We start from the raw sequence: 144,179 nt of genomic DNA, 5'->3' as shown, positions 1-144,179 counted from the left end.
GCCAATGGGCAGAAGGTGAAGCTCTTCGGAGGACGTTGAACAGCTCTGTAGGGAGCTCTAATGAAGGAGAACACGGTCCGCGACTCTAGCGCAGCCTCCACTGTGAGGCAGAAGCAGGGCGCGAGTACGGACAAGGGGTGCTGTATTCACAGCGGGGAAAAGCAAAGGGCACTGCAGGAGGGCGACCAGATCCTAGCTAATCTACTCACCGGTCCCCGAAGCAAGCAGGCCCGAGCTTCTCCTCGATAGATGCAGCTTCTGGCAGGTTCTGAAGAGCAGGGAACGTCTCGTCGTCGTGCAGAGTAAAAAGACGTCCCGATCGAAGAAACAAGCACAGTTTTGTCGCCACAGCAGGGCAACGGAACGGCCGGGTGTATTCAAGCCAAACGAGCACCGCTCACCTCTAGCTTAGGACTGCTAAGCAAACGAAGCGTGTGAGCATGCCCCGGACTCAGAACACCACCCAACCTGTCAGCGATTACAGAGCAGGCCTCCTTAGTAAGCTGGTCAGTCAACTGGATGGCCCAGAGACACTTCCGAAGGCTTACAGCAGGAGTTGATGAAGGTGCTGGGAATAGCTGGTCCTGCTATTCCAATAGGTCGAAGCGCCAGTACAGGCCTTCTTGTTCGATCTTAGGTGGAAAGGGCTTCACCGGACGACAGCAATGAGGAGCAGAAGTTCTTCAGGGGGTCACCAGTGATTCCTCGGTCCAGCCTCGTGTTCGCAGGATACTTGGCTCCTGTATCCCTGGGTTCGTGAGAACTCAGGAGATCGACATGGTAGTGGTGTTTCCAGCTCCCTCTTATCCACGGTTCCCTTCGCGCCAAAACGGAGGGGAGCCAATGGGAGATCCGCTCATCAACACACATACCATACGTGGACCAATCACGGACCACAGTGGTCCCAGGCATTCACACCACCCTAGACTCTCTGGCACCCAGGATGTGTATTGGGACCAGACAGCCCAGCCCACATCCTGGGGGCACTCAAACGACATGTAGAAGCCCGCGAAAGCAACCGTGTTTCGCGGGAAACTACATGCCCAAATAAGGAAGGCCCCGGGTCGCCTGACCCGGGGGAAGGTAAAGGGAGCAAGACGGACAGTGGACGAGACAAAGGAGCCTCGTGGTCCGGCCATTTTGGGTAGCCGGGCCACCCTTTTGTGTTTGCGGCAAAAAGGTGCTCAGAACGGCAAAAGGAGCTCAAAATAAACCAAATGATCGCTGCCACCAGCCCAGTCCCTGAATGACTTGCACCGATCCAAAAACCATCCTACAAGAGTGTCTAGGGTCTGTAGAAGGCTAGAGACCCAAGAGAGCTGTAACTTAGCTTACAGTGCCCTCTTGTGTCGTGTTGCACTAAAATGGCGACACGATAAAAGAAACTACGGGAAACAGCGTTCCCCGGTACTGACTGTCTTAAGGGCATGTCAGTTTCCCCGTAAGAAAGGAGCGAAAGCCCAGAGGAGTACGGCAGAAGGCTGCACTTCTCTGGCAAAGTCAAGAAAACAGGTTGAAAACAATAGCAAAAAGTTTAGGGGTTGCCACATGGAAGGAAAGTTCCCTACAATAACGAAATCTTTCCTAACAGGGAGCCAATGGGAGATCCGCTCATCAACACACATACCATACGTGGACCAATCACGGACCACGGTGGTCCCAGGCATTCACACCACCCTAGACTCTCTGGCACCCAGGATGTGTATTGGGACCAGACATCCCAGCCCACACCCTGGAGGCACACAAACGACATGTAGAAGCCCGCGAAAGCATCTGCGTTTCGCGGGAAAGTACATGCCCAAATAAGGAAGGCCCCGGGTCGCTCGACCTGGGGAAGGTGAAGGGAGCAAGACGGTCAGTGGACAGGACAAAGGAGCCTCGTGGTCTGGCCATTTTGGGAGCCAGGCCACCATTTTGGGTTCAGTGTGAAAAACGTGCTCAGAACGCCAAAAGGAGCTCAAAATAAACAAAACGATCGCTGCCACCATTCCAGTCCCTGAATGACTTGCACCGATCAAATACCATCCTAAACGAGTATCTAGGGCCTGTAGAAGGCTAGAGACCCAAGAGAGCTGTAACTTAGCTTACAGTGCCCTCTTGTGTCATGTTGCACTAAAGCCGCAACATGATAAAAGAAACTACGGGAAACAGCGTTCCCCGGTACTGACTGTCTTAAGGGCATGTCAGTTTCCCCGTAAGAAAGGAGCGAAAGCCCAGAGAAGTGCGGCAGAAGGCTGTACTTCTCTGGCAAAGTCAAGAACAAGGTTAAAAACAATAGCAAAAAGTTTAGGGGTTGCCACATGGAAGGAAAATTCCCTACAATTACGAAATCTTTCCTAACAGGTATTAGAAGCATTGAGATATCACATCTCATGCTATCGGAAGGATCTCAGGTTTGGTATTAGAAGCATTGAGATATCACATCTCATGCTATCAGAAGGGTCTCAGGATTGGAATGGGAAGGAGTTGGATATCACTTCTCATGCTAAAGGGAGGGTCTCAGGTTTGGAAGGGGAAGGATTTGGATATCACATCTCATGTTATCGGAAGGATCTCAGGTTTGGTATTAGAAGTATTGAGATATCACATCTCATGCTATAGGAAGGGTCTCAGGATTGGAATGGGAAGGAGTTGGATATCACATCTCATGCTAAAGGAAGGGTCTCAGGTTTGGTAGAAGCATTGAGATATCACATCTCATGCTATAGGAAGGGTTTTAGGATTGGAATGGGAAGGACTTAGATATCACATATCATGCTATAGGGAGGGTTTCAGTTTTGATATTAGAAGCATTGAGATATCACATCTCATGCTATCGGAAGTGTCTCAGGATTGGAATGGGAAGGAGCTGGATATCACATCTCATGCTAAAGGAAGAGTCCCAGGTTTGGAACGGGAAGGAGTTGGATATCCGATCTCATGTTATAGGAAGGGTCTCAGGTTTGGTATAAGCATTGAGATATCACATCTCTGCTATCGGAAGTGTCTCAGGATTGGAATGGGAAGGAATTGGATATCCCATCTCATGTTATAGGACGGGTCTCAGGATTGTTATTAGAATCATTGAGATATCATATTGCATGCTGTAGGAAGGGTCTAAGGATTGGAATGGGAAGGACTTGGGTATCACATCTCATGCTATAGGAAGGGTCTCAGGTTTGGTATAAGCATTGAGATATCAAATCTCATGCTATAGGAAGGGTCTCAGGATTGGAATGGAAGGAGTTGGATATCACATCTCATGTTATAGGAAGGATCTCAGGTTTGGTATTAGAAGCATTGAGACATCACATCTCATGCTATAGGAAGTGTCTCAGGATTGGAATGGGAAGGACTTGGATATCACATCTCATGCTATAGGGAGGGTTTTAAGTTTGATATTAGAAGCATTGAGATATCACATCTCATGCTATAGGAAGGGTCTCAGGATTGGAATGGGAAGGAGTTGGATATCACATCTCATGCTATAGGAAGGGTCTCAGGTTTGGTATAAGCTTTGAGATATCACATCTCATGCTATAGGAAGGGTCTCAGGATTGGAATGGGAAGGAGTTGTATATGACATCTCATGCCGTAGGAAGGGTCTCAGGTTTGGTATAAGCATTGAGATATCACATCTCTGCTATCGGAAGGGTCTCAGGATTGGAATGGGAAGGAGTTGGATATCCCATCTCATGTTATAGGAAGAGTCTCAGGTTTGGTATTAGAAGCATTGAGATATCACATCTCATGCTATAGGAAGTGTCTCAGGATTGGAATGGGAAGGACTTGGATATCACATCTCATGCTATAGGGATGGTCTCAAGTTTGATATTAGAAGCATTGAGATATCACATCTCATGCTATAGGAAGGGTCTCAGGATTGGAATGGGAAGGAGTTGGATATCACATCTCATGCTATAGGAAGGGTCTCAGGTTTGGTATAAGCAGTGAGATATCACATCTCATGCTATAGGAAGTGTCTCAGTATTGGAATGGGAAGGAGTTGGATATCACATCTCATGTTATAGGAAGGATCTCAGGTTTGGTATAAGCATTGATATATCACATCTCTGCTATCGGAAGGGTCTCAGGATTGGAATGGTAAGGAGTTGGATATTCCCATCTCATGTTATAGGAAGGGTCTCAGGTTTGGTATTAGAAGCATTGAGATATCACATCTCATGCTATAGGAAGGGTCTCAGGATTGGAATGGGAAGGACTTGGATATCACATCTCATGCTATAGGGAGGGTCTCAAGTTTGATATTAGAAGCATTGAGATATCACATCTCATGATATCGGAAGGGTCTCAGGATTGGAATGGGAAGGAGTTGGATATCACATCTCATGATAAAGGAAGGGTCTAAGGTTTGGAAGGGGAAGGATTTGGATATCACATCTCATGTTATAGGACGGGTCTCAGGTTTATTATTGGAAGCATTGAGATATCAAGTCTCATGGTATAGGAAGGAGTTGGATATTACATCTCTTGTTATAGGGAGGGTCTCAGGATTTGAATGGCAAGGAGTTGGATATCACATCTCATGCCATAGGAAGGGTCTCAGGTTTGGTATTAGAAGCCTTGAGATATCACATCTCATGGTATAATAAGGGTCTCAGGATTGGAATGGGAAGGAGTTGGATATCACATCTCAAGCTATTTCAGGATTGGAATGGGAAGGAGTTTGATATCACATCTCAAGCTATAGGAAGGGTCTCAGGTTTGGGAAGGGAAGCATTGAGATATCACATCTCATGCTATCGGAAGGGTCTCGGGTTTGGAATGGGAAGGAGTTGGATATCACATCTCATGTTATAGGAAGCATCTCAGGTTTGGTATTAGAAGCATTGAGATATCACATCTCATGCTATAGGAAGGGTCTCAGGATTGGAATGTGAAGGATTTGGATATCAAATCTCATGCTAAAGGAAGGGTCTCAGGTTTGGTATAAGCATTGAGATATCACATCTCTGCTATCGGAAGGGTCTCAGGATTGGATTGGGAAGGAGTTGGACATCCCTTCTCATGCTTTAGGAAGGGTCTCATGTTGGAATGGGAAGGAGTTGGATATCATATCTCATGTTATAGGAAGGGTCTCAAGATTGAAATGGGAAGGATTTGGATATCACATCTCTTGCTATATGAAGGGTCTCAGGTTTTTTATTAGAAACATTGAGATATCACATCTCATGCTATCGGAAGGGTTTCAGGATTGGAAGGGGAAGGATTTGGAGATCACATCTCATGTTATAGGAAGGATCTCAGGTTTGGTATTAGAAGCATTGAGATATCACATCTCATGCTATCGGAAGGATCTCAGGTTTGGTATTAGAGGCATTGAGATATCACATCTCATGCTATCAGAAGGGTCTCAGGATTGGAATGGGAAGGAGTCGATATCACATCTCATGCTAAAGTGAGGGTCTCAGGTTTGGAAGTGGAAGGATTTGGATATCACATCTCATGTTATAGGAAGGATCTCAGGTTTGGTATTAGAAGCATTGAGATATCACATCTCATGCTATAGGAAAGGTCTCAGGATTGGAATGGGGAGGAGTTGGATATCACATCTCATCCAATAGGAAGGGTCTCAGGTTTGGAATGGGAAGGAATTGGATATCACATCTCATGTTATAGGAAGGATCTCAGGATTGGAATGGGAAGGAGTTGGATATCCCTTCTCATGCTATAGGAAGGGTCTCAGGTTGGAATGGGAAGGATTTGGATATCACATCTCTTGCTATAGGAAGGGTCTCAGGTTTATTATTAGAAACATTGAGATATCACATCTCATGCTATAGGAAGGGTTTAAGGATTGGAATGGGAAGGAGTTGGATATCCCTTCTCATGCTATAGGAAGGGTCTCAGGTTGGAATGGGAAGGATTTGGATATCACATCTCTTGCTATAGGAAGGGTCTCAGGTTTTTTATTAGAAACATTGAGATATCACATCTCATGCTATAGGAAGGGTTTAAGGATTGGAATGGGAAGGATTTGGATATCACATCTCATGCTAAAGGAAGGGTCTCAGGTTTGGAAGGGGAAGGATTTGGATATCACATCTCATGTTATTTGACCGGTCTCAGGTTTGGTATTAGAAGCATTGAGATATCAAGTCTCATGGTATAGGACGGGAGTTTGATATCACATCATGCCATGGTATGGGTCTCAGGTTTTGTAGAAGCATTGGGATATCACATCTCATGCTATCGGAAGGGTATCAGGATTGGATTTGGAAGGAGTTGTTGGATATCCCATCTCATGCTATAGGAAAGGTCTCAGGTTGGAATGGGAAAGAGTTGGATATCACATCTCATGTTATAGGAAGGGTCTCAAGATTGGAATGGGAAGGACTTGGATATCACATCTCATGCTGTAGGAAGGCTCTCAGGTTTGGAAAGGGAAGGAGTTGGATATCACATTTCATGTTAGAGGTAGGATCTCAGGTTTGGTATTAGAGGCATTGAGATATCACATCTCATGCTATCAGAAGGGTATCAGGATTGGAATGGGAAGGAGTTGGATATCACATCTCATGCTAAAGGGAGGGTCTCAGGTTTGGATGGGGAAGGATTTGGATATCACATCTCATGTTATAGGAAGGATCTCAGGTTTGGTATTAGAAGCATTGAGATATCACATCTCATGCTATCGGAAGGATCTCAGGTTTGGTATTAGAAGCATTGAGATATCACATCTCATGCTATAGGAAGGCTCTCAGGATTGGAATGGGAAGGACTTGGATATCACATCTCATGCTAAAGGAAGGGTCTCAGTTTTGGTAGAAGCATTGCGATATCACATCTCATGCTATAGGAAGGGTCTCAGGATTGGAATCGGAAGGAGTTGGATATCACATCTCATGCTATAGGAAGGGTCTCAGGTTTGGTATAAGCATTGAGATATCACATCTCTGCTATCGGAAGGGTCTCAGGATTGGATTGGGAAGGAGTTGGATATCACATCTCATTTTATAGGAAGGGTCTCCGGATTGGAATGTGAAGGATTTGGATATCACATCTCATGCTAAAGGAAGGGTCTCAGGTTTGGAATGGGAAGGAGTTGGATATGACATCTCTTGTTATAGGGAGGGTCTCAGGATTTGAATGGCAAGGTGTTGGATATCACATCTCATGCCATAGGAAGGGTCTCAGGTTTGGTATAAGCATTGAGATATCACATCTCTGCTATCGGAAGGGTCTCAGGTTTGGTATAAGCATTGAGATATCACATCTCTGCTATCGGAAGGGTCTCAGGATTGGATTGGGAAGGAGTTGGATATCACATCTCATGTTATAGGAAGGGTCTCCGGATTGGAATGTGAAGGATTTGGATATCACATCTCATGCTAAAGGAAGGGTCTCAGGTTTGGAATGGGAAGGAGTTGGATATGACATCTCTTGTTATAGGGAGGGTCTCAGGATTTGAATGGCAAGGTGTTGGATATCACATCTCATGCCATAGGAAGGGTCTCAGGTTTGGTGTAAGCATTGAGATATCACATCTCTGCTATCGGAAGGGTCTCAGGATTGGATTGGGAAGGAGTTGGACATCCCTTCTCATGCTTTAGGAAGGGTCTCATGTTGGAATGGGAAGGAGTTGGATATCATACCTCATGTTATAGGAAGGGTCTCAAGATTGAAATGGGAAGGATTTGGATATCACATCTCTTGCTATATGAAGGGTCTCAGGTTTTTTATTAGAAACATTGAGATATCACATCTCATGCTATCGGAAGGGTTTCAGGATTGGAAGGGGAAGGATTTGGAGATCACATCTCATGTTATAGGAAGGATCTCAGGTTTGGTATTAGAAGCATTGAGATATCACATCTCATGCTATCGGAAGGATCTCAGGTTTGGTATTAGAGGCATTGAGATATCACATCTCATGCTATCAGAAGGGTCTCAGGATTGGAATGGGAAGGAGTCGATATCACATCTCATGCTAAAGGGAGGGTCTCAGGTTTGGAAGTGGAAGGATTTGGATATCACATCTCATGTTATAGGAAGGATCTCAGGTTTGGTATTAGAAGCATTGAGATATCACATCTCATGCTATAGGAAAGGTCTCAGGATTGGAATGGGGAGGAGTTGGATATCACATCTCATCCAATAGGAAGGGTCTCAGGTTTGGAATGGGAAGGAATTGGATATCACATCTCATGTTATAGGAAGGATCTCAGGATTGGAATGGGAAGGAGTTGGATATCCCTTCTCATGCTATAGGAAGGGTCTCAGGTTGGAATGGGAAGGATTTTGATATCACATCTCTTGCTATAGGAAGGGTCTCAGGTTTATTATTAGAAACATTGAGATATCACATCTCATGCTATAGGAAGGGTTTAAGGATTGGAATGGGAAGGAGTTGGATATCCCTTCTCATGCTATAGGAAGGGTCTCAGGTTGGAATGGGAAGGATTTGGATATCACATCTCTTGCTATAGGAAGGGTCTCAGGTTTTTTATTAGAAACATTGAGATATCACATCTCATGCTATAGGAAGGGTTTAAGGATTGGAATGGGAAGGATTTGGATATCACATCTCATGCTAAAGGAAGGGTCTCAGGTTTGGAAGGGGAAGGATTTGGATATCACATCTCATGTTATTTGACCGGTCTCAGGTTTGGTATTAGAAGCATTGAGATATCAAGTCTCATGGTATAGGACGGGAGTTTGATATCACAACATGCCATGGTATGGGTCTCAGGTTTTGTAGAAGCATTGGGATATCACATCTCATGCTATCGGAAGGGTATCAGGATTGGATTTGGAAGGAGTTGTTGGATATCCCATCTCATGCTATAGGAAAGGTCTCAGGTTGGAATGGGAAAGAGTTGGATATCACATCTCATGTTATAGGAAGGGTCTCAAGATTGGAATGGGAAGGACTTGGATATCACATCTCATGCTGTAGGAAGGCTCTCAGGTTTGGAAAGGGAAGGAGTTGGATATCACATTTCATGTTAGAGGTAGGATCTCAGGTTTGGTATTAGAGGCAATGAGATATCACATCTCATGCTATCAGAAGGGTATCAGGATTGGAATGGGAAGGAGTTGGATATCCCATCTTATGTTATAGGAAGGGTCTCATGTTTGGTATTAGAAGCATTGAGATATCACATCTCATGCTATAGGAAGGGTCTCAGGATTGGAATGGGAAGGACTTGAATATCTCATCTCATGCTATATGGAGGCTCTCACGTTTGGAAAGGGAAGGAGTTGGATATCACATTTCATGTTAGAGGTAGGATCTCAGGTTTGGTATTAGAGGCATTGAAAATCACATCTCATGCTATCAGAAGGGTCTCAGGATTGGAATGGGAAGGAGTTGGATATCACATCTCATGCTAAAGGGAGGGTCTCAGGTTTGGAAGGGGAAGGATTTTGATATCACATCTCATGTTATAGGAAGGATCTCAGGTTTGGTATTAGAAGCATTGAGATATCACATCTCATGTTATCGGAAGGATCTCAGGTTTGGTATTAGAGGGATTGAGATATCACATCTCATGCTATCGGAAGGGTATCAGGATTGGACTTGGAAGTAGTTTGATATCCCATCTCTTGCTATAGGAAGGGTCTCAGGTTGGAATGGGAAGGAGTTGGATATCACATCTCATGGCCCTGCGAAGAGTGGAGCCTTGTGCTCAAAGTACCTGCACACGCTGGTGCCAACGGGCAAAAGGAGAAGCTCTTCGGAGGAAGTCAGGCAGTTCGGGTTAGTGCACAGCAGAAGAAGAACAGGTTCCGCAACTCAAGCGCAGCCTCCACAGCGGGCAGAAGCAGAGCGCGAGTACGGCAAAAGGGTGCTGTTTTTACACAGCAGGGAAAAGCAATGGGATACTGCAGGAGGGCGACCAGATCCTAGATATACTACTCACCGGTCCCCGAAGCAAGCAGACCCAGGCTTCTCCACGTTAGTTTCAGCAGCTGGCAGGTTCAGAAGAGCAGGGAACGCCTTGTAGTCGTGTAGAGCAAAAAGACGTCCCAATCGACGAAACTGGCACAGTTTGTTGCCGCAGCAGGACAACGGAGCGGCCGTGCGTACCTGAGTCAAAAGTACACTCCTCCCTTCAGACCTGGGAACGCCAAGTGCACGAAGCGTGGGAGAGTGACAAGGACTCGAGATACTGCACAACCTGGCGGCGGTTACAGAGCAAGACTCCCTTGTAAGCTGGTCAGTCAACTGGATGGCCCAGAGACGCTTCCGAAGGCTTACTTGGCAGGAGATGGTTGAAGATGCCGGGAATAGCTGTTCCTGCTATTCCAAAGGTCGAAGCACCAGTACAGGCCTTCTGGTTCGATCAAGGAGGAAAGGGTTTCACAGGACGACAGCAGTGCAAAGGAGGATTCCTTCAGCGGGTCACCAGCGATTCCTCGGTCCAGCCTCGTGGTTGCAGGATACTTGGCTCCTGTATTCCTTCGTTCGTGAGAACTCAGGAGATCGACATGGTAGTGGTGTTTCCAGCCCCCTCTTATCCACGGTTCCCTTCGCGCCAAAACGGAGGGGAGCCAATGGGAGATCCGCTCATCAACACACATACCATACGTGGACCAATCACGGACCACGGTGGTCCCAGGCATTCACACCACCCTAGACTCTCTGGCACCCAGGATGTGTATTGGGACCAGACATCCCAGCCCACACCCTGGAGGCACACAAACGACATGTAGAAGCCCGCGAAAGCATCTGCGTTTCGCGGGAAAGTACATGCCCAAATAAGGAAGGCCCCGGGTCGCTCGACCTGGGGAAGGTGAAGGGAGCAAGACGGTCAGTGGACAGGACAAAGGAGCCTCGTGGTCTGGCCATTTTGGGAGCCAGGCCACCATTTTGGGTTCAGTGTGAAAAACGTGCTCAGAACGCCAAAAGGAGCTCAAAATAAACAAAACGATCGCTGCCACCATTCCAGTCCCTGAATGACTTGCACCGATCAAATACCATCCTAAACGAGTATCTAGGGCCTGTAGAAGGCTAGAGACCCAAGAGAGCTGTAACTTAGCTTACAGTGCCCTCTTGTGTCATGTTGCACTAAAGCCGCAACATGATAAAAGAAACTACGGGAAACAGCGTTCCCCGGTACTGACTGTCTTAAGGGCATGTCAGTTTCCCCGTAAGAAAGGAGCGAAAGCCCAGAGAAGTGCGGCAGAAGGCTGTACTTCTCTGGCAAAGTCAAGAACAAGGTTAAAAACAATAGCAAAAAGTTTAGGGGTTGCCACATGGAAGGAAAATTCCCTACAATTACGAAATCTTTCCTAACAGGTATTAGAAGCATTGAGATATCACATCTCATGCTATCGGAAGGATCTCAGGTTTGGTATTAGAAGCATTGAGATATCACATCTCATGCTATCAGAAGGGTCTCAGGATTGGAATGGGAAGGAGTTGGATATCACTTCTCATGCTAAAGGGAGGGTCTCAGGTTTGGAAGGGGAAGGATTTGGATATCACATCTCATGTTATCGGAAGGATCTCAGGTTTGGTATTAGAAGTATTGAGATATCACATCTCATGCTATAGGAAGGGTCTCAGGATTGGAATGGGAAGGAGTTGGATATCACATCTCATGCTAAAGGAAGGGTCTCAGGTTTGGTAGAAGCATTGAGATATCACATCTCATGCTATAGGAAGGGTTTTAGGATTGGAATGGGAAGGACTTAGATATCACATATCATGCTATAGGGAGGGTTTCAGTTTTGATATTAGAAGCATTGAGATATCACATCTCATGCTATCGGAAGTGTCTCAGGATTGGAATGGGAAGGAGCTGGATATCACATCTCATGCTAAAGGAAGAGTCCCAGGTTTGGAACGGGAAGGAGTTGGATATCCGATCTCATGTTATAGGAAGGGTCTCAGGTTTGGTATAAGCATTGAGATATCACATCTCTGCTATCGGAAGTGTCTCAGGATTGGAATGGGAAGGAATTGGATATCCCATCTCATGTTATAGGACGGGTCTCAGGATTGTTATTAGAATCATTGAGATATCATATTGCATGCTGTAGGAAGGGTCTAAGGATTGGAATGGGAAGGACTTGGGTATCACATCTCATGCTATAGGAAGGGTCTCAGGTTTGGTATAAGCATTGAGATATCAAATCTCATGCTATAGGAAGGGTCTCAGGATTGGAATGGAAGGAGTTGGATATCACATCTCATGTTATAGGAAGGATCTCAGGTTTGGTATTAGAAGCATTGAGACATCACATCTCATGCTATAGGAAGTGTCTCAGGATTGGAATGGGAAGGACTTGGATATCACATCTCATGCTATAGGGAGGGTTTTAAGTTTGATATTAGAAGCATTGAGATATCACATCTCATGCTATAGGAAGGGTCTCAGGATTGGAATGGGAAGGAGTTGGATATCACATCTCATGCTATAGGAAGGGTCTCAGGTTTGGTATAAGCATTGAGATATCACATCTCATGCTATAGGAAGGGTCTCAGGATTGGAATGGGAAGGAGTTGTATATGACATCTCATGCCGTAGGAAGGGTCTCAGGTTTGGTATAAGCATTGAGATATCACATCTCTGCTATCGGAAGGGTCTCAGGATTGGAATGGGAAGGAGTTGGATATCCCATCTCATGTTATAGGAAGAGTCTCAGGTTTGGTATTAGAAGCATTGAGATATCACATCTCATGCTATAGGAAGTGTCTCAGGATTGGAATGGGAAGGACTTGGATATCACATCTCATGCTATAGGGATGGTCTCAAGTTTGATATTAGAAGCATTGAGATATCACATCTCATGCTATAGGAAGGGTCTCAGGATTGGAATGGGAAGGAGTTGGATATCACATCTCATGCTATAGGAAGGGTCTCAGGTTTGGTATAAGCAGTGAGATATCACATCTCATGCTATAGGAAGTGTCTCAGTATTGGAATGGGAAGGAGTTGGATATCACATCTCATGTTATAGGAAGGATCTCAGGTTTGGTATAAGCATTGATATATCACATCTCTGCTATCGGAAGGGTCTCAGGATTGGAATGGTAAGGAGTTGGATATTCCCATCTCATGTTATAGGAAGGGTCTCAGGTTTGGTATTAGAAGCATTGAGATATCACATCTCATGCTATAGGAAGGGTCTCAGGATTGGAATGGGAAGGACTTGGATATCACATCTCATGCTATAGGGAGGGTCTCAAGTTTGATATTAGAAGCATTGAGATATCACATCTCATGATATCGGAAGGGTCTCAGGATTGGAATGGGAAGGAGTTGGATATCACATCTCATGATAAAGGAAGGGTCTAAGGTTTGGAAGGGGAAGGATTTGGATATCACATCTCATGTTATAGGACGGGTCTCAGGTTTATTATTGGAAGCATTGAGATATCAAGTCTCATGGTATAGGAAGGAGTTGGATATTACATCTCTTGTTATAGGGAGGGTCTCAGGATTTGAATGGCAAGGAGTTGGATATCACATCTCATGCCATAGGAAGGGTCTCAGGTTTGGTATTAGAAGCCTTGAGATATCACATCTCATGGTATAATAAGGGTCTCAGGATTGGAATGGGAAGGAGTTGGATATCACATCTCAAGCTATTTCAGGATTGGAATGGGAAGGAGTTTGATATCACATCTCAAGCTATAGGAAGGGTCTCAGGTTTGGGAAGGGAAGGATTGGGATTTCACATCTCATGTTATAGGATGGTTCTCATGTTTGGTTTTAGAAGCATTGAGATATCACATCTCATGCTATCGGAAGGGTCTCGGGTTTGGAATGGGAAGGAGTTGGATATCACATCTCATGTTATAGGAAGCATCTCAGGTTTGGTATTAGAAGCATTGAGATATCACATCTCATGCTATAGGAAGGGTCTCAGGATTGGAATGTGAAGGATTTGGATATCAAATCTCATGCTAAAGGAAGGGTCTCAGGTTTGGTATAAGCATTGAGATATCACATCTCTGCTATCGGAAGGGTCTCAGGATTGGATTGGGAAGGAGTTGGACATCCCTTCTCATGCTTTAGGAAGGGTCTCATGTTGGAATGGGAAGGAGTTGGATATCATATCTCATGTTATAGGAAGGGTCTCAAGATTGAAATGGGAAGGATTTGGATATCACATCTCTTGCTATATGAAGGGTCTCAGGTTTTTTATTAGAAACATTGAGATATCACATCTCATGCTATCGGAAGGGTTTCAGGATTGGAAGGGGAAGGATTTGGAGATCACATCTCATGTTATAGGAAGGATCTCAGGTTTGGTATTAGAAGCATTGAGATATCACATCTCATGCTATCGGAAGGATCTCAGGTTTGGTATTAGAGGCATTGAGATATCACATCTCATGCTATCAGAAGGGTCTCAGGATTGGAATGGGAAGGAGTCGATATCACATCTCATGCTAAAGTGAGGGTCTCAGGTTTGGAAGTGGAAGGATTTGGATATCACATCTCATGTTATAGGAAGGATCTCAGGTTTGGTATTAGAAGCATTGAGATATCACATCTCATGCTATAGGAAAGGTCTCAGGATTGGAATGGGGAGGAGTTGGATATCACATCTCATCCAATAGGAAGGGTCTCAGGTTTGGAATGGGAAGGAATTGGATATCACATCTCATGTTATAGGAAGGATCTCAGGATTGGAATGGGAAGGAGTTGGATATCCCTTCTCATGCTATAGGAAGGGTCTCAGGTTGGAATGGGAAGGATTTGGATATCACATCTCTTGCTATAGGAAGGGTCTCAGGTTTATTATTAGAAACATTGAGATATCACATCTCATGCTATAGGAAGGGTTTAAGGATTGGAATGGGAAGGAGTTGGATATCCCTTCTCATGCTATAGGAAGGGTCTCAGGTTGGAATGGGAAGGATTTGGATATCACATCTCTTGCTATAGGAAGGGTCTCAGGTTTTTTATTAGAAACATTGAGATATCACATCTCATGCTATAGGAAGGGTTTAAGGATTGGAATGGGAAGGATTTGGATATCACATCTCATGCTAAAGGAAGGGTCTCAGGTTTGGAAGGGGAAGGATTTGGATATCACATCTCATGTTATTTGACCGGTCTCAGGTTTGGTATTAGAAGCATTGAGATATCAAGTCTCATGGTATAGGACGGGAGTTTGATATCACATCATGCCATGGTATGGGTCTCAGGTTTTGTAGAAGCATTGGGATATCACATCTCATGCTATCGGAAGGGTATCAGGATTGGATTTGGAAGGAGTTGTTGGATATCCCATCTCATGCTATAGGAAAGGTCTCAGGTTGGAATGGGAAAGAGTTGGATATCACATCTCATGTTATAGGAAGGGTCTCAAGATTGGAATGGGAAGGACTTGGATATCACATCTCATGCTGTAGGAAGGCTCTCAGGTTTGGAAAGGGAAGGAGTTGGATATCACATTTCATGTTAGAGGTAGGATCTCAGGTTTGGTATTAGAGGCATTGAGATATCACATCTCATGCTATCAGAAGGGTATCAGGATTGGAATGGGAAGGAGTTGGATATCACATCTCATGCTAAAGGGAGGGTCTCAGGTTTGGATGGGGAAGGATTTGGATATCACATCTCATGTTATAGGAAGGATCTCAGGTTTGGTATTAGAAGCATTGAGATATCACATCTCATGCTATCGGAAGGATCTCAGGTTTGGTATTAGAAGCATTGAGATATCACATCTCATGCTATAGGAAGGCTCTCAGGATTGGAATGGGAAGGACTTGGATATCACATCTCATGCTAAAGGAAGGGTCTCAGTTTTGGTAGAAGCATTGCGATATCACATCTCATGCTATAGGAAGGGTCTCAGGATTGGAATCGGAAGGAGTTGGATATCACATCTCATGCTATAGGAAGGGTCTCAGGTTTGGTATAAGCATTGAGATATCACATCTCTGCTATCGGAAGGGTCTCAGGATTGGATTGGGAAGGAGTTGGATATCGCATCTCATTTTATAGGAAGGGTCTCCGGATTGGAATGTGAAGGATTTGGATATCACATCTCATGCTAAAGGAAGGGTCTCAGGTTTGGAATGGGAAGGAGTTGGATATGACATCTCTTGTTATAGGGAGGGTCTCAGGATTTGAATGGCAAGGTGTTGGATATCACATCTCATGCCATAGGAAGGGTCTCAGGTTTTGTATAAGCATTGAGATATCACATCTCTGCTATCGGAAGGGTCTCAGGTTTGGTATAAGCATTGAGATATCACATCTCTGCTATCGGAAGGGTCTCAGGATTGGATTGGGAAGGAGTTGGATATCACATCTCATGTTATAGGAAGGGTCTCCGGATTGGAATGTGAAGGATTTGGATATCACATCTCATGCTAAAGGAAGGGTCTCAGGTTTGGAATGGGAAGGAGTTGGATATGACATCTCTTGTTATAGGGAGGGTCTCAGGATTTGAATGGCAAGGTGTTGGATATCACATCTCATGCCATAGGAAGGGTCTCAGGTTTGGTGTAAGCATTGAGATATCACATCTCTGCTATCGGAAGGGTCTCAGGATTGGATTGGGAAGGAGTTGGACATCCCTTCTCATGCTTTAGGAAGGGTCTCATGTTGGAATGGGAAGGAGTTGGATATCATACCTCATGTTATAGGAAGGGTCTCAAGATTGAAATGGGAAGGATTTGGATATCACATCTCTTGCTATATGAAGGGTCTCAGGTTTTTTATTAGAAACATTGAGATATCACATCTCATGCTATCGGAAGGGTTTCAGGATTGGAAGGGGAAGGATTTGGAGATCACATCTCATGTTATAGGAAGGATCTCAGGTTTGGTATTAGAAGCATTGAGATATCACATCTCATGCTATCGGAAGGATCTCAGGTTTGGTATTAGAGGCATTGAGATATCACATCTCATGCTATCAGAAGGGTCTCAGGATTGGAATGGGAAGGAGTCGATATCACATCTCATGCTAAAGGGAGGGTCTCAGGTTTGGAAGTGGAAGGATTTGGATATCACATCTCATGTTATAGGAAGGATCTCAGGTTTGGTATTAGAAGCATTGAGATATCACATCTCATGCTATAGGAAAGGTCTCAGGATTGGAATGGGGAGGAGTTGGATATCACATCTCATCCAATAGGAAGGGTCTCAGGTTTGGAATGGGAAGGAATTGGATATCACATCTCATGTTATAGGAAGGATCTCAGGATTGGAATGGGAAGGAGTTGGATATCCCTTCTCATGCTATAGGAAGGGTCTCAGGTTGGAATGGGAAGGATTTTGATATCACATCTCTTGCTATAGGAAGGGTCTCAGGTTTATTATTAGAAACATTGAGATATCACATCTCATGCTATAGGAAGGGTTTAAGGATTGGAATGGGAAGGAGTTGGATATCCCTTCTCATGCTATAGGAAGGGTCTCAGGTTGGAATGGGAAGGATTTGGATATCACATCTCTTGCTATAGGAAGGGTCTCAGGTTTTTTATTAGAAACATTGAGATATCACATCTCATGCTATAGGAAGGGTTTAAGGATTGGAATGGGAAGGATTTGGATATCACATCTCATGCTAAAGGAAGGGTCTCAGGTTTGGAAGGGGAAGGATTTGGATATCACATCTCATTTTATTTGACCGGTCTCAGGTTTGGTATTAGAAGCATTGAGATATCAAGTCTCATGGTATAGGACGGGAGTTTGATATCACAACATGCCATGGTATGGGTCTCAGGTTTTGTAGAAGCATTGGGATATCACATCTCATGCTATCGGAAGGGTATCAGGATTGGATTTGGAAGGAGTTGTTGGATATCCCATCTCATGCTATAGGAAAGGTCTCAGGTTGGAATGGGAAAGAGTTGGATATCACATCTCATGTTATAGGAAGGGTCTCAAGATTGGAATGGGAAGGACTTGGATATCACATCTCATGCTGTAGGAAGGCTCTCAGGTTTGGAAAGGGAAGGAGTTGGATATCACATTTCATGTTAGAGGTAGGATCTCAGGTTTGGTATTAGAGGCATTGAGATATCACATCTCATGCTATCAGAAGGGTATCAGGATTGGAATGGGAAGGAGTTGGATATCACATCTCATGCTAAAGGGAGGGTCTCAGGTTTGGATGGGGAAGGATTTGGATATCACATCTCATGTTATAGGAAGGATCTCAGGTTTGGTATTAGAAGCATTGAGATATCACATCTCATGCTATCGGAAGGATCTCAGGTTTGGTATTAGAAGCATTGAGATATCACATCTCATGCTATAGGAAGGCTCTCAGGATTGGAATGGGAAGGACTTGGATATCACATCTCATGCTAAAGGAAGGGTCTCAGTTTTGGTAGAAGCATTGCGATATCACATCTCATGCTATAGGAAGGGTCTCAGGATTGGAATCGGAAGGAGTTGGATATCACATCTCATGCTATAGGAAGGGTCTCAGGTTTGGTATAAGCATTGAGATATCACATCTCTGCTATCGGAAGGGTCTCAGGATTGGATTGGGAAGGAGTTGGATATCACATCTCATTTTATAGGAAGGGTCTCCGGATTGGAATGTGAAGGATTTGGATATCACATCTCATGCTAAAGGAAGGGTCTCAGGTTTGGAATGGGAAGGAGTTGGATATGACATCTCTTGTTATAGGGAGGGTCTCAGGATTTGAATGGCAAGATGTTGGATATCACATCTCATGCCATAGGAAGGGTCTCAGGTTTGGTATAAGCATTGAGATATCACATCTCTGCTATCGGAAGGGTCTCAGGTTTGGTATAAGCATTGAGATATCACATCTCTGCTATCGGAAGGGTCTCAGGATTGGATTGGGAAGGAGTTGGATATCACATCTCATGTTATAGGAAGGGTCTCCGGATTGGAATGTGAAGGATTTGGATATCACATCTCATGCTAAAGGAAGGGTCTCAGGTTTGGAATGGGAAGGAGTTGGATATGACATCTCTTGTTATAGGGAGGGTCTCAGGATTTGAATGGCAAGGTGTTGGATATCACATCTCATGCCATAGGAAGGGTCTCAGGTTTGGTGTAAGCATTGAGATATCACATCTCTGCTATCGGAAGGGTCTCAGGATTGGATTGGGAAGGAGTTGGATATCCCTTCTCATGCTATAGGAAGGGTCTCAGGTTGGAATGGGAAGGAGTTGGATATCACATCTCATGCTATAGGGAGGGTTTCAGTTTTGATATTAGAAGCATTGAGACATCACATCTCATGCTATCGGAAGTGTCTCAGGATTGGAATGGGAAGGAGCTGGATATTACATCTCATGCTAAAGGAAGGGTCTCAGGTTTCGAACGGGAAGGAGTTGGATATCCGATCTCATGTTATAGGAAGGGTCTCAGGTTTGGTATAAGCATTGAGATATCACATCTCTGCTATCGGAAGTGTCTCAGGATTGGAATGGGAAGGAGTTGGATATCCCATCTCATGTTATAGGACGGGTCTCAGGATTGTTATTGGAATCATTGAGATATCATATTGCATGCTGTAGGAAGGGTCTAAGGATTGGAATGGGAAAGACTTGGATATCACATCTCATGCTATAGGAAGGGTCTGAGGTTTGGTATAAGCATTGAGATATCAAATCTCATGCTATAGGAAGGGTCTCAGGATTGGAATGGAAGGAGTTGGATATCACATCTCATATTATAGAAAGGATCTCAGGTTTGGTATTAGAAGCATTGAGACATCACATCTCATGCTATAGGAAGGGTCTCAGGATTGGAATGGGAAGGAGTTGGATATCACATATCATGCTATAGGAAGGGTCTCAGGTTTGGTATAAGCATTGAGATATCACATCTCATGCTATAGGAAGGGTCTCAGGATTGGAATGGGAAGGAGTTGTATATGACATCTCATGCCGTAGGAAGGGTCTCAGGTTTGGTATAAGCATTGAGATATCACATCTCTACTATCAGAAGAGTCTCAGGATTGGAATGGGAAGGATTTGGATATCCCATCTCATGTTATAGGAAGAGTCTCAGGTTTGGTATTAGAAGCATTGAGATATCACATCTCATGCTATAGGAAGTGTCTCAGGATTGGAATGGGAAGGACTTGGATATCACATCTCATGCTATAGGGAGGGTCTCAAGTTTGATATTAGAAGCATTGAGATATCACATCTCATGCTATAGGAAGAGTCTCAGGTTTGGGAAGGGAAGGATTTGGATTTCACATCTCATGTTATAGGACGGTTCTCATGTTTGGTTTTTGAAGCATTGAGATATCACATCTCATGCTATCGGAAGGGTCTCAGGTTTGGTATTAGAAGCATTGAGATATCACATCTCATGCTATAGGATTGGTCTCTGGATTGGAATGTGAAGGATTTGGATATCACATCTCATGCTAAAGGAAGGGTCTCAGGTTTGGAATGGGAAGGAGTTGGATATGACATCTCTTGTTATAGGGAGGGTCTCAGGATTTGAATGGCAAGGAGTTGGATATCACATCTCATGCCATAGGAAGGGTCTCAGGTTTGGTATAAGCATTGAGATATCACATCTCTGCTATCGGAAGGGTCTCAGGATTGGATTGGGAAGGAGTTGGATATCACATCTCATGTTATAGGAAGGGTCTCCGGATTGGAATGTGAAGGATTTGGATATCACATCTCATGCTAAAGGAAGGGTCTCAGGTTTGGAATGGGAAGGAGTTGGATATGACATCTCTTGTTATAGGGAGGGTCTCAGGATTTGAATGGCAAGGAGTTGGATATCACATCTCATGCCATAGGAAGGGTCTCAGGTTTGGTATAAGCATTGAGATATCACATCTCTGCTATCGGAAGGGTCTCAGGATTGGATTGGGAAGGAGTTGTATATCCCTTCTCATGCTATAGGAAGGGTCTCAGGTTGGAATGGGAAGGAGTTGGATATCACATCTCATGCTAAAGGAAGGGTCTCAGGTTTGGTAGAAGCATTGAGATATCACATCTCATGCTATCGGAAGTGTCTCAGGATTGGAATGGGAAGGAGCTGGATATTACATCTCATGCTAAAGGAAGGGTCTCAGGTTTGGAACGGGAAGGAGTTGGATATCCGATCTCATGTTATAGGAAGGGTCTCAGGTTTGGTATAAGCATTGAGATATCACATCTCTGCTATCGGAAGTGTCTCAGGATTGGAATGGGAAGGAATTGGATATCCCATCTCATGTTATAGGACGGGTCTCAGGATTGTTATTAGAATCATTGAGATATCATATTGCATGCTGTATGAAGGGTCTAAGGATTGGAATGGGAAAGACTTGGATATCACATCTCATGCTATAGGAAGGGTCTCAGGTTTGGTATAAGCATTGAGATATCAAATCTCATGCTATAGGAAGGGTCTCAGGATTGGAATGGAAGGAGTTGGATATCACATCTCATGTTATAGGAAGGATCTCAGGTTTGGTATTAGAAGCATTGAGACATCACATCTCATGCTATAGGAAGGGTCTCAGGATTGGAATGGGAAGGAGTTGGATATCACATCTCATGCTATAGGAAGGGTCTCAGGTTTGGTATAAGCATTGAGATATCACATCTCATGCTTTAGGAAGGGTCTCAGGATTGGAATGGGAAGGAGTTGTATATGACATCTCATGCCGTAGGAAGGGTCTCAGGTTTGGTATAAGCATTGAGATATCACATCTCTGCTATCAGAAGAGTCTCAGGATTGGAATGGGAAGGAGTTGGATATCCCATCTCATGTTATAGGAAGAGTCTCAGGTTTGGTATTAGAAGCATTGAGATATCACATCTCATGCTATAGGAAGTGTCTCAGGATTGGAATGGGACGGACTTGGATATCACATCTCATGCTATAGGGAGGGTCTCAAGTTTGATATTAGAAGCATTGAGATATCACATCTCATGCTATAGGAAGAGTCTCAGGTTTGGGAAGGGAAGGATTTGGATTTCACATCTCATGTTATAGGATGGTTCTCATGTTTGGTTTTTGAAGCATTGAGATATCACATCTCATGCTATCGGAAGGGTCTCAGGTTTGGTATTAGAAGCATTGAGATATCACATCTCATGCTATAGGATTGGTCTACGGATTGGAATGTGAAGGATTTGGATATCACATCTCATGCTAAAGGAAGGGTCTCAGGTTTGGAATGGGAAGGAGTTGGATATGAGATCTCTTGTTATAGGGAGGGTCTCAGGATTTGAACGGCAAGGAGTTGGATATCACATCTCATGCCATAGGAAGGGTCTCAGGTTTGGTATAAGCATTGAGATATCACATCTCTGCTATCGGAAGGGTCTCAGGATTGGAATGGGAAGGACTTAGATATCACATCTCATGCTATAGGGAGGGTCTCAGTTTTGATATTAGAAGCATTCATGCTATCAGAAGGGTCTCAGGATTGGAATGGGAAGGAGTCGGATATCACATCTCATGCTAAAGGGAGGGTCTCAGGTTTGGAAGTGGAAGGATTTGGATATCACATCTCATGTTATAGGAAGGATCTCAGGTTTGGTATTAGAAGCATTGAGATATCACATCTCATGCTATAGGAAAGGTCTCAGGATTGGAATGGGAAGGAGTTGGATATCACATCTCAAGCTATAGGAAGGGTCTCAGGATTGGAATGGGAAGGAGTTGGATATCACATCTCAAGCTATAGGAAGGGTCTCAGGATTGGAATGGGAAGGAGTTGGATATCACATCTCATGCTATAGAAAGGGTCTCAGGTTTGGAATCGGAAGGAGTTGTATATGACATCTCATGCCATAGGAAGGGTCTCAGGTTTGGTATAAGCATTGAGATATCACATCTCTGCTATGGGAAGGGTCTCAGGATTGGAATGGGAAGGAGTTGGATATCCCATCTCGTTATAGGAAGGGTCTCAGGTTTGGTATTAGAAGCATTGAGATATCACATCTCATGGCATAGGACGGGTCTCAGAATTGGAATGGGAAGGAGTTGGATATCACATCTCAAGCTATAGGAAGGGTCTCGGGATTAGAATGGGAAGGACTTGGATATCACATCTCATGTTATAGGAAGGGACTCAGGTTTGGTATTAGAAGCATTGAGATATCACATCTCATGCTATAGGAAGGGTCTTAGGATTGGAATGGGAAGGACTTGGATATCACATCTCATGTTATAGGATGGGTCTCAGGTTTGGTATTAGAAGCATTGAGATATCACATCTCATGCTATAGGAAGGGTCTCAGGATTGGAATGGGAAGGATTTGGATATCACAACTCATGCTATAGGAAGGGTCTCAGGTTTGGTATAAGCATTGAGATATCACATCTCATGCTATAGGAAGGGTCTCAGGATTGGAATGGGAAGGAGTTGGATATCACATCTCATGCTATAGGAAGGGTCTCAGGTTTGGTATAAGCATTGAGATATCACATCTCATGCTATAGGAAGGGTCTCAGGATTGGAATGGGAAGGAGTTGGATATCACATCTCATGTTATAGGAAGGATCTTAGATTTGGTATTAGAAGCATTGAGACATCACATCTCATGCTATAGGAAGGGTCTCAGGATTGGAATGGGAAGGAGTTGGATATCACATCTCATGTTATAGGAAGGGTCTCAGGATTGGAATGGGAAGGACTTCGATGTCACATCTCATGTTATAGGAAGGCTCCCAGGTTTGGAAGGGGAAGGAGTTGGATATCACATTTCATGTTAGAGGTAGTATCTCAGGTTTGGTATTAGAGGCATTGAGATATAACATCTCATGCTATCAGAAGGGTCTCAGGATTGGAATGGGAAGGAGTTGGATATCACATCTCATGCTAAAGGGAGGGTCTCAGGTTTGGAAGGGGAAGGATTTGGATATCACATCTCGTGTTATAGGAAGGATCTCAGGTTTGGTATTAGAAGAATTGAAATATCACATCTCATGCTATCAAAAGGATCTCAGGTTTGGTATTAGAAGCATTGAGATATCACATCTCATGCTATCAGAACGGTCTCAGGATTGGAATGGGAAGGAGTTGGATATCACATCTCATGCTAAAGGGAGGGTCTCTGGTTTGGAAGGGGAAGGATTTGGATATCACATCTCATGTTATAGGAAGGATCTCAGGTTTGTTGTTAGAAGCATTGAGATATCACATCTCATGCTATAGGAAGGGTCTCAGGATTGGAATGGGAAGGAGTTGGATATCACATCTCATGCTATAGGAAGGGTCTCAGGAATGGAATGGGAAGGAGTTTTATATGACATCTCATGCCATAGGGAGGATCTCATGTTTGGTATTAGAAGCATTGAGACATCACATCTCATGTTATAGGAAGGGTCTCAGGATTGGAATGCGAAGGAGTTGGATATCACATCTCATGCTATAGGAAGGGTCTCAGGTTTGGTATAAGCATTGAGATATCACATCTCATGCTATAGGAAGGGTCTCAGGATTGGAATGGGAAGGAGTTGTATATGACATCTCATGCCATAGGAAGGGTCTCAGGTTTGGTATAAGCATTGAGATATCACATCTCTGCTATTGGAAGGGTCTCAGGATTGGAATGGGAAGGAGTTGGATATCCCATCTTATGTTATAGGAAGGGTCTCATGTTTGGTATTAGAAGCATTGAGATATCACATCTCATGCTATAGGAAGGGTCTCAGGATTGGAATGGGAAGGACTTGAATATCTCATCTCATGCTATATGGAGGCTCTCACGTTTGGAAAGGGAAGGAGTTGGATATCACATTTCATGTTAGAGGTAGGATCTCAGGTTTGGTATTAGAGGCATTGAAAATCACATCTCATGCTATCAGAAGGGTCTCAGGATTGGAATGGGAAGGAGTTGGATATCACATCTCATGCTAAAGGGAGGGTCTCAGGTTTGGAAGGGGAAGGATTTTGATATCACATCTCATGTTATAGGAAGGATCTCAGGTTTGGTATTAGAAGCATTGAGATATCACATCTCATGTTATCGGAAGGATCTCAGGTTTGGTATTAGAGGGATTGAGATATCACATCTCATGCTATCGGAAGGGTATCAGGATTGGACTTGGAAGTAGTTTGATATCCCATCTCATGCTATAGGAAGGGTCTCAGGTTGGAATGGGAAGGAGTTGGATATCACATCTCATGGCCCTGCGAAGAGTGGAGCCTTGTGCTCAAAGTACCTGCACACGCTGGTGCCAACGGGCAAAAGGAGAAGCTCTTCGGAGGAAGTCAGGCAGTTCGGGTTAGTGCACAGCAGAAGAAGAACAGGTTCCGCAACTCAAGCGCAGCCTCCACAGCGGGCAGAAGCAGAGCGCGAGTACGGCAAAAGGGTGCTGTTTTTACACAGCAGGGAAAAGCAATGGGATACTGCAGGAGGGCGACCAGATCCTAGATATACTACTCACCGGTCCCCGAAGCAAGCAGACCCAGGCTTCTCCACGTTAGTTTCAGCAGCTGGCAGGTTCAGAAGAGCAGGGAACGCCTTGTAGTCGTGTAGAGCAAAAAGACGTCCCAATCGACGAAACCGGCACAGTTTGTTGCCGCAGCAGGACAACGGAGCGGCCGTGCGTACCTGAGTCAAAAGTACACTCCTCCCTTCAGACCTGGGAACGCCAAGTGCACGAAGCGTGGGAGAGTGACAAGGACTCGAGATACTGCACAACCTGGCGGCGGTTACAGAGCAAGACTCCCTTGTAAGCTGGTCAGTCAACTGGATGGCCCAGAGACGCTTCCGAAGGCTTACTTGGCAGGAGATGGTTGAAGATGCCGGGAATAGCTGTTCCTGCTATTCCAAAGGTCGAAGCACCAGTACAGGCCTTCTGGTTCGATCAAGGAGGAAAGGGTTTCACAGGACGACAGCAGTGCAAAGGAGGATTCCTTCAGCGGGTCACCAGCGATTCCTCGGTCCAGCCTCGTGGTTGCAGGATACTTGGCTCCTGTATTCCTTCGTTCGTGAGAACTCAGGAGATCGACATGGTAGTGGTGTTTCCAGCCCCCTCTTATCCACGGTTCCCTTCGCGCCAAAACGGAGGGGAGCCAATGGGAGATCCGCTCATCAACACACATACCATACGTGGACCAATCACGGACCACGGTGGTCCCAGGCATTCACACCACCCTAGACTCTCTGGCACCCAGGATGTGTATTGGGACCAGACATCCCAGCCCACACCCTGGAGGCACACAAACGACATGTAGAAGCCTGCGAAAGCATCTGCGTTTCGCGGGAAAGTACATGCCCAAATAAGGAAGGCCCCGGGTCGCTCGACCTGGGGAAGGTGAAGGGAGCAAGACGGTCAGTGGACAGGACAAAGGAGCCTCGTGGTCTGGCCATTTTGGGAGCCAGGCCACCATTTTGGGTTCAGTGCGAAAAACGTGCTCAGAACGCCAAAAGGAGCTCAAAATAAACAAAACGATCGCTGCCACCATTCCAGTCCCTGAATGACTTGCACCGATCAAATACCATCCTAAACGAGTATCTAGGGCCTGTAGAAGGCTAGAGACCCAAGAGAGCTGTAACTTAGCTTACAGTGCCCTCTTGTGTCATGTTGCACTAAAGCCGCAACATGATAAAAGAAACTACGGGAAACAGCGTTCCCCGGTACTGACTGTCTTAAGGGCATGTCAGTTTCCCCGTAAGAAAGGAGCGAAAGCCCAGAGAAGTGCGGCAGAAGGCTGTACTTCTCTGGCAAAGTCAAGAACAAGGTTAAAAACAATAGCAAAAAGTTTAGGGGTTGCCACATGGAAGGAAAATTCCCTACAATTACGAAATCTTTCCTAACAGGTATTAGAAGCATTGAGATATCACATCTCATGCTATCGGAAGGATCTCAGGTTTGGTATTAGAAGCATTGAGATATCACATCTCATGCTATCAGAAGGGTCTCAGGATTGGAATGGGAAGGAGTTGGATATCACATCTCATGCTAAAGGGAGGGTCTCAGGTTTGGAAGGGGAAGGATTTGGATATCACATCTCATGTTATCGGAAGGATCTCAGGTTTGGTATTAGAAGAATTGAGATATCACATCTCATGCTATAGGAAGGGTCTCAGGATTGGAATGGGAAGGAGTTGGATATCACATCTCATGCTAAAGGAAGGGTCTCAGGTTTGGTAGAAGCATTGAGATATCACATCTCATGCTATAGGAAGGGTTTTAGGATTGGAATGGGAAGGACTTAGATATCACATATCATGCTATAGGGAGGGTTTCAGTTTTGATATTAGAAGCATTGAGATATCACATCTCATGCTATCGGAAGTGTCTCAGGATTGGAATGGGAAGGAGCTGGATATCACATCTCATGCTAAAGGAAGGGTCCCAGGTTTGGAACGGGAAGGAGTTGGATATCCGATCTCATGTTATAGGAAGGGTCTCAGGTTTGGTATAAGCATTGAGATATCACATCTCTGCTATCGGAAGTGTCTCAGGATTGGAATGGGAAGGAATTGGATATCCCATCTCATGTTATAGGACGGGTCTCAGGATTGTTATTAGAATCATTGAGATATCATATTGCATGCTGTAGGAAGGGTCTAAGGATTGGAATGGGAAGGACTTGGGTATGACATCTCATGCTATAGGAAGGGTCTCAGGTTTGGTATAAGCATTGAGATATCAAATCTCATGCTATAGGAAGGGTCTCAGGATTGGAATGGAAGGAGTTGGATATCACATCTCATGTTATAGGAAGGATCTCAGGTTTGGTATTAGAAGCATTGAGACATCACATCTCATGCTATAGGAAGTGTCTCAGGATTGGAATGGGAAGGACTTGGATATCACATCTCATGCTATAGGGAGGGTTTTAAGTTTGATATTAGAAGCATTGAGATATCACATCTCATGCTATAGGAAGGGTCTCAGGATTGGAATGGGAAGGAGTTGGATATCACATCTCATGCTATAGGAAGGGTCTCAGGTTTGGTATAAGCATTGAGATATCACATCTCATGCTATAGGAAGGGTCTCAGGATTGGAATGGGAAGGAGTTGTATATGACATCTCATGCCGTAGGAAGGGTCTCAGGTTTGGTATAAGCATTGAGATATCACATCTCTGCTATCGGAAGGGTCTCAGGATTGGAATGGGAAGGAGTTGGATATCCCATCTCATGTTATAGGAAGAGTCTCAGGTTTGGTATTAGAAGCATTGAGATATCACATCTCATGCTATAGGAAGTGTCTCAGGATTGGAATGGGAAAGACTTGGATATCACATCTCATGCTATAGGGAGGGTCTCAAGTTTGATATTAGAAGCATTGAGATATCACATCTCATGCTATAGGAAGGGTCTCAGGATTGGAATGGGAAGGAGTTGGATATCACATCTCATGCTATAGGAAGGGTCTCAGGTTTGGTATAAGCAGTGAGATATCACATCTCATGCTATTGGAAGTGTCTCAGTATTGGAATGGGAAGGAGTTGGATATCACATCTCATGTTATAGGAAGGATCTCAGGTTTGGTATAAGCATTGAGATATCACATCTCTGCTATCGGAAGGGTCTCAGGATTGGAATGGTAAGGAGTTGGATATTCCCATCTCATGTTATAGGAAGGGTCTCAGGTTTGGTATTAGAAGCATTGAGATATCACATCTCATGCTATAGGAAGGGTCTCAGGATTGGAATGGGAAGGACTTGGATATCACATCTCATGCTATAGGGAGGGTCTCAAGTTTGATATTAGAAGCATTGAGATATCACATCTCATGATATCGGAAGGGTCTCAGGATTGGAATGGGAAGGAGTTGGATATCACATCTCATGATAAAGGAAGGGTCTAAGGTTTGGAAGGGGAAGGATTTGGATATCACATCTCATGTTATAGGACGGGTCTCAGGTTTATTATTGGAAGCATTGAGATATCAAGTCTCATGGTATAGGAAGGAGTTGGATATGACATCTCTTGTTATAGGGAGGGTCTCAGGATTTGAATGGCAAGGAGTTGGATATCACATCTCATGCCATAGGAAGGGTCTCAGGTTTGGTATTAGAAGCCTTGAGATATCACATCTCATGGTATAATAAGGGTCTCAGGATTGGAATGGGAAGGAGTTGGATATCACATCTCAAGCTATTTCAGGATTGGAATGGGAAGGAGTTTGATATCACATCTCAAGCTATAGGAAGGGTCTCAGGTTTGGGAAGGGAAGGATTGGGATTTCACATCTCATGTTATAGGATGGTTCTCATGTTTGGTTTTAGAAGCATTGAGATATCACATCTCATGCTATCGGAAGGGTCTCAGGTTTGGAATGGGAAGGAGTTGGATATCACATCTCATGTTATAGGAAGCATCTCAGGTTTGGTATTAGAAGCATTGAGATATCACATCTCATGCTATAGGAAGGGTCTCAGGATTGGAATGTGAAGGATTTGGATATCAAATCTCATGCTAAAGGAAGGGTCTCAGGTTTGGTATAAGCATTGAGATATCACATCTCTGCTATCGGAAGGGTCTCAGGATTGGATTGGGAAGGAGTTGGACATCCCTTCTCATGCTTTAGGAAGGGTCTCATGTTGGAATGGGAAGGAGTTGGATATCATATCTCATGTTATAGGAAGGGTCTCAAGATTGAAATGGGAAGGATTTGGATATCACATCTCTTGCTATATGAAGGGTCTCAGGTTTTTTATTAGAAACATTGAGATATCACATCTCATGCTATCGGAAGGGTTTCAGGATTGGAAGGGGAAGGATTTGGAGATCACATCTCATGTTATAGGAAGGATCTCAGGTTTGGTATTAGAAGCATTGAGATATCACATCTCATGCTATCGGAAGGATCTCAGGTTTGGTATTTGAGGCATTGAGATATCACATCTCATGCTATCAGAAGGGTCTCAGGATTGGAATGGGAAGGAGTCGATATCACATCTCATGCTAAAGGGAGGGTCTCAGGTTTGGAAGTGGAAGGATTTGGATATCACATCTCATGTTATAGGAAGGATATCAGGTTTGGTATTAGAAGCATTGAGATATCACATCTCATGCTATAGGAAAGGTCTCAGGATTGGAATGGGGAGGAGTTGGATATCACATCTCATCCAATAGGAAGGGTCTCAGGTTTGGAATGGGAAGGAATTGGATATCACATCTCATGTTATAGGAAGGATCTCAGGATTGGAATGGGAAGGAGTTGGATATCCCTTCTCATGCTATAGGAAGGGTCTCAGGTTGGAATGGGAAGGATTTGGATATCACATCTCTTGCTATAGGAAGGGTCTCAGGTTTATTATTAGAAACATTGAGATATCACATCTCATGCTATAGGAAGGGTTTAAGGATTGGAATGGGAAGGAGTTGGATATCCCTTCTCATGCTATAGGAAGGGTCTCAGGTTGGAATGGGAAGGATTTGGATATCACATCTCTTGCTATAGGAAGGGTCTCAGGTTTTTTATTAGAAACATTGAGATATCACATCTCATGCTATAGGAAGGGTTTAAGGATTGGAATGGGAAGGATTTGGATATCACATCTCATGCTAAAGGAAGGGTCTCAGGTTTGGAAGGGGAAGGATTTGGATATCACATCTCATGTTATTTGACCGGTCTCAGGTTTGGTATTAGAAGCATTGAGATATCAAGTCTCATGGTATAGGACGGGAGTTTGATATCACATCATGCCATGGTATGGGTCTCAGGTTTTGTAGAAGCATTGGGATATCACATCTCATGCTATCGGAAGGGTATCAGGATTGGATTTGGAAGGAGTTGTTGGATATCCCATATCATGCTATAGGAAAGGTCTCAGGTTGGAATGGGAAAGAGTTGGATATCACATCTCATGTTATAGGAAGGGTCTCAAGATTGGAATGGGAAGGACTTGGATATCACATCTCATGCTGTAGGAAGGCTCTCAGGTTTGGAAAGGGAAGGAGTTGGATATCACATTTCATGTTAGAGGTAGGATCTCAGGTTTGGTATTAGAGGCATTGAGATATCACATATCATGCTATCAGAAGGGTATCAGGATTGGAATGGGAAGGAGTTGGATATCACATCTCATGCTAAAGGGAGGGTCTCAGGTTTGGATGGGGAAGGATTTGGATATCACATCTCATGTTATAGGAAGGATCTCAGGTTTGGTATTAGAAGCATTGAGATATCACATCTCATGCTATCGGAAGGATCTCAGGTTTGGTATTAGAAGCATTGAGATATCACATCTCATGCTATAGGAAGGCTCTCAGGATTGGAATGGGAAGGACTTGGATATCACATCTCATGCTAAAGGAAGGGTCTCAGTTTTGGTAGAAGCATTGCGATATCACATCTCATGCTATAGGAAGGGTCTCAGGATTGGAATCGGAAGGAGTTGGATATCACATCTCATGCTATAGGAAGGGTCTCAGGTTTGGTATAAGCATTGAGATATCACATCTCTGCTATCGGAAGGGTCTCAGGATTGGATTGGGAAGGAGTTGGATATCACATCTCATTTTATAGGAAGGGTCTCCGGATTGGAATGTGAAGGATTTGGATATCACATCTCATGCTAAAGGAAGGGTCTCAGGTTTGGAATGGGAAGGAGTTGGATATGACATCTCTTGTTATAGGGAGGGTCTCAGGATTTGAATGGCAAGGTGTTGGATATCACATCTCATGCCATAGGAAGGGAATCAGGTTTGGTATAAGCATTGAGATATCACATCTCTGCTATCGGAAGGGTCTCAGGTTTGGTATAAGCATTGAGATATCACATCTCTGCTATCGGAAGGGTCTCAGGATTGGATTGGGAAGGAGTTGGATATCACATCTCATGTTATAGGAAGGGTCTCCGGATTGGAATGTGAAGGATTTGGATATCACATCTCATGCTAAAGGAAGGGTCTCAGGTTTGGAATGGGAAGGAGTTGGATATGACATCTCTTGTTATAGGGAGGGTCTCAGGATTTGAATGGCAAGGTGTTGGATATCACATCTCATGCCATAGGAAGGGTCTCAGGTTTGGTATAAGCATTGAGATATCACATCTCTGCTATCGGAAGGGTCTCAGGATTGGATTGGGAAGGAGTTGGATATCCCTTCTCATGCTATAGGAAGGGTCTCAGGTTGGAATGGGAAGGAGTTGGATATCACATCTCATGCTATAGGGAGGGTTTCAGTTTTGATATTAGAAGCATTGAGATATCACATCTCATGCTATCGGAAGTGTCTCAGGATTGGAATGGGAAGGAGCTGGATATTACATCTCATGCTAAAGGAAGGGTCTCAGGTTTGGAACGGGAAGGAGTTGGATATCCGATCTCATGTTATAGGAAGGGTCTCAGGTTTGGTATAAGCATTGAGATATCACATCTCTGCTATCGGAAGTGTCTCAGGATTGGAATGGGAAGGAGTTGGATATCCCATCTCATGTTATAGGACGGGTCTCAGGATTGTTATTAGAATCATTGAGATATCATATTGCATGCTGTAGGAAGGGTCTAAGTATTGGAATGGGAAAGACTTGGATATCACATCTCATGCTATAGGAAGGGTCTGAGGTTTGGTATAAGCATTGAGATATCAAATCTCATGCTATAGGAAGGGTCTCAGGATTGGAATGGAAGGAGTTGGATATCACATCTCATGTTATAGGAAGGATCTCAGGTTTGGTATTAGAAGCATTGAGACATCACATCTCATGCTATAGGAAGGGTCTCAGGATTGGAATGGGAAGGAGTTGGATATCACATATCATGCTATAGGAAGGGTCTCAGGTTTGGTATAAGCATTGATATATCACATCTCATGCTATAGGAAGGGTCTCAGGATTGGAATGGGAAGGAGTTGTATATGACATCTCATGCCGTAGGAAGGGTCTCAGGTTTGGTATAAGCATTGAGATATCACATCTCTACTATCAGAAGAGTCTCAGGATTGGAATGGGAAGGATTTGGATATCCCATCTCATGTTATAGGAAGAGTCTCAGGTTTGGTATTAGAAGCATTGAGATATCACATCTCATGCTATAGGAAGTGTCTCAGGATTGGAATGGGAAGGACTTGGATATCACATCTCATGCTATAGGGAGGGTCTCAAGTTTGATATTAGAAGCATTGAGATATCACATCTCATGCTATAGGAAGAGTCTCAGGTTTGGGAAGGGAAGGATTTGGATTTCACATCTCATGTTATAGGACGGTTCTCATGTTTGGTTTTTGAAGCATTGAGATATCACATCTCATGCTATCGGAAGGGTCTCAGGTTTGGTATTAGAAGCATTGAGATATCACCTCTCATGCTATAGGATTGGTCTCTGGATTGGAATGTGAAGGATTTGGATATCACATCTCATGCTAAAGGAAGGGTCTCAGGTTTGGAATGGGAAGGAGTTGGATATGACATCTCTTGTTATAGGGAGGGTCTCAGGATTTGAATGGCAAGGAGTTGGATATCACATCTCATGCCATAGGAAGGGTCTCAGGTTTGGTATAAGCATTGAGATATCACATCTCTGCTATCGGAAGGGTCTCAGGATTGGATTGGGAAGGAGTTGGATATCACATCTCATGTTATAGGAAGGGTCTCCGGATTGGAATGTGAAGGATTTGGATATCACATCTCATGCTAAAGGAAGGGTCTCAGGTTTGGAATGGGAAGGAGTTGGATATGACATCTCTTGTTATAGGGAGGGTCTCAGGATTTGAATGGCAAGGAGTTGGATATCACATCTCATGCCATAGGAAGGGTCTCAGGTTTGGTATAAGCATTGAGATATCACATCTCTGCTATCGGAAGGGTCTCAGGATTGGATTGGGAAGGAGTTGGATATCCCTTCTCATGCTATAGGAAGGGTCTCAGGTTGGAATGGGAAGGAGTTGGATATCACATCTCATGCTAAAGGAAGGGTCTCAGGTTTGGTAGAAGCATTGAGATATCACATCTCATGCTATCGGAAGTGTCTCAGGATTGGAATGGGAAGGAGCTGGATATTACATCTCATGCTAAAGGAAGGGTCTCAGGTTTGGAACGGGAAGGAGTTGGATATCCGATCTCATGTTATAGGAAGGGTCTCAGGTTTGGTATAAGCATTGAGATATCACATCTCTGCTATCGGAAGTGTCTCAGGATTGGAATGGGAATGAATTGGATATCCCATCTCATGTTATAGGACGGGTCTCAGGATTGTTATTAGAATCATTGAGATATCATATTGCATGCTGTATGAAGGGTCTAAGGATTGGAATGGGAAAGACTTGGATATCACATCTCATGCTATAGGAAGGGTCTCAGGTTTGGTATAAGCATTGAGATATCAAATCTCATGTTATAGGAAGGGTCTCAGGATTGGAATGGAAGGAGTTGGATATCACATCTCATGTTATAGGAAGGATCTCAGGTTTGGTATTAGAAGCATTGAGACATCACATCTCATGCTATAGGAAGGGTCTCAGGATTGGAATGGGAAGGAGTTGGATATCACATCTCATGCTTTAGGAAGGGTCTCAGGATTGGAATGGGAAGGAGTTGTATATGACATCTCATGCCGTAGGAAGGGTCTCAGGTTTGGTATAAGCATTGAGATATCACATCTCTGCTATCAGAAGAGTCTCAGGATTGGAATGGGAAGGAGTTGGATATCCCATCTCATGTTATAGGAAGAGTCTCAGGTTTGGTATTAGAAGCATTGAGATATCACATCTCATGCTATAGGAAGTGTCTCAGGATTGGAATGGGAAGGACTTGGATATCACATCTCATGCTATAGGGAGGGTCTCAAGTTTGATATTAGAAGCATTGAGATATCACATCTCATGCTATAGGAAGAGTCTCAGGTTTGGGAAGGGAAGGATTTGGATTTCACATCTCATGTTATAGGATGGTTCTCATGTTTGGTTTTTGAAGCATTGAGATATCACATCTCATGCTATCGGAAGGGTCTCAGGTTTGGTATTAGAAGCATTGAGATATCACATCTCATGCTGTAGGATTGGTCTACGGATTGGAATGTGAAGGATTTGGATATCACATCTCATGCTAAAGGAAGGGTCTCAGGTTTGGAATGGGAAGGAGTTGGATATGAGATCTCTTGTTATAGGGAGGGTCTCAGGATTTGAACGGCAAGGAGTTGGATATCACATCTCATGCCATAGGAAGGGTCTCAGGTTTGGTATAAGCATTGAGATATCACATCTCTGCTATCGGAAGGGTCTCAGGATTGGAATGGGAAGGACTTAGATATCACATCTCATGCTATAGGGAGGGTCTCAGTTTTGATATTAGAAGCATTCATGCTATCAGAAGGGTCTCAGGATTGGAATGGGAAGGAGTCGGATATCACATCTCATGCTAAAGGGAGGGTCTCAGGTTTGGAAGTGGAAGGATTTGGATATCACATCTCATGTTATAGGAAGGATCTCAGGTTTGGTATTAGAAGCATTGAGATATCACATCTCATGCTATAGGAAAGGTCTCAGGATTGGAATGGGAAGGAGTTGGATATCACATCTCAAGCTATAGGAAGGGTCTCAGGATTGGAATGGGAAGGAGTTGGATATCACATCTCAAGCTATAGGAAGGGTCTCAGGATTGGAATGGGAAGGAGTTGGATATCACATCTCATGCTATAGGAAGGGTCTCAGGTTTGGAATCGGAAGGAGTTGTATATGACATCTCATGCCATAGGAAGGGTCTCAGGTTTGGTATAAGCATTGAGATATCACATCTCTGCTATGGGAAGGGTCTCAGGATTGGAATGGGAAGGAGTTGGATATCCCATCTCGTTATAGGAAGGGTCTCAGGTTTGGTATTAGAAGCATTGAGATATCACATCTCATGGCATAGGACGGGTCTCAGAATTGGAATGGGAAGGAGTTGGATATCACATCTCAAGCTATAGGAAGGGTCTCGGGATTAGAATGGGAAGGACTTGGATATCACATCTCATGTTATAGGGATGGGACTCAGGTTTGGTATTAGAAGCACTGAGATATCACATCTCATGCTATAGGAAGGGTCTTAGGATTGGAATGGGAAGGACTTGGATATCACATCTCATGTTATAGGATGGGTCTCAGGTTTGGTATTAGAAGCATTGAGATATCACATCTCATGCTATGGGAAGGGTCTCAGAATTGGAATGGGAAGGAGTTGGATATCACATCTCAAGCTATAGGAAGGGTCTCAGGATTGGAATGGGAAGGAGTTTGATATCACATCTCATGCCATGTATGGGTCTCAGGTTTTGTAGAAGCATTGGGATATCATATCTCATGCTATCGGAAGGGTATCAGGATTGGATTTGGAAGGAGTTGGATATCCCATCTCATGCTATAGGAAGGGTCTCAGGTTGGAATGGGAAGGAGTTGGATATCACATCTCATGTTATAGGAAGGGTCTCAGGATTGGAATGGGAAGGACTTGGATATCACATCTCATGTTATAGGAAGGGTCTCAGGTTTGGTATTAGAATGCTATAGGAAGGGTCTCAGGATTGGAATGGGAAGGAGTTGGATATCACATCTCAAGCTATAGGAAGGGTCTCAGGATTGGAATGGGAAGGAGTTGGATATCACATCTCAAGCTATAGGAAGGGTCTCCGGATTGGAATGGGAAGGAGTTGGATATCACATCTCATGCTATAGGAAGGGTCTCAGGTTTGGTATAAGCATTGAGATATCCCATCTCATGCTATAGGAAGGGTCTCAGGTTTTGAATCGGAAGGAGTTGTATATGACATCTCTTGCCATAGGAAGGGTCTCAGGTTTGGTATAAGCATTGAGATATCACATCTCTGCTATCGGAAGGGTCTCAGGATTGGAATGGGAAGGAGTTGGATATCCCATCTCGTTATAGGAAGGGTCTCAGGTTTGGTATTAGAAGCATTGAGATATCACATCTCATGGTATAGGACGGGTTTCAGAATTGGAATGGGAAGGAGTTGGATATCACATCTCAAGCTATAGGAAGGGTCTCAGGATTGGAATGGGAAGGACTTGGATATCACATCTCATGTTATAGGAAGGGTCTCAGGTTTGGTATTAGAAGCATTGCGATATCACATCTCATGCTATAGGAAGGGTCTCAGGATTGGAATGGGAAGGACTTGGATATCACATCTCATGTTATAGGAAGGGTCTCAGGTTTGGTATTAGAAGCATTGAGATATCACATCTCATGCTATCGGAAGGATCTCAGGTTTGGTATTAGAGGCATTGAGATATCACATCTCATGCTATCAGAAGGGTCTCAGGATTGGAATGGGAAGGAGTCGGATATCACATTTCATGCTAAAGGGAGGGTCTCAGGTTTGGAAGGGGAAGGATTTGGATATCACATCTCATGTTATAGGAAGGATCTCAGGTTTGGTATTAGAAGCATTGAGATATCACATCTCATGCTATCGGAAGGATCTCAGGTTTGGTATTAGAGGCATTGAGATATCACATCTCATTCTATCAGAAGGGTCTCGGGATTGGAATGGGAAGGAGTTGGATATCACATCTCATGCTAAAGGGAGGGTCTCGGGTTTGGAAGGGGAAGGATTTGGATATCACATCTCATGTTATAGGAAGGATCTCAGGTTTGGTATTAGCATTGAGATATCCCATCTGATGCTACAGGAAGGGTCTCAGGTTTGGAATAAGAAGGAGTTGTATAAGACATCTCATGCCATAGGAAGGGTCTCAGGTTTGGTATAAGCATTGAGATATCACATCTCTGCTATCGGAAGGGTCTCAGGATTGGAATGGAAAGGAGTTGGATATCCCATCTTTTTATAGGAAGGGTCTCAGGTTTGGTGTTAGAAGCATTGAGATATCACATCTCATGGTATAGGACGGGTCTCAGAATTGGAATGGGAAGGAGTTGGATATCACATCTCAAGCTATAGGAAGGGTCTCAGGATTGGAATGGGAAGGTTTTGGATATCACATCTCATGTTATAGGAAGGGTCTCAGGTTTGGTATTAGAAGCATTGAGATATCACATCTCATGCTATAGGAAGGGTCTCAGGTTTGGTATTAGAATCATTGAGATATCACATCTCATGCTATAGGAAGGGTCTCAGGATTGGAATGGGAAGGACTTGGATATCACATCTCATGATAAAGGAAGAGTCTAAGGTTTGGAAGGGGAAGGATTTGGATATCACATCTCATGTTATAGGACCAGTCTCAGGTTTGGTATTAGAAGCATTGAGATATCAAGTCTCATGGTATAGGACGGGTCTCAGAATTGGAATGGGAAGGAGTTGGATATCACATCTCAAGCTATAGGAAGGGTCTCAGGATTGGAATGGGAAGGAGTTTGATATCACATCTCATGCCATGTATGGGTCTCAGGTTTTGTAGAAGCATTGGGATATCACATCTCATGCTATCGGAAGGGTATCAGGATTGGATCTGGAAGGAGTTGGATATCCCATCTCATGCTATAGGAAGGGTCTCAGGTTGGAATGGGAAGGAGTTGGATATCACATCTCATGTTATAGGAAGGGTCTCAGGATTGGAATGGGAAGGACTTGGATATCACATCTCATGCTATAGGAAGGCTCTCAGGTTTGGAAGGGGAAGGAGTTGGATATCACATTTCATGTTAGAGGAAGGATCTCACGTTTGGTATTAGAGGCATTGAGATATCACATCTCCTGCTATCGGAAGGATCTCAGGTTTGGTATTAGAGGCATTGAGATATCACATCTCATGCTATCAGAAGGGTCTCAGGATTGGAATGGGAAGGAGTCGGATATCACATCTCATGCTAAAGGGAGGGTCTCAGGTTTGGAAGTGGAAGGATTTGGATATCACATCTCATGTTATAGGAAGGATCTCAGGTTTGGTATTAGAAGCATTGAGATATCACATCTCATGCTATAGGAAAGGTCTCAGGATTGGAATGGGAAGGAGTTGGATATCACATCTCAAGCTATAGGAAGGGTCTCAGGATTGGAATGGGAAGGAGTTGGATATCACATCTCAAGCTATAGGAAGGGTCTCAGGATTGGAATGGGAAGGAGTTGGATATCACATCTCATGCTATAGGAAGGGTCTCAGGTTTGGAATCGGAGGGAGTTGTATATGACATCTCATGCCATAGGAAGGGTCTCAGGTTTGGTATAAGCATTGAGATATCACATCTCTGCTATGGGAAGGGTCTCAGGATTGGAATGGGAAGGAGTTGGATATCCCATCTCGTTATAGGAAGGGTCTCAGGTTTGGTATTAGAAGCATTGAGATATCACATCTCATGGCATAGGACGGGTCTCAGAATTGGAATGGGAAGGAGTTGGATATCACATCTCAAGCTATAGGAAGGGTCTCGGGATTAGAATGGGAAGGACTTGGATATCACATCTCATGTTATAGGAAGGGACTCAGGTTTGGTATTAAAAGCATTGAGATATCACATCTCATGCTATAGGAAGGGTCTTAGGATTGGAATGGGAAGGACTTGGATATCACATCTCATGTTATAGGATGGGTCTCAGGTTTGGTATTAGAAGCATTGAGATATCACATCTCATGCTATGGGAAGGGTCTCAGAATTGGAATGGGAAGGAGTTGGATATCACATCTCAAGCTATAGGAAGGGTCTCAGGATTGGAATGGGAAGGAGTTTGATATCACATCTCATGCCATGTATGGGTCTCAGGTTTTGTAGAAGCATTGGGATATCACATCTCATGCTATCGGAAGGGTATCAGGATTGGATTTGGAAGGAGTTGGATATCCCATCTCATGCTATAGGAAGGGTCTCAGGTTGGAATGGGAAGGAGTTGGATATCACATCTCATGTTATAGGAAGGGTCTCAGGATTGGAATGGGAAGGACTTGGATATCACATCTCATGTTATAGGAAGGGTCTCAGGTTTGGTATTAGAATGCTATAGGAAGGGTCTCAGGATTGGAATGGGAAGGAGTTGGATATCACATCTCAAGCTATAGGAAGGGTCTCAGGATTGGAATGGGAAGGAGTTGGATATCACATCTCAAGCTATAGGAAGGGTCTCAGGATTGGAATGGGAAGGAGTTGGATATCACATCTCATGCTATAGGAAGGGTCTCAGGTTTGGTATAAGCATTGAGATATCCCATCTCATGCTATAGGAAGGGTCTCAGGTTTGGAATCGGAAGGAGTTGTATATGACATCTCTTGCCATAGGAAGGGTCTCAGGTTTGGTATAAGCATTGAGATATCACATCTCTGCTATCGGAAGGGTCTCAGGATTGGAATGGGAAGGAGTTGGATATCCCATCTCGTTATAGGAAGGGTCTCAGGTTTGGTATTAGAAGCATTGAGATATCACATCTCATGGTATAGGACGGGTTTCAGAATTGGAATGGGAAGGAGTTGGATATCACATCTCAAGCTATAGGAAGGGTCTCAGGATTGGAATGGGAAGGACTTGGATATCACATCTCATGTTATAGGAAGGGTCTCAGGTTTGGTATTAGAAGCATTGCGATATCACATCTCATGCTATAGGAAGGGTCTCAGGATTGGAATGGGAAGGACTTGGATATCACATCTCATGTTATAGGAAGGGTCTCAGGTTTGGTATTAGAAGCATTGAGATATCACATCTCATGCTATCGGAAGGATCTCAGGTTTGGTATTAGAGGCATTGAGATATCACATCTCATGCTATCAGAAGGGTCTCAGGATTGGAATGGGAAGGAGTCGGATATCACATCTCATGCTAAAGGGAGGGTCTCAGGTTTACTATTAGAAGCATTGAGATATCACATCTCATGTTATAGGAAGGAACTCAGGTTTGGTATTAGAGGCATTGAGATATCACATCTCATGCTATCAGAAGGGTCTCAGGATTGGAATGGGAAGGAGTCGGATATCACATCTCATGCTAAAGGGAGGGTCTCAGGTTTGGAAGGGGAAGGATTTGGATATCACATCTCATGTTATAGGAAGGATCTCAGGTTTGGTATTAGAAGCATTGAGATATCACATCTCATGCTATCGGAAGGATCTCAGGTTTGGTATTAGAGGCATTGAGATATCACATCGCATGCTATCAGAAGGGTCTCAGGATTGGAATGGGAAGGAGTTGGATATCACATCTCATGCTAAAGGGAGGGTCTCGGGTTTGGAAGGGGAAGGATTTGGATATCACATCTCATGTTATAGGAAGGATCTCAGGTTTGGTATTAGCATTGAGATATCCCATCTGATGCTATAGGAAGGGTCTCAGGTTTGGAATCGGAAGGAGTTGTATATGACATCTCATGCCATAGGAAGGGTCTCAGGTTTGGTATAAGCATTGAGATATCACATCTCTGCTATCGGAAGGGTCTCAGGATTGGAATGGGAAGGATTTGGATATCCCATCTCGTTATAGGAAGGATCTCAGGTTTGGTATTAGAAGCATTGAGATATCACATCTCATGGTATAGGACGGGTCTCAGAATTGGAATGGGAAGGAGTTGGATATCACATCTCAAGCTATAGGAAGGGTCTCCGGATTGGAATGGGAAGGACTTGGATATCACATCTCATGTTATAGGAAGGGTCTCAGGTTTGGTATTAGAAGCATTGAGATATCACATCTCATGCTATAGGAAGGGTCTCAGGATTGGAATGGGAAGGACTTGGATATCACATCTCATGCTATAGGAAGGCTCTCAGGTTTGGAAGGGGAAGGAGTTGGATATCACATTTCATGTTAGAGGAAGGATCTCAGGTTTGGTATTAGAGGCATTGAGATATCACATCTCATGCTATCAGAAGGGTCTCAGGATTGGAATGGGAAGGAGTCGGATATCACATCTCATGCTAAATGGAGGGTCTCAGGTTTGGAAGTGGAAGGATTTGGATATCACATCTCATGTTATAGGAAGGATCTCAGGTTTGGTATTAGAAGCATTGAGATATCACATCTCATGCTATAGGAAGGGTCTCAGGATTGGAATGGGAAGGAGTTGGATATCACATCTCAAGCTATAGGAACGGTCTCAGGATTGGAATGGGAAGGAGTTGGATATCACATCTCAAGCTATAGGAAGGGTCTCAGGATTGGAATGGGAAGGAGTTGGATATCACATCTCATGCTATAGGAAGGGTCTCAGGTTTGGTATAAGCATTGAGATATCCCATCTCATGCTATAGGAAGGGTCTCAGGTTTGGAATCGGAAGGAGTTGTATATGACATCTCATGCCATAGGAAGGGTCTCAGGTTTGGTATAAGCATTGAGATATCACATCTCTGCTATCGGAAGGGTCTCAGGATTGGAATGGGAAGGAGTTGGATATCACATCTCAAGCTATAGGAAGGGTCTCAGGTTTGGTATAAGCATTGAGATATCCCATCTCATGCTATAGGAAGGGTCTCAGGTTTGGAATCGGAAGGAGTTGTATATGATGTCATAGGAAGGGTCTCAGGTTTGGTATTAGAAGCATTGAGATATCACATCTCATGGTATAGGACGGGTCTCAGAATTAGAATGGGAAGGAGTTGGATATCACATCTCAAGCTATAGGAAGGGTCTCAGGATTGGAATGGGAAGGACTTGGATATCACATCTCATGTTATAGGAAGGGTCTCAGGTTTGGTATTAGAAGCATTGAGATATCACATCTCATGCTATAGGAAGGGTCTCAGGATTGGAATGGGAAGGACTTGGATATCACATCTCATGTTATAGGAAGGGTCTCAGGTTTGGTATTAGAAGCATTGAGATATCACATCTCATGCTATGGGAAGGGACTCAGAATTGGAATGGGAAGGAGTTGGATATCACATCTCAAGCTATAGGAAGGGTCTCAGGATTGGAATGGGAAGGAGTTTGATATCACATCTCATGCCATGTATGGGTCTCAGGTTTTGTAGAAGCATTGGGATATCACATCTCATGCTATCGGAAGGGTATCAGGATTGGATTTGGAAGAAGTTGGATATCCCATCTCATGCTATAGGAAGGGTCTCAGGTTGGAATGGGAAGGAGTTGGATGTCACATCTCATGTTATAGGAAGGGTCTCAGGATTGGAATGGGAAGGACTTGGATATCACATCTCATGCTATAGGAAGGCTCTCAGGTTTGGAAGTGGAAGGAGTTGGATATCACATTACATGTTAGAGGTAGGATCTCAGGTTTGGTATTAGAGGCATTGAGATATCAAATCTCATGCTATCAGAAGGATCTCAGGATCGGAATGGGAAGGAGTTGGATATCACATCTCATGCTAAAGGGAGGGTCTCAGGTTTGGAAGGGGAAGGATTTGGATATCACATCTCATGTTATAGGAAGGATCTCAGGTTTGGTATTAGATGCATTGAGATATAACATCTCATGCTATCGGAAGGATCTCAGGTTTGGTATTAGAGGCATTGAGATATCACATCTCATGATATCAGAAGGGTCTCAGGATTGGAATGGGAAGGAGTCGGATATCACATCTCATGCTAAAGGGAGGGTCTCAGGTTGGGTATTAGAAGCATTGAGATATCACATCTCATGTTATAGGAAGCATCTCAGGTTTGGTATTAGAGGCATTGAGATATCACATCTCATGCTATCAGAAGGGTCTCAGGATTGGAATGGGAAGGAGTCGGATATCACATCTCATGCTAAAGGGAGGGTCTCAGGTTTGGAAGGGGAAGGATTTGGATATCACATCTCATGTTATAGGAAGGATCTCAGGTTTGGTATTAGAAGCATTCAGATATCACATCTCATGCTATCGGAAGGATCTCAGGTTTGGTATTAGAGGCATTGAGATATCACATCTCATGCTATCAGAAGGGTCTCGGGATTGGAATGGGAAGGAGTTGGATATCACATCTCATGCTAAAGGGAGGGTCTCGGGTTTGGAAGGGGAAGGATTTGGATATCACATCTAATGTTACAGGAAGGATCTCAGGTTTGGTATTAGCATTGAGATATCCCATCTGATGCTATAGGAAGGGTCTCAGGTTTGGAATCGGAAGGAGTTTGATATCACATCTCATGCCATGTATGGGTCTCAGGTTTTGTAGAAGCATTGGGATATCACATCTCATGCTATCGGAAGGGTATCAGGATTGGATTTGGAAGGAGTTGGATATCCCATCTCATGCTAAAGGGAGGGTCTCAGGTTTGGAAGGGGAAGGATTTGGATATCACATCTCATGTTATAGGAAGGATCTCAGGTTTGGTATTAGAAGCATTGAGATATCACATCTCATGCTATCGGAAGGTTCTCAGGTTTGGTATTAGAGGCATTGAGATATCACATCGCATGCTATCAGAAGGGTCTCGGGATTGGAATGGGAAGGAGTTGGATATCACATCTCATGCTAAAGGGAGGGTCTCGGGTTTGGAAGGGGAAGGATTTGGATATCACATCTCATGTTATAGGAAGGATCTCAGGTTTGGTATTAGCATTGAGATATCCCATCTGATGCTATAGGAAGGGTCTCAGGTTTGGAATCGGAAGGAGTTGTATATGACATCTCATGCCATAGGAAGGGTCTCAGGTTTGGTATAAGCATTGAGATATCACATCTCTGCTATCGGAAGGGTCTCAGGATTGGAATGGGAAGGATTTGGATATCCCATCTCGTTATAGGAAGGATCTCAGGTTTGGTATTAGAAGCATTGAGATATCACATCTCATGGTATAGGACGGGTCTCAGAATTGGAATGGGAAGGAGTTGGATATCACATCTCAAGCTATAGGAAGGGTCTCCGGATTGGAATGGGAAGGACTTGGATATCACATCTCATGTTATAGGAAGGGTCTCAGGTTTGGTATTAGAAGCATTGAGATATCACATCTCATGCTATAGGAAGGGTCTCAGGATTGGAATGGGAAGGACTTGGATATCACATCTCATGTTATAGGAAGGGTCTCAGGTTTGGTATTAGAAGCATTGAGATATCACATCTCATGCTATAGGAAGGGTCTCTGGATTGGAATGGGAAGGACTTGGATATCACATCTCATGAAAAACGAAGGGTCTAAGGTTTGGAAGGGGAAGGATTTGGATATCACATCTTATGTTATAGGACCGGTCTCAGGTTTGGTATTGGAAGCATTGAGATATCAAGTCTCATGGTATAGGACGGGTCTCAGAATTGGAATGGGAAGGAGTTGGATATCACATCTCAAGCTATAGGAAGGGTCTCAGGATTGGAATGGGAAGGAGTTTGATATCACATCTCATGCCATGTATGGGTCTCAGGTTTTGTAGAAGCATTGGGATATCACATCTCATGCTATCGGAAGGGTATCAGGATTGGATCTGGAAGGAGTTGGATATCCCATCTCATGCTATAGGAAGGGTCTCAGGTTGGAATGGGAAGGAGTTGGATATCACATCTCATGTTATAGGAAGGGTCTCAGGATTGGAATGGGAAGGACTTGGATATCACATCTCATGCTATAGGAAGGCTCTCAGGTTTGGAAGGGGAAGGAGTTGGATATCACATTTCATGTTAGAGGAAGGATCTCAGGTTTGGTATTAGAGGCATTGAGATATCACATCTCATGCTATCAGAAGGGTCTCAGGATTGGAATGGGAAGGAGTCGGATATCACATCTCATGCTAAATGGAGGGTCTCAGGTTTGGAAGTGGAAGGATTTGGATATCACATCTCATGTTATAGGAAGGATCTCAGGTTTGGTATTAGAAGCATTGAGATATCACATCTCATGCTATAGGAAGGGTCTCAGGATTGGAATGGGAAGGAGTTGGATATCACATCTCAAGCTATAGGAACGGTCTCAGGATTGGAATGGGAAGGAGTTGGATATCACATCTCAAGCTATAGGAAGGGTCTCAGGATTGGAATGGGAAGGAGTTGGATATCACATCTCATGCTATAGGAAGGGTCTCAGGTTTGGTATAAGCATTGAGATATCCCATCTCATGCTATAGGAAGGGTCTCAGGTTTGGAATCGGAAGGAGTTGTATATGACATCTCATGCCATAGGAAGGGTCTCAGGTTTGGTATAAGCATTGAGATATCACATCTCTGCTATCGGAAGGGTCTCAGGATTGGAATGGGAAGGAGTTGGATATCACATCTCAAGCTATAGGAAGGGTCTCAGGTTTGGTATAAGCATTGAGATATCCCATCTCATGCTATAGGAAGGGTCTCAGGTTTGGAATCGGAAGGAGTTGTATATGATGTCATAGGAAGGGTCTCAGGTTTGGTATTAGAAGCATTGAGATATCACATCTCATGGTATAGGACGGGTCTCAGAATTAGAATGGGAAGGAGTTGGATATCACATCTCAAGCTATAGGAAGGGTCTCAGGATTGGAATGGGAAGGACTTGGATATCACATCTCATGTTATAGGAAGGGTCTCAGGTTTGGTATTAGAAGCATTGAGATATCACATCTCATGCTATAGGAAGGGTCTCAGGATTGGAATGGGAAGGACTTGGATATCACATCTCATGTTATAGGAAGGGTCTCAGGTTTGGTATTAGAAGCATTGAGATATCACATCTCATGCTATGGGAAGGGACTCAGAATTGGAATGGGAAGGAGTTGGATATCACATCTCAAGCTATAGGAAGGGTCTCAGGATTGGAATGGGAAGGAGTTTGATATCACATCTCATGCCATGTATGGGTCTCAGGTTTTGTAGAAGCATTGGGATATCACATCTCATGCTATCGGAAGGGTATCAGGATTGGATTTGGAAGAAGTTGGATATCCCATCTCATGCTATAGGAAGGGTCTCAGGTTGGAATGGGAAGGAGTTGGATGTCACATCTCATGTTATAGGAAGGGTCTCAGGATTGGAATGGGAAGGACTTGGATATCACATCTCATGCTATAGGAAGGCTCTCAGGTTTGGAAGTGGAAGGAGTTGGATATCACATTACATGTTAGAGGTAGGATCTCAGGTTTGGTATTAGAGGCATTGAGATATCAAATCTCATGCTATCAGAAGGATCTCAGGATCGGAATGGGAAGGAGTTGGATATCACATCTCATGCTAAAGGGAGGGTCTCAGGTTTGGAAGGGGAAGGATTTGGATATCACATCTCATGTTATAGGAAGGATCTCAGGTTTGGTATTAGATGCATTGAGATATAACATCTCATGCTATCGGAAGGATCTCAGGTTTGGTATTAGAGGCATTGAGATATCACATCTCATGATATCAGAAGGGTCTCAGGATTGGAATGGGAAGGAGTCGGATATCACATCTCATGCTAAAGGGAGGGTCTCAGGTTGGGTATTAGAAGCATTGAGATATCACATCTCATGTTATAGGAAGCATCTCAGGTTTGGTATTAGAGGCATTGAGATATCACATCTCATGCTATCAGAAGGGTCTCAGGATTGGAATGGGAAGGAGTCGGATATCACATCTCATGCTAAAGGGAGGGTCTCAGGTTTGGAAGGGGAAGGATTTGGATATCACATCTCATGTTATAGGAAGGATCTCAGGTTTGGTATTAGAAGCATTCAGATATCACATCTCATGCTATCGGAAGGATCTCAGGTTTGGTATTAGAGGCATTGAGATATCACATCTCATGCTATCAGAAGGGTCTCGGGATTGGAATGGGAAGGAGTTGGATATCACATCTCATGCTAAAGGGAGGGTCTCGGGTTTGGAAGGGGAAGGATTTGGATATCACATCTAATGTTACAGGAAGGATCTCAGGTTTGGTATTAGCATTGAGATATCCCATCTGATGCTATAGGAAGGGTCTCAGGTTTGGAATCGGAAGGAGTTTGATATCACATCTCATGCCATGTATGGGTCTCAGGTTTTGTAGAAGCATTGGGATATCACATCTCATGCTATCGGAAGGGTATCAGGATTGGATTTGGAAGGAGTTGGATATCCCATCTCATGCTATAGGAAGGGTCTCAGGTTGGAATGGGAAGGAGTTGGATATCACATCTCAAGCTATAGGAAGGGTCTCAGGATTGGAATGGGAAGGAGTTTGATATCACATCTCATGCCATGTATGGGTCTCAGGTTTTGTAGAAGCATTGGGATATCACATCTCATGCTATCGGAAGGGTATCAGGATTGGATTTGGAAGGAGTTGGATATCCCATCTCATGCTATAGGAAGGGTCTCAGGTTGGAATGGGAAGGAGTTGGATATCACATCTCATGTTATAGGAAGGGTCTCAGGATTGGAATGGGAAGGACTTGGATATCACATCTCATGTTATAGGAAGGGTCTCAGGTTTGGTATTAGAATGCTATAGGAAGGGTCTCAGGATTGGAATGGGAAGGAGTTGGATATCACATCTCAAGCTATAGGAAGGGTCTCAGGATTGGAATGGGAAGGAGTTGGATATCACATCTCAAGCTATAGGAAGGGTCTCAGGATTGGAATGGGAAGGAGTTGGATATCACATCTCATGCTATAGGAAGGGTCTCAGGTTTGGTATAAGCATTGAGATATCCCATCTCATGCTATAGGAAGGGTCTCAGGTTTGGAATCGGAAGGAGTTGTATATGACATCTCTTGCCATAGGAAGGGTCTCAGGTTTGGTATAAGCATTGAGATATCACATCTCTGCTATCGGAAGGGTCTCAGGATTGGAATGGGAAGGAGTTGGATATCCCATCTCGTTATAGGAAGGGTCTCAGGTTTGGTATTAGAAGCATTGAGATATCACATCTCATGGTATAGGACGGGTTTCAGAATTGGAATGGGAAGGAGTTGGATATCACATCTCAAGCTATAGGAAGGGTCTCAGGATTGGAATGGGAAGGACTTGGATATCACATCTCATGTTATAGGAAGGGTCTCAGGTTTGGTATTAGAAGCATTGCGATATCACATCTCATGCTATAGGAAGGGTCTCAGGATTGGAATGGGAAGGACTTGGATATCACATCTCATGTTATAGGAAGGGTCTCAGGTTTGGTATTAGAAGCATTGAGATATCACATCTCATGCTATCGGAAGGATCTCAGGTTTGGTATTAGAGGCATTGAGATATCACATCTCATGCTATCAGAAGGGTCTCAGGATTGGAATGGGAAGGAGTCGGATATCACATCTCATGCTAAAGGGAGGGTCTCAGGTTTACTATTAGAAGCATTGAGATATCACATCTCATGTTATAGGAAGGAACTCAGGTTTGGTATTAGAGGCATTGAGATATCACATCTCATGCTATCAGAAGGGTCTCAGGATTGGAATGGGAAGGAGTCGGATATCACATCTCATGCTAAAGGGAGGGTCTCAGGTTTGGAAGGGGAAGGATTTGGATATCACATCTCATGTTATAGGAAGGATCTCAGGTTTGGTATTAGAAGCATTGAGATATCACATCTCATGCTATCGGAAGGATCTCAGGTTTGGTATTAGAGGCATTGAGATATCACATCGCATGCTATCAGAAGGGTCTCGGGATTGGAATGGGAAGGAGTTGGATATCACATCTCATGCTAAAGGGAGGGTCTCGGGTTTGGAAGGGGAAGGATTTGGATATCACATCTCATGTTATAGGAAGGATCTCAGGTTTGGTATTAGCATTGAGATATCCCATCTGATGCTATAGGAAGGGTCTCAGGTTTGGAATCGGAAGGAGTTGTATATGACATCTCATGCCATAGGAAGGGTCTCAGGTTTGGTATAAGCATTGAGATATCACATCTCTGCTATCGGAAGGGTCTCAGGATTGGAATGGGAAGGATTTGGATATCCCATCTCGTTATAGGAAGGATCTCAGGTTTGGTATTAGAAGCATTGAGATATCACATCTCATGGTATAGGACGGGTCTCAGAATTGGAATGGGAAGGAGTTGGATATCACATCTCAAGCTATAGGAAGGGTCTCCGGATTGGAATGGGAAGGACTTGGATATCACATCTCATGTTATAGGAAGGGTCTCAGGTTTGGTATTAGAAGCATTGAGATATCACATCTCATGCTATAGGAAGGGTCTCAGGATTGGAATGGGAAGGACTTGGATATCACATCTCATGTTATAGGAAGGGTCTCAGGTTTGGTATTAGAAGCATTGAGATATCACATCTCATGCTATAGGAAGGGTCTCTGGATTGGAATGGGAAGGACTTGGATATCACATCTCATGAAAAACGAAGGGTCTAAGGTTTGGAAGGGGAAGGATTTGGATATCACATCTTATGTTATAGGACCGGTCTCAGGTTTGGTATTGGAAGCATTGAGATATCAAGTCTCATGGTATAGGACGGGTCTCAGAATTGGAATGGGAAGGAGTTGGATATCACATCTCAAGCTATAGGAAGGGTCTCAGGATTGGAATGGGAAGGAGTTTGATATCACATCTCATGCCATGTATGGGTCTCAGGTTTTGTAGAAGCATTGGGATATCACATCTCATGCTATCGGAAGGGTATCAGGATTGGATCTGGAAGGAGTTGGATATCCCATCTCATGCTATAGGAAGGGTCTCAGGTTGGAATGGGAAGGAGTTGGATATCACATCTCATGTTATAGGAAGGGTCTCAGGATTGGAATGGGAAGGACTTGGATATCACATCTCATGCTATAGGAAGGCTCTCAGGTTTGGAAGGGGAAGGAGTTGGATATCACATTTCATGTTAGAGGAAGGATCTCAGGTTTGGTATTAGAGGCATTGAGATATCACATCTCATGCTATCAGAAGGGTCTCAGGATTGGAATGGGAAGGAGTCGGATATCACATCTCATGCTAAATGGAGGGTCTCAGGTTTGGAAGTGGAAGGATTTGGATATCACATCTCATGTTATAGGAAGGATCTCAGGTTTGGTATTAGAAGCATTGAGATATCACATCTCATGCTATAGGAAGGGTCTCAGGATTGGAATGGGAAGGAGTTGGATATCACATCTCAAGCTATAGGAACGGTCTCAGGATTGGAATGGGAAGGAGTTGGATATCACATCTCAAGCTATAGGAAGGGTCTCAGGATTGGAATGGGAAGGAGTTGGATATCACATCTCATGCTATAGGAAGGGTCTCAGGTTTGGTATAAGCATTGAGATATCCCATCTCATGCTATAGGAAGGGTCTCAGGTTTGGAATCGGAAGGAGTTGTATATGACATCTCATGCCATAGGAAGGGTCTCAGGTTTGGTATAAGCATTGAGATATCACATCTCTGCTATCGGAAGGGTCTCAGGATTGGAATGGGAAGGAGTTGGATATCACATCTCAAGCTATAGGAAGGGTCTCAGGTTTGGTATAAGCATTGAGATATCCCATCTCATGCTATAGGAAGGGTCTCAGGTTTGGAATCGGAAGGAGTTGTATATGATGTCATAGGAAGGGTCTCAGGTTTGGTATTAGAAGCATTGAGATATCACATCTCATGGTATAGGACGGGTCTCAGAATTAGAATGGGAAGGAGTTGGATATCACATCTCAAGCTATAGGAAGGGTCTCAGGATTGGAATGGGAAGGACTTGGATATCACATCTCATGTTATAGGAAGGGTCTCAGGTTTGGTATTAGAAGCATTGAGATATCACATCTCATGCTATAGGAAGGGTCTCAGGATTGGAATGGGAAGGACTTGGATATCACATCTCATGTTATAGGAAGGGTCTCAGGTTTGGTATTAGAAGCATTGAGATATCACATCTCATGCTATGGGAAGGGACTCAGAATTGGAATGGGAAGGAGTTGGATATCACATCTCAAGCTATAGGAAGGGTCTCAGGATTGGAATGGGAAGGAGTTTGATATCACATCTCATGCCATGTATGGGTCTCAGGTTTTGTAGAAGCATTGGGATATCACATCTCATGCTATCGGAAGGGTATCAGGATTGGATTTGGAAGAAGTTGGATATCCCATCTCATGCTATAGGAAGGGTCTCAGGTTGGAATGGGAAGGAGTTGGATGTCACATCTCATGTTATAGGAAGGGTCTCAGGATTGGAATGGGAAGGACTTGGATATCACATCTCATGCTATAGGAAGGCTCTCAGGTTTGGAAGTGGAAGGAGTTGGATATCACATTACATGTTAGAGGTAGGATCTCAGGTTTGGTATTAGAGGCATTGAGATATCAAATCTCATGCTATCAGAAGGATCTCAGGATCGGAATGGGAAGGAGTTGGATATCACATCTCATGCTAAAGGGAGGGTCTCAGGTTTGGAAGGGGAAGGATTTGGATATCACATCTCATGTTATAGGAAGGATCTCAGGTTTGGTATTAGATGCATTGAGATATAACATCTCATGCTATCGGAAGGATCTCAGGTTTGGTATTAGAGGCATTGAGATATCACATCTCATGATATCAGAAGGGTCTCAGGATTGGAATGGGAAGGAGTCGGATATCACATCTCATGCTAAAGGGAGGGTCTCAGGTTGGGTATTAGAAGCATTGAGATATCACATCTCATGTTATAGGAAGCATCTCAGGTTTGGTATTAGAGGCATTGAGATATCACATCTCATGCTATCAGAAGGGTCTCAGGATTGGAATGGGAAGGAGTCGGATATCACATCTCATGCTAAAGGGAGGGTCTCAGGTTTGGAAGGGGAAGGATTTGGATATCACATCTCATGTTATAGGAAGGATCTCAGGTTTGGTATTAGAAGCATTCAGATATCACATCTCATGCTATCGGAAGGATCTCAGGTTTGGTATTAGAGGCATTGAGATATCACATCTCATGCTATCAGAAGGGTCTCGGGATTGGAATGGGAAGGAGTTGGATATCACATCTCATGCTAAAGGGAGGGTCTCGGGTTTGGAAGGGGAAGGATTTGGATATCACATCTAATGTTACAGGAAGGATCTCAGGTTTGGTATTAGCATTGAGATATCCCATCTGATGCTATAGGAAGGGTCTCAGGTTTGGAATCGGAAGGAGTTGTATATGACATCTCATGCCATAGGAAGGGTCTCAGGTTTGGTTTAAGCATTGAGATATCACATCTCTGCTATCGGAAGGGTCTCAGGATTGGAATGGGAAGGAGTTGGATATCCCATCTCGTTATAGGAAGGGTCTCAGGTTTTGTATTAGAAGCATTGAGATATCACATCTCATGCTATCGGAAGGATCTCAGGTTTGGTATTAGAGGCATTGAGATATCACATCTCATGCTATCAGAAGGGTCTCGGGATTGGAATGGGAAGGAGTTGGATATCACATCTCATGCCATAGGAAGGGTCTCAGGTTTGGTATAAGCATTGAGATATCACATCTCTGCTATCGGAAGGGTCTCAGGATTGGAATGGGAAGGAGTTGGATATCCCATCTCGTTATAGGAAGGATCTCAGGTTTGGTATTAGAAGCATTGAGATATCACATCTCATGGTATAGGACGGGTCTAAGAATAGGAATGGGAAGGAGTTGGATATCACATCTCAAGCTATAGGAAGGGTCTCCGTATTGGAATGGGAAGGACTTGGATATCACATCTCATGTTATAGGAAGGGTCTCAGGTTTGGAATCGGAAGGAGTTGTATATGACATCTCTTGCCATAGGAAGGGTCTCAGGTTTGGTATAAGCATTGAGATATCACATCTCTGCTATCGGAAGGGTCTCAGGATTGGAATGGGAAGGAGTTGGATATCCCATCTCGTTATAGGAAGGGTCTCAGGTTTGGTATTAGAAGCATTGAGATATCACATCTCATGGTATAGGACGGGTTTCAGAATTGGAATGGGAAGGAGTTGGATATCACATCTCAAGCTATAGGAAGGGTCTCAGGATTGGAATGGGAAGGACTTGGATATCACATCTCATGTTATAGGAAGGGTCTCAGGTTTGGTATTAGAAGCATTGAGATATCACATCTCATGCTATCGGAAGGATCTCAGGTTTGGTATTAGAGGCATTGAGATATCACATCTCATGCTATCAGAAGGGTCTCAGGATTGGAATGGGAAGGAGTCGGATATCACATCTCATGCTAAAGGGAGGGTCTCAGGTTTACTATTAGAAGCATTGAGATATCACATCTCATGTTATAGGAAGGAACTCAGGTTTGGTATTAGAGGCATTGAGATATCACATCTCATGCTATCAGAAGAGTCTCAGGATTGGAATGGGAAGGAGTCGGATATCACATCTCATGCTAAAGGGAGGGTCTCAGGTTTGGAAGGGGAAGGATTTGGATATCACATCTCATGTTATAGGAAGGATCTCAGGTTTGGTATTAGAAGCATTGAGATATCACATCTCATGCTATTGGAAGGATCTCAGGTTTGGTATTAGAGGCATTGAGATATCACATCTCATGCTATCAGAAGGGTCTCGGGATTGGAATGGGAAGGAGTTGGATATCACATCTCATGCTAAAGGGAGGGTCTCGGGTTTGGAAGGGGAAGGATTTGGATATCACCTCTCATGTTATAGGAAGGATCTCAGGTTTGGTATTAGCATTGAGATATCCCATCTGATGCTATAGGAAGGGTCTCAGGTTTGGAATCGGAAGGAGTTGTATATGACATCTCATGCCATAGGAAGGGTCTCAGGTTTGGTATAAGCATTGAGATATCACATCTCTGCTATCGGAAGGGTCTCAGGATTGGAATGGGAAGGACTTGGATATCACATCTCATGCTATAGATAGGCTCTCAGGTTTGGAAAGGGAAGGAGTTGGATATCACATTTCATGTTAGAGGAAGGATCTCAGGTTTGGTATTAGAGGCATTGAGATATCACATCTCATGCTATAGGAAGGGTCTCAGGTTGGAATGGGAAGGAGTTGGATATCACATCTCATGTTAAAGGGAGGGTCTCAGAATTGGAAGGGGAAGGATTTGGATATCACATCTCATGTTATAGGAAGGATCTCAGGTTTGGTATTAGAAGCATTGAGATATCACATCTCATGCTATCGGAAGGATCTCAGGTTTGGTATTAGAAGCATTGAGATATCACATCTCATGCTATAAGAAGGGTCTCAGGATTGGAATGGGAAGGAGTTGGATATCACATCTCATGCTAAAGGGAGGGTCTCAGGTTTGGAAGGGGAAGGATTTGGATATCACATCTCATGTTATCGGAAGGATCTAAGGTTTGGTATTAGAAGTATTGAGATATCACATCTCATGCTATAGGAAGGGTCTCAGGATTGGAATGGGAAGGAGTTGGATATCACATCTCATGCTAAAGGAAGGGTCTCAGGTTTGGTAGAAGAATTGAGATATCACATCTCATGCTATAGGAAGGGTCTCAGGATTGGAATGGGAAGGACTTAGATATCACATATCATGCTATAAGGAGGGTTTCCGTTTTGATATTAGAAGCATTGAGATATCACATCTCATGCTATCGGAAGTGTCTCAGGATTGGAATGGGAAGGAGCTGGATATCACATCTCATGCTAAAGGAAGGGTCTCAGGTTTGGAACGGGAAGGAGTTGGATATCCGATCTCATGTTATAGGAAGGGTCTAAGGTCTGGTATAAGCATTGAGATATCACATCTCTGCTATCGGAAGTGTCTCAGGATTGGAATGGGAAGGAGTTGGATATCCCATCTCATGTTATAGGAAGGGTCTCAGGTTTGGTATAAGCATTGAGATATCACATCTCATGCTATAGTAAGGGTCTCAGGATTGGAATGGGAAGGAGTTGGATATCACATCTCATGCTATAGGAAGGGTCTCAGGTTTGGTATAAGCATTGAGATATCACATCTCATGCTATAGGAAGGGTCTCAGGATTGGAATGGGAAGGAGTTGTATATGACATCTCATGCCGTAGGAAGGGTCTCAGGTTTGGTATAAGCATTGAGATATCACATCTCATGCTACAGGAAGGGTCTCAGGATTGGAATGGGAAGGAGTTGGATATCACATCTCATGCTATAAGGAAGGGTCTCAGGTTTGGTATAAGCATTGAGATATCACATCTCATGCTATAGGAAGGGTCTCAGGATTGGAATGGGAAGGAGTTGTATATGACATCTCATGCCGTAGGAAGGGTCTCAGGTTTGGTATAAGCATTGAGATATCACATCTCTGCTATCGGAAGGGTCTCAGGATTGGAATGGGAAGGAGTTGGATATCCCATCTCATGTTATAGGAAGAGTCTCAGGTTTGGTATTAGAAGCATTGAGATATCACATCTCATGCTATAGGAAGTGTCTCAGGATTGGAATGGGAAGGACTTGGATATCACATCTCATGCTATAGGGAGGCTCTCAAGTTTGATATTAGAAGCATTGAGATATCACATCTCATGCTATAGGAAGGGTCTCAGGATTGGAATGGGAAGGAGTTGGATATCACATCTCATGCTATAGGAAGGGTCTCAGGTTTGGTATAAGCAGTGAGATATCACATCTCATGCTATAGGAAGTGTCTCAGGATTGGAATGGGAAGGAGTTGGATATCACATCTCATGTTATAGGAAGGATCTCAGGTTTGGTATAAGAATTGAGATATCACATCTCTGCTATCGGAAGGGTCTCAGGATTGGAATGGGAAGGAGTTGGATATTCCAATCTCATGTTATAGGAAGGGTCTCAGGTTTGGTATTAGAAGCATTGAGATATCACATCTCATGCTATCGGAAGGATCTCAGGTTTGGTATTAGAAGCATTGAGATATCACATCTCATGCTATCAGAAGGGTCTCAGGATTGGAATGGGAAGGAGATGGATATCACATCTCATGCTAAAGGGAGGGTCTCAGGTTTGGAAGGGGAAGGATTTGGATATCACATCTCATGTTATCGGAAGGATCTCAGGTTTGGTATTAGAAGTATTGATATATCACATCTCATGCTATAGGAAGGGTCTCAGGATTGGAATGGGAAGGAGTTGGATATCACATCTCATGCTAAAGGAAGGGTCTCAGGTTTGGTAGAAGCATTGAGATATCACATCTCATGCTATAGGAAGGGTCTCAGGATTGGAATGGGAAGGACTTAGATATCACATATCATGCTATAGGGAGGGTTTCCGTTTTGATATTAGAAGCATTGAGATATCACATCTCATGCTATCGGAAGTGTCTCAGGATTGGAATGGGAAGGAGCTGGATATCACATCTCATGCTAAAGGAAGGGTCTCAGGTTTGGAACGGGAAGGAGTTGGATATCCGATCTCATGTTATAGGAAGGGTCTAAGGTCTGGTATAAGCATTGAGATATCACATCTCTGCTATCCGAAGTGTCTCAGGATTGGAATGGGAAGGAGTTGGATATCCCATCTCATGTTATAGGAAGGGTCTCAGGTTTGGTATAAGCATTGAGATATCACATCTCATGCTATAGGAAGGGTCTCAGGATTGGAATGGGAAGGAGTTGGATATCACATCTCATGCTATAGGAAGGGTCTCAGGTTTGGTATAAGCATTGAGATATCACATCTCATGCTATAGGAAGGGTCTCAGGATTGGAATGGGAAGGAGTTGTATATGACATCTCATGCCGTAGGAAGGGTCTCAGGTTTGGTATAAGCATTGAGATATCACATCTCTGCTATCGGAAGGGTCTCAGGATTGGAATGGGAAGGAGTTGGATATCCCATCTCATGTTATAGGAAGAGTCTCAGGTTTGGTATTAGAAGCATTGAGATATCACATCTCATGCTATAGGAAGTGTCTCAGGATTGGAATGGGAAGGACTTGGATATCACATCTCATGCTATAGGGAGGCTCTCAAGTTTGATATTAGAAGCATTGAGATATCACATCTCATGCTATAGGAAGGGTCTCAGGATTGGAATGGGAAGGAGTTGGATATCACATCTCATGCTATAGGAAGGGTCTCAGGTTTGGTATAAGCAGTGAGATATCACATCTCATGCTATAGGAAGTGTCTCAGGATTGGAATGGGAAGGAGTTGGATATCACATCTCATGTTATAGGAAGGATCTCAGGTTTGGTATAAGAATTGAGATATCACATCTCTGCTATCGGAAGGGTCTCAGGATTGGAATGGGAAGGAGTTGGATATTCCAATCTCATGTTATAGGAAGGGTCTCAGGTTTGGTATTAGAAGCATTGAGATATCACATCTCATGCTATAGGAAGGGTCTCAGGATTGGAATGGGAAGGACTTGGATATCACATCTCATGCTATAGGGAGGGTCTCAAGTTTGATATTAGAAGCATTGAGATATTACATCTCATGATATCGGAAGGGTCTCAGGATTGGAATGGGAAGGAGTTGGATATCACATCTCATGATAAAGGAAGAATCTAAGGTTTGGAAGGGGAAGGATTTGGATATCACATCTCATGTTATAGGACGGGTCTCAGGTTTGGTATTAGAAGCATTGAGATATCAAGTCTCATGGTATAGGAAGGGGATCAGAATTGGAATGGGAAGGAGTTGGATGTCACATCTCAAGCTATAGGAAGGGTCTCAGGATTGCAATGGGAAGGAGTTGGATATCCCATCTTATGTTATAGGAAGGGTCTCAGGTTTGGTATAAGCATTGAGATATCACATCTCTGCTATAGGAAGGGTCTCAGGATTGGAATGGGAAGGAGTTGTATATGACATCTCATGCCGTAGGAAGGGTCTCAGGTTTGGTATAAGCATTGAGATATCACATCTCATGCTATAGGAAGGGTCTCAGGATTGGAATGGGAAGGAGTTGTATATGACATCTCATGCCGTAGGAAGGGTCTCAGGTTTGGTATAAGCATTGAGATATCACATCTCTGCTATCGGAAGGGTCTCAGGATTGGAATGGGAAGGAGTTGGATATCCCATCTCATGTTATAGGAAGAGTCTCAGGTTTGGTATTAGAAGCATTGAGATATCACATCTCATGCTATAGGAAGTGTCTCAGGATTGGAATGGGAAGGACTTGGATATCACATCTCATGCTATAGGGAGGCTCTCAAGTTTGATATTAGAAGCATTGAGATATCACATCTCATGCTATAGGAAGGGTCTCAGGATTGGAATGGGAAGGAGTTGGATATCACATCTCATGCTATAGGAAGGGTCTCAGGTTTGGTATAAGCAGTGAGATATCACATCTCATGCTATAGGAAGTGTCTCAGGATTGGAATGGGAAGGAGTTGGATATCACATCTCATGTTATAGGAAGGATCTCAGGTTTGGTATAAGAATTGAGATATCACATCTCTGCTATCGGAAGGGTCTCAGGATTGGAATGGGAAGGAGTTGGATATTCCAATCTCATGTTATAGGAAGGGTCTCAGGTTTGGTATTAGAAGCATTGAGATATCACATCTCATGCTATAGGAAGGGTCTCAGGATTGGAATGGGAAGGACTTGGATATCACATCTCATGCTATAGGGAGGGTCTCAAGTTTGATATTAGAAGCATTGAGATATTACATCTCATGATATCGGAAGGGTCTCAGGATTGGAATGGGAAGGAGTTGGATAATACATCTCATGATAAAGGAAGGGTCTAAGGTTTGGAAGGGGAAGGATTTGGATATCACATCTCATGTTATAGGACGGGTCTCAGGTTTGGTATTAGAAGCATTGAGATATCAAGTCTCATGGTATAGGAAGGGGATCAGAATTGGAATGGGAAGGAGTTGGATGTCACATCTCAAGCTATAGGAAGGGTCTCAGGATTGGAATGGGAAGGAGTTGGATATCCCATCTCATGTTATAGGAAGGGTCTCAGGTTTGGTATAAGCATTGAGATATCACATCTCTGCTATCGGAAGTGTCTCAGGATTGGAATGGGAAGGAGTTGGATATCCCATCTCATGTTATAGGAAGGGTCTCAGGTTTGGTATAAGCATTGAGATATCACATCTCATGCTATAGGAAGGGTCTCAGGATTGGAATGGGAAGGAGTTGGATATCACATCTCATGCTATAGGAAGGGTCTCAGGTTTGGTATAAGCATTGAGATATCACATCTCATGCTATAGGAAGGGTCTCAGGATTGGAATGGGAAGGAGTTGTATATGACATCTCATGCCGTAGGAAGGGTCTCAGGTTTGGTATAAGCATTGAGATATCACATCTCATGCTATAGGAAGGGTCTCAGGATTGGAATGGGAAGGAGTTGGATATCACATCTCATGCTATAGGAAGGGTCTCAGGTTTGGTATAAGCATTGAGATATCACATCTCATGCTATAGGAAGGGTCTCAGGATTGGAATGGGAAGGAGTTGTATATGACATCTCATGCCGTAGGAAGGGTCTCAGGTTTGGTATAAGCATTGAGATATCACATCTCTGCTATCGGAAGGGTCTCAGGATTGGAATGGGAAGGAGTTGGATATCCCATCTCATGTTATAGGAAGAGTCTCAGGTTTGGTATTAGAAGCATTGAGATATCACATCTCATGCTATAGGAAGTGTCTCAGGATTTGAATGGGAAGGACTTGGATACACATCTCATGCTATAGGGAGGCTCTCAAGTTTGATATTAGAAGCATTGAGATATCACATCTCATGCTATAGGAAGGGTCTCAGGATTGGAATGGGAAGGAGTTGGATATCACATCTCATGCTATAGGAAGGGTCTCAGGTTTGGTATAAGCAGTGAGATATCACATCTCATGCTATAGGAAGTGTCTCAGGATTGGAATGGGAAGGAGTTGGATATCACATCTCATGTTATAGGAAGGATCTCAGGTTTGGTATAAGAATTGAGATATCACATCTCTGCTATCGGAAGGGTCTCAGGATTGGAATGGGAAGGAGTTGGATATTCCAATCTCATGTTATAGGAAGGGTCTCAGGTTTGGTATTAGAAGCATTGAGATATCACATCTCATGCTATAGGAAGGGTCTCAGGATTGGAATGGGAAGGAGTTGGATATCACATCTCATGCTATAGGAAGGGTCTCAGGTTTGGTATAAGCATTGAGATATCACATCTCATGCTATAGGAAGGGTCTCAGGATTGGAATGGGAAGGAGTTGTATATGACATCTCATGCCGTAGGAAGGGTCTCAGGTTTGGTATAAGCATTGAGATATCACATCTCATGCTATAGGAAGGGTCTCAGGATTGGAATGGGAAGGAGTTGGATATCACATCTCATGCTATAGGAAGGGTCTCAGGTTTGGTATAAGCATTGAGATATCACATCTCATGCTATAGGAAGGGTCTCAGGATTGGAATGGGAAGGAGTTGTATATGACATCTCATGCCGTAGGAAGGGTCTCAGGTTTGGTATAAGCATTGAGATATCACATCTCTGCTATCGGAAGGGTCTCAGGATTGGAATGGGAAGGAGTTGGATATCCCATCTCATGTTATAGGAAGAGTCTCAGGTTTGGTATTAGAAGCATTGAGATATCACATCTCATGCTATAGGAAGTGTCTCAGGATTTGAATGGGAAGGACTTGGATACACATCTCATGCTATAGGGAGGCTCTCAAGTTTGATATTAGAAGCATTGAGATATCACATCTCATGCTATAGGAAGGGTCTCAGGATTGGAATGGGAAGGAGTTGGATATCACATCTCATGCTATAGGAAGGGTCTCAGGTTTGGTATAAGCAGTGAGATATCACATCTCATGCTATAGGAAGTGTCTCAGGATTGGAATGGGAAGGAGTTGGATATCACATCTCATGTTATAGGAAGGATCTCAGGTTTGGTATAAGAATTGAGATATCACATCTCTGCTATCGGAAGGGTCTCAGGATTGGAATGGGAAGGAGTTGGATATTCCAATCTCATGTTATAGGAAGGGTCTCAGGTTTGGTATTAGAAGCATTGAGATATCACATCTCATGCTATAGGAAGGGTCTCAGGATTGGAATGGGAAGGACTTGGATATCACATCTCATGCTATAGGGAGGGTCTCAAGTTTGATATTAGAAGCATTGAGATATTACATCTCATGATATCGGAAGGGTCTCAGGATTGGAATGGGAAGGAGTTGGATATCACATCTCATGATAAAGGAAGGGTCTAAGGTTTGGAAGGGGAAGGATTTGGATATCACATCTCATGTTATAGGACGGGTCTCAGGTTTGGTATTAGAAGCATTGAGATATCAAGTCTCATGGTATAGGAAGGGGATCAGAATTGGAATGGGAAGGAGTTGGATGTCACATCTCAAGCTATAGGAAGGGTCTCAGGATTGGAATGGGAAGGACTTGGATATCACATCTCATGCTATAGGGAGGGTCTCAAGTTTGATATTAGAAGCATTGAGATATCACATCTCATGATATCGGAAGGGTCTCAGGATTGGAATGGGTAGGAGTTGGATATCACATCTCATGATAAAGGAAGGGTCTAAGGTTTGGAAGGGGAAGGATTTGGATATCACATCTCATGTTATAGGACGGGTCTCAGGTTTGGTATTAGAAGCATTGAGATATCAAGTCTCATGGTATAGGAAGGGGCTCAGAATTGGAATGGGAAGGAGTTGGATATCAAGTCTCATGGTATAGGAAGGGGCTCAGAATTGGAATGGGAAGGAGTTGGATATCACATCTCATGCTAAAGGGAGGGTCTCAGGTTTGGAAGGGGAAGGATTTGGATATCACATCTCATGTTATAGGAAGGATCTCAGGTTTGGTATTTGAAGCATTGAGATATCACATCTCATGCTATCGGAAGGATCTCAGGTTTGGTATTAGAAGCATTGAGATATCACATCTCATGCTATCAGAAGGGTCTCAGGATTGGAAGGGGAAGGATTTAGATATCACATCTCATGCTATAGGAAGGGTCTCAGGATTGGAATGGGAAGGAGTTGTATATGACATCTCATGCCGTAGGAAGGGTCTCAGGTTTGGTATAAGCATTGAGATATCACATCTCATGCTATAGGAACGGTCTCAGGATTGGAATGGGAAGGAGTTGGATATCACATCTCATGCTATAGGAAGGGTCTCAGGTTTGGTATAAGCATTGAGATATCACATCTCATGCTATAGGAAGGGTCTCAGGATTGGAATGGGAAGGAGTTGTATATGACATCTCATGCCGTAGGAAGGGTCTCAGGTTTGATATAAGCATTGAGATATCACATCTCTGCTATCGGAAGGGTCTCAGGATTGGAATGGGAAGGAGTTGGATATCCCATCTCATGTTATAGGAAGAGTCTCAGGTTTGGTATTAGAAGCATTGAGATATCACATCTCATGCTATAGGAAGTGTCTCAGGATTGGAATGGGAAGGACTTGGATATCACATCTCATGCTATAGGGAGGCTCTCAAGTTTGATATTAGAAGCATTGAGATATCACATCTCATGCTATAGGAAGGGTCTCAGGATTGGAATGGGAAGGAGTTGGATATCACATCTCATGCTATAGGAAGGGTCTCAGGTTTGGTATAAGCAGTGAGATATCACATCTCATGCTATAGGAAGTGTCTCAGGATTGGAATGGGAAGGAGTTGGATATCACATCTCATGTTATAGGAAGGATCTCAGGTTTGGTATAAGAATTGAGATATCACATCTCTGCTATCGGAAGGGTCTCAGGGTTGGAATGGGAAGGAGTTGGATATTCCAATCTCATGTTATAGGAAGGGTCTCAGGTTTGGTATTAGAAGCATTGAGATATCACATCTCATGCTATAGGAAGGGTCTCAGGATTGGAATGGGAAGGACTTGGATATCACATCTCATGCTATAGGGAGGGTCTCAAGTTTGATATTAGAAGCATTGAGATATCACATCTCATGATATCGGAAGGGTCTCAGGATTGGAATGGGAAGGAGTTGGATATCACATCTCATGATAAAGGAAGGGTCTAAGGTTTGGAAGTGGAAGGATTTGTATATCTCATCTCATGTTATAGGACGGGTCTCAGGTTTGGTATTAGAAGCATTGAGATATCAAGCCTCATGGTATAGGAAGGGGCTCAGAATTGGAATGGAAGGAGTTGGATATCACATCTCAAGCTATAGGAAGGGTCTCAGGATTGGAATGGGAAGGACTTGGATATCACATCTCATGCTATAGGGAGTGTCTCAAGTTTGATATTAGAAGCATTGAGATATCACATCTCATGATATCGGAAGGGTCTCAGGATTGGAATGGGAAGGAGTTGGATATCACATCTCATGATAAAGGAAGGGTCTAAGGTTTGGAAGGGGAAGGATTTGGATATCACATCTCATGTTATAGGACGGGTCTCAGGTTTGGTATTAGAAGCATTGAGATATCAAGTCTCATGGTATAGGAAGGGGCTAAGAATTGGAATGGGAAGGAGTTGGATATCAAGTCTCATGGTATAGGAAGGGGCTCAGAATTGGAATGGGAAGGAGTTGGATATCACATCTCATGTTAAAGGGAGGGTCTCAGGTTTGGAAGGGGAATGATTTGGATATCACATCTCATGTTATAGGAAGGATCTCAGGTTTGGTATTAGAAGCATTGAGATATCACATCTCAAGCTATCGGAAGGATCTCAGGTTTGGTATTAGAAGCATTGAGATGTCACATCTCATGCTATCAGAAGGGTCTCAGGATTGGAAGGGGAAGGATTTGGATATCACATCTCATGTTATCGGAAGGATCTCAGGTTTGGTATTAGAAGTATTGAGATATCACATCTCATGCTATAGGAAGGGTCTCAGGATTGGAATGGGAAGGAGTTGGATATCACATCTCATGCTAAAGGAAGGGTCTCAGGTTTGGTAGAAGCATTGAGATATCACATCTCATGCTATAGGAAGGGTCTCAGGATTGGAATGGGAAGGACTTAGATATCACATATCATGCTATAGGGAGGGTCTCAGTTTTGATATTAGAAGCATTGAGATATCACATCTCATGCTATCGGAAGTGTCTCAGGATTGGAATGGGAAGGAGCTGGATATCACATCTCATGCTAAAGGAAGGGTCTCAGGTTTGGAATGGGAAGGAGTTGGATATCACATCTCATGTTATAGGAAGGGTCTCAGGTTTGGTATAAGCATTGAGATATCACATCTCTGCTATCGGAAGTATCTCAGGATTGGAATGGGAAGGAGTTGGATATCCCATCTCATGTTATAGGACGGGTCTCAGGTTTGTTATTAGAATCATTGAGATATCATATTGCATGCTGTAGGAAGGGTCTAAGGATTGGAATGGGAAGGACTTGGATATCACATCTCATGCTATAGATAGGCTCTCAGGTTTGGAAAGGGAAGGAGTTGGATATCACATTTCATGTTAGAGGAAGGATCTCAGGTTCGGTATTAGAGGCATTGAGATATCACATCTCATGCTATAGGAAGGGTCTCAGGATTGGAATGGGAAGGAGTTGGGTATCACATCTCATGCTATAGGAAGGGTCTCAGGTTTGGTATAAGCATTGAGATTTCACATCTCATGCTATAGGAAGGGTCTCAGGATTGGAATGGAAGGAGTTGGATATCACATCTCATGTTATAGGAAGGATCTCAGGTTTGGTATTAGAAGCATTGAGACATCACATCTCATGCTATAGGAAGGGTCTCAGGATTGGAATGGGAAGGAGTTGGATATCACATCTCATGCTATAGGAAGGGTCTCAGGTTTGGTATAAGCATTGAGATATCACATCTCATGCTATAGGAAGGTTCTCAGGATTGGAATGGGAAGGAGTTGTATATGACATCTCATGCCGTAGGAAGGGTCTCAGGTTGGGTATAAGCATTGAGATATCACATCTCTGCTATCGGAAGGGTCTCGGGATTGGAATGGGAAGGAGTTGGATATCCCATCTCATGTTATAGGAAGAGTCTCAGGTTTGGTATTAGAAGCATTGAGATATCACATCTCATGCTATAGGAAGTGTCTCAGGATTGGAATGGGAAGGACTTGGATATCACGACTCAAGCTATAGGGAGGGTCTCAAGTTTGATATTAGAAGCATTGAGATATCACATCTCATGCTATAGGAAGGGTCTCAGGATTGGAATGGGAAGGAGTTGGATATCACATCTCATGCTATAGGAAGGGTCTCACGTTTGGTATAAGCAGTGAGATATCACATCTCATGCTATAGGAAGGGTCTCAGGATTGGAATGGGAAGGAGTTGGATATCACATCTCATGTTATAGGAAGGATATCAGGTTTGGTATAAGCATTGAGATATCACATCTCTGCTATCGGAAGGGTCTCAGGATTGGAATGGGAAGGAGTTGGATATTCCCATCTCATGTTATAGGAAGGGTCTCAGGTTTGGTATTAGAAGCATTGAGATATCACATCTCATGCTGTATGAAGGGTCTCAGGATTGGAATGGGAAGGAGTTGGATATCACATCTCATGCTAAAGGGAGGGTCTCAGGTTTGGAAGGGGAAGGATTTGGATATCACATCTCATGTTATAGGAAGGATCACAGGTTTGGTATTAGAAGCATTGAGATATCACATCTCATGCTATCGGAAGGGTCTCAGGATTGGAATGGGAAGGAGTTGGATATCACATCTCATGCTATAGGAAGGGTCTCAGGTTTGGAACGGGAAGGAGTTGGATATCACATCTCATGTTATAGGAAGAGTCTAAGGTTTGGTATAAGCATTGAGATATCACATCTCTGCTATCGGAGGTGTCTCAGGATTGGGATGGGAAGGAGTTGGATATCACATCTCATGCTATAGGAAGGGTATCAGGTATGGAACGGGAAGGAGTTGGATATCCCATCTCATGTTATAGGACGGGTCTCAGGTTTGGTATTAGAAGCATTGAGATATCACATCGCATGCTGTAGGAAGGATCTCAGGTTTGGAATGGGAAGGAATTGGATATCACATCTCATGTCATAGGAAGTATCTCAGGTTTGGTATTAGAAGCATTGAGATATCACATCTCATGCTATAGGAATGGTCTCAGGATTGGAATGGGTAAGAGTTGGATATTACATTCTTGCTATAGGAAGGGTCTCATGTTTGGAATGGGAAGGAGTTGGATATCACATATGCTATAGGAAGGGTCTCAGGTTTGGAACGGGAAGGAGTTGGATATCACATCTCATGTTATAGGAAGGGTCTCAGGTTTGGTATAAGCATTGAGATAGCACATCTCTGCTATCGGAGGTGGCTCAGGATTGGAATGGGAAGGAGTTGGATATCCCATCTCATGTTATAGGACGGGTCTCTGGTTTGGTAATAGAATCATTGAGATATCACATCGCATGCTGTAGGAAGGGTCTAAGGATTGGAATGGGATGGACTTGGATATCACATCTCATGCTATAGGTAGGCTCTCAGGTTTGGTATAAGCATTGAGATATCACATCTCATGCTATAGGAAGGGTCTAGGGATTGGAATGGGAAGGATTTGGATATTACATCTCATGCTAGAGGAAGGGTCTCAGGTTTGGTATAAGCATGGAGATATCACTTCTCATGCTATAGGAAGTGTCTCAGGATTGGAATGGGAAGGAGTTGGATATCACATCTCATGCTAAAGGGAGGGTCTCAGGTTTGGAAGGGGAAGGATTTGGATATTACATCTCGTGTTATAGGAATGATCTCAGGTTTGGTATTAGAAGCATTGAGATATCACATCTCATGCTATCGGAAGGATCTCAGGATTGGAATGGGAAGGAGTTCGATATCACATCTCATGCTATAGGAAGGGTCTCAGGATTGGAATGGGAAGGAGTTTTATATGACATCTCATGCCATAGGAAGGATCTCAGTTTTGGTATTAGAAGCATTGAGACATCACATCTCATGTTATAGGAAGGGTCTCAGGATTGGAATGGGAAGGAGTTGGATATCACATCTCATGCTATAGGAAGGGTCTCAGGTTTGGTATAAGCATTGAGACATCACATCTCATGCTATAGGAAGGGTCTCAGGATTGGAATGGGAAGGAGTTGTATATGACATCTCATGCCACAGGAAGGGTCTCAGGTTTGGTATAAGCATTGAGATATCACATCTCTGCTATCGGAAGGGTCTCAGGATTGCAATGGGAAGGAGTTGGATATCCCATCTTATGTTATAGGAAGGGTCTCAGGTTTGGTATTAGAAGCATTGAGATATCACATCTCATGCTATAGGAAGGGTCTCAGGATTGGAAGGGGAAGGATTTGGATATCACATCTCATGTTATAGGACGGGTCTCAGGTTTGGTATTAGAAGCATTGAGATATCAAGTCTCATGGTATAGGAAGGGGCTAAGAATTGGAATGGGAAGGAGTTGGATATCAAGTCTCATGGTATAGGAAGGGGCTCAGAATTGGAATGGGAAGGAGTTGGATATCACATCTCATGTTAAAGGGAGGGTCTCAGGTTTGGAAGGGGAAGGATTTGGATATCACATCTCATGTTATAGGAAGGATCTCAGGTTTGGTATTAGAAGCATTGAGATATCACATCTCAAGCTATCGGAAGGATCTCAGGTTTGGTATTAGAAGCATTGAGATGTCACATCTCATGCTATCAGAAGGGTCTCAGGATTGGAAGGGGAAGGATTTGGATATCACATCTCATGTTATCGGAAGGATCTCAGGTTTGGTATTAGAAGTATTAAGATATCACATCTCATGCTATAGGAAGGGTCTCAGGATTGGAATGGGAAGGAGTTGGATATCACATCTCATGCTAAAGGAAGGGTCTCAGGTTTGGTAGAAGCATTGAGATATCACATCTCATGCTATAGGAAGGGTCTCAGGATTGGAATGGGAAGGACTTAGATATCACATATCATGCTATAGGGAGGGTCTCGGTTTTGATATTAGAAGCATTGAGATATCACATCTCATGCTATCGGAAGTGTCTCAGGATTGGAATGGGAAGGAGCTGGATATCACATCTCATGCTAAAGGAAGGGTCTCAGGTTTGGAATGGGAAGGAGTTGGATATCACATCTCATGTTATAGGAAGGGTCTCAGGTTTGGTATAAGCATTGAGATATCACATCTCTGCTATCGGAAGTGTCTCAGGATTGGAATGGGAAGGAGTTGGATATCCCATCTCATGTTATAGGACGGGTCTCAGGTTTGTTATTAGAATCATTGAGATATCATATTGCATGCTGTAGGAAGGGTCTAAGGATTGGAATGGGAAGGACTTGGATATCACATCTCATGCTATAGATAGGCTCTCAGGTTTGGAAAGGGAAGGAGTTGGATATCACATTTCATGTTAGAGGAAGGATCTCAGGTTCGGTATTAGAGGCATTGAGATATCACATCTCATGCTATAGGAAGGGTCTCAGGATTGGAATGGGAAGGAGTTGGGTATCACATCTCATGCTATAGGAAGGGTCTCAGGTTTGGTATAAGCATTGAGATTTCACATCTCATGCTATAGGAAGGGTCTCAGGATTGGAATGGAAGGAGTTGGATATCACATCTCATGTTATAGGAAGGATCTCAGGTTTGGTATTAGAAGCATTGAGACATCACATCTCATGCTATAGGAAGGGTCTCAGGATTGGAATGGGAAGGAGTTGGATATCACATCTCATGCTATAGGAAGGGTCTCAGGTTTGGTATAAGCATTGAGATATCACATCTCATGCTATAGGAAGGTTCTCAGGATTGGAATGGGAAGGAGTTGTATATGACATCTCATGCCGTAGGAAGGGTCTCAGGTTGGGTATAAGCATTGAGATATCACATCTCTGCTATCGGAAGGGTCTCGGGATTGGAATGGGAAGGAGTTGGATATCCCATCTCATGTTATAGGAAGAGTCTCAGGTTTGGTATTAGAAGCATTGAGATATCACATCTCATGCTATAGGAAGTGTCTCAGGATTGGAATGGGAAGGACTTGGATATCACGACTCAAGCTATAGGGAGGGTCTCAAGTTTGATATTAGAAGCATTGAGATATCACATCTCATGCTATAGGAAGGGTCTCAGGATTGGAATGGGAAGGAGTTGGATATCACATCTCATGCTATAGGAAGGGTCTCACGTTTGGTATAAGCAGTGAGATATCACATCTCATGCTATAGGAAGGGTCTCAGGATTGGAATGGGAAGGAGTTGGATATCACATCTCATGTTATAGGAAGGATATCAGGTTTGGTATAAGCATTGAGATATCACATCTCTGCTATCGGAAGGGTCTCAGGATTGGAATGGGAAGGAGTTGGATATTCCCATCTCATGTTATAGGAAGGGTCTCAGGTTTGGTATTAGAAGCATTGAGATATCACATCTCATGCTGTATGAAGGGTCTCAGGATTGGAATGGGAAGGAGTTGGATATCACATCTCATGCTAAAGGGAGGGTCTCAGGTTTGGAAGGGGAAGGATTTGGATATCACATCTCATGTTATAGGAAGGATCACAGGTTTGGTATTAGAAGCATTGAGATATCACATCTCATGCTATCGGAAGGGTCTCAGGATTGGAATGGGAAGGAGTTGGATATCACATCTCATGCTATAGGAAGGGTCTCAGGTTTGGAACGGGAAGGAGTTGGATATCACATCTCATGTTATAGGAAGAGTCTAAGGTTTGGTATAAGCATTGAGATATCACATCTCTGCTATCGGAGGTGTCTCAGGATTGGGATGGGAAGGAGTTGGATATCACATCTCATGCTATAGGAAGGGTATCAGGTATGGAACGGGAAGGAGTTGGATATCCCATCTCATGTTATAGGACGGGTCTCAGGTTTGGTATTAGAAGCATTGAGATATCACATCGCATGCTGTAGGAAGGATCTCAGGTTTGGAATGGGAAGGAATTGGATATCACATCTCATGTCATAGGAAGTATCTCAGGTTTGGTATTAGAAGCATTGAGATATCACATCTCATGCTATAGGAATGGTCTCAGGATTGGAATGGGTAAGAGTTGGATATTACATTCTTGCTATAGGAAGGGTCTCATGTTTGGAATGGGAAGGAGTTGGATATCACATATGCTATAGGAAGGGTCTCAGGTTTGGAACGGGAAGGAGTTGGATATCACATCTCATGTTATAGGAAGGGTCTCAGGTTTGGTATAAGCATTGAGATAGCACATCTCTGCTATCGGAGGTGGCTCAGGATTGGAATGGGAAGGAGTTGGATATCCCATCTCATGTTATAGGACGGGTCTCTGGTTTGGTAATAGAATCATTGAGATATCACATCGCATGCTGTAGGAAGGGTCTAAGGATTGGAATGGGAAGGATTTGGATATTACATCTCATGCTATAGGAAGGGTCTAGGGATTGGAATGGGAAGGATTTGGATATTACATCTCATGCTATAGGAAGGGTCTCAGGTTTGGTATAAGCATGGAGATATCACTTCTCATGCTATAGGAAGTGTCTCAGGATTGGAATGGGAAGGAGTTGGATATCACATCTCATGCTAAAGGGAGGGTCTCAGGTTTGGAAGGGGAAGGATTTGGATATTACATCTCGTGTTATAGGAATGATCTCAGGTTTGGTATTAGAAGCATTGAGATATCACATCTCATGCTATCGGAAGGATCTCAGGATTGGAATGGGAAGGAGTTCGATATCACATCTCATGCTATAGGAAGGGTCTCAGGATTGGAATGGGAAGGAGTTTTATATGACATCTCATGCCATAGGAAGGATCTCAGTTTTGGTATTAGAAGCATTGAGACATCACATCTCATGTTATAGGAAGGGTCTCAGGATTGGAATGGGAAGGAGTTGGATATCACATCTCATGCTATAGGAAGGGTCTCAGGTTTGGTATAAGCATTGAGACATCACATCTCATGCTATAGGAAGGGTCTCAGGATTGGAATGGGAAGGAGTTGTATATGACATCTCATGCCACAGGAAGGGTCTCAGGTTTGGTATAAGCATTGAGATATCACATCTCTGCTATCGGAAGGGTCTCAGGATTGCAATGGGAAGGAGTTGGATATCCCATCTTATGTTATAGGAAGGGTCTCAGGTTTGGTATTAGAAGCATTGAGATATCACATCTCATGCTATAGGAAGGGTCTCAGGATTGGAATGGGAAGGACTTGGATATCACATCTCATGCTATAGGGAGGGTCTCACGTTTGGAAAGGGAAGGAGTTGGATATCACATTTCATGTTAGAGGTAGGATCTCAGGTTTGTTATTAGAGGCATTGAGATATCACATCTCATGCTATCAGAAGGGTCTCAGGATTCGAATGGGAAGGAGTTGGATATCACATCTCATGCTAAAGGGAGGGTCTCAGGTTTGGAAGGGGAAGGATTTGGATATCACATCTCATGTTATCGGAAGGATCTCAGGTTTGGTATTAGAAGTATTGAGATATCACATCTCATGCTATAGGAAGGGTCTCAGGATTGGAATGGGAAGGAGTTGGATATCCCATTTCATGCTAAAGGAAGGGTCTCAGGTTTGGTAGAAGCATTGAGATATCACATCTCATGCTATAGGAAGGGTCTCAGGATTGGAATGGGAAGGACTTAGATATCACATATCATGCTATAGGGAGGGTCTCAGTTTTGTTATTAGAAGCATTGAGATATCACATCTCATGCTATCGGAAGTGTCTCAGGATTGGAATGGGAAGGAGCTGGATATCACATCTCATGCTAAAGGAAGGGTCTCAGGTTTGGAACGGGAAGGAGTTGGCTATCCGATCTCATGTTATAGGAAGGGTCTCAGGTTTGGTATAAGCATTGAGATATCACATCTCTGCTATCGGAAGTGTCTCAGGATTGGAATGGGAAGGAGTTGGATATCCCATCTCATGTTATAGGACGGGTCTCAGGATTGTTATTAGAATCATTGAGATATCATATTGCATGCTGTAGGAAGGGTCTAAGGATTGGAATGGGAAGGACTTGGATATCACATCTCATGCTATAGGAAGGGTCTCAGGTTTAGTATAAGCATTGAGATATCACATCTCATGCTATAGGAAGGGTCTCAGGATTGGAATGGAAGGAGTTGGATATCACATCTCATGTTATAGGAAGGATCTCAGGTTTGGTATTAGAAGCATTGAGACATCACATCTCATGCTATAGGAAGGGTCTCAGGATTGGAATGGGAAGGAGTTGGATATCACATCTCATGCTATAGGAAGGGTCTCAGGTTTGGTATAAGCATTGAGATATCACATCTCATGCTATAGGAAGGGTCTCAGGATTGAAATGGGAAGGAGTTGTATATGACATCTCATGCCGTAGGAAGGGTCTCAGGTTTGGTATAAGCATTGAGTTATCACATCTCTGCTATCGGAAGGGTCTCAGGATTGGAATGGGAAGGAGTTGGATATCCCATCTCATGTTATAGGAAGAGTCTCAGGTTTGGTATTAAAAGCATTGAGATATCACATCTCATGCTATAGGAAGTGTCTCAGGATTGGAATGGGAAGGACTTGGATATCACATCTCATGCTATAGGGAGGGTCTCAAGTTTGTATTAGAAGAATTGAGATATCACATCTCATGCTATAGGAAGGGTCTCAGGATTGGAATGGGAAGGAGTTGGATATCACATCTCATGCTATAGGAAGGGTCTCAGGTTTGGTATAAGCAGTGAGATATCACATCTCATGCTATAGGAAGTGTCTCAAGATTGGAATGGGAAGGAGATGGATATCACATCTCATGTTATAGGAAGGATCTCAGGTTTGGTATAAGCATTGAGATATCACATCTCTGCTATCGGAAGGGTCTCAGGATTGGAATGGGAAGGAGTTGGATATTCCCATCTCATGTTACAGGAAGGGTCTCAGGTTTGGTATTAGAAGCATTGAGATATCACATCTCATGCTATAGGAAGGGTCTCAGGATTGGAATGGGAAGGACTTGGATATCACATCTCATACTATAGGGAGGGTCTCAAGTTTGATATTAGAAGCATTGAGATATCACATCTCATGATATCGGAAGGGTCTCAGGATTGGAATGGGAAGGAGTTGGATATCACATCTCATGATAAAGGAAGGGTCTAAGGTTTGGAAGGGGAAGGATTTGGATATCACATCTCATGTTATAGGACGGGTCTCAGGTTTGGTATTAGAAGCATTGAGATATCAAGTCTCATGGTATAGGAAGGGTCTCAGAATTGGAATCGGAAGGAGTTGGATATCACATCTCAAGCTATAGGAAGGGTCTCAGGATTGGAATGGGAAGGAGTTTGATATCACATCTCATGCCATAGTATGGGTCTCAGGTTTGGTAGAAGCATTGGGATATCACATCTCATGCTATCGGAAGGGTATCAGGATTGGATTTGGAAGGAGTTGGATATCCCATCTCATGCTATAGGAAGGGTCTCAGGTTGGAATGGGAAGGAGTTGGATATCACATCTCATGCTAAAGGAAGGGTCTCAGGTTTGGTATTAGAGGCATTGAGTTATCACATCTCATGCTATCAGAAGGGTCTCAGGATTGGAATGGGAAGGAGTTGGATATCACATCTCATGCTAAAGGGAGGGTCTCAGGTTTGGAAGGGGAAGGATTTGGATATCACATCTCATGTTATAGGAAGGATCTCAGGTTTGGTATTAGAAGCATTGAGATATCACATCTCATGCTATCGGAAGGATCTCAGGTTTGGTATTAGAAGCATTGAGATATCACATCTCATGCTATCAGAAGGGTCTCAGGATTGGTATGGGAATGAGTTGGATATCACATCTCATGCTAAAGGGAGGGTCTCAGGTTTGGAAGGGGAAGGATTTGGATATCACATCTCATGTTATCGGAAGGATCTCAGGTTTGGTATTAGAAGTATTGAGATATCACATCTCATGCTATAGGAAGGGTCTCAGGATTGGAATGGGAAGGAGTTGGATATCACATCTCATGCTAAAGGAAGGGTCTCAGGTTTTGTAGAAGCATTGAGATATCACATCTCATGCTATAGGGAGGGTCTCAGTTTTGATATTAGAAGCATTGAGTTATCACATCTCATGCTATCGGAAGTGTCTCAGGATTGGAATGGGAAGGAGCTGGATGTCACATCTCATGCTAAAGTAAGGGTCTCAGGTTTGGAATGGGAAGGAGTTGGATATCACATCTCATGTTATAGGAAGGGTATCAGGTTTGGTATAAGCATTGAGATATCACATCTCTGCTATCGGAAGTGTCTCAGGATTGGAATGGGAAGGAGTTGGATATCCCATCTCATGTTATAGGACGGGTCTCAGGTTTGTTATTAGAATCATTGAGATATCATATTGCATGCTGTGGGAAGGGTCTAAGGATTGGAATGGGAAGGACTTGGATATCACATCTCATGCTATAGATAGGCTCTCAGGTTTGGAAAGGGAAGGAGTTGGATATCACATTTCATGTTAGAGGAAGGATCTCAGGTTTGGTATTAGAGGCATTGAGATATCACATCTCATGCTATAGGAAGGGTCTCAGGATTGGAATGGGAAGGAGTTGGGTATCACATCTCATGCTATAGGAAGGTCTCAGGTTTGGTATAAGCATTGAGTTATCACATCTCATGCTATAGGAAGGGTCTCAGGATTGGAATGGAAGGAGTTGGATATCACATCTCATGTTATAGGAAGGATCTCAGGTTTGGTACTAGAAGCATTGAGACATCACATCTCATGCTATAGGAAGGGTCTCAGGATTGGAATGGGAAGGAGTTGGATATCACATCTCATGCTATAGGAAGGGTCTCAGGATTGGAATGGAAAGGAGTTGTATATGACATCTCATGCCGTAGGAAGGGTCTCAGGTTTGGTATAAGCATTGAGATATCACATCTCTGCTATCGGAAGGGTCTCAGGATTGGAATGGGAAGGAGTTGGATATCCCATCTCATGTTATAGGAAGAGTCTCAGGTTTGGTATTAGAAGCATTGAGATATCACATCTCATGCTATAGGAAGTGTCTCAGGATTGGAATGGGAAGGACTTGGATATCACATCTCATGCTATAGGGAGGGTCTCAAGTTTGATATTAGAAGCATTGAGATATCACATCTCATGCTATAGGAAGGGTCTCAGGATTGGAATGGGAAGGAGTTGGATATCACATCTCATGCTATAGGAAGGGTCTCAGGTTTGGTATAAGCAGTGAGATATCACATCTCATGCTATAGGAAGGGTCTCAGGATTGGAATGGGAAGGAGTTGGATATCACATCTCATGTTATAGGAAGGATCTCAGGTTTGGTATAAGCATTGAGATATCACATCTCTGCTATCGGACGGGTCTCAGGATTGGAATGGGAAGGAGTTGGATATTCCCATCTCATGTTATAGGAAGGGTCTCAGGTTTGGTATTAGAAGCATTGAGATATCACATCTCATGCTGTAGGAAGGGTCTCAGGATTGGAATGGGAAGGAGTTGGATATCACATCTCATGCTAAAGGGAGGGTCTCGGGTTTGGAAGGGGAAGGATTTGGATATCACATCTTATGTTATAGGAAGGATCACAGGTTTGGTATTAGAAGCATTGAGATATCACATCTCATGCTATCGGAAGGGTCTCAGGATTGGAATGGGAAGGAGTTGGATATCACATCTCATGCTATAGGAAGGGTCTCAGGTTTGGAACGGGAAGGAGTTGGATATCACATGTCATGTTATAGGAAGAGTCTCAGGTTTGGTATAAGCATTGAGATATCACATCTCTGCTATCGGAGGTGTCTCAGGATTGGGATGGGAAGGAGTTGGATATCACATCTCATGCTATAGGAAGGGTATCAGGTTTGGAACGGGAAGGAGTTGGATATCCCATCTCATGTTATAGGACGGGTCTCAGGTTTGGTATTAGAAGCATTGAGATATCACATCGCATGCTGTAGGAAGGATCTCAGGTTTGGAATGGGAAGGAATTGGATATCACATCTCATGTCATAGGAAGTATCTCAGGTTTGGTATTAGAAGCATTGAGATATCACATCTCATGCTATAGGAATGGTCTCAGGATTGGAATGGGTAGGAGTTGGATATTACATTCTTGCTATAGGAAGGGTCTCATCTTTGGAATGGGAAGCAGTTGGATATCACATATGCTATAGGAAGGGTCTCAGGTTTGGAACGGGAAGGAGTTGGATATCACATCTCATGTTATAGGAAGGGTCTCAGGTTTGGTATTAGAATCATTGAGATATCACATCGCATGCTGTAGGAAGGGTCTAAGGATTGGAATGGGATGGACTTGGATATCACATCTCATGCTATAGGTAGGCTCTCAGGTTTGGTATAAGCATTGAGATATCACATCTCATGCTATAGGAAGGGTCTCAGGATTGGAATGGGAAGGATTTGGATATCACATCTCATGCTATAGGAAGGGTCTCAGGTTTGGTATAAGCATGGAGATATCACTTCTCATGCTATAGGAAGTGTCTCAGGATTGGAATTGGAAGGAGTTGGATATCACATCTCATGTTATAGGAAGGATCTCAGGTTTGGTATTAGAAGCATCGAGACATCACATCTCATGCTATAGGAAGTGTCTCAGGATTGGAATGGGAAGGAGTTGGATATCACATCTCATGCTAAAGGGAGGGTCTCAGGTTTGGAAGGGGAAGGATTTGGATATTACATCTCGTGTTATAGGAATGATCTCAGGTTTGGTATTAGAAGCATTGAGATATCACATCTCATGCTATCGGAAGGATCTCAGGTTTGGTATTAGAAGCATTGAGATATCAAAACTCATGCTATAGGAAGGGTCTCAGGATTGGAATGGGAAGGAGTTCGATATCACATCTCATGCTATAGGAAGGGTCTCAGGATTGGAATGGGAAGGATTTTTATATGACATCTCATGCCATAGGAAGGATCTCAGGTTTGGTATTAGAAGCATTGAGACATCACATCTCATGTTATTGGAAGGGTCTCAGGATTGGAATGAGAAGGAGTTGGATATCACATCTCATGCTATAGGAAGGGTCTCAGGTTTGGTATAAGCATTGAGATATCACATCTCATGCTATAGGAAGGGTCTCAGGATTGGAATGGGAAGGAGTTGTATATGACATCTGTAAGGATATTTGGTGTGTTATAGCACAGAGTACAGCACTACTGCACAGGTAGCATTTTTTTTTGATGCAGCACCACCACATGGGTGTGGTGCATTGCTATATGTGTTGCCAGAGTGACATGGACATATAAGTAAAGACAGGCTATTCAGTCAAAAACGATTTTTACATATAAGATGCAAATCTATTTTTACAGTTAAAAGCACACATGTGCACATTCAAAATGCACACTATTTTTCACCTGGAATGCCTATGTTGCAAGAGACACATTTGAAAATTAATAACTAACCTTATTAATAACTAACCTGACTAATAAAACTTCATTTAACATAACCCACTAATAAAAATGTGTCTCCACTGCAGAATTAGGCCTACTCTGAAAGTGAACTTTTAAACGCACATTCATTTTTTTTCTCTGCTGCTCTGTCCACATAACTACAGGAAGCAAAGAGCTCGAAGGAACAGGAAATCAGTTTGTTACAATTTTTACTGTAGAAGTGAGCCATTGTGTAGTGAGGGAGGAGATGACATGATTGATTCTGATTGGAGCAGCGTCATAGCAAGTATCATGCTAGAGGCTGTGATTAGAACTTTGCTGGAGAAGCTTGAGGGGAGGGAGAACAATCGAGATCTTGCAGAGCTGGGAGAAGGATCTGTTTCCTGGCTGAGGCATTCCTGCTGCAAAAGCTGAGAGTTCCAGGCAATAACCCCGGTTTGAGAACGGCAGACGCTTGTTCTCACTGGGTTGATTTTCAAGGGAGCCAAATTCAGAAAGAGAATAGCCGAAGAAAACTCATGCTGAACAGATAAGGTAATTACAGAAGCGAGTGGGAGCTGTGCGAAAGTGTGCGAAACTGTTCAGTCAGTGTATTAAAGGGAGTCTCAGTCTCTTATCAGCATATTTAATGTTACCAATTGAATATATTCTCGCAGCTCTCTGTTCATTTTATCACAAATAATGTTGTACCATTTCATTTATTTCTGTAAAAAAAGTTAAACTGTGTTTAAAAGAAATTGCTATAATACAAAAACATTTGAAAACAGATAGCTAGTGTGTATTATTTCTTTCTTTCATTTTGCATGGGAAAAGGTTTAAACGTGGGTAGATTTTTAAACAGTGCAATTGTCATTTTAAAACAGATGTGTGCATGATTCTATTCAGTATGGACAGTTGTGAGTGACTGTTTGTAGCATAGCCTGTTGGAGGTACATGAGCCAACGGGAAGAGAGACTCCCTGGACATAGTTCCCTACCGTATATAAGGTAGTGGAAATTACCACAAAAATACCACAATAGCCCATGGTGGCACACAACACTAACACTGAAAATGTGGTATCCCTAAAATGTAGGCCTGAGGTCTCTCTAGTGATCAAGAACAATCTAGATAAAAAAACAAGGGATGTTGGATATTGGGGCCACAAATAAACCAACCACTATACCAACCAACCACGCAAACTACCGCGCACATCATCTAAATAGGTCTGAATTCTGAAATAATGCAATGTATTATTGTTATGTGTGACTCAATATGAATACAGAGAGTGATTATTGCTAAAGGTATTTTGGCGGTAAGAAAATACCGCAAAGCCCCAAATATCCACAAAATACCCAACACATCTCATGCCACAGGAAGGGTCTCAGGTTTGGTATAAGCATTGAGATATCACATCTCTGCTATCGGAAGGGTCTCAGGATTGGAATGGGAAGGAGTTGGATATCCCATATTATGTTATAGGAAGGGTCTCAGGTTTGGTATTAGAAGCATTGAGATATCACATCTCATGCTATAGGAAGGGTCTCAGGATTGGAATGGGAAGGACTTGGATATCACATCTCATGCTATAGGGAGGGTCTCACGTTTGGAAAGGGAAGGAGTTGGATATCACATTTCATGTTAGAGGTAGGATCTCAGGTTTGGTATTAGAAGCATTGAGATATCACATCTCATGCTATCGGAAGTATCTCAGGTTTGGTATTAGAGGCATTGAGATATCACATCTCATGCTATCTATCATAAGGGTCTCAGGATTGGAATGGGAAGGAGTTGGATATCACATCTCATGCTAAAGGGAGGGTCTCAGGTTTGGAAGGGGAAGGATTTGGATATCACATCACATGTTATAAGAAGGATCTCAGGTTTGGTATTAGAAGCATTGAGATATCACATCTCATGCTATCGGAAGGGTCTCAGGATTGGAATGGGAAGGAGTTGGATATCACATCTCATGCTAAAGGGAAGGTCTCAGGTTTGGAAGGGGAAGGATTTGGATATCACATCTCATGTTATAGGAAGGATCTCAGGTTTGGTATTAGAAGCATTGAGATATCACATCTCATGCTATCGGAAGTATCTCAGGTTTGGTATTAGAGGCATTGAGATATCACATCTCATGCTATCTATCATAAGGGTCTCAGGATTGGAATGGGAAGGAGTTGGATATCACATCTCATGCTAAAGGGAGGGTCTCAGGTTTGGAAGGGGAAGGATTTGGATATCACATCACATGTTATAAGAAGGATCTCAGGTTTGGTATTAGAAGCATTGAGATATGACATCTCATGCTATCGGAAGGGTCTCAGGATTGGAATGGGAAGGAGTCGGATATCACATCTCATGCTATAGGAAGGCTCTCAGGTTTGGAAGGGGAAAGAGTTGGATATCTCATTTCATGTTAGAGGTAGGATCTCAGGTTTGGTATTGGAGGCATTGAGATATCACATCTCATGCTATCAGAAGGGTCTCAGGATGGGAATGGGAAGGAGTTGGATATCACATCTCATGCTAAAGGGAGGGTCTCAGGTTTGGAAGGGGAAGGATTTGGATATCACATCTCATGTTATCGGAAGGATCTCAGGTTTGGTATTAGAAGCATTGAGATATCACATCTCATGCTATAGGAAGGGTCTCAGGTTTGGTATTAGAAGCATTGAGATATCAAGTCTCATGGTATAGGAAGGGTCTCAGAATTGGAATGGGAAGGAGTTGGATATCTCAAGCTATAGGAAGGGTCTCAGGATTGGAATGGGAAGGGGTTTGATATCACAACTCATGCCATAGTATGGGTCTCAGGTTTGGTAGAAACATTGGGATATCACATCTCATGCTATCGGAAGGGTATCAGGATTTGATCTGGAAGGAGTTGGATATCCCATCTCATGCTATAGGAAGGGTCTCAGGTTGGAATGGGAAGGAGTTGGATATCACATCTCATGTTATAGGAAGGGTCCCAGGATTGGAATGGGAAGGACTTGGATATCACATTTCATGTTAGAGGAAGGATCTCAGGTTTGGTATTAGAGGCATTAAGATATCACATCTCATGTTATAGGAAGGGTCTCACGTTTGGTATAAGCATTGAGATATCACATCTCATGCTATAGGAAGGGTCTCAGGATTGGAATGGGAAGGAGTTGGATATCACATCTCGAGCTATAGGAAGGGTCTCACGTTTGGTATAAGCATTGAGATATCACATCTCATGCTATAGGAAGGGTCTCAGGATTGGAATGGGAAGGTGTTGGATATCACATCTCATGTTATAGGAAAGATCTCAGGTTTGGTATTAGAAGCATTGCGACATCACATCTCATGTTATAGGAAGGGTCTCAGGATTGGAATGGGAAGAAGTTGGCTATCACATCTCATGCTATAGGAAGGGTCTCAGGTTTGGTATAAGCATTGAGATATCACATCTCATGCTATAGGAAGGGTCTCAGGATTGGAATGGGAAGGAGTTGTATATGACATCTCATGCCATAGGAAGGGTCTCAGGTTTGGAATAAGCATTGAGATATCACATCTCATGCTATAGGAAGGGTCTCAGGATTGGAATGGGACGGACTTGGATATCACATCTCATGCTATAGGGAGGGTCTCAGGTTTGGAACGGGAAGGATTTGGATATCACATCGCATGTTATAGGAAGGATCTCAGGTTTGGTAAGGGAAGGAGTTGGATATCACATTTCATGTTAGAGGTAGGATTTCAGGTTTGGTATTAGAGGCATTGAGGTATCACATCTCATGCTATCAGAAGGGTCTCAGGATTGGAATGGGAAGGAGTTGGATATCACATCTCATGCTAAAGGGAGGGTCTCAGGTTTGGAAGGGGAAGGATTTGGATATCACATCGCATGTTATAGGAAGGATCTCAGGTTTGGTATTAGAATCATTGAGATATCACATCTCATGCTATCGGAAGTATCTCAGGTTTGGTATTAGAGGCATTGAGATATCACATCTCATGCTATCATAAGGGTCTCAGGATTGGAATGGGAAGGAGTTGGATATCACTTCTCATGCTAAAGGGAGGGTCTCAGGTTTGGAAGGGGAAGGATTTGGATATCACACCACATGTTATAAGAAGGATCTCAGGTTTGGTATTAGAAGCATTGAGATATCACATCTCATGCTATCAGAAGGGTCTCAGGATTGGAATGGGAGGGAGTTGGATATCACATCTCATGCTATAGGAAGGGTCTCAGGTTTGGAACGGGAAGGAGTTGGATATCACATCTCATGTTATAGGAAGAGTCTCAGGTTTGGTATAAGCATTGAGATATCACATCTCTGCAATCGGAAGTGTCTCAGGATTGGGATGGGAAGGAGTTGGATATCACATCTCATGCTATAGGAAGGGTCTCAGGTTTGGAACGGGAAGGAGTTGGATATCCCATCTCATGTTATAGGACAGGTCTCAGGTTTGGTATTAGAAGCATTGAGATATCACATCGCATGCTGTAGGAAGGGTCTCAGGATTGGAATGGGAAGGAGTTGGATATTACATCTCATGCTATAGGAAGGGTCTCAGATTTGGTATAAGCATTGAGATATCACATCTCTGCTATCGGAAGTGTCTCAGGATTGGAATGGGAAGGAGTTGGATATCCCATCTCATGTTATAGGACGGGTCTCAGGTTTGTTATTAGAAACATTGAGATATCATATTGCATGCTGTAGGAAGGGTCTAAGGATTGGAATGGGAAGGTCTTGAATATCACATCTCATGCTATAGGTAGGCTCTCAGGTTTGGAAAGGGAAGGAGTTGGATATAACATTTCATGTTAGAGGAAGGATCTCAGGTTTGGTATTAGAGGCATTGAGATATCACATCTCATGCTATAGGAAGGGTCTCAGGATTGGAATGGGAAGGAGTTGGATATCACATTTCATGCTATAGGAAGGGTCTCAGGTTTGGTATAAGCATTGAGATGTCACATCTCATGCTATAGGAAGGGTCTCAGGATTGGAATGGGAAGGAGTTGGATATCACATCTCATGTTATAGGAAGGATCTCAGGTTTGGTATTAGAAGCATTGAGATATCACATCTCATGCTATAGGAAGGGTCTCAGGATTGGAATGGGAAGGAGTTGTATATGACATCTCATGCCATAGGAAGGGTCTCAGGTTTGGTATAAGCATTGAGATATCACATCTCTGCTATCGGAAGGGTCTCAGGATTGGAATGGGAAGGAGTTGGATATCCCATCTCATGTTATAGGAAGAGTCTCAGGTTTGGTATCAGAAGCATTGAGATATCACATCTGATGCTATAGGAAGTGTCTCAGGATTGGAATGGGAAGGAGTTTGATATCACATCTCATGCCATGTATGGGTCTCAGGTTTTGTAGAAGCATTGGGATATCACATCTCATGCTATCGGAAGGGTATCAGGATTGGATTTGGAAGGAGTTGGATATCACATCTCATGTTATAGGAAGGGTCTCAGGATTGGTATTAGAGGCATTGAGATATCACATCTCATGCTATCTATCATAAGGGTCTCAGGATTGGAATGGGAAGGAGTTGGATATCACATCTCATGCTAAAGGGAGGGTCTCAGGTTTGGAAGGGGAAGGATTTGGATATCACATCACATGTTATAAGAAGGATCTCAGGTTTGGTATTAGAAGCATTGAGATATCACATCTCATGCTATCGGAAGGGTCTCAGGATTGGAATGGGAAGGAGTCGGATATCACATCTCATGCTATAGGAAGGCTCTCAGGTTTGGAAGGGGAAAGAGTTGGATATCACATTTCATGTTAGAGGTAGGATCTCAGGTTTGGTATTAGAGGCATTGAGATATCACATCTCATGCTATCAGAAGGGTCTCAGGATTGGAATGGGAAGGAGTTGGATATCACATCTCATGCTAAAGGGAGGGTCTCAGGTTTGGAAGGGGAAGGATTTGGATATCACGTCTCATGTTATAGGAAGGATCTCAGGTTTGGTATTAGAAGCATTGAGATATCACATCTCATGCTATCGGAAGGATCTCAGGTTTGGTATTAGAGGCATTGAGATATCACATCTCATGCTAAAGGGAGGGTCTCAGGTTTGGAAGGGGAAGGATTTGGATATCACATCTCTTGTTATAGGAAGGATCACAGGTTTGGTATTAGAAGCATTGAGATATCACATCTCATGCTATCGGAAGGGTCTCAGGATTGGAATGGGAAGGAGTTGGATATCACATCTCATGCTAAAGGGAGGGTCTCAGGTTTGGAAGGGGAAGGATTTGGATATCACATCTCATGTTATAGGAAGGATCTCAGGTTTGGTATTAGAAGCATTGAGATATCACATCTCATTCTATCGGAAGTATCTCAGGTTTGGTATTAGAGGCATTGAGATATCACATCTCATGCTATCTATCATAAGGGTCTCAGGATTGGAATGGGAAGGAGTTGGATATCACATCTCATGCTAAAGGGAGGGTCTCAGGTTTGGAAGGGGAAGGATTTGGATATCACATCACAAGTTATAAGAAGGATCTCAGGTTTGGTATTAGAAGCATTGAGATATCACATCTCATGCTATCGGAAGGGTCTCAGGATTGGAATGGGAAGGAGTCGGATATCACATCTCATGCTATAGGAAGGCTCTCAGGTTTGGAAGGGGAAAGAGTTGGATATCACATTTCATGTTAGAGGTAGGATCTCAGGTTTGGTATTAGAGGCATTGAGATATCACATCTCATGCTATCAGAAGGGTCTCAGGATTGGAATGGGAAGTAGTTGGATATCACATCTCATGCTAAAGGGAGGGTCTCAGGTTTGGAAGGGTAAGGATTTGGATATCACGTCTCATGTTATAGGAAGGATCTCAGGTTTGGTATTAGAAGCATTGAGATATCACATCTCATGCTATCGGAAGGATCTCAGGTTTGGTATTAGAGGCATTGAGATATCACATCTCATGCTATTGGAAGGGTCTCAGGATTGGAATGGGACGGAGTTGGATATCACATCTCATGCTAAAGGGAGGGTCTCAGGTTTGGAAGGGGAAGGATGTGGATATCACATTTCATGTTAGAGGTAGGATCTCAGGTTTGGTATTGGAGGCATTGAGATATCACATCTCATGCTATCAGAAGGGTCTCAGGATGGGAATGGGAAGGAGTTGGATATCACATCTCATGCTAAAGGGAGGGTCTCAGGTTTGGAAGGGGAAGGATTTGGATATCACATCTCATGTTATCGGAAGGATCTCAGGTTTGGTATTAGAAGCATTGAGATATCACATCTCATGCTATAGGAAGGGTCTCAGGTTTGGTATTAGAAGCATTGAGATATCAAGTCTCATGGTATAGGAAGGGTCTCAGAATTGGAATGGGAAGGAGTTGGATATCTCAAGCTATAGGAAGGGTCTCAGGATTGGAATGGGAAGGGGTTTGATATCACAACTCATGCCATAGTATGGGTCTCAGGTTTGGTAGAAACATTGGGATATCACATCTCATGCTATCGGAAGGGTATCAGGATTTGATCTGGAAGGAGTTGGATATCCCATCTCATGCTATAGGAAGGGTCTCAGGTTGGAATGGGAAGGAGTTGGATATCACATCTCATGTCATAGGAAGGGTCCCAGGATTGGAATGGGAAGGACTTGGATATCACATTTCATGTTAGAGGAAGGATCTCAGGTTTGGTATTAGAGGCATTAAGATATCACATCTCATGTTATAGGAAGGGTCTCACGTTTGGTATAAGCATTGAGATATCACATCTCATGCTATAGGAAGGGTCTCAGGATTGGAATGGGAAGGAGTTGGATATCACATCTCGAGCTATAGGAAGGGTCTCACGTTTGGTATAAGCATTGAGATATCACATCTCATGCTATAGGAAGGGTCTCAGGATTGGAATGGGAAGGTGTTGGATATCACATCTCATGTTATAGGAAAGATCTCAGGTTTGGTATTAGAAGCATTGCGACATCACATCTCATGTTATAGGAAGGGTCTCAGGATTGGAATGGGAAGAAGTTGGCTATCACATCTCATGCTATAGGAAGGGTCTCAGGATTGGAATGGGACGGACTTGGATATCACATCTCATGCTATAGGGAGGGTCTCAGGTTTGGAACGGGAAGGATTTGGATATCACATCGCATGTTATAGGAAGGATCTCAGGTTTGGTAAGGGAAGGAGTTGGATATCACATTTCATGTTAGAGGTAGGATCTCAGGTTTGGTATTAGAGGCATTGAGGTATCACATCTCATGCTATCAGAAGGGTCTCAGGATTGGAATGGGAAGGAGTTGGATATCACATCTCATGCTAAAGGGAGGGTCTCAGGTTTGGAAGGGGAAGGATTTGGATATCACATCGCATGTTATAGGAAGGATCTCAGGTTTGGTATTAGAATCATTGAGATATCACATCTCATGCTATCGGAAGTATCTCAGGTTTGGTATTAGAGGCATTGAGATATCACATCTCATGCTATCATAAGGGTCTCAGGATTGGAATGGGAAGGAGTTGGATATCACTTCTCATGCTAAAGGGAGGGTCTCAGGTTTGGAAGGGGAAGGATTTGGATATCACATCACATGTTATAAGAAGGATCTCAGGTTTGGTATTAGAAGCATTGAGATATCACATCTCATGCTATCAGAAGGGTCTCAGGATTGGAATGGGAGGGAGTTGGATATCACATCTCATGCTATAGGAAGGGTCTCAGGTTTGGAACGGGAAGGAGTTGGATATCACATCTCATGTTATAGGAAGAGTCTCAGGTTTGGTATAAGCATTGAGATATCACATCTCTGCAATCGGAAGTGTCTCAGGATTGGGATGGGAAGGAGTTGGATATCACATCTCATGCTATAGGAAGGGTCTCAGGTTTGGAACGGGAAGGAGTTGGATATCCCATCTCATGTTATAGGACAGGTCTCAGGTTTGGTATTAGAAGCATTGAGATATCACATCGCATGCTGTAGGAAGGGTCTCAGGATTGGAATGGGAAGGAGTTGGATATTACATCTCATGCTATAGGAAGGGTCTCAGGTTTGGTATAAGCATTGAGATATCACATCTCTGCTATCGGAAGTGTCTCAGGATTGGAATGGGAACGAGTTGGATATCCCATCTCATGTTATAGGACGGGTCTCAGGTTTGTTATTAGAATCATTGAGATATCATATTGCATGCTGTAGGAAGGGTCTAAGGATTGGAATGGGAAGGTCTTGAATATCACATCTCATGCTATAGGTAGGCTCTCAGGTTTGGAAAGGGAAGGAGTTGGATATCACATTTCATGCTATAGGAAGGGTCTCAGGTTTGGTATAAGCATTGAGATGTCACATCTCATGCTATAGGAAGGGTCTCAGGATTGGAATGGGAAGGAGTTGGATATCACATCTCATGTTATAGGAAGGATCTCAGGTTTGGTATTAGAAGCATTGAGATATCAGATCTCATGCTATAGGAAGGGTCTCAGGATTGGAATGGGAAGGAGTTGTATATGACATCTCATGCCATAGGAAGGGTCTCAGGTTTGGTATAAGCATTGAGATATCACATCTCTGCTATCGGAAGGGTCTCAGGATTGGAATGGGAAGGAGTTGGATATCCCATCTCATGTTATAGGAAGAGTCTCAGGTTTGGTATTAGAAGCATTGAGATATCACATCTGATGCTATAGGAAGTGTCTCAGGATTGGAATGGGAAGGAGTTTGATATCACATCTCATGCCATGTATGGGTCTCAGGTTTTGTAGAAGCATTGGGATATCACATCTCATGCTATCGGAAGGGTATCAGGATTGGATTTGGAAGGAGTTGGATATCACATCTCATGTTATAGGAAGGGTCTCAGGATTGGAATGGGAAGGACTTGGATATCACATCTCATGCTATAGGAAGGCTCTCAGGTTTGGAAGGGGACGGAGTTGGATATCACATTTCATGTTAGAGGTAGGATCTCAGGTTTGGTATTAGAGGCATTGAGATATCACATCTCATGCTATCAGAAGGGTCCCAGGATTGGAATGGGAAGGAGTTGGATATCACATCTCATGCTAAAGGGAGGGTCTCAGGTTTGGAAGGGGAAGGATTTGGATATCACGTCTCATGTTATAGGAAGGATCTCAGGTTTGGTATTAGAAGCATTGAGATATCACATCTCATGCTATCGGAAGGATCTCAGGTTTGGTATTAGAGGCATTGAGATATCACATCTCATGCTAAAGGGAGGGTCTCAGGTTTGGAAGGGGAAGGAGTTGGATATCACATCTCATGCTAAAGGGAGGGTCTCAGGTTTGGAAGGGGAAGGATTTGGATATCACATCTCTTGTTATAGGAAGGATCACAGGTTTGGTATTAGAAGCATTGAGATATCACATCTCATGCTATCGGAAGGGTCTCAGGATTGGAACGGGAAGGAATCGGATATCACATCTCATGCTATAGGAAGGCTCTCAGGTTTGGAAGGGGAAAGAGTTGGATATCACATTTCATGTTAGAGGTAGGATCTCAGGTTTGGTATTAGAGGCATTGAGATATCACATCTCATGCTATCAGAAGGGTCTCAGGATTGGAATGGGAAGGAGTTGGATATCACATCTCATGCTAAAGGGAGGGTCTCAGGTTTGGAAGGGGAAGGATTTGGATATCACGTCTCATGTTATAGGAAGGATCTCAGGTTTGGTATTAGAAGCATTGAGATATCACATCTCATGCTATCGGAAGGATCTCAGGTTTGGTATTAGAGGCATTGAGATATCACATCTCATGCTAAAGGGAGGGTCTCAGGTTTGGAAGGGGAAGGATTTGGATATCACATCTCTTGTTATAGGAAGGATCACCGGTTTGGTATTAGAAGCATTGAGATATCACATCTCATGCTATCGGAAGGGTCTCAGGATTGGAATGGGACGGAGTTGGATATCACATCTCATGCTAAAGGGAGTGTCTCAGGTTTGGAAGGGGAAGGATGTGGATATCACATTTCATGTTAGAGGTAGGATCTCAGGTTTGGTATTGGAGGCATTGAGATATCACATCTCATGCTATCAGAAGGGTCTCAGGATGGGAATGGGAAGGAGTTGGATATCACATCTCATGCTAAAGGGAGGGTCTCAGGTTTGGAAGGGGAAGGATTTGGATATCACATCTCATGTTATCGGAAGGATCTCAGGTTTGGTATTAGAAGCATTGAGATATCACATCTCATGCTATAGGAAGGGTCTCAGGTTTGGTATTAGAAGCATTGAGATATCAAGTCTCATGGTATAGGAAGGGTCTCAGAATTGGAATGGGAAGGAGTTGGATATCTCAAGCTATAGGAAGGGTCTCAGGATTGGAATGGGAAGGGGTTTGATATCACAACTCATGCCATAGTATGGGTCTCAGGTTTGGTAGAAACATTGGGATATCACATCTCATGCTATCGGAAGGGTATCAGGATTTGATTTGAAAGGAGTTGGATATCCCATCTCATGCTATAGGAAGGGTCTCAGGTTTGGAAGGGGAAGGAGTTGGATATCACATTTCATGTAAGAGGAAGGATCTCAGGTTTGGTATTAGAGGCATTAAGATATCACATCTCATGTTATAGGAAGGGTCTCACGTTTGGTATAAGCATTGAGATATCACATCTCATGCTATAGGAAGGGTGTCAGGATTGGAATGGGAAGGAGTTGGATATCACATCTCAAGCTATAGGAAGGGTCTCACGTTTGGTATAAGCATTGAGATATCACATCTCATGCTATAGGAAGGGTCTCAGGATTGGAATTAGAAGGTGTTGGATATCACATCTCATGTTATAGGAAAGATCTCAGGTTTGGTATTAGAAGCATTGCGACATCACATCTCATGTTATAGGAAGGGTCTCAGGATTGGATTGGGAAGAAGTTGGCTATCACATCTCATGCTATAGGAAGGGTCTCAGGTTTGGTATAAGCATTGAGATATCACATCTCATGCTATAGGAAGGGTCTCAGGATTGGAATGGGAAGGAGTTGTATATGACATCTCATGCCATAGGAAGGGTCTCAGGTTTGGAATAAGCATTGAGATATCACATCTCATGCTATAGGAAGGGTCTCAGGATTGGAATGGGACGGACTTGGATATCACATCTCATGCTATAGGGAGGGTCTCAGGTTTGGAAGGGGAAGGATTTGGATATCACATCGCATGTTATAGGAAGGATCTCAGGTTTGGTAAGGGAAGGAGTTGGATATCACATTTCATGTTAGAGGTAGGATCTCAGGTTTGGTATTAGAGGCATTGAGGTATCACATCTCATGCTATCAGAAGGGTCTCAGGATTGGAATGGGAAGGAGTTGGATATCACATCTCATGCTAAAGGGAGGGTCTCAGGTTTGGAAGGGGAAGGATTTGGATATCACATCGCATGTTATAGGAAGGATCTCAGGTTTGGTATTAGAATCATTGAGATATCACATCTCATGCTATCGGAAGTATCTCAGGTTTGGTATTAGAGGCATTGAGATATCACATCTCATGCTATCATAAGGGTCTCAGGATTGGAATGGGAAGGAGTTGGATATCACTTCTCATGCTAAAGGGAGGGTCTCAGGTTTGGAAGGGGAAGGATTTGGATATCACATCACATGTTATAAGAAGGATCTCAGGTTTGGTATTAGAAGCATTGAGAAATCACATCTCATGCTATCAGAAGGGTCTCAGGATTGGGATGGGAAGGAGTTGGATATCACATCTCATGCTATAGGAAGGGTCTCAGGTTTGGAACAGGAAGGAGTTGGATATCCCATCTCATGTTATAGGACGGGTCTCAGGTTTGGTATTAGAAGCATTGAGATATCACATTGCATGCTGTAGGAAGGGTCTCAGGATTGGAATGGGAAGGAGTTGGATATTACATCTCATGCTATAGGAAGGGTCTCAGGTTTGGTATAAGCATTGAGATATCACATCTCTGCTATCGGAAGTGTCTCAGGATTGGAATGGGAAGGAGTTGGATATCCCATCTCATGTTATAGGACGGGTCTCAGGTTTGTTATTAGAATCATTGAGATATCATATTGCATGCTGTAGGAAGGGTCTAAGGATTGGAATGGGAAGGACTTGAATATCACATCTCATGCTATAGGTAGGCTCTCAGGTTTGGAAAGGGAAGGAGTTGGATATCACATTTCATGTTAGAGGAAGGATCTCAGGTTTGGTATTAGAGGCATTGAGATATCACATCTCATGCTATAGGAAGGGTCTCAGGATTGGAATGGGAAGGAGTTGGATATCACATCTCATGCTATAGGAAGGGTCTCAGGGGTGGTATAAGCATTGAGATGTCACATCTCATGCTATAGGAAGGGTCTCAGGATTGGAATGGGAAGGAGTTGGATATCACATCTCATGTTATAGGAAGGATCTCAGGTTTGGTATTAGAAGCATTGAGATATCACATCTCATGCTATAGGAAGGGTCTCAGGATTGGAATGGGAAGGAGTTGTATATGACATCTCATGCCATAGGAAGGGTCTCAGGTTTGGTATAAGCATTGAGATATCACATCTCTGCTATCGGAAGGGTCTCAGGATTGGAATGGGAAGGAGTTGGATATCCCATCTCATGTTATAGGAAGAGTCTCAGGTTTGGTATTAGAAGCATTGAGATATCACATCTGATGCTATAGGAAGTGTCTCAGGATTGGAATGGGAAGGAGTTTGATATCACATCTCATGCCATGTATGGGTCTCAGGTTTTGTAGAAACATTGGGATATCACATCTCATGCTATCGGAAGGGTATCAGGATTGGATTTGGAAGGAGTTGGATATCACATCTCATGTTATAGGAAGGGTCTCAGGATTGGAATGGGAAGGACTTGGATATCACATCTCATGCTATAGGAAGGCTCTCAGGTTTGGAAGGGGAAGGAGTTGGATATCACATTTCATGTTAGAGGTAGGATCTCAGGTTTGGTATTAGAGGCATTGAGATATCACATCTCATGCTATCAGAAGGGTCTCAGGATTGGAATGGGAAGGAGTTGGATATCACATCTCATGCTAAAGGGAGGGTCTCAGGTTTGGAAGGGGAAGGATTTGGATATCACATCTCATGTTATAGGAAGGATCTCAGGTTTGGTATTAGAAGCACTGAGATATCACATCTCATGCTATCGGAAGGATCTCAGGTTTGGTATTAGAGGCATTGAGATATCACATCTCATGCTATCAGAAGGGTCTCAGGATTGGAATGGGAAGGAGTCGGATATCACATCTCATGCTAAAGGGAGGGTCTCAGGTTTGGAAGTGGAAGGATTTGGGTATCACATCTCATGTTATAGGAAGGATCTCAGGTTTGGTATTAGAAGCATTGAGATATCACATCTCATGCTATAGGAAGGGTCTCAGGATTGGAATGGGAAGGAGTTGGATATCACATCTCAAGCTATAGAAAGGGTCTCAGGATTGGAATGGGAAGGAGTTGGATATCACATCTCAAGCTATAGTAAGGGTCTCAGGATTGGAATGGGAAGGAGTTGGATATCACATCTCATGCTATAGGAAGGGTCTCAGGTTTGGTATTAGCATTGAGATATCCCATCTCATGCTATAGGAAGGGTCTCAGGTTTGGAATCGGAAGGAGTTGTACATGACATCTCATGCCATAGGTAGGGTCTCAGGTTTGGTATAAGCATTGAGATATCACATCTCTGCTATCGGAAGGGTCTCAGGATTGGAATGGGAAGGAGTTGGATATCCCATCTCGTTATAGGAAGGGTCTCAGGTTTTGTATTAGAAGCATTGAGATATCACATCTCATGGTATAGGACGGGTCTCAGAATTGGAATGGGAAGGAGTTAGATATCACTTCTCAAGCTATAGGAAGGGTCTCAGGATTGGAATGGGAAGGAGTTGGATATCACATCTCATGCTAAAGGGAGGGTCTCAGGTTTGGAAGGGGAAGGATTTGGATATCACATCGCATGTTATAGGAAGGATCTCAGGTTTGGTATTAGAATCATTGAGATATCACATCTCATGCTATCGGAAGTATCTCAGGTTTGGTATTAGAGGCATTGAGATATCACATCTCATGCTATCATAAGGGTCTCAGGATTGGAATGGGAAGGAGTTGGATATCACTTCTCATGCTAAAGGGAGGGTCTCAGGTTTGGAAGGGGAAGGATTTGGATATCACATCACATGTTATAAGAAGGATCTCAGGTTTGGTATTAGAAGCATTGAGATATCACATCTCATGCTATCAGAAGGGTCTCAGGATTGGAATGGGAGGGAGTTGGATATCACATCTCATGCTATAGGAAGGGTCTCAGGTTTGGAACGGGAAGGAGTTGGATATCACATCTCATGTTATAGGAAGAGTCTCAGGTTTGGTATAAGCATTGAGATATCACATCTCTGCAATCGGAAGTGTCTCAGGATTGGGATGGGAAGGAGTTGGATATCACATCTCATGCTATAGGAAGGGTCTCAGGTTTGGAACGGGAAGGAGTTGGATATCCCATCTCATGTTGTAGGACGGGTCTCAGGTTTGGTATTAGAAGCATTGAGATATCACATTGCATGCTGTAGGAAGGGTCTCAGGATTGGAATGGGAAGGAGTTGGATATTACATCTCATGCTATAGGAAGGGTCTCAGGTTTGGTATAAGCATTGAGATATCACATCTCTGCTATCGGAAGTGTCTCAGGATTGGAATGGGAAGGAGTTGGATAACCCATCTCATGTTATAGGACGGGTCTCAGGTTTGTTATTAGAATCATTGAGATATCATATTGCATGCTGTAGGAAGGGTCTAAGGATTGGAATGGGAAGGACTTGAATATCACATCTCATGCTATAGGTAGGCTCTCAGGTTTGGAAAGGGAAGGAGTTGGATATCACATTTCATGTTAGAGGAAGGATCTCAGGTTTGGTATTAGAGGCATTGAGATATCACATCTCATGCTATAGGAAGGGTCTCAGGATTGGAATGGGAAGGAGTTGGATATCACATTTCATGCTATAGGAAGGGTCTCAGGTTTGGTATAAGCATTGAGATGTCACATCTCATGCTATAGGAAGGGTCTCAGGATTGGAATGGGAAGGAGTTGGATATCACATCTCATGTTATAGGAAGGATCTCAGGTTTGGTATTAGAAGCATTGAGATATCACATCTCATGCTATAGGAAGGGTCTCAGGATTGGAATGGGAAGGAGTTGTATATGACATCTCATGCCATAGGAAGGGTCTCAGGTTTGGTATAAGCATTGAGATATCACATCTCTGCTATCGGAAGGGTCTCAGGATTGGAATGGGAAGGAGTTGGATATCCCATCTCATGTTATAGGAAGAGTCTCAGGTTTGGTATTAGAAGCATTGAGATATCACATCTGATGCTATAGGAAGTGTCTCAGGATTGGAATGGGAAGGAGTTTGATATCACATCTCATGCCATGTATGGGTCTCAGGTTTTGTAGAAGCATTGGGATATCACATCTCATGCTATCGGAAGGGTATCAGGATTGGATTTGGAAGGAGTTGGATATCACATCTCATGTTATAGGAAGGGTCTCAGGATTGGAATGGGAAGGACTTGGATATCACATCTCATGCTATAGGAAGGCTCTCAGGTTTGGAAGGGGAAGGAGTTGGATATCACATTTCATGTTAGAGGTAGGATCTCAGGTTTGGTATTAGAGGCATTGAGATATCACATATCATGCTATCAGAAGGGTCTCAGGATTGGAATGGGAAGGAGTTGGATATCACATCTCATGCTAAAGGGAGGGTCTCAGGTTTGGAAGGGGAAGGATTTGGATATCACGTCTCATGTTATAGGAAGGATCTCAGGTTTGGTATTAGAAGCATTGAGATATCGCATCTCATGCAATCGGAAGAATCTCAGGTTTGGTATTAGAGGCATTGAGATATCACATCTCATGCTAAAGGGAGGGTCTCAGGTTTGGAAGGGGAAGGATTTGGATATCACATCTCTTGTTATAGGAAGGATCACAGGTTTGGTATTAGAAGCATTGAGATATCACATCTCATGCTATCGGAAGGGTCTCAGGATTGGAATGGGAAGGAGTGGATATCACATCTCATGCTAAAGGGAGGGTCTCAGGTTTGGAAGGGGAAGGATTTGGATATCACATCTCATGTTATAGGAAGGATCTCAGGTTTGGTATTAGAGGCATTGAGATATCACATCTCATGCTATCTATCATAAGGGTCTCAGGATTGGAATGGGAAGGAGTTGGATATCACATCTCATGCTAAAGGGAGGGTCTCAGGTTTGGAAGGGGAAGGATTTGGATATCACATCACATGTTATAAGAAGGATCTCAGGTTTGGTATTAGAAGCATTGAGATATCACATCTCATGCTATCGGAAGGGTCTCAGGATTGGAACGGGAAGGAGTCGGATATCACATCTCATGCTATAGGAAGGCTCTCAGGTTTGGAAGGGGAAAGAGTTGGATATCACATTTCATGTTAGAGGTAGGATCTCAGGTTTGGTATTAGAGGCATTGAGATATCACATCTCATGCTATCAGAAGGGTCTCAGGATTGGAATGGGAAGGAGTTGGATATCACATCTCATGCTAAAGGGAGGGTCTCAGGTTTGGAAGGGGAAGGATTTGGATATCACGTCTCATGTTATAGGAAGGATCTCAGGTTTGGTATTAGAAGCATTGAGATATCACATCTCATGCTATCGGAAGGATCTCAGGTTTGGTGGTTTGGTATTAGAGGCATTGAGATATCACATCTCATGCTAAAGGGAGGGTCTCAGGTTTGGAAGGGGAAGGATTTGGATATCACATCTCTTGTTATAGGAAGGATCACAGGTTTGGTATTAGAAGCATTGAGATATCACATCTCATGCTATCGGAAGGGTCTCAGGATTGGAATGGGACTGAGTTGGATATCACATCTCATGCTAAAGGGAGGGTCTCAGGTTTGGAAGGGGAAGGATGTGGATATCACATTTCATGTTAGAGGTAGGATCTCAGGTTTGGTATTGGAGGCATTGAGATATCACATCTCATGCTATCAGAAGGGTCTCAGGAAGGGAATGGGAAGGAGTTGGATATCACATCTCATGCTAAAGGGAGGGTCTCAGGTTTGGAAGGGGAAGGATTTGGATATCACATCTCATGTTATCGGAAGGATCTCAGGTTTGGTATTAGAAGCATTGAGATATCACATCTCATGCTATAGGAAGGGTCTCAGGTTTGGTATTAGAAGCATTGAGATATCAAGTCTCATGGTATAGGAAGGGTCTCAGAATTGGAATGGGAAGGAGTTGGATATCTCAAGCTATAGGAAGGGTCTCAGGATTGGAATGGGAAGGGGTTTGATATCACAACTCATGCCATAGTATGGGTCTCAGGTTTGGTAGAAACATTGGGATATCACATCTCATGCTATCGGAAGGGTATCAGGATTTGATTTGAAAGGAGTTGGATATCCCATCTCATGCTATAGGAAGGGTCTCAGGTTGGAATGGGAAGGAGTTGGATATCACATCTCATGTTATAGGAAGGGTCCCAGGATTGGAATGGGAAGGACTTGGATATCATATCTCATGCTATAGGAAGGCTCTCAGGTTTGGAAGGGGAAGGAGTTGGATATCACATTTCATGTTAGAGGAAGGATCTCAGGTTTGGTATTAGAGGCATTAAGATATCAAATCTCATGTTATAGGAAGGGTCTCACGTTTGGTATAAGCATTGAGATATCACATCTCATGCTATAGGAAGGGTCTCAGGATTGGAATGGGAAGGAGTTGGATATCACATCTCAAGCTATAGGAAGGGTCTCACGTTTGGTATAAGCATTGAGATATCACATCTCATGCTATAGGAAGGGTCTCAGGATTGGAATGGGAAGGAGTTGTATATGACATCTCATGCCATAGGAAGGGTCTCAGGTTTGGAATAAGCATTGAGATATCACATCTCATGCTATAGGAAGGGTCTCAGGATTGGAATGGGACGGACTTGGATATCACATCTCATGCTATAGGGAGGGTCTCAGGTTTGGAAGGGGAAGGATTTGGATATCACATCGCATGTTATAGGAAGGATCTCAGGTTTGGTAAGGGAAGGAGTTGGATATCACATTTCATGTTAGAGGTAGGATCTCAGGTTTGGTATTAGAAGCATTGCGACATCACATCTCATGTTATAGGAAGGGTCTCAGGATTGGAATGGGAAGAAGTTGGCTATCACATCTCATGCTATAGGAAGGGTCTCAGGTTTGGTATAAGCATTGAGATATCACATCTCATGCTATAGGAAGGGTCTCAGGATTGGAATGGGAAGGAGTTGTATATGACATCTCATGCCATAGGAAGGGTCTCAGCTTTGGAATAAGCATTGAGATATCACATCTCATGCTATAGGAAGGGTCTCAGGATTGGAATGGGACGGACTTGGATATCACATCTCATGCTATAGGGAGGGTCTCAGGTTTGGAAGGGGAAGGATTTGGATATCACATCGCATGTTATAGGAAGGATCTCAGGTTTGGTAAGGGAAGGAGTTGGATATCACATTTCATGTTAGAGGTAGGATCTCAGGTTTGGTATTAGAGGCATTGAGATATCACATCTCATGCTATCAGAAGGGTCTCAGGATTGGAATGGGAAGGAGTTGGATATCACATCTCATGCTATAGGAAGGGTCTCAGGTTTGGAAAGGGAAGGAGTTGGATATCACATCTCATGTTATAGGAAGAGTTTCAGGTTTGGTATATGCATTGAGATATCACATCTCTGCAATCGGAAGTGTCTCAGGATTGGGATGGGAAGGAGTTGGATATCACATCTCATGCTATAGGAAGGGTCTCAGGTTTGGAACGGGAAGGAGTTGGATATCCCATCTCATGTTATAGGACGGGTCTCAGGTTTGGTATTAGAAGCATTGAGATATCACATCGCATGCTGTAGGAAGGGTCTCAGGATTGGAATGGGAAGGAGATGGATATTACATCTCATGCTATAGGAAGGGTCTCAGGTTTGGTATAAGCATTGAGATATCACATCTCTGCTATCGGAAGTGTCTCAGGATTGGAATGGGAAGGAGTTGGATATCCCATCTCATGTTATAGGACGGGTCTCAGGTTTGTTATTAGAATCATTGAGATATCATATTGCATGCTGTAGGAAGGGTCTAAGGATTGGAATGGGAAGGACTTGAATATCACATCTCATGCTATAGGTAGGCTCTCAGGTTTGGAAAGGGAAGGAGTTGGATATCACATTTCATGTTAGAGGAAGGATCTCAGGTTTGGTATTAGAGGCATTGAGATATCACATCTCATGCTATAGGAAGGGTCTCAGGATTGGAATGGGAAGGAGTTGGATATCACATCTCATGCTATAGGAAGGGTCTCAGGTGTGGGATAAGCATTGAGATGTCACATCTCATGCTATAGGAAGGGTCTCAGGATTGGAATGGGAAGGAGTTGGATATCACATCTCATGTTATAGGAAGGATCTCAGGTTTGGTATTAGAAGCATTGAGATATCACATCTCATGCTATAGGAAGGGTCTCAGGATTGGAATGGGAAGGAGTTGTATATGACATCTCATGCCATAGGAAGGGTCTCAGGTTTGGTATAAGCATTGAGATATCACATCTCTGCTATCGGAAGGGTCTCAGGATTGGAATGGGAAGGAGTTGGATATCCCATCTCATGTTATAGGAAGAGTCTCAGGTTTGGTATTAGAAGCATTGAGATATCACATCTGATGCTATAGGAAGTGTCTCAGGATTGGAATGGGAAGGAGTTTGATATCACATCTCATGCCATGTATGGGTCTCAGGTTTTGTAGAAGCATTGGGATATCACATCTCATGCTATCGGAAGGGTATCAGGATTGGATTTGGAAGGAGTTGGATATCACATCTCATGTTATAGGAAGGGTCTCAGGATTGGAATGGGAAGGACTTGGATATCACATCTCATGCTATAGGAAGGCTCTCAGGTTTGGAAGGGGAAGGAGTTGGATATCACATTTCATGTTAGAGGTAGGATCTCAGGTTTGGTATTAGAGGCATTGAGATATCACATCTCATGCTATCAGACGGGTCTCAGGATTGGAATGGGAAGGAGTTGGATATCACATCTCATGCTAAAGGGAGGGTCTCAGGTTTGGAAGGGGAAGGATTTGGATATCACATCTCATGTTATAGGAAGGATCTCAGGTTTGGTATTAGAAGCACTGAGATATCACATCTCATGCTATCGGAAGGATCTCAGGTTTGGTATTAGAGGCATTGAGATATCACATCTCATGCTATCAGAAGGGTCTCAGGATTGGAATGGGAAGGAGTCGGATATCACATCTCATGCTAAAGGGAGGGTCTCAGGTTTGGAAGTGGAAGGATTTGGATATCACATCTCATGTTATAGGAAGCATCTCAGGTTTGGTATTAGAAGCATTGAGATATCACATCTCATGCTATAGGAAGGGTCTCAGGATTGGAATGGGAAGGAGTTGGATATCACATCTCAAGCTATAGAAAGGGTCTCAGGATTGGAATGGGAAGGAGTTGGATATCACATCTCAAGCTATAGTAAGGGTCTCAGGATTGGAATGGGAAGGAGTTGGATATCACATCTCATGCTATAGGAAGGGTCTCAGGTTTGGTATTAGCATTGAGATATCCCATCTCATGCTATAGGGAGGGTCTCAGGTTTGGAAGGGGAAGGATTTGGATATCACATCTCATGTTATAGGAAGGATCTCAGGTTTGGTATTAGAAGCACTGAGATATCACATCTCATGCTATCGGAAGGATCTCAGGTTTGGTATTAGAGGCATTGAGATATCACATCTCATGCTATCAGAAGGGTCTCAGGATTGGAATGGGAAGGAGTCGGATATCACATCTCATGCTAAAGGGAGGGTCTCAGGTTTGGAAGTGGAAGGATTTGGATATCACATCTCATGTTATAGGAAGGATCTCAGGTTTGGTATTAGAAGCATTGAGATATCACATCTCATGCTATAGGAAGGGTCTCAGGATTGGAATGGGAAGGAGTTGGATATCACATCTCAAGCTATAGAAAGGGTCTCAGGATTGGAATGGGAAGGAGTTGGATATCACATCTCAAGCTATAGTAAGGGTCTCAGGATTGGAATGGGAAGGAGTTGGATATCACATCTCATGCTATAGGAAGGGTCTCAGGTTTGGTATTAGCATTGAGATATCCCATCTCATGCTATAGGAAGGGTCTCAGGTTTGGAATCGGAAGGAGTTGTATATGACATCTCATGCCATAGGTAGGGTCTCAGGTTTGGTATAAGCATTGAGATATCACATCTCTGCTATCGGAAGGGTCTCAGGATTGGAATGGGAAGGAGTTGGATATCCCATCTCGTTATAGGAAGGGTCTCAGGTTTTGTATTAGAAGCATTGAGATATCACATCTCATGGTATAGGACGGGTCTCAGAATTGGAATGGGAAGGAGTTAGATATCACTTCTCAAGCTATAGGAAGGGTCTCAGGATTGGAATGGGAAGGAGTTGGATATCACATCTCATGCTAAAGGGAGGGTCTCAGGTTTGGAAGGGGAAGGATTTGGATATCACATCGCATGTTATAGGAAGGATCTCAGGTTTGGTATTAGAAGCATTGAGATATCACATCTCATGCTATCAGAAGGGTCTCAGGATTGGAATGGGAGGGAGTTGGATATCACATCTCATGCTATAGGAAGGGTCTCAGGTTTGGAACGGGAAGGAGTTGGATATCACATCTCATGTTATAGGAAGAGTCTCAGGTTTGGTATAAGCATTGAGATATCACATCTCTGCAATCGGAAGTGTCTCAGGATTGGGATGGGAAGGAGTTGGATATCACATCTCATGCTATAGGAAGGGTCTCAGGTTTGGAACGGGAAGGAGTTGGATATCCCATCTCATGTTATAGGACGGGTCTCAGGTTTGGTATTAGAAGCATTGAGATATCACATCGCATGCTGTAGGAAGGGTCTCAGGATTGGAATGGGAAGGAGTTGGATATCACATCTCATGCTATAGGAAGGGTCTCAGGATTGGAATGGGAAGGAGTTGTATATGACATCTCATGCCATAGGAAGGGTCTCAGGTTTGGAATAAGCATTGAGATATCACATCTCATGCTATAGGAAGGGTCTCAGGATTGGAATGGGACGGACTTGGATATCACATCTCATGCTATAGGGAGGGTCTCAGGTTTGGAAGGGGAAGGATTTGGATATCACATCGCATGTTATAGGAAGGATCTCAGGTTTGGTAAGGGAAGGAGTTGGATATCACATTTCATGTTAGAGGTAGGATCTCAGGTTTGGTATTAGAAGCATTGCGACATCACATCTCATGTTATAGGAAGGGTCTCAGGATTGGAATGGGAAGAAGTTGGCTATCACATCTCATGCTATAGGAAGGGTCTCAGGTTTGGTATAAGCATTGAGATATCACATCTCATGCTATAGGAAGGGTCTCAGGATTGGAATGGGAAGGAGTTGTATATGACATCTCATGCCATAGGAAGGGTCTCAGGTTTGGAATAAGCATTGAGATATCACATCTCATGCTATAGGAAGGGTCTCAGGATTGGAATGGGACGGACTTGGATATCACATCTCATGCTATAGGGAGGGTCTCAGGTTTGGAAGGGGAAGGATTTGGATATCACATCGCATGTTATAGGAAGGATCTCAGGTTTGGTAAGGGAAGGAGTTGGATATCACATTTCATGTTAGAGGTAGGATCTCAGGTTTGGTATTAGAGGCATTGAGATATCACATCTCATGCTATCAGAAGGGTCTCAGGATTGGAATGGGAAGGAGTTGGATATCACATCTCATGCTATAGGAAGGGTCTCAGGTTTGGAAAGGGAAGGAGTTGGATATCACATCTCATGTTATAGGAAGAGTCTCAGGTTTGGTATATGCATTGAGATATCACATCTCTGCAATCGGAAGTGTCTCAGGATTGGGATGGGAAGGAGTTGGATATCACATCTCATGCTATAGGAAGGGTCTCAGGTTTGGAACGGGAAGGAGTTGGATATCCCATCTCATGTTATAGGACGGGTCTCAGGTTTGGTATTAGAAGCATTGAGATATCACATCGCATGCTGTAGGAAGGGTCTCAGGATTGGAATGGGAAGGAGTTGGATATTACATCTCATGCTATAGGAAGGGTCTCAGGTTTGGTATAAGCATTGAGATATCACATCTCTGCTATCGGAAGTGTCTCAGGATTGGAATGGGAAGGAGTTGGATATCCCATCTCATGTTATAGGACGGGTCTCAGGTTTGTTATTAGAATCATTGAGATATCATATTGCATGCTGTAGGAAGGGTCTAAGGATTGGAATGGGAAGGACTTGAATATCACATCTCATGCTATAGGTAGGCTCTCAGGTTTGGAAAGGGAAGGAGTTGGATATCACATTTCATGTTAGAGGAAGGATCTCAGGTTTGGTATTAGAGGCATTGAGATATCACATCTCATGCTATAGGAAGGGTCTCAGGATTGGAATGGGAAGGAGTTGGATATCACATCTCATGCTATAGGAAGGGTCTCAGGTGTGGGATAAGCATTGACATGTCACATCTCATGCTATAGGAAGGGTCTCAGGATTGGAATGGGAAGGAGTTGGATATCACATCTCATGTTATAGGAAGGATCTCAGGTTTGGTATTAGAAGCATTGAGATATCACATCTCATGCTATAGGAAGGGTCTCAGGATTGGAATGGGAAGGAGTTGTATATGACATCTCATGCCATAGGAAGGGTCTCAGGTTTGGTATAAGCATTGAGATATCACATCTCTGCTATCGGAAGGGTCTCAGGATTGGAATGGGAAGGAGTTGGATATCCCATCTCATGTTATAGGAAGAGTCTCAGGTTTGGTATTAGAAGCATTGAGATATCACATCTGATGCTATAGGAAGTGTCTCAGGATTGGAATGGGAAGGAGTTTGATATCACATCTCATGCCATGTATGGGTCTCAGGTTTTGTAGAAGCATTGGGATATCACATCTCATGCTATCGGAAGGGTATCAGGATTGGATTTGGAAGGAGTTGGATATCACATCTCATGTTATAGGAAGGGTCTCAGGATTGGAATGGGAAGGACTTGGATATCACATCTCATGCTATAGGAAGGCTCTCAGGTTTGGAAGGGGAAGGAGTTGGATATCACATTTCATGTTAGAGGTAGGATCTCAGGTTTGGTATTAGAGGCATTGAGATATCACATCTCATGCTATCAGAAGGGTCTCAGGATTGGAATGGGAAGGAGTTGGATATCACATCTCATGCTAAAGGGAGGGTCTCAGGTTTGGAAGGGGAAGGATTTGGATATCACATCTCATGTTATAGGAAGGATCTCAGGTTTGGTATTAGAAGCACTGAGATATCATATCTCATGCTATCGGAAGGATCTCAGGTTTGGTATTAGAGGCATTGAGATATCACATCTCATGCTATCAGAAGGGTCTCAGGATTGGAATGGGAAGGAGTCGGATATCACATCTCATGCTAAAGGGAGGGTCTCAGGTTTGGAAGTGGAAGGATTTGGATATCACATCTCATGTTATAGGAAGGATCTCAGGTTTGGTATTAGAAGCATTGAGATATCACATCTCATGCTATAGGAAGGGTCTCAGGATTGGAATGGGAAGGAGTTGGATATCACATCTCAAGCTATAGAAAGGGTCTCAGGATTGGAATGGGAAGGAGTTGGATATCACATCTCAAGCTATAGTAAGGGTCTCAGGATTGGAATGGGAAGGAGTTGGATATCACATCTCATGCTATAGGAAGGGTCTCAGGTTTGGTATTAGCATTGAGATATCCCATCTCATGCTATAGGAAGGATCTCAGGTTTGGAATCGGAAGGAGTTGTATATGACATCTCATGCCATAGGTAGGGTCTCAGGTTTGGTATAAGCATTGAGATATCACATCTCTGCTATCGGAAGGGTCTCAGGATTGGAATGGGAAGGAGTTGGATATCCCATCTTGTTATAGGAAGGGTCTCAGGTTTTGTATTAGAAGCATTGAGATATCACATCTCATGGTATAGGACGGGTCTCAGAATTGGAATGGGAAGGAGTTAGATATCACTTCTCAAGCTATAGGAAGGGTCTCAGGATTGGAATGGGAAGGAGTTGGAAATCACATCTCATGCTAAAGGGAGGGTCTCAGGTTTGGAAGGGGAAGGATTTGGATATCACATCGCATGTTATAGGAAGGATCTCAGGTTTGGTATTAGAAGCATTGAGATATCACATCTCATGCTATCAGAAGGGTCTCAGGATTGGAATGGGAGGGAGTTGGATATCACATCTCATGCTATAGGAAGGGTCTCAGGTTTGGAACGGGAAGGAGTTGGATATCACATCTCATGTTATAGGAAGAGTCTCAGGTTTGGTATAAGCATTGAGATATCACATCTCTGCAATCGGAAGTGTCTCAGGATTGGGATGGGAAGGAGTTGGATATCACATCTCATGCTATAGGAAGGGTCTCAGGTTTGGAACGGGAAGGAGTTGGATATCCCATCTCATGTTATAGGACGGGTCTCAGGTTTGGTATTAGAAGCATTGAGATATCACATCGCATGCTGTAGGAAGGGTCTCAGGATTGGAATGGGAAGGAGTTGGATATTACATCTCATGCTATAGGAAGGGTCTCAGGTTTGGTATAAGCATTGAGATATCACATCTCTGCTATCGGAAGTGTCTCAGGATTGGAATGGGAAGGAGTTGGATATCCCATCTCATGTTATAGGACGGGTCTCAGGTTTGTTATTAGAATCATTGAGATATCATATTGCATGCTGTAGGAAGGGTCTAAGGATTGGAATGGGAAGGACTTGAATATCACATCTCATGCTATAGGTAGGCTCTCAGGTTTGGAAAGGGAAGGAGTTGGATATCACATTTCATGTTAGAGGAAGGATCTCCGGTTTGGTATTAGAGGCATTGAGATATCACATCTCATGCTATAGGAAGGGTCTCAGGATTGGAATGGGAAGGAGTTGGATATCACATTTCATGCTATAGGAAGGGTCTCAGGTTTGGTATAAGCATTGAGATGTCACATCTCATGCTATAGGAAGGGTCTCAGGATTGGAATGGGAAGGAGTTGGATATCACATCTCATGTTATAGGAAGGATCTCAGGTTTGGTATTAGAAGCATTGAGATATCACATCTCATGCTATAGGAAGGGTCTCAGGATTGGAATGGGAAGGAGTTGTATATGACATCTCATGCCATAGGAAGGGTCTCAGGTTTGGTATAAGCATTGAGATATCACATCTCTGCTATCGTAAGGGTCTCAGGATTGGAATGGGAAGGAGTTGGATATCCCATCTCATGTTATAGGAAGAGTCTCAGGTTTGGTATTAGAAGCATTGAGATATCACATCTGATGCTATAGGAAGTGTCTCAGGATTGGAATGGGAAGGAGTTTGATATCACACCTCATGCCATGTATGGGTCTCAGGTTTTGTAGAAGCATTGGGATATCACATCTCATGCTATCGGAAGGGTATCAGGATTGGATTTGGAAGGAGTTGGATATCACATCTCATGTTATAGGAAGGGTCTCAGGATTGGAATGGGAAGGACTTGGATATCACATCTCATGCTATAGGAAGGCTCTCAGGTTTGGAAGGGGAAGAAGTTGGATATCACATTTCATGTTAGAGGTAGGATCTCAGGTTTGGTATTAGAGGCATTGAGATATCACATATCATGCTATCAGAAGGGTCTAAGGATTGGAATGGGAAGGAGTTGGATATCACATCTCATGCTAAAGGGAGGGTCTCAGGTTTGGAAGGGGAAGGATTTGGATATCACGTCTCATGTTATAGGAAGGATCTCAGGTTTGGTATTAGAAGCATTGAGATATCACATCTCATGCTATCGGAAGGATCTCAGGTTTGGTATTAGAGGCATTGAGATATCACATCTCATGCTAAAGGGAGGGTCTCAGGTTTGGAAGGGGAAGGATTTGGATATCACATCTCTTGTTATAGGAAGGATCACAGGTTTGGTATTAGAAGCATTGAGATATCACATCTCATGCTATCGGAAGGGTCTCAGTATTGGAATGGGAAGGAGTTGGATATCACATCTCATGCTAAAGGGAGGGTCTCAGGTTTGGAAGGGGAAGGATTTGGATATCACATCTCATGTTATAGGAAGGATCTCAGGTTTGGTATTAGAGGCATTGAGATATCACATCTCATGCTATCTATCATAAGGGTCTCAGGATTGGAATGGGAAGGAGTTGGATATCACATCTCATGCTAAAGGGAGGGTCTCAGGTTTGGAAGGGGAAGGATTTGGATATCACATCACATGTTATAAGAAGGATCTCAGGTTTGGTATTAGAAGCACTGAGATATCACATCTCATGCTATCGGAAGGGTCTCAGGATTGGAACGGGAAGGAGTCGGATATCACATCTCATGCTATAGGAAGGCTCTCAGGTTTGGAAGGGGAAAGAGTTGGATATCACATTTCATGTTAGAGGTAGGATCTCAGGTTTGGTATTAGAGGCATTGAGATATCACATCTCATGCTATCAGAAGGGTCTCAGGATTGGAATGGGAAGGAGTTGGATATCACATCTCATGCTAAAGGGAGGGTCTCAGGTTTGGGAGGGGAAGGATTTGGATATCACGTCTCATGTTATAGGAAGGATCTCAGGTTTGGTATTAGAAGCATTGAGATATCACATCTCATGCTATCGGAAGGATCTCAGGTTTGGTGGTTTGGTATTAGAGGCATTGAGATATCACATCTCATGCTAAAGGGAGGGTCTCAGGTTTGGAAGGGGAAGGATTTGGATATCACATCTCTTGTTATAGGAAGGATCACAGGTTTGGTATTAGAAGCATTGAGATATCACATCTCATGCTATCGGAAGGGTCTCAGGATTGGAATGGGACGGAGTTGGATATCACATCTCATGCTAAAGGGAGGGTCTCAGGTTTGGAAGGGGAAGGATGTGGATATCACATTTCATGTTAGAGGTAGGATCTCAGGTTTGGTATTGGAGGCATTGAGATATCACAGCTCATGCTATCAGAAGGGTCTCAGGATGGGAATGGGAAGGAGTTGGATATCACATCTCATGCTAAAGGGAGGGTCTCAGGTTTGGAAGGGGAAGGATTTGGATATCACATCTCATGTTATCGGAAGGATCTCAGGTTTGGTATTAGAAGCATTGAGATATCACATCTCATGCTATAGGAAGGGTCTCAGGTTTGGTATTAGAAGCATTGAGATATCAAGTCTCATGGTATAGGAAGGGTCTCAGAATTGGAATGGGAAGGAGTTGGATATCTCAAGCTATAGGATGGGTCTCAGGATTGGAATGGGAAGGGGTTTGATATCACAACTCATGCCATAGTATGGGTCTCAGGTTTGGTAGAAACATTGGGATATCACATCTCATGCTATCGGAAGGGTATCAGGATTTGATTTGGAAGGAGTTGGATATCCCATCTCATGCTATAGGAAGGGTCTCAGGTTGGAATGGGAAGGAGTTGGATATCACATCTCATTTTATAGGAAGGGTCCCAGGATTGGAATGGGAAGGACTTGGATATCATATCTCATGCTATAGGAAGGCTCTCAGGTTTGGAAGTGGAAGGAGTTGGATATCACATTTCATGTTAGAGGAAGGATCTCAGGTTTGGTATTAGAGGCATTAAGATATCACATCTCATGTTATAGGAAGGGTCTCACGTTTGGTATAAGCATTGAGATATCACATCTCATGCTATAGGAAGGGTCTCAGGATTGGAATGGGAAGGAGTTGGATATCACATCTCAAGCTATAGGAAGGGTCTCACGTTTGGTATAAGCATTGAGATATCACATCTCATGCTATAGGAAGGGTCTCAGGATTGGAATGGGAAGGTGTTGGATATCACATCTCATGTTATAGGAAAGATCTCAGGTTTGGTATTAGAAGCATTGCGACATCACATCTCATGTTATAGGAAGGGTCTCAGGATTGGAATGGGAAGAAGTTGGCTATCACATCTCATGCTATAGGAAGGGTCTCAGGTTTGGTATAAGCATAGAGATATCACATCTCATGCTATAGGAAGGGTCTCAGGATTGGAATGGGAAGGAGTTGTATATGACATCTCATGCCATAGGAAGGGTCTCAGGTTTGGAATAAGCATTGAGATATCACATCTCATGCTATAGGAAGGGTCTCAGGATTGGAATGGGACGGACTTGGATATCACATCTCATGCTATAGGGAGGGTCTCAGGTTTGGAAGGGGAAGGATTTGGATATCACATCGCATGTTATAGGAAGGATCTCAGGTTTGGTAAGGGAAGGAGTTGGATATCACATTTCATGTTAGAGGTAGGATCTCAGGTTTGGTATTAGAGGCATTGAGGTATCACATCTCATGCTATCAGAAGGGTCTCAGGATTGGAATGGGAAGGAGTTGGATATCACATCTCATGCTAAAGGGAGGGTCTCAGGTTTGGAAGGGGAAGGATTTGGATATCACATCGCATGTTATAGGAAGGATCTCAGGTTTGGTATTAGAATCATTGAGATATCACATCTCATGCTATCGGAAGTATCTCAGGTTTGGTATTAGAGGCATTGAGATATCACATCTCATGCTATCATAAGGGTCTCAGGATTGGAATGGGAAGGAGTTGGATATCACTTCTCATGCTAAAGGGAGGGTCTCAGGTTTGGAAGGGGAAGGATTTGGATATCACATCACATGTTATAAGAAGGATCTCAGGTTTGGTATTAGAAGCATTGAGATATCACATCTCTGCAATCGGAAGTGTCTCAGGATTGGGATGGGAAGGAGTTGGATATCACATCTCATGCTGTAGGAAGGGTCTCAGGTTTGGAACGGGAAGGAGTTGGATATCCCATCTCATGTTATAGGACGGGTCTCAGGTTTGGTATTAGAAGCATTGAGATATCACATCGCATGCTGTAGGAAGGGTCTCAGGATTGGAATGGGAAGGAGTTGGATATTACATCTCATGCTATAGGAAGGGTCTCAGGTTTGGTATTAGAAGCATTGAGATATCACATCTCATGCTATAGGAAGGGTCTCAGGATTGGAATGGGAAGGAGTTGGATATCACATCTCAAGCTATAGAAAGGGTCTCAGGATTGGAATGGGAAGGAGTTGGATATCACATCTCAAGCTATAGTAAGGGTCTCAGGATTGGAATGGGAAGGAGTTGGATATCACATCTCATGCTATAGGAAGGGTCTCAGGTTTGGTATTAGCATTGAGATATCCCATCTCATGCTATAGGAAGGATCTCAGGTTTGGAATCGGAAGGAGTTGTATATGACATCTCATGCCATAGGTAGGGTCTCAGGTTTGGTATAAGCATTGAGATATCACATCTCTGCTATCGGAAGGGTCTCAGGATTGGAATGGGAAGGAGTTGGATATCCCATCTTGTTATAGGAAGGGTCTCAGGTTTTGTATTAGAAGCATTGAGATATCACATCTCATGGTATAGGACGGGTCTCAGAATTGGAATGGGAAGGAGTTAGATATCACTTCTCAAGCTATAGGAAGGGTCTCAGGATTGGAATGGGAAGGAGTTGGAAATCACATCTCATGCTAAAGGGAGGGTCTCAGGTTTGGAAGGGGAAGGATTTGGATATCACATCGCATGTTATAGGAAGGATCTCAGGTTTGGTATTAGAAGCATTGAGATATCACATCTCATGCTATCAGAAGGGTCTCAGGATTGGAATGGGAGGGAGTTGGATATCACATCTCATGCTATAGGAAGGGTCTCAGGTTTGGAACGGGAAGGAGTTGGATATCACATCTCATGTTATAGGAAGAGTCTCAGGTTTGGTATAAGCATTGAGATATCACATCTCTGCAATCGGAAGTGTCTCAGGATTGGGATGGGAAGGAGTTGGATATCACATCTCATGCTATAGGAAGGGTCTCAGGTTTGGAACGGGAAGGAGTTGGATATCCCATCTCATGTTATAGGACGGGTCTCAGGTTTGGTATTAGAAGCATTGAGATATCACATCGCATGCTGTAGGAAGGGTCTCAGGATTGGAATGGGAAGGAGTTGGATATTACATCTCATGCTATAGGAAGGGTCTCAGGTTTGGTATAAGCATTGAGATATCACATCTCTGCTATCGGAAGTGTCTCAGGATTGGAATGGGAAGGAGTTGGATATCCCATCTCATGTTATAGGACGGGTCTCAGGTTTGTTATTAGAATCATTGAGATATCATATTGCATGCTGTAGGAAGGGTCTAAGGATTGGAATGGGAAGGACTTGAATATCACATCTCATGCTATAGGTAGGCTCTCAGGTTTGGAAAGGGAAGGAGTTGGATATCACATTTCATGTTAGAGGAAGGATCTCCGGTTTGGTATTAGAGGCATTGAGATATCACATCTCATGCTATAGGAAGGGTCTCAGGATTGGAATGGGAAGGAGTTGGATATCACATTTCATGCTATAGGAAGGGTCTCAGGTTTGGTATAAGCATTGAGATGTCACATCTCATGCTATAGGAAGGGTCTCAGGATTGGAATGGGAAGGAGTTGGATATCACATCTCATGTTATAGGAAGGATCTCAGGTTTGGTATTAGAAGCATTGAGATATCACATCTCATGCTATAGGAAGGGTCTCAGGATTGGAATGGGAAGGAGTTGTATATGACATCTCATGCCATAGGAAGGGTCTCAGGTTTGGTATAAGCATTGAGATATCACATCTCTGCTATCGTAAGGGTCTCAGGATTGGAATGGGAAGGAGTTGGATATCCCATCTCATGTTATAGGAAGAGTCTCAGGTTTGGTATTAGAAGCATTGAGATATCACATCTGATGCTATAGGAAGTGTCTCAGGATTGGAATGGGAAGGAGTTTGATATCACACCTCATGCCATGTATGGGTCTCAGGTTTTGTAGAAGCATTGGGATATCACATCTCATGCTATCGGAAGGGTATCAGGATTGGATTTGGAAGGAGTTGGATATCACATCTCATGTTATAGGAAGGGTCTCAGGATTGGAATGGGAAGGACTTGGATATCACATCTCATGCTATAGGAAGGCTCTCAGGTTTGGAAGGGGAAGAAGTTGGATATCACATTTCATGTTAGAGGTAGGATCTCAGGTTTGGTATTAGAGGCATTGAGATATCACATATCATGCTATCAGAAGGGTCTAAGGATTGGAATGGGAAGGAGTTGGATATCACATCTCATGCTAAAGGGAGGGTCTCAGGTTTGGAAGGGGAAGGATTTGGATATCACGTCTCATGTTATAGGAAGGATCTCAGGTTTGGTATTAGAAGCATTGAGATATCACATCTCATGCTATCGGAAGGATCTCAGGTTTGGTATTAGAGGCATTGAGATATCACATCTCATGCTAAAGGGAGGGTCTCAGGTTTGGAAGGGGAAGGATTTGGATATCACATCTCTTGTTATAGGAAGGATCACAGGTTTGGTATTAGAAGCATTGAGATATCACATCTCATGCTATCGGAAGGGTCTCAGTATTGGAATGGGAAGGAGTTGGATATCACATCTCATGCTAAAGGGAGGGTCTCAGGTTTGGAAGGGGAAGGATTTGGATATCACATCTCATGTTATAGGAAGGATCTCAGGTTTGGTATTAGAGGCATTGAGATATCACATCTCATGCTATCTATCATAAGGGTCTCAGGATTGGAATGGGAAGGAGTTGGATATCACATCTCATGCTAAAGGGAGGGTCTCAGGTTTGGAAGGGGAAGGATTTGGATATCACATCACATGTTATAAGAAGGATCTCAGGTTTGGTATTAGAAGCATTGAGATATCACATCTCATGCTATCGGAAGGGTCTCAGGATTGGAACGGGAAGGAGTCGGATATCACATCTCATGCTATAGGAAGGCTCTCAGGTTTGGAAGGGGAAAGAGTTGGATATCACATTTCATGTTAGAGGTAGGATCTCAGGTTTGGTATTAGAGGCATTGAGATATCACATCTCATGCTATCAGAAGGGTCTCAGGATTGGAATGGGAAGGAGTTGGATATCACATCTCATGCTAAAGGGAGGGTCTCAGGTTTGGGAGGGGAAGGATTTGGATATCACGTCTCATGTTATAGGAAGGATCTCAGGTTTGGTATTAGAAGCATTGAGATATCACATCTCATGCTATCGGAAGGATCTCAGGTTTGGTGGTTTGGTATTAGAGGCATTGAGATATCACATCTCATGCTAAAGGGAGTGTCTCAGGTTTGGAAGGGGAAGGATTTGGATATCACATCTCTTGTTATAGGAAGGATCACAGGTTTGGTATTAGAAGCATTGAGATATCACATCTCATGCTATCGGAAGGGTCTCAGGATTGGAATGGGACGGAGTTGGATATCACATCTCATGCTAAAGGGAGGGTCTCAGGTTTGGAAGGGGAAGGATGTGGATATCACATTTCATGTTAGAGGTAGGATCTCAGGTTTGGTATTGGAGGCATTGAGATATCACAGCTCATGCTATCAGAAGGGTCTCAGGATGGGAATGGGAAGGAGTTGGATATCACATCTCATGCTAAAGGGAGGGTCTCAGGTTTGGAAGGGGAAGGATTTGGATATCACATCTCATGTTATCGGAAGGATCTCAGGTTTGGTATTAGAAGCATTGAGATATCACATCTCATGCTATCGGAAGGATCTCAAGTTTGGTATTAGAGGCATTGAGATATCACATCTCATGCTATCAGAAGGGTCTCAGGATTGGAATGGGAAGGAGTCGGATATCACATCTCATGCTAAAGGGAGGGTCTCAGGTTTGGAAGTGGAAGGATTTGGATATCACATCTCATGTTATAGGAAGGATCTCAGGTTTGGTATTAGAAGCATTGAGATATCACATCTCATGCTATAGGAAAGGTCTCAGGATTGGAATGGGAAGGAGTTGGATATCACATCTCAAGCTATAGGAAGGGTCTCAGGATTGGAATGGGAAGGAGTTGGATATCACATCTCAAGCTATAGGAAGGGTTTCAGGATTGGAATGGGAAGGAGTTGGATATCAAATCTCATGCTATAGGAAGGGTCTCAGGTTTGGTATAAGCATTGAGATATCCCATCTCATGCTATAGGAAGGGTCTCAGGTTTGGAATCGGAAGGAGTTGTATATGACATCTCATGCCATAGGAAGGGTCTCAGGTTTGGTATAAGCATTGAGATATCACATCTCTGCTATCGGAAGGGTCTCAGGATTGGAATGGGAAGGAGTTGGATATCCCATCTCGTTATAGGAAGGGTCTCAGGTTTGGTATTAGAAGCATTGAGATATCACATCTCATGGTATAGGACGGGTCTCAGAATTGGAATGGGAAGGAGTTGGATATCACATCTCAAGCTATAGGAAGGGTCTCAGGATTGGAATGGGAAGGACTTGGATATCACATCTCATGTTATAGGAAGGGTCTCAGGTTTGGTATTAGAAGCATTGAGATATCACATCTCATGCTATAGGAAGGGTCTTAGGATTGGAATTGGAAGGACTTGGATATCACATCTCATGTTATAGGATGGGTCTCAGGTTTGGTATTAGAAGCATTGAGATATCAAATCTCATGGTATAGGACGGGTCTCAGAATTGGAATGGGAAGGAGTTGGATATCACATCTCAAGCTATAGGAAGGGTCTCGGGATTGGAATGGGAAGGACTTGGATATCACATCTCATGTTATAGGAAGGGTCTCAGGTTTGGTATTAGAAGCATTGAGATATCACATCTCATGCTATAGGAAGGGTCTTAGGATTGGAACGGGAAGGACTTGGATATCACATCTCATGTTATAGGATGGGTCTCAGGTTTGGTATTAGAAGCATTGAGATATCACATCTCATGCTATCGGAAGGGTATCAGGATTGGATTTGGAAGGAGTTGGATATCCCATCTCATGCTATAGGAAGGGTCTCAGGTTGGAATGGGAAGGAGTTGGATATCACATCTCATGTTATAGGAAGGGTCTCAGGATTGGAATGGGAAGGACTTGGATATCACATCTCATGCTATAGGAAGGCTCTCAGGATTAGAAGGGGAAGGAGTTGGATATCACATTACATGTTAGATGTAGGATCTCAGGTTTGGTATTAGAGGCATTGAGATATCACATCTCCTGCTATCAGAAGGATCTCAGGATCGGAAAGGGAAGGAGTTGGATATCACATCTCATGCTAAAGCGAGGGTCTCGGGTTTGGAAGGGGAAGGATTTGGATATCACATCTCATGTTATAGGAAGGATCTCAGGTTTGGTATTAGACGCATTGAGATATCACATATGCTATCGGAAGGATCTCAGGTTTGGTATTAGAGGCATTGAGATATCACATCTCATGCTATAGGAAGGGTCTCAGGATTGGAATGGGAAGGACTTGGATATCACATCTCATGTTATAGGAAGGGTCTCAGGTTTGGTATTAGAAGCATTGAGATATCATATCTCATGCTATGGGAAGGGTCTCAGAATTGGAATGGGAAGGAGTTGGATATCACATCTCAAGCTATAGGAAGGGTCTCAGGATTGGAATGGGAAGGAGTTTGATATCACATCTCATGCCATGTATGGGTCTCAGGTTTTGTAGAAGCATTGGGATATCACATCTCATGCTATCGGAAGGGTATCAGGATTCGATTTGGAAGGAGTTGGATATCCCATCTCATGCTATAGGAAGGGTCTCAGGTTGGAATGGGAAGGAGTTGGATATCACATCTCATGTTATAGGAAGGGTCTCAGGATTGGAATGGGAAGGACTTGGATATCACATCTCATGCTATAGGAAGGCTCTCAGGTTTGGAAGGGGAAGGAGTTGGATATCACATTACATGTTAGAGGTAGGATCTCAGGTTTGGTATTAGAGGCATTGAGATATCACATCTCATGCTATCGGAAGGATCTCAGGATCGGAATGGGAAGGAGTTGGATATCACATCTCATGCTAAAGGGAGGGTCTCAGGTTTGGAAGGGGAAGGATTTGGATATCACATCTCATGTTATAGGAAGGATCTCAGGTTTGGTATTAGATGCATTGAGATATCACATCTCATGCTATCGGAAGGATCTCAGGTTTGGTATTAGAGGCATTGAGATATAACATCTCATGCTATCAGAAGGGTCTCAGGATTGGAATGGGAAGGAGTCGGATATCACATCTCATGCTAAAGGGAGGGTCTCAGGTTTGGTATTAGAAGCATTGAGATATCACATCTCATGTTATAGGAAGGATCTCAGGTTTGGTATTAGAGGCATTGAGATATCACATCTCATGCTATCAGAAGTTTCTCAGGATTGGAATGGGAATGAGTCGGATATCACATCTCATGCTAAAGGGAGGGTCTCAGGTTTGGAAGGGGAAGGATTTGGATATCACATCTCATGTTATAGGAAGGACCTCAGGTTTGGTATTAGCATTGAGATATCCCATCTGATGCTATCAGAAGGGTCTCGGGATTGGAATGGGAAGGAGTTGGATATCACATCTCATGACAAAGGGAGGGTCTCGGGTTTGGAAGGGGAAGGATTTGGATATCACATCTCATGTTACAGGAAGGACCTCAGGTTTGGTATTAGCATTGAGATATCCCATCTGATGCTATAGGAAGGGTCTCAGGTTTGGAATCGGAAGGAGTTGTATATGACATCTCATGCCATAGGAAGGGTCTCATGTTTGGTATAAGCATTGAGATATCACATCTCTGCTATCGGAAGGGTCTCAGGATTGGAATGGGAAGGAGTTGGATATCCCATCTCGTTATAGGAAGGGTCTCAGGTTTGGTATTAGAAGCATTGAGATATCACATCTCATGATATAGGACGGGTCTCAGAATTGGAATGGGAAGGAGTTGGATATCACATCTCAAGCTATAGGAAGGGTCTCAGGATTGGAATGGGAAGGTTTTGGATATCACATCTCATGTTATAGGAAGGGTCTCAGGTTTGGTATTAGAAGCATTGAGATATCACATCTCATGCTATAGGAAGGGTCTCAGGATTGGAATGGGAAGGACTTGGATATCACATCTCATGTTATAGGAAGGGTCTCAGGTTTGGTATTAGAAGCATTGAGATATCACATCTCATGCTATAGGAAGGGTCTCAGGATTGGAATGGGAAGGTCTTGGATATCACATCTCATGATAAAGGAAGGGTCTAAGGTTTGGAAGGGGAAGGATTTGGATATCACATCTCATGTTATAGGACCAGTCTCAGGTTTGGTATTAGAAGCATTGAGATATCAAGTCTCATGGTATAGGATGGGTCTCAGAATTGGAATGGGAAGGAGTTGGATATCACATCTCAAGCTATAGGAAGGGTCTCAGGTTGGAATGGGAAGGAGTTGGATATCACATCTCATGTTATAGGAAGGGTCTCAGGATTGGAATGGGAAGGACTTGGATATCACATCTCATGCTATAGGAAGGCTCTCAGGTTTGGAAGGGGAAGGAGTTTGATATCACATTTCATGTTAGAGGAAGGATCTCACGTTTGGTATTAGAGGCATTGAGATATCACATCTCATGCTATCGGAAGGATCTCAGGTTTGGTATTAGAGGCATTGAGATATCACATCTCATGCTATCAGAAGGGTCTCAGGATTGGAATGGGAAGGAGTCGGATATCACATCTCATGCTAAAGGGAGGGTCTCAGGTTTGGAAGTGGAAGGATTTGGATATCACATCTCATGTTATAGGAAGGATCTCAGGTTTGGTATTAGAAGCATTGAGATATCACATCTCATGCTATAGGAAAGGTCTCAGGATTGGAATGGGAAGGAGTTGGATATCACATCTCAAGCTATAGGAAGGGTCTCAGGATTGGAATGGGAAGGAGTTGGATATCACATCTCAAGCAATAGGAAGGGTCTCAGGATTGGAATGGGAAGGAGTTGGATATCACATCTCATGCTATAGGAAGGGTCTCAGGTTTGGTATAAGCATTGAGATATCCCATCTCATGCTATAGGAAGGGTCTCAGGTTTGGAATCGGAAGGAGTTGTATATGACATCTCATGCCATAGGAAGGGTCTCAGGTTTGGTATAAGCATTGAGATATCACATCTCTGCTATCAGAAGGGTCTCAGGATTGGAATGGGAAGGAGTTGGATATCCCATCTCGTTATAGGAAGGGTCTCAGGTTTGGTATTAGAAGCATTGAGATATCACATCTCATGGTATAGGACGGGTCTCAGAATTGGAATGGGAAGGAGTTGGATATCACATCTCATGTTATAGGAAGGGTCTCAGGTTTGGTATTAGAAGCATTGAGATATCACATCTCATGCTATAGGAAGTGTCTTAGGATCAGAATGGGAAGGACTTGGATATCACATCTCATGTTATAGGATGGGTCTCAGGTTTGGTATTAGAAGCATTGAGATATCACATCTCATGCTATGGGAAGGGTCTCAGAATTGGAATGGGAAGGAGTTGGATATCACATCTCAAGCTATAGGAAGGGTCTCAGGATTGGAATGGGAAGGAGTTTGATATCACATCTCATGCCATGTATGGGTCTCAGGTTTTGTAGAAGCATTGGGATATCACATCTCATGCTATCGGAACGGTATCAGGATTGGATTTGGAAGGAGTTGGATATCCCATCTCATGCTATAGGAAGGGTCTCAGGTTGGAATGGGAAGGAGTTGGATATCACATCTCATGTTATAGGAAGGGTCTCAGGATTGGAATGGGAAGGACTTGGATATCACATCTCATGCTATAGGAAGGCTCTCAGGTTTAGAAGGGGAAGGAGTTGGATATCACATTACATGTTAGATGTAGGATCTCAGGTTTGGTATTAGAGGCATTGAGATATCACATCTCCTGCTATCAGAAGGATCTCAGGATCGGAATGGGAAGGAGTTGGATATCACATCTCATGCTAAAGCGAGGGTCTCAGGTTTGGAAGGGGAAGGATTTGGATATCACATCTCATGCTAAAGGGAGGGTCTCAGGTTTGGTATTAGAAGCATTGAGATATCACATCTCATGTTATAGGAAGGATCTCAGGTTTGGTATTAGAGGCATTGAGATATCACATCTCATGCTATCAGAAGTTTCTCAGGATTGGAATGGGAATGAGTCGGATATCACATCTCATGCTAAAGGGAGGGTCTCAGGTTTGGAAGGGGAAGGATTTGGATATCACATCTCATGTTATAGGAAGGACCTCAGGTTTGGTATTACCATTGAGATATCCCATCTGATGCTATCAGAAGGGTCTCGGGATTGGAATGGGAAGGAGTTGGATATCACATCTCATGACAAAGGGAGGGTCTCGGGTTTGGAAGGGGAAGGATTTGGATATCACATCTCATGTTACAGGAAGGACCTCAGGTTTGGTATTAGCATTGAGATATCCCATCTGATGCTATAGGAAGGGTCTCAGGTTTGGAATCGGAAGGAGTTGTATATGACATCTCATGCCATAGGAAGGGTCTCAGGTTTGGTATAAGCATTGAGATATCACATCTCTGCTATCGGAAGGGTCTCAGGATTGGAATGGGAAGGAGTTGGATATCCCATCTCGTTATAGGAAGGGTCTCAGGTTTGGTATTAGAAGCATTGAGATATCACATCTCATGATATAGGACGGGTCTCAGAATTGGAATGGGAAGGAGTTGGATATCACATCTCAAGCTATAGGAAGGGTCTCAGGATTGGAATGGGAAGGTTTTGGATATCACATCTCATGTTATAGGAAGGGTCTCAGGTTTGGTATTAGAAGCATTGAGATATCACATCTCATGCTATAGGAAGGGTCTCAGGATTGGAATGGGAAGGACTTGGATATCACATCTCATGTTATAGGAAGGGTCTCAGGTTTGGTATTAGAAGCATTGAGATATCACATCTCATGCTATAGGAAGGGTCTCAGGATTGGAATGGGAAGGTCTTGGATATCACATCTCATGATAAAGGAAGGGTCTAAGGTTTGGAAGGGGAAGGATTTGGATATCACATCTCATGTTATAGGACCAGTCTCAGGTTTGGTATTAGAAGCATTGAGATATCAAGTCTCATGGTATAGGATGGGTCTCAGAATTGGAATGGGAAGGAGTTGGATATCACATCTCAAGCTATAGGAAGGGTCTCAGGTTGGAATGGGAAGGAGTTGGATATCACATCTCATGTTATAGGAAGGGTCTCAGGATTGGAATGGGAAGGACTTGGATATCACATCTCATGCTATAGGAAGGCTCTCAGGTTTGGAAGGGGAAGGAGTTTGATATCACATTTCATGTTAGAGGAAGGATCTCACGTTTGGTATTAGAGGCATTGAGATATCACATCTCATGCTATCGGAAGGATCTCAGGTTTGGTATTAGAGGCATTGAGATATCACATCTCATGCTATCAGAAGGGTCTCAGGATTGGAATGGGAAGGAGTCGGATATCACATCTCATGCTAAAGGGAGGGTCTCAGGTTTGGAAGTGGAAGGATTTGGATATCACATCTCATGTTATAGGAAGGATCTCAGGTTTGGTATTAGAAGCATTGAGATATCACATCTCATGCTATAGGAAAGGTCTCAGGATTGGAATGGGAAGGAGTTGGATATCACATCTCAAGCTATAGGAAGGGTCTCAGGATTGGAATGGGAAGGAGTTGGATATCACATCTCAAGCTATAGGAAGGGTCTCAGGATTGGAATGGGAAGGAGTTGGATATCACATCTCATGCTATAGGAAGGGTCTCAGGTTTGGTATAAGCATTGAGATATCCCATCTCATGCTATAGGAAGGGTCTCAGGTTTGGAATCGGAAGGAGTTGTATATGACATCTCATGCCATAGGAAGGGTCTCAGGTTTGGTATAAGCATTGAGATATCACATCTCTGCTATCGGAAGGGTCTCAGGATTGGAATGGGAAGGAGTTGGATATCCCATCTCGTTATAGGAAGGGTCTCAGGTTTGGTATTAGAAGCATTGTGATATCACATCTCATGGTATAGGACGGGTCTCAGAATTGGAATGGGAAGGAGTTGGATATCACATCTCATGTTATAGGAAGGGTCTCAGGTTTGGTATTAGAAGCATTGAGATATCACATCTCATGCTATAGGAAGTGTCTTAGGATCAGAATGGGAAGGACTTGGATATCACATCTCATGTTATAGGATGGGTCTCAGGTTTGGTATTAGAAGCATTGAGATATCACATCTCATGCTATGGGAAGGGTCTCAGAATTGGAATGGGAAGGAGTTGGATATCACATCTCATGCCATGTATGGGTCTCAGGTTTTGTAGAAGCATTGGGATATCACATCTCATGCTATCGGAACGGTATCAGGATTGGATTTGGAAGGAGTTGGATATCCCATCTCATGCTATAGGAAGGGTCTCAGGTTGGAATGGGAAGGAGTTGGATATCACATCTCATGTTATAGGAAGGGTCTCAGGATTGGAATGGGAAGGACTTGGATATCACATCTCATGCTATAGGAAGGCTCTCAGGTTTAGAAGGGGAAGGAGTTGGATATCACATTACATGTTAGATGTAGGATCTCAGGTTTGGTATTAGAGGCATTGAGATATCACATCTCCTGCTATCAGAAGGATCTCAGGATCGGAATGGGAAGGAGTTGGATATCACATCTCATGCTAAAGCGAGGGTCTCAGGTTTGGAAGGGGAAGGATTTGGATATCACATCTCATGTTATAGGAAGGATCTCAGGTTTGGTATTAGACGCATTGAGATATCACATATCATGCTATCGGAAGGATCTCAGGTTTGGTATTAGAGGCATTGAGATATCACATCTCATGCTATCAGAAGGGTCTCAGGATTGGAATGGGAAGGAGTCGGATATCACATCTCATGCTAAAGGGAGGGTCTCAGGTTTGGTATTAGAAGCATTGAGATATCACATCTCATGTTATAGGAAGGATCTCAGGTTTGGTATTAGAGGCATTGAGATATCACATCTCATGCTATCAGAAGGGTCTCAGGATTGGAATGGGAAAGAGTCGGATATCACATCTCATGCTAAAGGGGGGTCTCAGGTTTGGAAGGGGAAGGATTTGGATATCACATCTCATGTTATAGGAAGGATCTCAGGTTTGGTATTAGAAGCATTGAGAAATCACATCTCATGCTATCGGAAGGATCTCAGGTTTGGTATTAGAGGCATTGAGATATCACATCTCATGCTATCCGAAGGGTCTCGGGATTGGAATGGGAAAGAGTTGGATATCACATCTCATGCTAAAGGGAGGGTCTCCGGTTTGGAAGGGGAAGGATTTGGATATCACATCTCATGTTACAGGAAGGATCTCAGGTTTGGTATTAGCATTGAGATATCCCATCTGATGCTATAGGAAGGGTCTCAGGTTTGGAATCGGAAGGAGTTGTATATGACATCTCATGCCATAGGAAGGGTCTCAGGTTTGGTATAAGCATTGAGATATCACATCTCTGCTATCGGAAGGGTCTCAGGATTGGAATGGGAAGGAGTTGGATATCCCATCTCGTTATAGGAAGGGTCTCAGGTTTGGTATTAGAAGCATTGAGATATCACATCTCATGGTATAGGACGGGTCTCAAATTGGAATGGGAAGGAGTTGGATATCACATCTCAAGCTATAGGAAGGGTCTCAGGATTGGAATGGGAAGGAGTTGGATATCACATCTCATGCTATAGGAAGGGTCTCAGGAATGGAATGGGAAGGAGTTTTATATGACATCTCATGCCATAGGAAGGATCTCAGGTTTGGTATTAGAAGCATTGAGACATCACATCTCATGTTATAGGAAGGGTCTCAGGATTGGAATGGGAAGGAGTTGGATATCACATCTCATGCTATAGGAAGGGTCTCAGGTTTGGTATAAGCATTGAGATATCACATCTCATGCTATAGGAAGGGTCCCAGGATTGGAATGGGAAGGAGTTGTATATGACATCTCATGCCATAGGAAGGGTCTCAGGTTTGGTATAAGCATTGAGATATCACATCTCTGCTATCGGAAGGGTCTCAGGATTGGAATGAGAAGGAGTTGGATATCCCATCTTATGTTATAGGAAGGGTCTCAGGTTTGGTATTAGAAGCATTGAGATATCACATCTCATGCTATAGGAAGGGTCTCAGGATTGGAATGGGAAGGAGTTGGATATCCCATCTCGTTATAGGAAGGGTCTCAGGTTTGGCATTAGAAGCATTGAGATATCACATCTCATGATAAAGGAAGGGTCTAAGGTTTGGAAGGGAAAGGATTTGGATATCACATCTCATGTTATAGGACCAGTCTCAGGTTTGGTATTAGAAGCATTGAGATATCAAGTCTCATGGTATAGGACGGGTCTCAGAATTGGAATGGGAAGGAGTTGGATATCACATCTCAAGCTATAGGAAGGGTCTCAGGATGGGAATGGGAAGGTGTTTGATATCACATCTCATGCCATGGTATGGGTCTCAGGTTTTGTAGAAGCATTGGGATATCACATCTCATGCTATCGGAAGGGTATCAGGATTGGATTTGGAAGGAGTTGGATATCCCATCTCATGCTATAGGAAGGGTCTCAGGTTGGAATGGGAAGGAGTTGGATATCACATCTCATGTTATAGGAAGGGTATCAGGATTGGAATTCGAAGGACTTGGATATCACATCTCATGCTATAGGAAGGCTCTCAGGTTTGGAAGGGGAAGGAGTTGGATATCACATTTCATGTTAGAGGTAGGATCTCAGGTTTGGTATTAGAGGTATTGAAATATCACATCTCATGCTATCAAAAGGGTCTCAGGATTGGAATGGGAAGGAGTTGGATATCACATCTCACGCTAAAGGGAGGGTCTCAGGATTGGAAAGGGAAGGAGTTGGATATCACATTTCATGTTAGAGGAAGGATCTCAGGTTTGGTATTAGAGGCATTGAGATATCACATCTCATGCTATAGGAAGGGTCTCAGGATTGGAATGGGAAGGATTTGGATATCACATCTCATGCTATAGGAAGGATCTCAGGTTTGGTATAAGCATTGAGATATCACATCTCATGCTATAGGAAGGGTCTCAGGATTGGAATGGGAAGGAGTTGGATATCACATCTCAGGTTATAGGAAGGATCTCAGATTTGGTATTAGAAGCATTGAGACATCACATCTCATGCTATAGGAAGGGTCTCAGAATTGGAATGGGAAGGAGTTGGATATCACATCTCATGTTATAGGAAGGGTCTCAGGATTGGAATGGGAAGGACTTCGATATCACATCTCATGTTATAGGAAGGCTCCCAGGTTTGGAAGGGGAAGGAGTTGGATATCGCATTTCATGTTAGAGGTAGGATCTCACGTTTGGTATTAGAGGCATTGAGATATAACATCTCATGCTATCAGAAGGGTCTCAGGATTGGAATGGGAAGGAATTGGATATCACATCTCATGCTAAAGGGAGGGTCTCAGGTTTGGAAGGGGAAGGATTTGGATATCACATCTCGTGTTATAGGAAGGATCTCAGGTTTGGTATTAGAAGAATTGAAATATCACATCTCATGCTAGCGGAAGGATCTCAGGTTTGGTATTAGAAGCATTGAGATATCACATCTCATGCTATCAGAACGGTCTCAGGATTGGAATGGGAAGGAGTTGAATATCACATCTCATGCTAAAGGGAGGGTCTCTGGTTTGGAAGGGGAAGGATTTGGATATCACATTTCATGTTATAGGAAGGATCTCAGGTTTGGTATTAGAAGCATTGAGATATCACATCTCATGCTATAGGAAGGGTCTCAGGATTGGAATGGGAAGGAGTTGGATATCACATCTCATGCTATAGGAAGGGTCTCAGGAATGGAATGGGAAGGAGTTTTATATGACATCTCATGCCATAGGAAGGATCTCAGGTTTGGTATTAGAAGCATTGAGACATCACATCTCATGTTATAGGAAGGGTCTCAGGATTGGAATGGGAAGGAGTTGGATATCACATCTCATGCTATAGGAAGGGTCTCAGGTTTGGTATAAGCATTGAGATATCACATCTCATGCTATAGGAAGGGTCTCAGGAATGGAATGGGAAGGAGTTGTATATGACATCTCATGCCATAGGAAGGGTCTCAGGTTTGGTATAAGCATTGAGATATCACATCTCTGCTATCTGAAGGGTCTCAGGATTGGAATGAGAAGGAGTTGGGTATCCCATCTTATGTTATAGGAAGGGTCTCAGGTTTGGTATTAGAAGCATTTAGATATCACATCTCATGCTATAGGAAGGGTCTCAGGATTGGAATGGGAAGGACGTGAATATCACATCTCATGCTATAGGGAGGCTCTCACGTTTGGAAAGGGAAGGAATTGGATATCACATTTCATGTTAGAGGTAGGATCTCAGGTTTGGTATTAGAGGCATTGAATATCACATCTCATGCTATCAGAAGGGTCTCAGGATTGGAATGGGAAGGAGTTGGATATCACATCTCATGCTAAAGGGAGGGTCTCAGGTTTGGAAGGGGAAGGATTTTGATATCACATCTCATGTTATAGGAAGGATCTCAGGTTTGGTATTAGAAGCATTGAGATATCACATCTCATGCTATCGGAAGGATCTCAGGTTTGGTATTAGAGGGATTGAGATATCCCATCTCATGCTATCGGAAGGGTATCAGGATTGGATTTGGAAGTAGTTGGATATCCCATCTCATGCTATAGGAAGGGTCTCAGGTTGGAATGGGAAGGAGTTGGATATCACATCTCATGTTATAGGATGGGTCTCAGGATTGGAATGGGAAATACTTCAATATCACATCTCATGCTATAGGAAGGCTATCAGGTTTGGAAGGGGAACGAGTTGGATATCACATTTCATGTTAGAGGTAGGATCTCAGGTTTGGTATTAGAGGCATTGAGATATCACATCTCATGCTATCAGAAGGGTCTCAGGATTGGAATGGGAAGGGCTTGGATATCACATCTCATGCTAAAGGGAGGGTCTCAGGTTTGGAAGGGGAAGGATTTGGCTATCACATCTCGTGTTATAGGAATGATCTCAGGTTTGGTATTAGAAGCATTGAGATATCAAATCTCATGCTATAGGAAGGGTCTCAGGATTGGAATCGGAAGGAGTTGGATATCACATCTCATGCTATAGGAAGGGTCTCAGGATTGGAATGGGAAGGAGTTTTATATGACATCTCATGCCATAGGAACGATCTCAGGTTTGGTATTAGAAGCATTGAGACATCACATCTCATGTTATAGTTAGGGTCTCAGGATTGGAATGGGAAGGAGTTGGATATCACATCTCATGTTATAGGAAGGGTCTCAGGTTTGGTATAAGCATTGAGATATCACATCTCTGCTATCGGAAGTGTCTCAGGATTGAAATGGGAAGGAGTTGGATATCCCATCTCATGTTATAGGACGGGTCTCAGGTTTGGTATTAGAATCATTGAGATATCACATCTCATGCTGTAGGAAGTGTCTAAGGATTGGAATGGGAAGGACTTGGATATCACATCTCATGCTATAGGTAGTCTCTCAGGTTTGGAAAGGGAAGGAGTTGGATATCACATTTCATGTTAGAGGAAGGATCTCAGGTTTGGTATTAGAGGCATTGAGATATCACATCTCATGCAATAGGAAGGGTCTCAGGATTGGAATGGGAGGATTTGGATATCACATCTCATGCTATAGGAAGGGTCTCAGGTTTGGTATAAGCATTGAGATATCACATCTCATGCTATAGGAAGGGTCTCAGGATTGGAATGGGAAGGAGTTGGATATCACATCTCATGCTATAGATAGGCTCTCAGGTTTGGAAAGGGAAGGATTTGGATATCACATTTCATGTTAGAGGAAGGATCTCAGGTTTGGTATTAGAGGCATTGAGATATCACATCTCATGCTATAGGAAGGGTCTCAGGATTGGAATGGGAAGGATTTGGATATCACATCTCATGCTATAGGAAGGGTCTCAGGTTTGGTATAAGCATTGAGATATCACATATCATGCTATAGGAAGGGTCTCAGGATTGGAATGGGAAGGAGTTGGATATCACATCTCATGTTATAGGAAGGATCTCAGATTTGGTATTAGAACCATTGAGACATCACATCTCATGCTATAGGAAGGGTCTCAGGATTGGAATGGGAAGAAGTTGGATATCACATCTCATGTTATAGGAAGGCTCCCAGGTTTGGAAGGGGAAGGAGTTGGATATCACATTTCATGCTATAGGAAGGGTCTCAGGTTTGGTATAAGCATTGAGATATCACATCTCATGCTATAGGAAGGGTCTCAGGATTGGAATGGGAAGGAGTTGGATATCACATCTCATGCTATAGATAGGCTCTCAGGTTTGGAAAGGGAAGGATTTGGATATCACATTTCATGTTAGAGGAAGGATCTCAGGTTTGGTATTAGAGGCATTGAGATATCACATCTCATGCTATAGGAAGGGTCTCAGGATTGGAATGGGAAGGATTTGGATATCACATCTCATGCTATAGGAAGGGTCTCAGGTTTGGTATAAGCATTGAGATATCACATATCATGCTATAGGAAGGGTCTCAGGATTGGAATGGGAAGGAGTTGGATATCACATCTCATGTTATAGGAAGGATCTCAGATTTGGTATTAGAACCATTGAGACATCACATCTCATGCTATAGGAAGGGTCTCAGGATTGGAATGGGAAGAAGTTGGATATCACATCTCATGTTAGAGGTAGGATCTCAGGTTTGGTATTAGAGGCATTGAGATATAACATCTCATGCTATCAGAAGGGTCTCAGGATTGGAATGGGAAGGAGTTGGATATCACATCTCATGCTAAAGGGAGGGTCTCAGGTTTGGAAGGGGAAGGATTTGGATATCACATCTCATGTTATAGGAAGGATCTCAGGTTTATTATTAGAAGCATTGAGATATCACATCTCATGCTATAGGAAGGGTCTCAGGATTGGAATGGGAAGGAGTTGGATATCACATCTCATGCTATAGGAAGGGTCTCAGGTTTGGAAGGGGAAGGATTTGGATATCACATCTCGTGTTATAGGAATGATCTCAGGTTTGGTATTAGAAGCATTGAGATATCACATCTCATGTTATAGGAAGGGTCTCAGGATTGGAATGGGAAGGAGTTGGATATCACCTTTCATGTTAGAGGAAGGATCTCAGGTTTGGTATTAGAGGCATTGAGATATCACATCTCATGCTATAGGAAGGGTCTCAGGATTGGAATGGGAAGGATTTGGATATCACATCTCATGCTATAGGAAGGGTCTCAGGTTTGGTATAAGCATTGAGATATCACATCTCATGCTATAGGAAGGGTCTCAGGATTGGAATGGGAAGGAGTTGGATATCACATCTCATGCTATAGGAAGGGTCTCAGGTTTGGTATAAGCATTGAGATATCACATCTCATGCTATAGGAAGGGTCTCAGGATTGGAATGGGAAGGAGTTGGATATCACATCTCATGTTATAGGAAGGATCTTAGATTTGGTATTAGAAGCATTGAGACATCACATCTCATGCTATAGGAAGGGTCTCAGGATTGGAATGGGAAGGAGTTGGATATCACATCTCATGTTATAGGAAGGGTCTCAGGATTGGAATGGGAAGGACTTCGATATCACATCTCATGTTATAGGAAGGCTCCCAGGTTTGGAAGGGGAAGGAGTTGGATATCACATTTCATGTTAGAGGTAGTATCTCAGGTTTGGTATTAGAGGCATTGAGATATAACATCTCATGCTATCAGAAGGGTCTCAGGATTGGAATGGGAAGGAGTTGGATATCACATCTCATGCTAAAGGGAGGGTCTCAGGTTTGGAAGGGGAAGGATTTGGATATCACATCTCGTGTTATAGGAAGGATCTCAGGTTTGGTATTAGAAGAATTGAAATATCACATCTCATGCTATCAAAAGGATCTCAGGTTTGGTATTAGAAGCATTGAGATATCACATCTCATGCTATCAGAACGGTCTCAGGATTGGAATGGGAAGGAGTTGGATATCACATCTCATGCTAAAGGGAGGGTCTCTGGTTTGGAAGGGGAATGATTTGGATATCACATCTAATGTTATAGGAAGGATCTCAGGTTTGTTGTTAGAAGCATTGAGATATCACATCTCATGCTATAGGAAGGGTCTCAGGGTTGGAATGGGAAGGAGTTGGATATCACATCTCATGCTATAGGAAGGGTCTCAGGAATGGAATGGGAAGGAGTTTTATATGACATCTCATGCCATAGGAAGGATCTCAGGTTTGGTATTAGAAGCATTGAGACATCACATCTCATGTTATAGGAAGGGTCTCAGGATTGGAATGCGAAGGATTTGGATATCACATCTCATGCTATAGGAAGGGTCTCAGGTTTGGTATAAGCATTGAGATATCACATCTCATGCTATAGGAAGGGTCTCAGGATTGGAATGGGAAGGAGTTGTATATGACATCTCATGCCATAGGAAGGGTCTCAGGTTTGGTATAAGCATTGAGATATCACATCTCTGCTATTGGAAGGGTCTCAGGATTGGAATGGGAAGGAGTTGGATATCCCATCTTATGTTATAGGAAGGGTCTCAGGTTTGGTATTAGAAGCATTGAGATATCACATCTCATGCTATAGGAAGGGTCTCAGGATTGGAATGGGAAGGACTTGAATATCACATCTCATGCTATATGGAGGCTCTCACGTTTGGAAAGGGAAGGAGTTGGATATCACATTTCATGTTAGAGGTAGGATCTCAGGTTTGGTATTAGAGGCATTGAAAATCACATCTCATGCTATCAGAAGGGTCTCAGGATTGGAATGGGAAGGAGTTGGATATCACATCTCATGCTAAAGGGAGGGTCTCAGGTTTGGAAGGGGAAGGATTTTGATATCACATCTCATGTTATAGGAAGGATCTCAGGTTTGGTATTAGAAGCATTGAGATATCACATCTCATGTTATCGGAAGGATCTCAGGTTTGGTATTAGAGGGATTGAGATATCACATCTCATGCTATCGGAAGGGTATCAGGATTGGACTTGGAAGTAGTTTGATATCCCATCTCATGCTATAGGAAGGGTCTCAGGTTGGAATGGGAAGGAGTTGGATATCACATCTCATGTTATAGGAAGGGTCTCAGGATTGGAATGGGAAATACTTCGATATCACATCTCATGCTATAGGAAGGCTCCAGGTTTGGAAGGGGAAGGAGTTGGATATCACATTTCATGTTAGAGGTAGGATCTCAGGTTTGGTATTAGAGGCATTGAGATATCACATCTCATGCTATAGGAAGGGTCTAAGGATTGGAATGGGAAGGAGTTGGATATCACATTTCATGTTAGAGGAAGGATCTTAGGTTTGGTATTAGAGGCATTGAGATATCACATCTCATGCTATAGGAAGGGTCTCAGGATTGGAATGGGAAGGATTTGGATATCACATCTCATGCTATAGGAAGGGTCTCAGGTTTGGTATAAGCATTGAGATATCACATCTCATGTTATAGGAAGGGTCTCAGGATTGGAATGGGAAGGAGTTGGATATCACATTTCATGTTAGAGGAAGGATCTCAGGTTTGGTATTAGAGGCATTGAGATATCACATCTCATGCTATAGGAAGGGTCTCAGGATTGGAATGGGAAGGATTTGGATATCACATCTCATGCTATAGGAAGGGTCTCAGGTTTGGTATAAGCAATGAGATATCACATCTCATGCTATAGGAAGGGTCTCAGGATTGGAATGGGAAGGAGTTGGATATCACATCTCATGTTATAGGAAGGATCTTAGATTTGGTATTAGAAGCATTGAGACATCGCATCTCATGCTATATGAAGGGTCTCAGGATTGGAATGGGAAGGAGTTGGATATCACATCTCATGTTATAGGAAGGGTCTCAGGATTGGAATGGGAAGGACTTCGATATCAAATCTCATGTTATAGGAAGGCTCCCAGGTTTGGTATAAGCATTGAGATATCACATCTCATGCTATAGGAAGGGTCTCAGGATTGGAATGGGAAGGAGTTGGATATCACATCTCATGTTATAGGAAGGATCTTAGATTTGGTATTAGAAGCATTGGGATATCACATCTCATGCCATCGGAAGGGTATCAGGATTGGATTTGGAAGGAGTTGGATATCCCATCTCATGCTATAGGAAGGGTCTCAGGTTGGAATCGGAAGGAGTTGGATATCACATCTCATGTTACAGGAAGGGTCTCCGGATTGGAATGAGAAGGACTTGGATATCACATCTCATGCTATAGGAAGGCTCTCAGGTTTGGAAAGGGAAGGAGTTGGATATCACATTTCATGTTAGAGGTAGTATCTCAGGTTTGGTATTAGAGGCATTGAGATATAACATCTCATGCTATCAGAAGGGTCTCAGGATTGGAATGGGAAGGAGTTGGATATCACATCTCATGCTAAAGGGAGGGTCTCAGGTTTGGAAGGGGAAGGATTTGGATATCACATCTCGTGTTATAGGAAGGATCTCAGGTTTGGTATTAGAAGAATTGAAATATCACATCTCATGCTATCAAAAGGATCTCAGGTTTGGTATTAGAAGCATTGAGATATCACATCTCATGCTATCAGAACGGTCTCAGGATTGGAATGGGAAGGAGTTGGTTATCACATCTCATGCTAAAGGGAGGGTCTCTGGTTTGGAAGGGGAAGGATTTGGATATCACATCTCATGTTATAGGAAGGATCTCAGGTTTGTTGTTAGAAGCATTGAGATATCACATCTCATGCTATAGGAAGGGTCTCAGGATTGGAATGGGAAGGAGTTGGATATCACATCTCATGCTATAGGAAGGGTCTCAGGAATGGAATGGGAAGGAGTTTTATATGACATCTCATGCCATAGGAAGGATCTCAGGTTTGGTATTAGAAGCATTGAGACATCACATCTCTTGTTATAGGAAGGGTCTCAGGATTGGAATGGGAAGGAGTTGGATATCACATCTCATGCTATAGGAAGGGTCTCAGGATTGGAATGGGAAGGAGTTGTATATGACATCTCATGCCATAGGAAGGGTCTCAGGTTTGGTATAAGCATTGAGATATCACATCTCTGCTATTGGAAGGGTCTCAGGATTGGAATGGGAAGGAGTTGGATATCCCATCTTATGTTATAGGAAGGGTCTCAGGTTTGGTATTAGAAGCATTGAGATATCACATCTCATGCTATAGGAAGGGTCTCAGGATTGGAATGGGAAGGACTTGAATATCACATCTCATGCTATATGGAGGCTCTCACGTTTGGAAAGGGAAGGAGTTGGATATCACATTTCATGTTAGAGGTAGGATCTCAGGTTTGGTATTAGAGGCATTGAAAATCACATCTCATGCTATCAGAAGGGTCTCAGGATTGGAATGGGAAGGTGTTGGATATCACATCTCATGCTAAAGGGAGGGTCTCAGGTTTGGAAGGGGAAGGATTTTGATATCACATCTCATGTTATAGGAAGGATCTCAGGTTTGGTACTAGAAGCATTGAGATATCACATCTCATGCTATCGGAAGGATCTCAGGTTTGGTATTAGAGGGATTGAGATATCACATCTCATGCTATCGGAAGGGTATCAGGATTGGACTTGGAAGTAGTTTGATATCCCATCTCATGCTATAGGAAGGGTCTCAGGTTGGAATGGGAAGGAGTTGGATATCACATCTCATGTTATAGGAAGGGTCTCAGGATTGGAATGGGAAATACTTCGATATCACATCTCATGCTATAGGAAGGCTCCAGGTTTGGAAGGAGAAGGAGTTGGATATCACATTTCATGTTAGAGGTAGGATCTCAGGTTTGGTATTAGAGGCATTGAGATATCACATCTCATGCTATCAGAAGGGTCTCAGGATTGGAATGGGAAGGAGTTGGATATCACATCTCATGCTAAAGGGAGGGTCTCAGGTTTGGAATGGGAGGATTTGGATATCACATCTCATGCTATAGGAAGGGTCTCAGGTTTGGTATAAGCATTGAGATATCACATCTCATGCTATAGGAAGGGTCTCAGGATTGGAATGGGAAGGAGTTGGATATCACATCTCATGCTATAGATAGGCTCTCAGGTTTGGAAAGGGAAGGATTTGGATATCACATTTCATGTTAGAGGAAGGATCTCAGGTTTGGTATTAGAGGCATTGAGATATCACATCTCATGCTATAGGAAGGGTCTCAGGATTGGAATGGGAAGGATTTGGATATCACATCTCATGCTATAGGAAGGGTCTCAGGTTTGGTATAAGCACTGAGATATCACATATCATGCTATAGGAAGGGTCTCAGGATTGGAATGGGAAGGAGTTGGATATCACATCTCATGTTATAGGAAGGATCTCAGATTTGGTATTAGAACCATTGAGACATCACATCTCATGCTATAGGAAGGGTCTCAGGATTGGAATGGGAAGAAGTTGGATATCACATCTCATGTTATAGGAAGGCTCCCAGGTTTGGAAGGGGAAGGAGTTGGATATCACATTTCATGCTATAGGAAGGGTCTCAGGTTTGGTATAAGCATTGAGATATCACATCTCATGCTATAGGAAGGGTCTCAGGATTGGAATGGGAAGGAGTTGGATATCACATCTCATGCTATAGATAGGCTCTCAGGTTTGGAAAGGGAAGGATTTGGATATCACATTTCATGTTAGAGGAAGGATCTCAGGTTTGGTATTAGAGGCATTGAGATATCACATCTCATGCTATAGGAATGGTCTCAGGATTGGAATGGGAAGGATTTGGATATCACATCTCATGCTATAGGAAGGGTCTCAGGTTTGGTATAAGCATTGAGATATCACATATCATGCTATAGGAAGGGTCTCAGGATTGGAATGGGAAGGAGTTGGATATCACATCTCATGTTATAGGAAGGATCTCAGATTTGGTATTAGAACCATTGAGACATCACATCTCATGCTATAGGAAGGGTCTCAGAATTGGAATGGGAAGAAGTTGGATATCACATCTCATGTTAGAGGTAGGATCTCAGGTTTGGTATTAGAGGCATTGAGATATAACATCTCATGCTATCAGAAGGGTCTCAGGATTGGAATGGGAAGGAGTTGGATATCACATCTCATGCTAAAGGGAGGGTCTCAGGTTTGGAAGGGGAAGGATTTGGATATCACATCTCATGTTATAGGAAGGATCTCAGGTTTATTATTAGAAGCATTGAGATATCACATCTCATGCTATAGGAAGGGTCTCAGGATTGGAATGGGAAGGAGTTGGATATCACATCTCATGCTATAGGAAGGGTCTCAGGTTTGGAAGGGGAAGGATTTGGATATCACATCTCGTGTTATAGGAATGATCTCAGGTTTGGTATTAGAAGCATTGAGATATCACATCTCATGCTATAGGAAGGGTCTCAGGATTGGAATGGGAAGGACTTGAATATCACATCTCATGCTATATGGAGGCTCTCACGTTTGGAAAGGGAAGGAGTTGGATATCACATTTCATGTTAGAGGTAGGATCTCAGGTTTGGTATTAGAGGCATTGAAAATCACATCTCATGCTATCAGAAGGGTCTCAGGATTGGAATGGGAAGGTGTTGGATATCACATCTCATGCTAAAGGGAGGGTCTCAGGTTTGGAAGGGGAAGGATTTTGATATCACATCTCATGTTATAGGAAGGATCTCAGGTTTGGTACTAGAAGCATTGAGATATCACATCTCATGCTATCGGAAGGATCTCAGGTTTGGTATTAGAGGGATTGAGATATCACATCTCATGCTATCGGAAGGGTATCAGGATTGGACTTGGAAGTAGTTTGATATCCCATCTCATGCTATAGGAAGGGTCTCAGGTTGGAATGGGAAGGAGTTGGATATCACATCTCATGTTATAGGAAGGGTCTCAGGATTGGAATGGGAAATACTTCGATATCACATCTCATGCTATAGGAAGGCTCCAGGTTTGGAAGGAGAAGGAGTTGGATATCACATTTCATGTTAGAGGTAGGATCTCAGGTTTGGTATTAGAGGCATTGAGATATCACATCTCATGCTATCAGAAGGGTCTCAGGATTGGAATGGGAAGGAGTTGGATATCACATCTCATGCTAAAGGGAGGGTCTCAGGTTTGGAATGGGAGGATTTGGATATCACATCTCATGCTATAGGAAGGGTCTCAGGTTTGGTATAAGCATTGAGATATCACATCTCATGCTATAGGAAGGGTCTCAGGATTGGAATGGGAAGGAGTTGGATATCACATCTCATGCTATAGATAGGCTCTCAGGTTTGGAAAGGGAAGGATTTGGATATCACATTTCATGTTAGAGGAAGGATCTCAGGTTTGGTATTAGAGGCATTGAGATATCACATCTCATGCTATAGGAAGGGTCTCAGGATTGGAATGGGAAGGATTTGGATATCACATCTCATGCTATAGGAAGGGTCTCAGGTTTGGTATAAGCACTGAGATATCACATATCATGCTATAGGAAGGGTCTCAGGATTGGAATGGGAAGGAGTTGGATATCACATCTCATGTTATAGGAAGGATCTCAGATTTGGTATTAGAACCATTGAGACATCACATCTCATGCTATAGGAAGGGTCTCAGGATTGGAATGGGAAGAAGTTGGATATCACATCTCATGTTATAGGAAGGCTCCCAGGTTTGGAAGGGGAAGGAGTTGGATATCACATTTCATGCTATAGGAAGGGTCTCAGGTTTGGTATAAGCATTGAGATATCACATCTCATGCTATAGGAAGGGTCTCAGGATTGGAATGGGAAGGAGTTGGATATCACATCTCATGCTATAGATAGGCTCTCAGGTTTGGAAAGGGAAGGATTTGGATATCACATTTCATGTTAGAGGAAGGATCTCAGGTTTGGTATTAGAGGCATTGAGATATCACATCTCATGCTATAGGAATGGTCTCAGGATTGGAATGGGAAGGATTTGGATATCACATCTCATGCTATAGGAAGGGTCTCAGGTTTGGTATAAGCATTGAGATATCACATATCATGCTATAGGAAGGGTCTCAGGATTGGAATGGGAAGGAGTTGGATATCACATCTCATGTTATAGGAAGGATCTCAGATTTGGTATTAGAACCATTGAGACATCACATCTCATGCTATAGGAAGGGTCTCAGAATTGGAATGGGAAGAAGTTGGATATCACATCTCATGTTAGAGGTAGGATCTCAGGTTTGGTATTAGAGGCATTGAGATATAACATCTCATGCTATCAGAAGGGTCTCAGGATTGGAATGGGAAGGAGTTGGATATCACATCTCATGCTAAAGGGAGGGTCTCAGGTTTGGAAGGGGAAGGATTTGGATATCACATCTCATGTTATAGGAAGGATCTCAGGTTTATTATTAGAAGCATTGAGATATCACATCTCATGCTATAGGAAGGGTCTCAGGATTGGAATGGGAAGGAGTTGGATATCACATCTCATGCTATAGGAAGGGTCTCAGGTTTGGAAGGGGAAGGATTTGGATATCACATCTCGTGTTATAGGAATGATCTCAGGTTTGGTATTAGAAGCATTGAGATATCACATCTCATGTTATAGGAAGGGTCTCAGGATTGGAATGGGAAGGAGTTGGATATCACATTTCATGTTAGAGGAAGGATCTCAGGTTTGGTATTAGAGGCATTGAGATATCACATCTCATGCTATAGGAAGGGTCTCAGGATTGGAATGGGAAGGATTTGGATATCACATCTCATGCTATAGGAAGGGTCTCAGGTTTGGTATAAGCATTGAGATATCACATCTCATGCTATAGGAAGGGTCTCAGGATTGGAATGGGAAGGAGTTGGATATCACATCTCATGCTATAGGAAGGGTCTCAGGTTTGGTATAAGCATTGAGATATCACATCTCATGCTATAGGAAGGGTCTCAGGATTGGAATGGGAAGGAGTTGGATATCACATCTCATGTTATAGGAAGTGTTAAGACGGATTTCTGAACTCTGTCCTGGTGGCGCAGAGGTTCAGAAGGCCAACCTAATTACTTGGAACAGGGTAACCTCTGGACAAGCCAGACCAATCAAGGTAGCGATCGCGGCGGTCAAGACTAGGTCTCAAGAGGGGTGAGGGTGACTGAAAGCCCGCAATGAGCACACAAAGCAAGAGCGCTTACAAACTACTCCAAACAGTTGTTTATATCAAAAATAGATACACATTTATTATAAGGCCTCAAAACTAATGACCACAGTAAAAGCAGCAACATACAACGATATTAAACCAACACATACACTATCCACCCAATATATATACAGAATACACAGTTTCACAGCATTAGCAGCACGAAATATGTTATCCACCTGCAGGGGAAGGAAAACAGGCAGTGCGAACCAATGCGTGTGATATGTCCGCCTTCTGAGGCCCCTAACTGGATGGTAGTCCAATCCCTACGAAGAGTGGAGCCTAGCGCTCAAAAGTACCTGCACACGCCGGTGCCAATGGGCAGAAGGTGAAGCTCTTCGGAGGACGTTGAACAGCTCTGTAGGGAGCTCTAATGAAGGAGAACACGGTCCGCGACTCTAGCGCAGCCTCCACTGTGAGGCAGAAGCAGGGCGCGAGTACGGACAAGGAGTGCTGTATTTACAGCGGGGAAAAGCAAGAGGCACTGCAGGAGGGCGACCAGATCCTAGCTAATCTACTCACCGGTCCCCGAAGCAAGCAGGCCCGAGCTCCTCCTCGATAGATGCAGCTTCTGGCAGGTTCTGAAGAGCAGGGAACGTCTCGTCGTCGTGCAGAGTAAAAAGACGTCCCGATCGAAGAAACAAGCACAGTTTTGTCGCCACAGCAGGGCAACGGAACGGCCGGGTGTATTCAAGCCAAACGAGCACTGCTCACCTCTAGCTTAGGACTGCTAAGCAAACGAAGCGTGTGAGCATGCCCCGGACTCAGAATACCACCCAACCTGTCGGCGATTACAGAGCAGGCCTCCTTAGTAAGCTGGTCAGTCAACTGGATGGCCCAGAGACACTTCCGAAGGCTTACAGCAGGAGTTGATGAAGGTGCCGGGAATAGCTGGTCCTGCTATTCCAATAGGTCGAAGCGCCAGTACAGGCCTTCTTGTTCGATCTTAGGTGGAAAGGGCTTCACCGGACGACAGCAATGAGGAGCAGAAGTTCTTCAGGGGGTCACCAGCGATTCCTCGGTCCAGCCTCGTGTTCGCAGGATACTTGGCTCCTGTATCCCTGGGTTCGTAAGAACTCAGGAGATCGACATGGTAGTGGTGTTTCCAGCTCCCTCTTATCCACGGTTCCCTTCGCGCCAAAACGGAGGGGAGCCAATGGGAGATCCGCTCATCAACACACATACCATACGTGGACCAATCACGGACCACAGTGGTCCCAGGCATTCACACCACCCTAGACTCTCTGGCACCCAGGATGTGTATTGGGACCAGACAGCCCAGCCCACATCCTGGGGGCACTCAAACGACATGTAGAAGCCCGCGAAAGCAACCGTGTTTCGCGGGAAACTACATGCCCAAATAAGGAAGGCCCCGGGTCGCCTGACCCGGGGGAAGGTAAAGGGAGCAAGACGGACAGTGGACGAGACAAAGGAGCCTCGTGGTCCGGCCATTTTGGGTAGCCGGGCCACCCTTTTGTGTTCGCGGCAAAAAGGTGCTCAGAACGGCAAAAGGAGCTCAAAATAAACCAAATGATCGCTGCCACCAGCCCAGTCCCTGAATGACTTGCACCGATCCAAAAACCATCCTATAAGAGTGTCTAGGGTCTGTAGAAGGCTAGAGACCCAAGAGAGCTGTAACTTAGCTTACAGTGCCCTCTTGTGTCGTGTTGCACTAAAATGGCGACACGATAAAAGAAACTACGGGAAACAGCGTTCCCCGGTACTGACTGTCTTAAGGGCATGTCAGTTTCCCCGTAAGAAAGGAGCGAAAGCCCAGAGGAGTACAGCAGAAGGCTGCACTTCTCTGGCAAAGTCAAGAAAACAGGTTGAAAACAATAGCAAAAAGTTTAGGGGTTGCCACATGGAAGGAAAGTTCCCTACAATAACGAAATCTTTCCTAACACTCGCCCCTCCCAGACTATGGACAGGGGGAACTAATCCACCCCTGGATGAGTCTCTTGTTCAGGTCGGTAAAACATTCTGGACAACCCATCAGCATTGCTATGTTGGACACCTGGCCTATGCTCAATAGTGAAGTCGAAGCCTTGTAGACTTATGGACCACCTAAGCAACTTTGGATTCTCCCCCTTCATGTTCATTAGCCACTTTAACGGCTTATGGTCAGTCTGCACAGTGAAGTGGGTCCCATAGAGGTAGGGCCGCAGCTTCCTTAGGGCCCACACAACAGAGAAACATTCTTTCTCTACCGTGGACCATCTGAGCTCTCTGTCCTTAAGCTGGCGACTAATAAAACCGATAGGGTGTTCCTTACCCTTCTCATCTACTTGTGATAGTACAGCTCCTATCCCAGTGTCAGAGGCATCCGTCTGCACGATAAAAGGTCTTTGATAATCAGGGGCCCTGAGCACAGGGGCCTGGCACAAGGAGTCTTTCAAGCCATTGAAGGCCTTCTCACACTCGTCAGTCCAAGTTACCTTCTTGGGTTTCTTCGGAGTTGTGAGGGCAGTCAGAGGAGCAGCTATGGTGCCATAGTCTGCCATAAAATTGCGGTAATAACCCGTGAGTCCTAAGAAGGCTCTCACTTGGGTTTGTGTAGTGGGGGTAGGCCAGTCTTGTACTGCTTGTACTTTACTGGGGAGAGGCTGTATCCTTCCTCCACCTACTTCATGCCCAAGGTAAACCACTGAGCCTTGTCCAATCTGGCATTTACTCGCCTTTATGGTCAAGTGGGCTTTCTGAAGAGCCTGGAGCACAATCCCGAGGTGTTTCACATGGTCTTCCCAGGTGGCACTGAAAACTGCTATATCGTCCAGATATGCAAGACAGAATTCGTCCAACCCATTCAACACATGATTCACAAGCCTCTGGAAAGTGGCAGGTGCATTCTTCAATCCGAACGGCATTACCCGGAATTGGTAAAGCCCGTCGGGAGTTGAAAATGCTGTCTTCTCCTTGGCATGTTCTGCTAAAGCTATTTGCCAATAGCCCGCAGTCAGGTCAAACGTGCTGAGGTACTTGGAGGCACCCAAGGTATCCACCAGCTCGTCAGTTCGAGGCAAGGGGTGAGCGTCTGTCTTGGTGACAGCATTCAGAGCCCTGTAATCCACGCAGAACCTCAATTCAGAAGTGCCTGCTTTTGGAAGCAGAACCACAGGACTGGACCAAGGACTACTAGAGGGTTCAATCACCCCAAGGTCTAACATCTTGTTGACCTCGGTCTTAATATAAGACCGTACTTTATCCGACATCCTGTATCCCCTACTTTTGGTAGGTACACTGTCTCCTGTGTCAATGTTATGTTTGCACCAAGGTGTCAAACCAGGCGACTGTGAAAACAGGGGGGAAAACTGCCTAAGCAAACTTTTCACCTCAGCCTGCTGATCAGAAGTCAGGTGAGGGGCCACTCGGACACCCTCAACGGAGCTATCTGAAGGACCGCTTTGGAACAGGTCGGGAAGAGGTTCTGACTCCTCTTCCTCAACGTCTGACGCCAGTAGCAGTGCTGCGATTTCGACTCTTGGGACGAAAGCCTTCAGCCTATTTACGTGGAACACTTTTGGAGCCTGTCCAGGCCTTCCAAGGTCCACTAAATAGTTCACCTCACCCAGGGGCTCCACCACTGTGTAAGGGCCTGACCATTTGTCCTGTAAAGCGCGAGGCCTTATAGGGTTCATGATCAGGACTTGCTGACCAGGGGTAAAGTGAATTAAGGAAGCTTTCTGGTCGTACCAATGTTTCACCAGCGCTTGTCCTGCCTTCAACTTTTCACTAGCCAAGCCCATCAGGAGTACCATCCGTTTTCTGAGCCCTAGCACATAGTCAACTACATTGGTAGTAACAGGGGGAGTGGGCATCTCCCATCCCTCTTTGACGATGGCTAAGGGTCCCCGTACGGGATGACCGAACAGAAGTTCGAAGGGGCTGAAGCCAACACCCTCCTGTGGTACCTCTCTGTAGGCAAACAACAAGCATGGTAAAAGAAGGTCCCATTTCCTCCTCTGGGGCTCCTCCAGAGCCCCAATCATGCTCTTTAACGTTCTGTTGAAACGTTCCACCAGACCATTGGTCTGGGGGTGATATGCAGAAGAGAACTTGTAGGTGACCCCACATTCTTTCCACATAGCCTGCATATACTTCGACATAAAGTTGCTGCCACGATCTGACACAACTTCTTTAGGGAAGCCAACCCTAGTAAATATGCCGAGTAAAGCTTTTGCAACTGACTTGGCAGTTACAGTCTTTAATGGGATGGCCTCAGGATACCTGGTTGCATGGTCGACCAGCACCAGGATAAACCTATTGCCTGAGGATGTTTGCGGGTCAAGGGGACCAACGATGTCGATCCCTACCCTTTCAAATGGTACCCCCACAACTGGGAGCGGTACCAACGGAGCTTGGATTGTCGCGCCAACCTTACCAGACAACTGGCAGGAGGCACAACTCCTGCAGTGACTTTCTACTTGCACCCCCATCTTGGGCCAGTAGAAGTGCATAGATAACCTTTGCTTGGTCCTCTTCATTCCAAGGTGACCAGCAAGGGGAACTTCATGCGCCAACTGCAGGAGGAAGGGTCTAACAGAAAGGGGAACCACCAACCTCCTATGGTCTCCTTCTGTAGACTCTGTGGGCTCACTGTACAGGAGTCCACCTTCCCAATAAATCCGATGCTTCCCAGGAGGTTCACCCTCAAGCTGGGAGCAGGCCTGTCTCCTTAGGCCTTCCAGAGATGGGCACTCACGTTGGCCCTTACTGAAGTCGTCCCTATCAGGACCTCCTTCAACTAACAAGTCTTTTAGTTCAGGATGGTCGTTGGGGTCGAACACTTCAGGCATCGCCACCTCCTCGTCAGGCTCGGGCGATTGACCAACTCCCTCCACCGCAGTGGTAGGCGAGTTCGGGGGAATATTCTCTTTCCCCCGTCGGGACTTGTTGACTCCTTTCGCCTTGGGTTTCCCCTTCGGCTGGGGCGGCGTATTGGACTTGGCCAATGCTGCCCGTGCTTGAGACCGTGTGTAGGGTCTTTCGGCAGTGTCTCCTACGAGCCCTAGAGCTCTGAGATCATTGCCCAACAAGACCTTTCCCGGGACGTTTCTCTGAATGCTCACTGGAATCCTAACTGCTGTACCATTTAAAGTTAGATTAACAGGGATCACGGGAAACATACGGAGGGGGCCGTCAGCCAACTTAGTGGGCATCAGAGTAGCTCTGGCAACTTCCTCTGAGTCTACCAAGGTAGAATCCACTACAGTTCGACTGCACCCACTATCCCTAAGAGCTGGAGTATCCACTCCATTGATCAGCACACTGTCTTTAAAGTAGTGCTTGGTATTATCCGGAATCCTAGCATACGCCTCTGCGACTTTAGGCTCCCAGGAACCCAGGGACACTAAAACTACCTCCGCCTCTATTCCGCTGGGAAATGAGTCTGAGGAGAAGGATGCTCCTGTAATCTCTTCTTCCTCGTAGGAGGAGAAGGCCAGATTAGCGGAGTGGACCCCCAAAGGTCTAACCTTACAACGGGGATCCCCCTTCACATGGTCAGTTGCTCCACAAGAAAAACAAGCCCCATTGGGTCTGTTTACGTAGGGAGGCTTATTATAACCAGAGTTCTGTTTCGGAGGCGAACCTCCACTACCCTGTGAGTTCTCGGATGGCTTACCCTTATTTTTCTTTTTGTGGCCCTTATGGGAAGAAGATTTAGCAGATTCCCCACCCTCCACATCTTTGGGCTTTTTCCCTTCCTCCTGCTTACCAGGATGAGTTTTGTCCTTATGGGACACTCGATGTGACACCCATAAATCTGCTGCAATGGCCAGCTTCTTAGGATCTATCTCCTTCGAATCGGCCAAATGCTGCTTAAGCTCCGGGGAAGAAGAAGCAAAAATGTGTTCCAGCATGACCAGATTGATCATGCCTTCGAAGGTAGAAACCTTATAACCTTCAACCCAGCCAGTCAAGTTTTTCAGGGACTCAGCTACATACGACACCCAAGTACCACCTTCCTTTTTCTTATACTCTCTAAACCTTTTCAAATATTGGGTCGGAGTCTTCCCAAACTTTAAAATGAGAGTCTGCTTCAACATTGCAAAATCAGCGCGCTCAGCCTTCGACATTTCCATAATGGCACTGCAACCAGAATGGGGCAGTCTGCTGAGTAACCATGCAATCTTATCCGCATTATCAACCTCTTGAACCTCGCATGCATACTCAAACGCATTTAACCAGTCCATAATGTCATTTCGTTCCTCATACACACTGAGCAGATCTTTTGGAAACCGTGGATGAGAGGAAGCCCCAGAACCATGTCCAGGACCCTTGGACCCATTTGCGAACTGAAGCTTGGCCAGTTCCAACTGGTGATCCCTGTCTTTTTGTTTTTCTGCCTGGTCGATTTTCAGTTTGGCTATGCTGAATTCAAGCTCCTGCTGCCTAAACCGCAGCTCTTGCTTCTTGAATTCAAGCATAGCCTCCCCATCAATACTGGCAGAGGAAACATTAGACATTACATCCTCCCTGTCCTCGTGGTCGTGATGGATCAGTGCAGCGGCAGAACCGTCGGTTCTGCCAGTGAGAGCAGCCCCACCACCTTCTGCACTGTCCTCGGAAGTTATAGCGTCAAGCTGCGCTTCTTGCCACGCCACGATTCTCTGGATCATTTCCAATTTAGTGCCTTGAGAGGAAACCCCTCTCTCCGCACACATCTTCTTCAATGTTTCAGATTTCGAAGCATTTAAGGTTAACAAAGTATTCGTTTCCATACTGTTGATAGGACTATGGCCTTTTTAACGTTATATTCAATACTTTACTGCGTGTCCTGGTTGGAATAACCTGAAAACGCCTTAGCTCGTGCGCAACACTGGATACCTCCAGTCGTATCCCACCGCTGTACACCAATTTGTTAAGACGGATTTCTGAACTCTGTCCTGGTGGCGCAGAGGTTCAGAAGGCCAACCTAATTACTTGGAACAGGGTAACCTCTGGACAAGCCAGACCAATCAAGGTAGCGATCGCGGCGGTCAAGACTAGGTCTCAAGAGGGGTGAGGGTGACTGAAAGCCCGCAATGAGCACACAAAGCAAGAGCGCTTACAAACTACTCCAAACAGTTGTTTATATCAAAAATAGATACACATTTATTATAAGGCCTCAAAACTAATGACCACAGTAAAAGCAGCAACATACAACGATATTAAACCAACACATACACTATCCACCCAATATATATACAGAATACACAGTTTCACAGCATTAGCAGCACGAAATATGTTATCCACCTGCAGGGGAAGGAAAACAGGCAGTGCGAACCAATGCGTGTGATATGTCCGCCTTCTGAGGCCCCTAACTGGATGGTAGTCCAATCCCTACGAAGAGTGGAGCCTAGCGCTCAAAAGTACCTGCACACGCCGGTGCCAATGGGCAGAAGGTGAAGCTCTTCGGAGGACGTTGAACAGCTCTGTAGGGAGCTCTAATGAAGGAGAACACGGTCCGCGACTCTAGCGCAGCCTCCACTGTGAGGCAGAAGCAGGGCGCGAGTACGGACAAGGAGTGCTGTATTTACAGCGGGGAAAAGCAAGAGGCACTGCAGGAGGGCGACCAGATCCTAGCTAATCTACTCACCGGTCCCCGAAGCAAGCAGGCCCGAGCTCCTCCTCGATAGATGCAGCTTCTGGCAGGTTCTGAAGAGCAGGGAACGTCTCGTCGTCGTGCAGAGTAAAAAGACGTCCCGATCGAAGAAACAAGCACAGTTTTGTCGCCACAGCAGGGCAACGGAACGGCCGGGTGTATTCAAGCCAAACGAGCACTGCTCACCTCTAGCTTAGGACTGCTAAGCAAACGAAGCGTGTGAGCATGCCCCGGACTCAGAATACCACCCAACCTGTCGGCGATTACAGAGCAGGCCTCCTTAGTAAGCTGGTCAGTCAACTGGATGGCCCAGAGACACTTCCGAAGGCTTACAGCAGGAGTTGATGAAGGTGCCGGGAATAGCTGGTCCTGCTATTCCAATAGGTCGAAGCGCCAGTACAGGCCTTCTTGTTCGATCTTAGGTGGAAAGGGCTTCACCGGACGACAGCAATGAGGAGCAGAAGTTCTTCAGGGGGTCACCAGCGATTCCTCGGTCCAGCCTCGTGTTCGCAGGATACTTGGCTCCTGTATCCCTGGGTTCGTAAGAACTCAGGAGATCGACATGGTAGTGGTGTTTCCAGCTCCATCTTATCCACGGTTCCCTTCGCGCCAAAACGGAGGGGAGCCAATGGGAGATCCGCTCATCAACACACATACCATACGTGGACCAATCACGGACCACAGTGGTCCCAGGCATTCACACCACCCTAGACTCTCTGGCACCCAGGATGTGTATTGGGACCAGACAGCCCAGCCCACATCCT

The sequence above is a fragment of the Ambystoma mexicanum genome, chromosome 10, assembly GCF_040938575.1.
Source record: "Ambystoma mexicanum isolate Mex_15411 chromosome 10, UKY_AmexF1_1, whole genome shotgun sequence".
Lineage (NCBI taxonomy): Eukaryota > Metazoa > Chordata > Amphibia > Caudata > Ambystomatidae > Ambystoma > Ambystoma mexicanum.
Note: the sequence above shows the minus strand (reverse complement) of the source record.